The sequence below is a fragment of the Leucopleurus acutus genome, assembly GCF_964270905.1.
Source record: "Leucopleurus acutus genome assembly, chromosome: 2".
In the NCBI taxonomy this organism is placed as follows: Eukaryota; Metazoa; Chordata; class Mammalia; order Artiodactyla; family Delphinidae; genus Leucopleurus; species Leucopleurus acutus.
Window position 1 is genome coordinate 132261103 of NC_139143.1, and position 144179 is coordinate 132405281.

Sequence of the window (144179 nt, forward strand, 5' to 3'; positions counted from 1 at the left end):
GGGGCATTGTGCTGGTTATTGATTGGGTCGGGGCACAAGAAACCTAGGTTGCTGGAATTGTGTATAAATCTGGATGGTGGTTACAACTGTGTATATATGTTTTTAACAATCACTGATCTATAGAGTTAAGATTTTTGCACTTTGTGTATGAATGTTATACCTCAAAATAGTATTCACCTAGAAATACAAATAGCAGAATAGAATAAGGAATTACAGAGAAGAATACACACGTATATAGGAATTTTAAATAACTTTATTTGGGGAATAATTTTAGATATATAGAAAACGTACATACCCTTACAGTGTTAATATTTTACATTACCATAATACATTTGCAAAAACCAAGAAATCAATATTCAAACATTACTGTTAACTCCAGATTTTTTTTGAATTCCACCAGTTTTTCCACTAATGTCCTCTTTCTATTCCAGGATCCAATAGAAGGTGGTACACTGCATATAGTTACGTCCCCCATTTTCTTCTGGTTGGTGACATTTTCTCATTCTTGTTTTTCATGACGTTAACAATCTTAAGGAGTACTGGCCAGGTATCCTGTAGAATGACCCTCATTTGGGATTAATCTGTTACTTTCTTTTCGTGATTAGACTGGAAAGATTACTACAGGAGTGGAGTGCCCTCTCCTCATCACATATCAGGAGGTGCATAATATCCACATGACATTACTGGTGATGTTAACCATCACTTGGTTAAGATAGTGTTTGCCAGATTTCTCCATTGTAAAGATACTATTTTTTTCTTTTCATACTATATCATTTAGAAGTACAGGCATACCTTGGAGATGCTGCAGGTTCGATTGCAGACCACCACAATAAAGCGAATATCAGAGTAAAGTCAGTCACACAAATTTTTTGGTTTGCCAGTACATATAAAAGTTATGTTTATGCTATACTATAGTCTATTAAGTGTGTGATATCATTATATCTAAAATAAAATGTACAGACCTTAATTTTAAAATACTATATTGCTAAAAAATACTAACCATTCTCTGACAATGCAGGATTGCCACCAACCTTCAATCTGTAAAAAATGCAGTATCTGCAAAGCTGAATAAAACAAAGTACAATAAATGCCTGAAAGTCATGAAGTCAAGCATACCCTCAAGGCACAAGGGGAATTATACCTCAGTTCTGGAGGGGGGAATATCTACATATATTAAGGAGGTTTGCCTCCTCTTTCCCATTTATTTAATAAATCAGTATGGACTTAATGTATATTTATTTTATATCTGGATTACATGCAATATTACATTATATATTTTGTTGCTCAAATTGTTCCAGTTGGCCTTTGGGAATTCTTTCAGGTTGGCTTCTGTGTCCCTTGCACATGTCCCCATCCTTTTGTCTTTTGAGCACTTCTTTAATTTTTGGTAATACAAGATGCTCTAGGCCCATGTTATATTTTCCCTGCCACAGCCATAAGTCAGCCATTTCTCCAAGGAGCCCTGGTTGTTCTTACTGGAGAATGATATTTAGAAAGCAAGATCTAGATTCTAGGCTATATGGAAATGTATTATTTGATAAAATGGTATTTCAATTAAGAGAAGAATTATGATTTAGCTAATAAATGGTGCTAGCTATTCATATAACCCATCAAAAAAATTAAGCTTCTGTCTTATTACCATTTGCTAAAATGTAAGAATTTAAATCTATCTGATTAAAAGGTATGACTATTAAAGCAATATTTTCCAAAATGTAACTTGAGTGTAGAAATTAAGAAGGAGAAACTTTCTTTCTTAAGCAGTAATCCTAAAAATCATAAAGGAAAAGAACATTTTTCTGAATAAATTTTTTAAATATGGTAATAGACAAAAAGTAAAAAAGGAAATGATAAGGTAGGAAAATGAGAAACAGGCGGTGTCTAACTATCCAAGGAGCTCCTGCAAATTAATAGCATAATGATAATCCAATAGGAAATGCACAAAGATCAGTTAGTCGAAGAGAAAGTTAATAGACATGTGAAAATGGATTTAACTTCACTAGTTAGGGAGATCCAAATTAACCGTAAAATATATTTCATTCAGATTGTAAGTATTTCAGACAGCAATAATATACAGAGCTGGCAAACAGAGAAGCAGAAACCCATGTATTTTGGGTGGATATATCTTTGTATGAGCATGAAGAAAAATCTGAAGGAATACACCCCAACCTGTTTATATTGGTTAATTTGGGAGTGAAAATGAGGACGAAGTAGAAGATATCATTAACCTTTAAAAATGTAATCTACATGCTGTTTAAACTTTTTTTGGTTAGCTTATTTTGTTAAAATTTAAAATGATAAAATCAAGGTAATTAAAAAAAAAAATTGCAGTAGATTAGGTAAACGATGGTAGTGACCTGAACCAGGATAGTAGCTGTGGAGATGGAGACAAGTGAATGTACCTGAGATATATTTTGGAATTAGAATTAATATTACTGGATGATGGATTGGAAGACAGTGATAATGGAAAACAGACTCAAGGATGGCCATTGGATTTCTGGCTTGAGTAAGTGGATGGTATTATTATATACTGCAATGGGGAAGCCTCAGGTAGAACCAGGAGTGGGGAAGAAAATTTGAAGTTCCGTTTGAACATACTGAGGTGTCAATGGGCTATCCAAATGGGATGACAAATAGTTGGATATATGAGGCTGGAATTCAAAGGAGAAGTATAGGCTGCAGATATAAACTTGGGACACATCAGTCCTCTTCTAAGGAGTTATCATGTAAAAATAAGCCCCACAGATATATACACCAATATATACAAAAATGTTATTGTACCATTGCTGCTTATAGCAAAAAATTATAAATAACCCAAACATTCAGAAAAAATGTGTTAAGACTATTCTTGGTATTTAAAAAGATTATGAAGAATTTCTATACAAACTGACCAAAGAGATAATCACATTTTGTTAAATTTTTAAAAGCAAAGGACAAAAAAAGTTAAGTTGCAGAGTACTTCCAGTAACAATGGGTAGGTAAAGAAATCACAAGGATTTTTCTCCTGTTTTAATCTAGAAGATTTATAATTTTAAAATTAAATGTAATTACACTTAATGTATAACCCATTTTGTGTGTGGTGTAAAATAAGGATTGTATTCATTTTTACTTGCATATAGGTACTGTATCCAGTTTTTCCAGCACCATTTGTTGAAAACATTTTTCTGTGTTGAATTACCTTAATACTTTGCTGAAAATTAATTGAATTTGTATTTACGTATGTGTGTATACATATCTTTGTATCAATATCTCTGTATATATGTATCTATAAAAACATAGATATACTAAGAAACAGCAGCAGCTGTCTATCACAGGAGAGAAAATGTTGGCATTTTGAATCCAGGCACTGCCAGAAGAAGCCCCCCAAATCAATAATCCTCAGAAGAAAAAAAGTGGAATCCACGGTCACTACAGTATACGAATTTCAATGTCCAGTTTTCAATTAAAAATTACTAGGCATGTAAAGAAACAGGAAGAAAAGTTTGGAGAAAAGGCAGTCAATAGAAAAGGACTCAGGGTACCCAGATGTTTGATTTAGAAAAGACTTAAAGCATCTCCTTTATTTTGTTGAAGTGCTAATTATATTGATTAGTGTTTGAGTGCTACATCTACCTTGGGTTCCTGAGATAAATCTTATTTGATCATGAAAACTACATATTTTTTCCACTTTTTCATGAAAACTGTACATTGTTTTTAAAATTGTGTTTCATATAAGATCCTACCATGGCAAATCACAAAAGCCACTGAGATTAGCATTCTTTCTTCTGTTATTTTGGGTAAAAAAAAAAAAAATCAAGAGTTTTGCACTAAAATATAAGCTCCATAAATGTAGAGACTTTTGTGTTTTTCTTTTGTATCCCTAATGACTAGTATAGTGTCTGACATAAGAGTAGGTGCTCAATATTTATTGAATAAATGACTTTAAAACATGCTGAAATTAGTAGTTGGCTCTGTGGAGTAAGAATTGCAGAAAAGGGCCTGATTGTATGAAACTAGTTATTTTTTATCTATATTTTAAGATTTCTTAATAGAAGTTCAGTAGAAGTAAATAGAATAAATTCATCAACACTAGCTAAATATTGACATATGTCGTGAATTTTTAAATTTATTTATTTATGGCTGTGTTGGGTCTTCGTTTCTGTGTGAGGGCTTTCTTTAGTTGTGGCAAGCGGGGGCCACTCTTCATCGCGATGCACGGGCCTCTCACTATCGCGGCCTGTCTTGTTGCGGAGCACAGGCTCCAGACGCGCAGGCTCAGTAATTGTGGCTCACAGGTCCAGTTGCTCCACGGCATGTGGGATCTTCCCAGACCAGGGCTCGAACCCATGTTCCCTTCATTGGCAGGCAGATTCTCAACCACTGCGGCACCAGGGAAGCCCTGTCGTGAATTTTTAAATGTAAGATACAAGAGGGGATTTAAATTTATGGATTAAAATTACTTCTAGGGCATAATATCAGTTAAAAATATATAATGGGTGACTACATGGCTTTAAAATCTTTTTTAAAGTTTTTGAATATGTGGTCTTTCAATTATCTGACTCTATAACTTTATAGTTATAGTCTATTGATATTATAGTTATAGTCTATTGATTAAGCAGACACTCAAAGGAAAACAGAATGACCACAGTTACGTATTAATGATTTAGGCCCCTGCGAAAGATATCAGAGGTCGCTAAGCAAAGCATATATTTGTTATTTACAGATTGCATAGCATGTTATTAACCTTTTGGTCACTAGAGGGTACTGGTGTTTCAGACCAACAATTCAGACTTTTTCTACTCTGACATCAAAAAAATGCCAATCAGAATCCAACTGCCAGCATTCTATTGTGTGACTCTTCAGATCCCCCAAACTACTTGTTTGCAAAGTGAATAGCTACAACTTAGGATGGGATGAAGCAAAAAGGAGGAAAGTGTTACACAAAAGATCTTAAATGCAACACATTTAAAGCATTGGTGTAGAGGTGAGTTAAGAGAGGCTAACATTAATTCTTCGATAACTGTATGTTCTTATGAAATCTAATTTGTGTATACTGCAATGGGGAAAACAAGTTTCAAAGAAGTCAAATATTCATAAAAATGAGAATAATTTTTGATGTAACTGGCTTTGCTTTCTTTGATGTATGAATCATAAAAAGGTCTTAAATTTTAAAATAAAATACATAGTCACACTAGAATTTTATTGCTGTAACATTAAATTTTGACATGTACTTTCATCCCATTGTTTTGGATAAAGCTTGTACCTAAAAATACCATCAAAATTATTTTACTTTTCAAAGGACATTTTAGAAAAACATTTTCCCAAGTATGGGTTTGAGAGTAATTGAAATTAATAAGACAAAAGTTTGGGGAAAGATTTAAAAGGCAAACCACTTCATTCCTTCCTAGCTATTGTTCTCATTAGAAACATGACATTTTAAAAGAGAAATAAATTTCAAAAGTAAAAAAATTTTAACAGTAAAACAAAGTGAAATTAGTGATATGATTAATGTATGTTGTTAAAATAGAGTTTACGTTACATTTTTGCTTTTTTCTCCTTTAAAAACTATACAGCCCTATAATGATTTTTTCTTTTTTCAAACTCTCATAAAGAATCAAAACAACAGCATAGAAAGAAAGAATGCAGGGGAACATATTCCATTCTCATTTCCTACCACTGATTTACACCCAATAAGAATATCAACATGAAGAACTGAACTGACCGGGGCTTGCTCTGAAAGTCAAGCTGAAGTCTGAGTAATGGTCTTCATAGTGCTATATGATTAGGTCTAATTTCTTAAATATGAGGAAAAATGAAGTTTGTAAATTTTAAGATCTTTTCATTTCCCGGTCAAGAGGCAGAAAAAGCAGGCTTTCCCTAGATTTGAGAACAGCTGGTCTTACCACTGATTTTCACCTGTTGAGAGTGGTTATGGTACCTATGTAAAGAAAACTGTGCTTCAAATAAGATGGAGAATGGAGAATTGCTGAAAGACTTGGGCACATCCTTTAACTTCATGGAGCCTCAGTTTACCTCACCTTAAAAGGGGAATAATAATAATAACAACAGGACCTTGGAGGATGTCTGAAAAAGAATGGGAAAATGGTTGTGAAACATAAAATATTGGCTTGGTAAAAGATGTTACTAGGCGATTATGCCCATTTTCACTAAATGTGAAGGCCTACATAACATCTAAATGCAGTTTCCAGTCTTAATTGCATAGGAATGGGCGAGGGGTGGAGAAAGATAGTTGGAGACTTTGTAAGAACTCTCCTTTTCCCTCCGCCCCACCCTGCCTTCACTCCCAAGGGCAAGCAACCTTTGATTTCAGTATCTCAGATGCACTGAGATAGTGGAAGAGTGAGGTAGTGAGTGGCTGCCACCTGCCTCTAGTCACTTTTGCCCTAGCTAACTTTTTTTTTTTTTTTAAATGAAGGGGAAGAATTTAGGCGGGGGATGGGGGTAGGTTTGTAGTTGGGATTTCTTTATTTTTGAATTCGACCATCTGATTTTATTTTGTTTTCCTGTACCTATCCCCTTAAATCTCGAGGCACTATTAGTTTTATAGTTTCAGTGTGCCCCTGGGGACAGAGCAACTTGGTCCGCTCATGATCATGCGAGTCCCGAAGCAGAAAGGGAAAAATGTTCAGGCTCATCTATGCAACGGGAGAGTGTTCTGCTTAGATTGCTCAGCGTCAGGTGAATGACACTTGCCAGGGTTACAAAAGAGCTTCAGGAGGAAGACCTGGTCCTTGCACAAGCTTCTGTGGATGGAGAAGGGGGAGGGCCGGCGCTCAGGTCCGCCTTGGCAACTTGGCTGAGGTGGGGTAGACCAGGGAGACACTGTAGCCCTCGCCGCCCACGGACGCTCCTCTGGCAGAGAACCGGAGGAGGCGCGGAGCCGGGCACAGCGGCCTGGCTGGGCGTCCGCTCTGGCCAGGAGTTGGAACATTTCGAGAGGAGTCCTTCGGAGGATTTGCCGAGCCCAGGCGGCCAAGGCATTGGTCGCGCAGCAGCCGAGAGAGGCGCTCAGTTTCTGCCGCATCCCCTCCCACAGCACTTTAGCCAACACCCACGGGCGCCCCGCCCCCCTCGGGCTTATAGGACCGGCCGGGCACCTCCACACGCCTGGGAGCCGGACGCATCCCGGAGCCGACTGCGCGGCTGCCTGTGTCTCCGGAAAGCCCCGCCGCCGCCGCCGAAGTGGCGAAGTGAGGCGGCGTCTGAGCTCCGCATCATGGAGGGCAGCTCCGCCGCGGCCCCGGCCCCAGCCCCAGTCTCCACCGACAACCGCCGCCTCCCGCGTCCGGTCTGCCGGCTCTCGTCGCTGCTCTCAGGGCTCCGTTCCTTCCTCACCTCGAAGACAGTATGAAGGAGACGCGGGGCCATGAGAGTTCCCCTTCCTGCACGCGCCTCAACCACTCCTACCCCGGCATCTGGGCGCCGGAGCGCTCCGCTGAGGCGCAGAGCAACCTAACGCGTCCCGCGGGGCCCGGCGAGGATTTCGGCTCGGTGTCTGTAGCCTTCCCGATGACCATGCTGATCACTGGCTTCGTGGGCAACGCGTTGGCCATGCTGCTCGTGTCTCAGAGCTACCGGCGCCGGGAGAGCAAGCGCAAGAAGTCGTTCCTGCTATGCATCGGCTGGCTGGCGCTCACCGACCTGGTCGGGCAGCTGCTCACCAGCCCGGTGGTCATCGTCCTGTACCTGTCCCACCAGCGCTGGGAGCAGCTCGACCCGTCTGGGAGGCTGTGCACCTTCTTCGGACTCATCATGACCGTCTTTGGGCTCTCTTCGCTCTTCATCGCCAGCGCCATGGCCGTCGAGCGGGCGCTGGCCACCCGGGCGCCGCACTGGTACTCGAGCCACATGAAGACGAGCTCCACCCGCGCCGTGCTGCTCGGCGTGTGGCTGGCGGTGCTCGCCTTCGCCCTACTGCCGGTGCTGGGCGTGGGTCAGTACACCATCCAGTGGCCCGGGACGTGGTGCTTCATTAACACCGGGGCAGGGGGCAATGGGACTAGCCCTTCGACCAACCGGGGCAACATTTTCTTCGCTTCCTCCTTTGCTTTCCTGGGGCTGTCAGCGCTGGCAGTCACCTTCGCCTGCAACTTGGCCACCATTAAGGCCCTAGTGTCCCGCTGCCGGGCCAAGGCCACGGCGTCGCAGTCCAGCGCCCAGTGGGGCCGGATCACGACCGAGACGGCTATCCAGCTCATGGGGATCATGTGCGTGCTGTCGGTCTGCTGGTCGCCGTTGCTGGTAGGTAGTTGCAGGGCGTGGGGAGTTCGGGGTGGGAGCGTGCGCGCCGGCGGGCAATGGAGACTTTTGGAAATGGCAGCACCTGCAGGGATGTGTTTGCAAGCACAGAACTTTGGAGAGGGCTCTGCCTGTGCCATCTTGGTCGCGGCTTCAGAGCTGAGCTCCTCACTTACTTGCTGAGCCCCTTCCAAGTGCCAGGCATCGCATTAGGCTCTGATTGTACACGCATGGGGACCACAGGGCTGCTCACGTTCTAACCGGAGAGAGTAAGAGGATACCCAGGTATCATTTCAGTGCTTGTGCAGAAATAGAGGTTTCTCCCGGGTGCATTGGGAGCAGGATGGCGATGACAACGGTAGCTCGGTGCTCTGGGTTTTCTCCTATTTCAAATACCTCTCGCAGGTTGAGTCGATTTTCAGTCTGCAGAAGTACTTTACCTGCGACCCACTGCAGACAGGCACAGCCGTCTTGCAGTCTCTGAGCCACTGCTTGCCCTCCCGGAGCAGCCAGCGCTCACGTTGCTTACAGGCTCACTCCTGAAGGGAGGCAGGAGAGTGAAGAAGCATCCTGCCGCTCAGGCAGCCTCAGCCCCTTCGAATTCTGCTGCATCCTCTCCCTCTAGGAAATGCTTGAACCGACAGTCAGCCAGTGGGCCCTGAGACTTGGTAACTCCCCCTGACCAGTCTTTGCTTGTCCTTGTGGCTATCGCGCAGGGCTGATGGCAAGGCCAATCCTGGGATAGGAAGTAGAGGTTCCTGCACTTCCTGGCTCCCCACGAGGGCCACAGCTCGGGAGCAAGTGAGTTTCCACATGCTCCTAGTCTAACGCTCTCTCTTACATTCGTACTTTCCATGTTTTCCTCTGGGATACTTTTAGCTAGACATTTTGTGTAAGTGCTGTTTACTAATTCCTGATGAATGGTTGCTTTTTTAGGCCCCAAGCAGCCTGGTTTAGTAGATGTTCCTGAAAGAGTGATCTGGTCACTGTGACAGGGTTATAACAGGTGATATATTGGACCTGGAAATTTATTAGACAGTTGTGAAAAACTCCTGAATCCCATGGCACGGTTTTCAGAACCCACCCACGTATATTTTTTCTTTTTGTTTTCTTTTCTTGTCTTCTGTGTTTTGAATTTTTTGGACAGGCACAGCGGCACCCAAGATCTTACTTCCCCCCACCAGGGATGGAACCCATGCCCCCTTCATTGGCACCATGGAGTCTTAACCACTGGACTGCCAGGGAAATCCCGTAGTTTTCTTTTTTTAATTGTGATAAAATACACATAACATGAAATTTGCCATTTTAATCACTTTTAAGTGTACAGTTAAATGGTATTAAGTATATTAACATTGTTGTGCACCATGTATAGTTTTAAATCCCTGCTATTTTATAAGAGAACTGTAGTTCCTTTTCCCCCTCACCCTCCCCTGCATTTGACAACAAAGATATTACAAAATACCTGTATTTAACTGGTGTAGTATATTTAGAGCAGGAGTCTTGGCTCCCAATCAGTAATAGATGGTGACAAGGAGAGTTATGTTGGAACCTCATAGCCCACAAATCGCTGTAAGGTCTCAGTTCTGCATTCCAGGAGCTAGAACCTAGGCTGATGTCATCACCATGGCTTATCAAAGCCAGCACCAATTTTAGACATATTTACTTCTGTAGTGTGTAGGTGGCCAAATAGAAGGAAAAAAAGTTCTAAATAATAAGCACTTGGCTAAAGTTGATAATTAACATAACTTTAAAGGCAAACAGAGTATTTGAATTTTTCACAACAGTCATTTGAGGCCGACATATCTGAGTTTGTTCTATCACACTCTTTATATCTGTACTCTATATATCCAAGAAAAAGGGTAAATGATACAAATAAAATGCTTACTCATACAGTTAACCAGACTTATAGTTGATTTTTTTTAAGTAAAAGAGAAACTATGTAGTGTGGTTTTTATTTCAAAACTTTTGATCCTAATATGATAAGCATAGCAACCTTAGGAAGACTTTAGATAAGTTCTGAAAATTGCAATCTAGGATGGCCAAACTCACTCTCTTAAGAAAGACTGTATTTGGAATTCATCTTATTTAATTTCAATTAATAGCTGCAATTAAAATATTTGTTGGTTTGCTGCATTTTATCAGATACTTTATTCATTCAGTTCTCATAAAAACATTAAACTTAAATTCAACATGTCATCGTATCAAAGAGAAGAAATTCGTGGTTTCCAAAATAGGTATTTTTTAAACTAAAGGAAATTATTCTATCTTCTGTTTTGTGCACCATTGAAATTAAATCTCCAACTATCTTCAGAAAGATCTACAGTACAAAGTTGGAATTATTTCAAAGGAAAGAAGCTGGCAAAACTGCTTTCTTAATAGGTTAGGGAATTATAAGAATGAAAACACTAGAATTTAGTGAATTGAATTTTCAGTGTATTAATGTTGAAGTGAGAGATTGTCTTTTATACTTTTTTCCTAACTATAAAACATAGATTCCCTATTAGCTTTCTCTGAATTGGGCATAGGATACTAATCTAATTATCCAAACTCCTTACTTAAAAAGACCCTGAGTATATCTTATCTTGGAAAACTATCATTACTATAATAATATTCAGTTGTCATTGCTGAAAAACTTAGCAGGGTAGAGATACCATAATAAGAAAACATCCCAACTGCTACAAGTTCCTGCTATGCAAATACTTAAATTGAGGGTTTATCTATGGTGCAAACAAAAGCTTTTTTACCTTTTTTTTCCCCAGAAACTTTACAAAGTACAATAGAAAATGTGAAATTAAGTGAGACTACAGTGGGAAATGATGTCACCATTGGTAGATGGTCTACAGTTCTTAGTCGATATTTATGTGAGGCATCAAATTCTGTTGGAATCAGACAGTTGACTCAGCAATGCAATCTGTTTGACTTATTATTTTCGTTACATTTTTTGATGAACTCACCAAATAGTCCAGCTGTTTGACATGATAGCCAAGTTTCCAGAAGCAGGAATAACCTGAGGCTGTTGTTTAGAGGAAGCCATGACTACATTTTATACTTTTGTACACCTGGTACTCCTCAAACAGGTAGAACGTGGGTTGTAGCTGTCTTAAAAATAGTAGATATAAAGCTAACTATCAACATTGTGAAAAGAGAGGTATGAGGAACAGTTTCTTGCCTACAACTTTGGAACTGGATAAAAGCAGTCTTAGAAACTTTTGCCTTTAATCTTGAACTAGCAAATTCCCTGCTCAACATCCACAGATGCCGACAGGGATGCTTTGATTCAAGGAGATGTTTTGCAATATAGATGTAAGTTTTCTTTTAATTTAAGGTTATATTTTGACAAAGGAAATTTGTCTTAAATATACTTCATGTGATAAATAGATGCAATACATTATTTTACAGAAGTAATGCTATTTTATAGTATTAAAAATATTATCAAATTGCTAATTTTCTCTGCCTATTAATTTCTGCCATGTTCAGGATGTTGCTTCAGGGAAAATGATTAAACATGTGAATCGACATTATAGGGAAAAACTTCTATAATTTGTTTTTATAAGAATTGAGATTACTCAGACTTTTTTTTTTTTGAGTTTATTACAATACATTTTAAGCACTATGGAAGGGATATTAAGTAGACTTATTAACAACTGGTCAAAGCGTTATAATCTGTTCAGAGAAGTAGAATTCCTACATTTATGAGTGAAAAACTTAGAGAACAATACAAGATTGGATGTAATTAATAGTGCCTTTGGCTCTGGGAAGGAAGTCTCTCTGAATTTGCCAGAGTATGCTTCCAGGAAGAACTGGGATGGCATAGCTTGACCTCATGGCTGAGAATGTGTGTGTCTGTGGACCCAGCCCATGAATACAGAGGGTGCACACTGGAACCACAGGAGGAATGGTTTGAAAAGTTTCCTGTGGCCGGATTGAGGTGGTTAGGATGAACACAGGATGAGGACTGTGTTCTTTGGCCAGTAGGCCATAGAACCTTTATTTTGGGTTTTTGAATAGGGGGATGAGTTTTGAAAACATTGGCAGGGCTGTAGTGTGTGGATAGATTTGGACTGGAAAATGGGAAAGTGAGATCAGTTACAACTTGCTTCTGCAGGTGGGTTAGGCTCTAAGAGTAGACACTGTGGGAAGAGATAAGTCAGAGAAAGAAAGGTAAGAGAGAACTAATGCTGTCAGAAATGGTCAATTTAAGGAGTGATTGATTCACCAAACATTTCTTACACATCTACTGTGTCCTATTCTTTGAGGTGAATATTTTCACATATATTACCTCATTTAACTGCATGCTTTGAGATTGCCACTATTTTCTACATCATTCAGATGAAGAACTCAAGTATAAAGAATATTAGAACCAGATTTCTAATTCAAGATATCTGACTCTGAGTTTATTTTTAATTTTTTATTGTTGTCGTTGATCTGTTTGTTTAGCTTAGATAAAGGCCAAGAATTCTGATCCTAATAGTAGTACTGGGCAAGTTATGTATCCTCTTATCTGTAAAGTGCAAAAGTAGAGCTAATATCTAAGGTCTTTTTCCATTTGTTATGCTCAGGAGAATTATGAGAGATTTGGGAGAATCATAGTGTAATGATCCAGAATGAGAAATTTGGGAAGGAGACTGCTTGGTCAATTGTTTTTTTATAAGAATGGGGGCTTCTAGGGTTTTGGGACACCATGCATATGGAGATGGCAGATTATCTAAATGATATATCCAGAAGCAAGTATAACTTGAAAATTAATGGCATAAATCAGGGCTTAAAAATGTAGATTTTTTAAATTTTGAGTTTGTCAGAGAGAGCCAAGAATTAAACAAATTCTTAAGCCATCATATTTGAAGAAATTCAGATGGTCTAGAGTTGTAGCATAATTGTGACTCCCTGGGCTTTCTCTTTTGAAAAAGCTGTAAAGGTCAATAACTCAATTATGAAAGTTTCCATAGGATCAGTTTTCTGGGAATAACACTCAGGAATATGCACTACAGGCATTTGTAACAGAGGATGATTGATGATTCATCTGGGGGAGCCGAGAGGTAGTAGTGAGGGGTACTGGGTGTCATGTTTCAGTTTTTAGTCCTTGCCTTACAGTGTGGGGAAGCAGGGCGGGAAGTCCTCCCTCAAACTCCTCACATATGGGTAGCATTTTTATAATCCACCAGGGTTCCACATGCATCTCATTCTTGCCTTGCAACTCTTAAGATCTACAACTGTAGCATGTCACATTCTGAATCCCCCTTTTCCCCTCAATTCCTTATCATAGAGGTAAGTAAGAAGTTCATATTTCAACTCCTACCATGCTTCTTGAGGATTATTAGATGGCCTCTCAAGTCCCCATTTTCCCTAGAAAATTCCAGTTTTCATAGATTAATGAAAGTAACCAAAGAAGGAACCTAATTTTGGGGATTCCTCTTATATCTTGTCTCTTGTGTATATGTCAACTTTTTATAGTAAACATAGTAATTCATTCTTACATAGAAATGACAGTTGAACAATGTGTGACTTTTTTCATGAGAGGGACACATGCACATGGAAGTAGCACTATGGAATGCTGAATCTGTTCCCTTTACTCAGAACACTTTTGTCTCCATTTTCCCACTTTACACTTCACCCCTCAATCATTCAGCTATTGCTGCCGAGCAGTCACCCATCTTGGACTGGTTAAGTTCCCAAGTTAGCAGTCACTTTGTTAGAGGAGCCTTGATTGATCCTCTCTAGAGGATCTTATTAACTGAATATCTGAGCACGTAAATCAAAAGACAGCGTCTGGTCCCAGCGACATACGTAATTCATTGTGTGACCTTAGACAGTTTACTTGATATCTTTGGGAACTATTTTCCTTTTTTTTTTTTGTAAAATAAGAGTAAAAACACCTACTCAGCCTATTTCACAAGATTGTAATGAAAACCAAAATAAATGTATTTGAAAATAATAGGGAATATTTCTTCCATATTAGGAATACTACTATGATGTTTTACTGGATGATAATGTTGACTTCTTGTCTTCAGATAGACCTTCCCCCCAGGAAACTGGAGAAAAGAGACAAGTGATGTTTCATAGCTTGATTAGTTATAGTTAACTGGTGGGGAAATGTGGTGGAGAATGTGACTTTTGAGAAAAAAATAGAGAAATGCAAATCAAAACTACAATGAGATATCATCTCACACCAGTCGGAATGGCCATCATCAAAAAATCTAGAAACAATAAATGCTGGAGAGGGTGTGGAGAAAAGGGAACCCTCTTGCACTGTTGGTGGGAATGTAAATTGATACAGCCACTGTGGAGAACAGTATGGAGGTTCCTTAAAAAACTAGAAATAGAACTACCATATGACCCAGCAATCCCACTACTGGGCATATACCCTGAGAAAACCATAATTCAAAAAGAGTCATGTACCAAAATGTTCAGTGCAGCTCTATTTACAATAGCCCGGAGATGGAAACAACCTAAGTGTCCATCATTGGATGAATGGATAAAGAAGATGTGGCACATATATACAATGGAATATTACTCAGCCATAAAAAGAAACGAAATTGAGCTATTTGTAATGAGGTGGATAGACCTAGAGTCTGTCATACAGAGTGAAGTAAGTCAGAAAGAGAGAGACAAATACCGTATGCTAACACATATATATGGAATTTAAGAGAAAAAAATAATGTCATGAAGAACCTAGGGGTAAGACAGGAATAAAGACTCAGACCTACTAGAGAATGGACTTGAGGATATGGGGAGGGGGAAGGGTAAGCTGTGACAAAGTGAGAGAGAGGCATGGACATATATACACTACCAAACGTAAGGTAGATAGCTAGTGGAAGCAGCCACATAGCACAGGGAGATCAGCTCGGTGCTTTGTGACCACCTAGAGGGGTGGGATAGGGAGTGCTGGGAGGGCGGGAGACGCAAGAAGGAAGAGATATGGGAACATATGTATATATATAACTGATTCATTTTGTTGTAAAGCAGAAACTAACACACCATTGTAAAGCAATTATACTCCAATAAAGAAAAAAAAAAAGAAAAAAATAAGAAAAATGGTGCATAAATGTTTACAAGGTACTGTAATTCATTCCTCCTCTTCTCCCCCTGTCGCCATCAATCTTCTGCATTCTCTCAGCTCTGGAATGCTTTCGCCCACACAGCTGCCAGGTAACCCTTTAAATCTAAAACATGCTGGATCCCATCTCACCCTTCCCTTGAACGTGGAGGAGTGCCCACTACCTCGTGCTCTGAAGGCCTCTGTCTAGAATGTGTCTCTTGTCTTTCCAGTCAGGGACGTGGTGTGCTCAGACCTGTCCTCATGTAAATGAGTCAAATTAATTGTGCATCTAGTTGCTGTTCTAGGTCAGATTACTCTGCAGACCTCTTAAGGATAGAACCTGTGCCTTGGTTGTCCTCATCTCTTCACAGGTGATCAGGAATGTTGGGACTGCACAGAATCTCCACCACTGACTCACAGCCCAGAACTGTGTTCACACAAGCCTTAAATCAGACCACAGCATGAGAAACACAGAGTTGTAAACTGCCTCACAGTTAGACCAGCTCCTGACAAGACATTAATATTATTTGCAATCTGCAAGTAGCACAAAGTGTAATTTTCCCATCCAATGGCCCTCCCAGACTCTTGGGCAACATTTATAAGGAGGACATTTCAGTGGCTGATCTTGTCACTTATTCAAAATCTATATATTATTTTACCATACTGATTTTTATGATAGGTGTTTGAGGACTGTAAATCTAAAAATGAAAGATGGTGGCAGAGACAGAAGAGGAGGCTTGATTTTTCACACTTTAATTCTGTTAGAAAGAAGGAAATTAGATACTAATTAAGGTAAGAGTCATGTAATATAAGTATAGGATAAATTCTACACCAAATAGCATTACTATTTTTAAAAATCTTGATAATACAAAGACAGAAGGCCAAATTGGAACTGGAAACCTATTTATTTTAAGCAATTATTGATCTAATAAAAATAAAGTATAATTTTAAAAATACACTTTTTACTAATCTTTTATTTCCTAAAAGTAAATTTGATTTTTCTGTCCCTCTTTCTGAATACTCAGTGTGTCATTTTCTGTGGTTGAGAATATGCTGCTCTTGGTGAAACTCATGAAAATTTGGAAAAAGGAGTATGTTGTTAATGCTGAAAGAGAGATTCTGAAAGATATGGCACGTCTTGAAAAATTCACCAGACAGTAGAGTGGAGCTTTCATTGTGGTCTTGATGTATGAAATTTCCCTGATAACATCCTGCTACCAACCACCTTGTTTGGGTCAAGTAGAGCACACACATCCGTATTTCCCCAAATAGACTATTGCCTCAGCAGTCAAAGGCACAAACAGCAGTTAGTGACCTCTGCCTGTGTTTCGTAAGAAGAGCAAGAGAAAGTGGTTGCTTCCATGTCCTGGCTATTGTAAATAGAGCTGCATGGACCTAGAGTCTGTTATACAGAATGAAGTAATTCAGAAAGAGAAAAACAAATACTGTATGCTAACACATATGTATGGAATCCAAAAAAAAAAAAAAAGGTTCTGAAGAACCTATGGGCAGGACAGGAATAAAGACAGAGATGTAGAGAATGGACTTGAGGACACGGGGAGGGGGAAGGGTAAGCTGGAGCTGGGACGAAGTGAGAGAGTGGCATGGACATATACACACTACCAAATGTAAAATAGATAGCTAGTGGGAAGCAGCCACATAGCACAGGGATCACCTCGGTGCTTTGTGACCACCTAGACGGGTGGGATAGGGAGAGTGGGAGGGAAGGAGATGCAAGAGGGAGGAGATATGGAGATATATGTATATGTATAACTGATTCACTTTGTCATACAGCAGAAACTAACACACCATTGTAAAGCAATTATACTCCAATAAAGATGTTTAAAAAAAAAAAGAGAAAGTGATGGAAGAAGCAAGTGAGGGCCATAGAATAAGCCACTGGAAGGCAAGAGCCCAGGGTTCTCGTCTTGGCTTCTTTACCACAGGATAAAAGTCACTGTATCTTTCTGGTTTTCCCTTTCTTCATCAGTAAGATAAAACAGTTATCACTCTAACCTTCCTTCCGGTTCTGACTTCCTGTGGCTTGAAATAAATAAAATCGTTCCTTTTGGACATACTATATTAAATATGTGGGGGAACATACCCAAAGACTTCTTAAGAAAAATCATAGAAATGTAGGCAAATGGACAGAGTAGATCATGCATTCTGTTATACAATTATTCTGTGAATATTTACTGCTTGCTACGTGCCTGCCACTCTGGTGATACGGTGGTGACCAGGGCTGATGCCTACGGTTGTAGGTGGTGAACGGTTACATGGCTCTAGGGGGCACTCTTCACATCATGTTCTATGTGCATGACAGTCCTTGTGGAGCAGGGTGCCATCTGTGCTGTACTTGGTAGCCCTGAGAGTGAGCCAAACAGACATGTTAGCTTCTTCCATGAAACTTTCAATCCACTAAGGTAGACCGACAGTGAATAAACAATCCTTCCAATAAACAAATGTAACCAGTCTGATGGGTCATTACCCTGGTTGCTTTCACTGCCACGTGGTACAGCTTTTGCAGGTTGGCCTTGTCTGGGCTGAAGGGCAGTGCTGGTCCACTGCTGCTGTGAGGCCCTGATGGATCACGTCCCTGTCCAGGCTGTAGTGGGTCCGTGCTTGGGCGCAATCATTAGAGAGCACATTAATTCACACCCATAACTTTAGCCCCGAAGCTCACCAGCAATTCCCTGGAGCGCAACCACTGTGCTACAGGGTAAGGACCCAGAGAGTAGCTGACCTCAGGCCACATACTGCCTGGAACCAACCTTCCCTCTTGGGTCCTTAGGCTCTGGGTTGTACTCAGATCATCCCCACACAAGTTTGTCTTTCTCTTCCAGTAAATTTTCTTTTAAGGCTTTCCATGTCTTTTCCCTCTACTGAATGTAGCCAAAGTTGCTGTGCTTTAAGTTTCTTGGCTTCAGATATTGGGAGAGGAGGTTAGATTTCTCAGCCTCTTTTTTCTAGAAAATATGATGGTCTAACTCTCCCCAAGTGATCAGCAGTTTATACCAGGTGTGTTGCATGGATTTTCCTTTGTTGTACCACACAAGTTTCCACTGTGTAAATCTACTCATTCTACATTTACCAAAGTAAATGTTTCTTACTTCTGTAACATCTGCTCCAATGTGACTTGCTCTGCCCACCTGAACAGAGAAGAGGGGGCAGCTTCTGACATTCCCTTACATACATCATTAAAACAATGGGTGTGTTATGAAGGCAAGAAAAAGGTGCTTTGGGAAAGTGTCAAAGAGGACCTTCTCTTGATGTATTGGTGGATGCAGTGGTGGTTAAGGAGGGCTTCCCTAAGAAAATGTCATTTATGGTGAATCTTGAAAGATGTTACTTGAGGAAGAAAGAGCAGCTTGCAAAGCCATCAGTGTAGGAAAGAGCTGGAAACATTAGAGTAACTTAAAGAGGGCCAGATGGGTACATTAGAGTGAGTAAAATGGGCGGTGCCTTTAAGGTGAAGCCAGGGACGTAGACAGGGCCAAACCATGTAGAACCCTGTCATTTTTGTTTGGGAGTTTATAGATTTTTATCTCAAGTATGATGGAAAACAACTAGCTTTGAGTAAGGGAGTGATTTGTTCTGTTTTGTGTATTAAGAAGATCACTCAGGTTGCCTTATGAATTAGAAAAGTGAAGCATCAGAGCCCTTGAGTACTGAGGTCAGTTGAAGATGTAGAGACATTAATAAGGATAAACTTTTTTTCCTTAAGTGTTGCTTTGAAAGAAGGAGAGACATAGCTTGGTATAGAATTGGCAGTGGGAGTGAGAGTCAGTGCAGAAGCATAGAGGGAAAAATTGAGCCAGGTGTGCTGGAAATGGTAAGCAAATCTGTTTTTGTTGAAGTATGCTTGAGAAAGTCAAGAAATATTATGAGTCAAATAGGGACTGAGGGATAAGGGAGGGAGGAGTGTGTTGGTAGATTGCCTTGAAAATTAGAAATAGGAATTTGTATTTCATCTTGCACAAGCTGTATTTCTTGTCTATACTTCTGTTGTATGTTTGTAAAATAAGAAGGTTGACCTTATAAAATCTCTTGGTTTATAAAAGGTCATTTAGTAAAACAAATGTTTTGTTTGATCTCTTTCTAGAATATTCTTGGTGAAATTGTCCAAGCTTTGTTTGAATACTTTACTTGTAGGAAATTTATTGCTTTTTAAGGGGCACAAAAAATTTTCTTAGAGGAAAGCATTGTGCTAGGTTCTTTCTTTCCTTCTTTCTTTCTTTTCCTTTCTCTCTCTCTCTCTCTCTCTCTTTCTTTTATGATCAAATGTAATAACATATGTAAAACACTTAAACATCATATCACACTAATAAGCACTTAATAAATGTTAGCTTCATTATCCCACTTCCGACTTGTGACAGATACTTCTTCTCCTCAGTTTCCAGAAGTCATCACTATTATGATTTTCCAGAACACTCTTTTAGTATTGTTTGTGTGTATATTACAAAATGGTGTCATATTATACATATTATTCTGCAGTTTGCCTTTTTTCAATTAACAATGATGTTTTGTGATTTATCCATGTTGACACAAATGAATCTAGTATATTCATTTTAAGTGTTTTTAATATATTATATAAAATATAAATACTATATATTTATTGTATAATACAATATATACAATATAAAATACTACTGTGTATGATTTCTTTTTTAATTCTATTTTTAAATTTTATTTATTTATTTATCTATCTATTTATTTATTTTTGCGGATCTGGAAACAACATTAGGCACACAGTAAATTCTCACCCTCTAACATATTCTTTTATTATTATTATTAATTTTTTTCTTTTTACCTTTTGACCCATTTCTCTCACCCTCACCCTCACCTCTGTTAACCACCCATCTGTTCTGTCTGTCTCTGAGCTTGGTTGTTGTTATTTTTTTAGATTTTACATGTAAGTGAGAACATATGATATTTGTCTTTCTCCTACTTATTTCACATGGCATAATGCCTTGGAAGCCCATGCATTTTGTCACAATTGGCAAGTTTTATTCTTTTTTCATGACAGAGTAACTGAGTAATACTCCATTGTGTGTGTGGGTGTATCTTCTTTATTCATTCATCCATCAGTGGGCACTTTGTTTCTGTATCTTGGCTATTGTAAATAACACTGCAGTGAACATGAGCATGCATATATCTTTCCAAGTTATTGTTTTTGTTTTTTTCGATAACTACCCAGAAGTGGAATTGCTGGATTGTATGGTAGCTCTATTTTTAATTTTTTGAAGAACCTCCATACCATTTTCCACAGTGGTTGCACCAATTTACATTCCCACCAACAGTGCACAAGGATCTCCTTTTCTTCACATCCTCACTAGCTCTTGTTAATTCTTATCTTTTTGATAATAGCCATTCTAAGAGGTGTGAGGTAATATCTCATTGTAACTTTGGTTTGCATTTTCCTGATTATTAGTGATGTCGAGCGTCTTTTCATGTGCTTTTTGGCCATCTGTATGTCTTCTTTGGAAAAATGTCTATTCAGATCCTCTGCCCATTTTTAAATGATTGTTTATTTGCTATTTAGTTGTATGAGTTCTTTATGTATTTTGGATATTAGTCCCTTATCAGATATACAGAATTACAGAATTCTGTAATCAGAATTACAATTTTTTTTTCCATTCAGTTGGTTGCCTTTTCATTGTGTTGATGGTTTCCTTTGCTGTGAAGAACTTTATAATTTGATGTAGTCCCACTTGTTCATTTTTGCTTTGGGTGTCAGATTCAAAAAATCATCACGAAGGCCTATGTCAAAGAGCTTACCACCTATGTTTTCCTCTAGGAGCTTTATGGTTTCAGGCCTTACATTCATGTTCTGGGCTCTTTCTCACAAATAATTTTCTTTATTTCTTACAACAACCCTATGAGGTTCCAATATACAGATAACGAAGAAACCAAAGCTAAAAGAGGTTGAGTGATTCATTCAAGGTAACACTCAACGTAAGTAGTCAAACTGGGAATCAATGGCCAAGCTCTTTTCTCCAAGCCATGGTGACTCAATGTAGCCCAATTCATCTTGAGCTGTTCTTTCTATTAGAAAAATTTAATTTCCCTTATATTGGTTGAATTGGAGTATTGCTAATTCTTGTCCTTGGTTTATGTGGAACAATACTAAATTTAATTAGAGATATCTTTTATTTTTAAAGTTATATGACACTATACTTCTAAGTTAGGTATCAAGGAGTTCTACTAAATCAATGTAAATAAACAGTAAAATAACATGAAATTATCTTGACAATGTCAGGGGCAGGAGCCATGATGTGTTAATGCATTTAAGTGACACTTTATTAAATATCAGTTGTGTGCGAGGCACTGTGCTACAACCTGACAGAACAATGGCATGGTCCTTGTCCTCAAGGAACGTGTTGTTTATTGAATGATTCCCTGGAGAAACTTGAGTTTGTGACTCAAAAAAGCAACATTATTTTCCATGTCAATTTTGAATATAGGAAAAAAGCTGGGGACCATTCAGAATTTATCCATTCATGCATTCAGTGATTGTTTATTGAGTAACTACTATGTGTTAGGCACAGTTCTAGGTGCTGGAAATATAGTAGTTAAATAGGCAGACTAGTTTCCTGCTCTCAGGGAACATGCATTCTAGTGGAAGGAGAAAGTCAATCACTAAATTAGATGAAAGCCAGATTGTGATAAATACTGTTGAGAAAATAAAGCAATGTGATGTGATAGAGGGAGCCTGGGAAACTTTTGTAGATGGGGTCTTGAGAGAAAGGTGCCTCTTAAATGAGAGGTAACATTTAAGCTGAGATCTGAGTGAAAGGAAAGAACCAGGTATGAATGATCTCCAGGAAGAACATTCTAAGCAGAAGGAACAGCAAAGGCCCTCACCTCAAGGTGGGCTCGAGGGATAGAAAGAAGTCCAGTGTGGCTGAAGTGAGATGAACATGGAGAGAGTAGAGTACCATGAATTGAGGTCAGAGACCGTGTTGGGATCCAGATTGTGTGAGGCCATGCAGAGGAGTTTTGATATGATTTTAAGAGAACACTGGAAGACTTGAAGCAAGGGAGTGACATTATTGGATTTACATTTTTAAAAGACCCTTCTCAAAGCTGTGTGAAGACTGGATTGCAGAAAGGCCAGAGTGGGAGCAGGGAGACCAGATAGAAGGTGTTGAAGTTCTCCAAGTGAGGGTCAATGACAGCTGAGGTTGGAGTGAAGAAGTGGATATATTCACATAGAGCATTTTGGAGATAAGAGTTTATAAGACATTCTGTGATTTCTCTAACCCTTGTCCTGTAACTATGACAAGAAATAGGGTCCTGTCTTCCTCTCTGAGCCTCTGGTAGGGAGGTGGCTATCTGTCCACAAATGACTTTACTTGTGACTCCTTAAAATGGAAGTGACCGCGCTAGGCTTACACAGCTAGCAATGGGCAGATTTAGGATTAAGTTCTATCTAATGGGCGCTATTTTTTTTTGTTTTCTGAGATGTGAATTGGAATAGTCAGAGAGAAAGGGAAATAAGCAAAGTTTGCTTATACAATAGTAGGATGTTATAAGAATCATCATCTCCAAAGAAGATCCAGACCAAGCTAAAGCAAGCTAGTTTAAGGAAAAAAAAAAAGGGTGGGGGGAGGATTTCTTGATTTACATAAATTGCTGGGGGTGCCCAGATTGGAGGTGGCCTTGTGGAAGACAGAAGCCAGGACTCTCTCTTTCTGTATCTTTCACTTTGACTTCTTGCCTGTGTCAGAATCTCCAATTCAGGCTCTGCTTCTAAGGAACCAACCTAAAATATAGCTTTGCAGCTCATTGGCCAAGTCCCATATACTTTTTTTCAGAGCTTTAGGTTAATAGGTTTATATTTACAGCCTGCATGTAGGGGTTTAATTTTGCCTTTGTAGCATTACAGTATTTCAGTGACAATGTCTTCTTGAAGGACTGTTTCAACAAATTTCTTTTCCTTCCTTCCTTCCTTCCTTCTTTCCTCCATCCCTCCCTCCCTCCCTCCCTCCCTCCCTTCCGGCCTCTCTTCCTCTCTTCCTCCCTTTGGCCCTCCCTCCCTCACTCCTTCTTTCTTCTTTATTATTATTTTTTTTTGTAAGTACAAGAAACAGTTATACATGACATAAAGTTTCAGGACCGCACTTCATCTTCAAAGACTATTGTGAGTTTTGTTAAGCTATGATAAAAGATTTAGGCTCAGAGAATTGTCCAGAAGTGAGCTAATAGTGTAATGTGAAGTTTCCAATGGAACAGAGGTAGCTGTATAAGGCTCTGAAAGCTCACAAATATGCCATCAACACCACAGTGAGGCAACAGGAGAAGAAAAAGGAAGCTCTTTCTTGATTTTTCCATGAAGGGTGAATTGCAGTCTGGGTTTGATGTTAATCTGTGACTTCCTCTTTATAAATCAGTGGATGTGCTAACAGCCCACAGGCTGGGTGGCATATTTTTGAATTTACTTAATGGTAATAATTTCCTCCAGAATAGATTAAGGATTTGCCTGGATCCAGAAGTAAATTTCTTAATTCCTTCTCTTTTGTTCTATAAAAGATATTAGGGAACATCTTGATTTTTTTTTCTTTAGCATCTATTTGTAATTAAATTCTGCTGTAGATCAATTTCAGGAAGTGTGGAAATATCCTCTGACATCAGATCTCTTGTCTTCTCCCTCAACTTGATTCTTGGTTGCAAACAGCAGAATCTGACTCCAAGCACAAAGGGCCTATGTGAAAAGGATATCGGAGGGAAAGCTGGCAGGCCAGGTTTAGAAGAGGCAGGACACAGACTATTCTAGATACTGAGCATGAGGCCACACTGCCAAGATCTTGCTGCAAAACAGTTTGCTGCGTGCTGCTAGGATGAACTACAAACTCCATTGCTTTTTGTGTCTCTGTGTCCTGGGGGCAAACCTGACTGCTTCCCCCCCCCCCCCCCCCCCCGGCTATATGAAGGGATTACTAGAAGAAGGATTAGGCACGTGCAGCAACTTGTTTTTGAAGTAGGAACTGATAGTGAGAGGTATATGCTGAGATTTCTCTCCCACCCAGAATATATAGAAAAAGTTTGTCAAAATTGGGGCATTAATAATAAAAGATGGGAGTTCACTGTTATCATCTAATTCATCCTTAGAAACATTATGACAGTAATGTTGTATCTTTCAACACCTGTGTGTGTTGTGTGTATGTGTGTGTTCATGTCATTTATTGGGGAGTTGGAGTGTAGTGAGACTGGTGGAGAGGAAGCTGAAGAAACCCACAAAACAAAAGGACATATTTATTGAATGCCTACTATATGCAAGTACTTGAGAATTAGTTTATTATCTCATTTAATCTTCACAAGTTTATCAGTTTGGTATTTTTATCCTCATCTTTCAGTTGCACATACTAAAATTTAAACAATTAAAAAATTCTCCCCAATCCTACCCCTAGAAATTGGTAGCAGCTAGATTTTTTATGCTGTAAAAATCTCTTTCACGTTGGTTGTCTTTTCTTTATTAGTTTACTAAAACGTTTTCAAGTTACTTCATTGAAAATGTCACACAAAAAAGAACAGATTGATTGAGAATAGTCAATAATCACAGAAACTGGATGGGTCATATAATTACAGTGATTAAAGGTTTCCTGCAGTATCTTCGTTCATTCATTAATTGATTGCCCTTCTTAGGAGCTTGGGTTTCTAGAGAACATACTGTCAAAATCCCTGTAGAAATGACAAGAAATTTTGCTTGTCCTACAACAGACAGTTAAAGGATTCCATTCAACATGATACCTACAATTTAGGAGTTTTTTTCTGTTAAGGGGCAGCATCAATTTCATCCTGTCTGTCTCTTCAGGTTTAGAACACTCACATACAGTGGTAAAGTTTTACTAGGCAAATATTTTTCAGCTAGTACAATTCGCAAATATTACTCTTTTTACTAAACTATTTATAAAACAAATAAAACTGTTTATTGAGTTCTCATTGCTTAGTGGGGAAGTGTTTGACTAAAGTCAAAATTAGAAAATTTGTTTTGACAGTCTTAAAACTTCTAACATGATACAGTACAATTGGGATTCTTGCAAACCTGCTTTCATCTTTTTTTTTTTTCTTATAAATATAGAGAAGAAAAAGAGCCTGAACCTTACTGAACCTTAGTGTGTTCACAGTGACTCTCTAACATGGAATTCAGGCATGTTTCCATCCAGCACCCTCTTACCCAGATTAAAAGTCTTCAGATTCCTTAGTTTAATCCTTAAGATCTTGGATTTGGCCACATTTACCTCTCATTTTCCATTCCTCCCCCAGCATCCCTATCTTCAGTCATAGAAATCAATCTGAAGTTCCTAGAATGACTGGCACAATTTCACACTTAGAAGTGTGAACTCGGTATTTCAAAACTCTCCAGAAGCTTCTGCTGTTTTAGGGGACAGAGCTTCCCTAATCCTGGAGACTGATTCAAATGCTCTGCTTCTATACTCCATAGTGCATGCACATACCCTTTTTACTTAATTATGCACAGTTATATTTACAATTGTCATAGTGTTTATTATGACAGTGAGGATGATTGCCCACAGTAGACAAGTGCTTGCTTTACAACAGGCACTGAGCTTAGCATTTCACAGACATAATCTCATTTTCTTCTATCAACAGCACTACAAGAGGATACTCTTATCTCCTTTCTCAGATGAGGAAATTGGTTTTGAGATGTTAAGTAACTTTCCCAAGGTCACAAAGTTAACAAAAAGCAGACCTGACCTTCAAATCTAGATTTGTCTGACTTTATAGCCTATGTAATGAACCGCTAAATGAAATGGCCTCCCTCTTGTTAATATCCATTTATTCGTCTGATGTACTATAAACTGTAAACTGCTAAAGAGCAGAGACCTTGCCGTATTTGTCTATAAATCTTCGTAGCCCGTAGCAGGCACTCAATAAATGATTGTGGAATGAATGAAGAAATGAAGTTGCAATAAACTGAAGAGGACGCTAGATTTGGAATCAGAAAATTGAGGTTTAAATTTGGCCTTAAGAGTTTTACATATATTACATGGTTTTTAATCTTCACATAAATTTTTCAAGGTAGAAGATATTTATCTATTTTATTTTATTATATTACTTTTTCATTTGCTGGGTAAGAAACTTGCTTTAAGTCCCACAGTTGGTAAATGGTATTGAGCAAATCAAACCCAACTCTTTTTTATTCCAAAGCCACCAGTACAGCTTGTACCTAATGAAAAATGGTACTAATTTATGCAGTAAAACTGTGAGCATATTTTAAAAAACTTTACACCTTTCCTTTTATTTGTTAACTTTTATTGTTTCCACATTGTTCTTAGTAATAAAAATTCTTGGAAAGACTGAAAAATACAAGGATGGGAGAAATGGCATTGTTTTTGTAAAACAAGAGAGAAGTTATTTAGAAGCAGTGGGTAGAAAACAGCTGTTCCAATGCCTGGTATCCAAAGAAGAAAAAAACAAAAAGGATATTTGGAAAGCTGTCCTGGGGATAACATTTAAACAACGAGGAATTTTAGCAACAATAGGGAAACAATAAAACTAACAAAGGAGGGGAAAAACATGCTTCAAAATATGCTCAAAAGTTTCAGTATATTTATGTTGCCCTCAGTTGTTATTAGAGATGGTATAATATGGTATCTTCAGAATAAAAAACATAACTGCAAACCCAGAGTTGGGGCAGCCTTCAGAGTTGATTAATCCAGAAGCTCAGCATTGTCATCCAGCTTGCCCCTTCTTTTGCAGTCTGGCCTCATTCTATGGCTTGTTCCCCTCAGGTAGTAGGATGGTTGCTAGTACATGCTTCCTAGTTCACCTCTAGCAGGAGAGAGAAGCTGTGTTTTTTTCTATGGCTCTCCCCTAAAAATGAAGAAACTTTTCTCCAGATGTCCTTAGGGAACCTCCTCATGGGACTCATTTCCTAGTATGGGGTCATATCATCATCCCTGATGCAGACACTTCCAGTAGCTAGGGATGGGGTCAGCCCTGAAGCACTTAGTCTTCAATGAAAATAGATGTGATGGGAGAAGCAGAGATGGGAGACTGGATGTTGAACAGGCAACCAATAATGGACACTATAGTGATGACATCTATGCAGTTTAATTGAGAGAATACAGGTGGAAGGCCGTCAAAAAGTATAAAGCACTAGACATGCACTGTCCCATATGGTAGCCCAGAGCACTTGGTTATTGGACACTTGAATATGAATACTCCAAATTGAGATATAAGTGTAAAATACATATCAGATTTTGAAGATTAAATACAAAAAGAAAGTAAAATATCTCATAATTTTTATATTGATTACATGTTGAAATAATATTTCAGATATATTTTATAAATTAAAAATATTATTAAAATCAATTCTACATGTTTCTTTTTACTTTTTAAAATGTGGTTACTATAAAACTTAAAAGTATACATGTGGCTCACATTTGTGGCTTGGATTATTTTCTTTTGGACAGAGCTGCATTAGACCAATGATCTTCCAATTGATTTATCTGGGAAAACTACTTCAATAAGTATCTTTAGAGTAACACATACAAACAAAGATGTTCTGGTTCAATGGGGTGGGGAGCTGGATATTTCCAAGTCCCAATAATATCTGTTCACTAATTCCTGCAAAATTATTCTTGAAAATATTTACATCAAATATAGGTTTTTAAATGAAATCAACAGAAGTTCCTAAGATAATAACAGGAATAATTTTACAATTACTCCTATTAATTTTTTAAGATCTCCCCTGGGAAATTAATACTGCAATAAAATTCCTCTCGGAACTCACAGGTTAAAGAGAGAGGGAGCTAATGGAGGATCTGTTTATCTTCCATAGAAGCGTATAATTCTCATAAGAGCTTGGCATTTGAGTCATGGGAAAAATAGATTTCTTCCTCATGTTTGCTTAATTCTGGTTCCTATTATTTACTTTGCTGTTGGACCAAATGGTATGAATCCAATTAAATCAACAGATGAGAAAAAAGCAGCTGAATGGGGGAAAACATAGAAAATGAACAGGTTACAAGTTCCATGTTCCTGCATTACATATAATATGAATTCAATCTTCCTCAAACTTTGCTCAAATCTGGTAAAAAATTGTAAGTGTTAACTATAATTTATGTGATTTTGTAAAGTCTGATTTCCTGAAAATGGAAAAGAGCATCTTTTCAGAAGAGCATTTTGAAAAATAAAGTTTATCATTTGTAATGCAAATATCACATGGTACTTGATGGTGTTCATCTGCCATCTACACAGTGCCTGAAAGGAAAGAGTGATTGTGAAGATGTATTAAAAGGCTGCTACATAAACCTTAATGGATGATGGAGTCAAAAAGGGACTTGTACCTCTACTGGACATGGCAAGTTACCATTCTGTCGTGTGTCATAGCCACATTCTTCTTCATTGGAATTCATGTACTAGCTAAGAGGTGACAGTGAAGGGACCTTTTATGCTTCCTTTTATTATATTTAACATCTGAATATTAATAATACCACAACAATAACAACTAATACTTACACAGTACTTGCTATAAGTCAGGTTACAATATACGTCCATATCTGTTAACACAGCAAACCTGGAAGGTGAATGGGTTGCAGGAATCAATGTCTTCAGTGCTGCTACTTGGAAACCCAAAAGGATAGTCATCAAAAATTTTGGTTGTCACTTCCCCCCTCACAAAGGTCAAGCAATAAAAGTGGAAGTTAAACTCAGTTAACACAGTTCTCTTTAAAAAGGTTGAGGCATTGGAGGCTGAGCTTCCTGTCACAGTCAGGAAATCATAGAAAGTTCTTCTTAATGTCAAAGAAAAAAGGATGCCACTGTGTGACACTTTACTCCCTTCAAGTTGTGGATCTGGCATTGCACAATTACCTAGCCCCTATTTATAGTCAACAACAGAATGAGAATTAACTATAAAGAAAGCTGGTAAATTTTATGAAGGAGTGTTTTGTGTTGGGAAAAAGAAAATAATGTCAGGAAGTTCCCATGCTAATACTAAAAGAATATATATATATTCTTTTTCAGATTCTTTTCTGTTATAGGTTATTACAAAATTTTGAGTATAGTTCCCTGTGCTATACAGTAAGTACTTGATGGTTATCCATTTTATATATAGTAGTGTGTATATGCTAATCCCAACCTAATTTATCCTGCCCCTACCCCTTTGGTAACCATAAATTTGTTTTCTATGTCTGTGGGTCTATTTCTGTTTCGCTTTTTTTAATCTTTTTATTTTATATTGGAGTATAGCCAGTTCACAATGTTGTGATGGTTTCAGGTGCACAGCAAAGGGACTTAGCCCTACGTTACATGTATCCATTCTCCCCCAAACTCCCCTTCCATCCAGGCTGGCATACAACATTGAGCAGAGTTCCCTTCGCTATACAGTAGGTCCTTGTTGTTTATCCATTTTAAGTATAGCAGTGTGTACATGTTGATCCCAAACTCCCTCACTATCCCTTCCCCCCATCTTCCCCCCCTAGTAACCATAAGTTCATTCTCTAAATCTGTGAGTCTGTTTCTGTTTTATAAATAAGTTCATTTGTATCTTTTTTTTTCAGATTCCACATATCAGTGATATCACATGATATTTGTCTTTGGCTTACTTCACTTAGTATGATAATCTCTAGGTCCATCCATGTTGCTACAAATGGAATTATTTCATTCTTTTTTATGGCTGAGTAATACTCCTTTGTATGTATATATATATACCACATCTTCTTTATCCATTCATCTGTCTTTGGACATTTAGGTTGCTTCCATGTCTTGGCTATTGTAAATAGTGCTGCAATGAACATTGGGGTGCATGTGTCTTTTTGAATTATGGTTTTCTCCAGATATATGCCCAATATTGGGGCTGCAGGATCATAGGTAACTCTGTTTTTAGTTTTCTAAGGAACCTCCATACTGTGCTCCATAGTGGCTATACCAATTTACATTCCCACCAACAGTGTAAGAGGGTTTTCTCCACACCCTCTCCAGAATTTATTACTTGTAGACTTCTTTGATTTTTATTTTTTATTGAAATGTAGTTGACATACAATATTATGTTAGTTTTAGGTGCACTATATAATGATTTGACACTTGCATACATTAGTAACCATCTGTCGCATACAAAGTTATTACAATATTATTGACCATATTCCTTATGCTGTATATTACATCCCTGTTACTATTTATTATATAACTGAAGGTTTGTACCTCTTACTCCCCTTCAACTATTTTGTGCTCCCACCTCCCTCCCTTCTGGCAACCAATTTTTCTCTGTATCGATGAGTCTGTTTTCTATTGTTTTTTTAGTCTCCATTTCATTTATTTCTTCTCTAATCTTTATTATTTCTTTCCTCCTAATAACTTTGGGTTTTGTTTGTTCTTTACTTTCTACTTCCTTTAGGTGTAAGGTTAGATTGTTTATTTTAGATTTTCATTTGTTTGTTTCCTGAGATAGAATTGCATTGCTATAAACTTCCTTCTTAGAGTTACTTTTACTATGTCCCACAGATTTTGAATTGTTGTATTTCCATTTTTATTTGTCTCCAGGAATTTAATTTCCTCTTTGATGCTTCAGTCCCCCATTGGTTGTTTAGTAACATTTGTTTAGCCTCCACGTGTTTGTGTTTTTTGCAGCTTTTTTCTCTTAGTTGATTTCTAGTGTCATTGTGTTGTGGTCAGAAAAAAATGCTTGATATAATTTGTTTTCCTAAATTTATAGAGACTTGTTTTTTGGCTAGCATGAGATCTATCCTGGAAAATTTTCCAGGTGCACTTGAAAAGAATGTGTATTCTGTGTTTTTTAGTTGGAATGATCTATATATATTTATTAAGACCATCTGGTATAATGTGTCATTTAAGGCCAGTGCTTTCTTATCAGTATTCTGTCTGGCTGTTCTATACATTGATATAAGTGGGGTGTTAAAGTTCCCTACTATTATTGTGTTACTGTCAATTTTTCCCTTTATTTTTGTTAATATATGCTTTATGTATTTAGGTGCTCCTATGTTGGGTGCATATACATTTTCAATTGTTATATCAATCTCTTTATCATTATGTAATGTCCTTCTATGTCTCTGCTACAGTTTTTGTTTTTAAGTCTATTTTGTCCCTTTTATAAGTATTGCTACCCCACATTTCTTTTTATTTCCATTTGCATGGGATGCCTTTTTTCCATCCCCTCACTTACAGTCTGTGTGTCTTTAGATCTGAAGTGACTCTTTTACAGGCAGCATATGTATGGGTCTTTTTTTCTTTTTTTAATTCATTCAGCCACTATATGTCTTTTGATTGGAGCATTTAGTCCATATACATTTAAATTAATTATTGATAGATATACTTGTTAATTGTTTTCTGGTCATTTTTATAGTTTTTTCTTTCTTTCTTCTTCTTTTGCTCTCTTCTGTTTTTATTTGATAACTATCTTTAGTGTTATGTTTAAATCGCTTTCTCTTTTTTGTGAGTGTATCCATTATAGGTTTTTGGTTTGTGATAGCCACAAGGTTCATGTTTATTATGTTATACATTATTATTTTAAGTTGATGATCTCTTAAGTTCAAACACATTTTAACAGCCCTGTACTTTTACTACCCTCTACCACTTTTAATGTTTTTGACATCATATTTTACATCTTTTTGTTTTGTGTATACCTTAACTACTTATTGTGGATATAGATGATTTTACTACTTTTGTCTTTTAACCTTCCTACTAGCTTTATAAGTAGTTGATCTACTACCTTTGCTGTATATTTGCCTTTACCAATGAGATTTTTCCTTTTGTAATTTTCATGTTTCTAATTTTGATTTTTTCTTTTCTTCTTAGAGAACTCCCTTTAACATTTCTTGTAAAACCAGTTTAGTGGTGCTGAACTCTTTTAGCACCAATAAACTCTTTATCTCTCCTTCAAATCTGAATGATAGCCTTTCAGGGTGTAAGTTTTTTCCTGTCATCATTTTGAATATATCATGCCACTCCCTTCTGGCCTGAAAATTTTCTACCGAAAAGACAGCTGATAGTCTGATGGGCGTTTCCTTGTACATACCTGGTTGCTTTTCTCTTGTTACTTTTAAGATTCTCTCTTTATATTTAATTTTTGCCATTTTAATTATAATGTGTCCTCATGTGGACCTCTTTGGATTCATCTTGTTTGGGACTCTCTGTGCTTTTTGGACCTGAATGTCTGTTTCTTTTCCCAGTTTAGGAATGTTTTCAGCTATTATTTCTTTAAATAAGTTTTCTGTCTTTTTCTCTCTCTCCTCCTTCTTGGACCTTTATAATGTGAATGTTGGGATGCTTGATGTTGTCCCAAAGGTCTCTTAAACTATCTTCATTTTTTAAAATCTTTTTTATGTTCAGCTTGAGTGATTTCCACTACTCTGTCTTCCAGTCCACTGATCCTTTCCTCTGTATCATCTACTCTACTCTTGATGCTTTCTAGTGTATTTTTTATTTCAGTCATTGTATTCTTCACCACTGTTTGGTTCTTCTCTGTATTTTCTAACTCTTTGTTAAAATTCTCACTGTGTTCATCCATTCTTCTGAGTTTGTTGAGCATCTTTATGATCATTATCTTGAACTCTTTATTGGGTACCTTGCTTGTGTCCACTTCTTGCAGTTTTTTTTTTTTTTGAAGTTTTGTCTTGTTCCTTTGTTTGGAATATATTCTTCTATCTTCTCATTTTGCCTAAATCTCTGTGTTTATTTCTAAGTATTAAGTTGGTCGGTTACATTCCCTGATCTTGGAGAAGTGGCCTTATGGAGGAGATGTCCTATGGGGCCCAGCAGCACACTCCCATCTGCTCACCAGAGCTATATGCTCTAGGGGTACTCTCTCTGTGGGCTGTGTAGGCTCTTCCATTGTGGCAGGGCCCACTACCATGGGTACACTGGTAGGCAAGGCTGGCTCTGACCCAGGTGGCTGCTAGACTGCTGGTGGCAGGACCAGGTCCTGGGGCTGCTGGCTGTGGGGAACTGGGGTTGGGGGGGGTTGGGTCTGGGCTGGTGCAACACACTGGTGGGCAGATAAACCCCTGGCATTAATAGGCCAAGAGAGGATTCCAAAATGGCACTTTTCAGCACCAGTTTCCTTGTGGTAGAATAAGCTCCCCAAAATGGCTGCTGCCAGAATCTGCTGCTGTCCCCAGAGGGTGTCCCAGTTGCCTCCTCCCTCTCTGGGAGGCTCTCCAAGATCAGCAAATGGGTATGACCCAGGCTCTTTTCAAATGCCTGCCTCTGAGCTGGGATTTGGAGAGTGTGAGATTTTGCATGCACTCTTTTAGAGTGGAGTCCCTGTTTCCTACAGCCCTGTAGCTCTCCCATACACAAGCCCTGCTGGCCTTCAAAGCCAAACATCTGGGTGCTCATCCTCCCAGTGCAGGACCCCTGGGCTGAGGAGCCCTATGTGGGGCTTGGACCCCTCAGTCCTTGGGGAGAACTTCTGCAGTTGTAATTATCCTCCTGTTTATGGATCACCTACTCAGGGGTATGAGTCTTGACTATACTGCATCTCCATCCCTCCTACTTGTCTTGTTGTGGTTCCTTCTTTATCTCTTTAGTTGTGGAAAATCTTTTCTCTAGTCTTCAGGCAATTCTCATAGATAGCGTTCTGTAAAAAGTTGTAATTTTGGTGTGCCTATCAGAGGAGGTGAGCTCAGCGTCTTCCTACTCCATCATCTTACCCACACCTCTGTTTTATTTTAAATATTTGCTTCTCCTGTTGACTTTATAGCCCAACCCTCCAGCCTCTTCCAGGTTACTTCTGTAGCTATGAACATTCTAGTTAAAATTATGAGTAATAAGGTGTGCTTAGTTCTATTAATACCTAAATTGAAGCTGTCATCTTGGCTAATTATAATAACAGAAAGGAAAAAAAAGAGACCAGAGTCTTGAATAAGGATAAATATTAATGAATTTGTTCATTAAGTGAAACTAAAATCTGTTACCCACAAATGGGTACTAATAATAGTAGGATACACTCTACTATTATTATTCATTCATTTGTTAATTCAAAACTATTGATTTATTTTTTAAAGATTTATTTACTTATTATTTATTTATTTATTTTTGGCTGTGTCGGGTCTTAGTTGCGGCATGCAGGATCTTTGTTGAGGCATGCAGGATCTCTCATTGTGGCACGCAGGCTCTTTGTTGTGGTACACGGGCTTCTTTCTAGTTGTGACGTGTGGGTTTTCTCTTCCCTAGCTGTGGCACACAGGCTCCAGGGCACGTGGGCTCTGTAGTTGTGGTGTGCGGGTTCCAGAGTGCATGGGCTCTGTAGTTTGTGAAATGTGGACTCTAGTTGAGGTATGCAAGCTCAGTAGTTGTGGCATGTAGGCTTAGTTGCCCTGCGGCATGTGGGATCTTAGTTCCCTAACCAGGAATCGAACCCGCATCCCCTGCATTGCAAGGCAGATTCTTTACTGCTGGACCACCAGGGAAGTCCCTCAAAACTATTTATAAATCTACAGTGTAATATATTCTGGGCTAGGTCTGTCCTGAGATATACCTAAAAGGATAGAAGTAAGCCCTACTCTTGTAACAATTTTCATCTACTAGAAGAGGCTGGCAATTAAGCAACAATATAAAGTGTGTAGGAGTGATAAAAGTAGTCAAGAATTTTGGGAGTACATATTACGAATTATCTGCTAGGCTTTTGGCAGGGGAAACAGCAGATAAATTGATTTTTCAAATATACACAAAAAATAAGTTGGACTTAGACAAGTAAAGAAGAGGAGAGTGAGAGTTATAGGACCTAGGGATCCACATTTATAAAAGTCTAGAAGAAAGAAGAACTGGCACTTTTAAAGAACTCAAAGAAGTTCAAAGTAATTGGAATATAGGTGTGGGAGTAACAAATGGTGAGAATTTAGGCTAGAAAGCGCTACAGGGGCCAAAAGATAATGAGCCTTCAATGCCCATTTTAAAGGGTTTAGACTTTATACTCAGGGCAATTAAAAGCCATTGAAAAAATTTTTCAAAGTGGAATAACACAGTCACATTTTCATTTCAGGAACATCTTGTAAACAGCACGGAGGGGCCCAGGATGGAGGCTAACGAATCATGTAATAGACTACTGTGGTAGTTTATATAAGAGATGATGACGGTCTGAATTTAGGGTCAATGGGAGTGAAAATGAAAGAAGTGATAGATTTTAAAGTATTAGGAAGTTCATTGGAGAATTTGTGATTGATTGGATGTGAGGAATATGACTAATGAGGTGGAATGAGAGAGAAAAAGCTAGACAGAGAGGAACATATGGAGATAAATAAATCAAGATGAAGCAAGGATAACTCTTCAGTTTCTGTTTCAGGGGACTGGGTTTACTGAGACAGAGAAGATTAGTGGAGGAGCAGCTTTGAAGAAGATAATGATTTCAATTTGAACCTCTGCTGAATTTGATGTCAGACATCTAGGAAGATCTGGGCTTTAGGCAGCTAAATCAATCAATCTGGAGCTCAGAGAAGAGGTACAGCCTAGAGCACATAGATGGGTTTTGAAGTCATTGGGCTAGAAGAAATCGCACAATGAGTTTATGCATAGTAGCTCCCTCCCATTATATGATATAGGACTGAAAAATGCTAACACTTTCAGGATGGATGGAGAAATAGGAGCCATAAAGGAGACTGCAAAGGGGCACTCAGAGAGGTACCAGGAAAATTAGTAAGAAAATCAGAACAAATGGTAATCTGAATATTTGAGAATATTTGGGTAATGGCAACCTGAACTTATTTGACAACTTGAATCTTAGGGAAGAGAATGTTTCAAGAAAGGCTGGTAAGTGTCTGGTGGATTTCAAAAAGCCCTTCTTGAGGATTTATGGGCACTGAGGTCAGGCTATAGTAGGTTTAGAAATAAATTTGAAGATAAAGAGGATAGACGACTCTTTGGAGAAGTTCAGCTGTAGCTTCTGGAGCAGTATGTGTAGGGAGGTAAGAATTCCACAGGACGTTTTATTTTCTCAAGGTAGGATAAATTTAGATATGTTAAAATGATAATGGGAAAAAGCCAAAAGTTAAAGATAAAAGAGGAAGGAGATAATTGAGAAAATAAGGCTTCTAACATTCATGAAGGATAGGATCCAGGGCACAGACAGAGGCTGGTCTTAGCTAGGAGACAGGACACGTCTTTTGTTTGAACAAGAGGAAAGGAGGAATGGAGAGCTACAATGCTGAATTTGGTCCTAAGAAGGTGAAAAGACCCTAAACAGCTTTTTTTTTTTCTGTGATGTGAATTAGAACAGTAGAAAATGTGTAAAATAGCCACTGTGGTGAATGAAAGCGAGAGAGAGAGAGAGAGAGAGATGAGCTAACTAGGGAATGAGATAAGGAGGCTGGGGATCGTGGATTCAAAAAGAGATCCCTGTGTGCCCATATTTACCCAGTGCCCATCCCAAGTACATCATGTGTCTATTTGGATCCCCCTATGAGGTAAAGTTCTCCCACAGCACAGATCTAAAACTGAGTGTCATTTTGACATGAAACAAAGTTAAATAAGAAGTTATATTAGGTTAGAATCACAGTATTAGCCTGTGTTGTATACTTACTCTGGCACAAGAGGGGATTCTTTTGCATATCATGGCTGTACTGTCCGTGAATCTCAGATGCCAGTACTTTACCAATAAACATCACATTCCCTTTAATAAATCAAACTGAATTTGTTTATTAAGTTAAATGTTTTGACCCATTGTAAGAGTGTCAGACTGTTTACCTATTAGTTGTTAAATTAGTCACACATTGACTACCTAAGAATTCAACTTAAAATGACCACGTGATGGTTCTAGGATGGATTGTGATGCTAAAATTTTGCCAATAAATTATATAGGAGGTTATTTTTTATACCTAAGCTTTCAAGTACTCTAATATTAATGCTTCTTTTCAAAGTGTGAAAGTAACACATTTGTTGTGGAGAATTTGGAAAACAAAGAAAAATATAGATAAGAAAATAGAAATCACCCTAATTTCCTACTCAGAGTTAACTGCTTCTAGTATTTTTCTATATATACACACAGAATTGTTTTTTAATTGGATTATATTATGTAATAAACATTTGTTTTCACCTTTCACATCCTGAACATTTCTTCACGTTATTAAATATTCTTCAAAAACGTGATTTTAAATGTTAACATTGGAAAACATACTACATATTATGCACATTGAGAGATGTTCCGTAATTTGAACATTGTCCTTTTGTTGGCCATTTAAGTTTTTAATTTTCTTTCATATTGAGGAGAATATCCCTGCACACAAAACTTAGCCCACATCTCTGATTCCTTCCTTAACCATTTAGCTGCTCTTAATTGTCACTAATACTGTGGTTCTCTCTGAGTGTAAGATAGTAGGATAGAGCATTTGGGGTTTAAATGAAACTATATTTTGGAAGAAAACAAAACTATCCTAATTCTAAACATTTGTAAACATCAATGTTCCTTAAACCTTGACAAAGACATATTGTCTAGACTCTCTTGATACCTGAGATACAAAAATTTGAAATATAATAAAGATACCTCTTCTGACATGAGTATTACAAAGCTAATCTATCATCCATAATCCAAGGAATGAATGTTTTTATAGAGTAGATTTTGCCTTCCCCCTTTCAGCCAGAATTTGAATACTTGTTACTGACATTTTTTGACTATTCTAATAGAAAGATAAATATCTATCTAGACATATGTACTGAGCTATACTGAGCCACACAGATTTCACAGTTCATACTAATTGAGAGAAGAAAGTAATTCCTAGGTACCAAATAATGTGGTGGCAGGCTGCAGCCTTCTTTACAATTTTGAGTTCCCCTGTGTAGTGATTGGATAATTCTGCATTACCAAATATTTTTAAAGTGCAAATTTGAAGGTTTTTTTGAAATAACTCTACTAGGTAGAAATTTAAGTAAAGCAGACTTATAGATCATACATTCATTTCCTTGCACTATTCCCCTAAGTGTCCCCTATTCTTTCTTTGAACCTCAAAGCATTCTATTTCTAGAAACCTATACAATAGTGCAGTAGCCTGGGGTTTGGGGAGAGGTATGCTGTGTAGATTGAAGGTGTTAATTATCCTTACCTCATTTTAATTTTCACAACTGCACTACTAGATGGAGAAGATGCTTAGTAAGCATGTATTAATCATGTTTTAGAGAAGAAGAGAAATCAAGATTCAAAGTTAGGTAACTTGTCCCCAAACTAGAAGCAGAGTTGAGTCAGATTTATGGCAGGTCTTTAACTCTTGATCAGTGTGTTTGCCTAAGCCTGAACTTCTAAAATATCTCCTCCTAAAGTTTCATGAATTCTTGTCCCTTGTTTTCTTACACTGTCCACTTTCTAACTTTGTAGTTTTCCTCTCTCTTCCATTTCCCAAAAGACACATTTGGGGTTTTCCTGCAGAAGAGTTTTGTCTTTTGTTCCACATTTTTTACTTTTCAGTTTCTTTTCTTTTTCAAATTAAATCCTTATTCATTTTCCAGTTTTGCCCCAGAATTCATCAGAAAAAAATTTAACCATAGAAGTATATGTAAGAGACCATCCAGTCCAACTCCATGGTTTACTAGTAAATTTAATAAAGCACAGAGAGTAAATGACTTGCTTAAAGTCATAATTGGTGGCAGAGCCAGGGTAGGATTTGCTTCTTCTGATTCTTAGTCCATTGTTGTTTTGAAACATTTAATAAAATTGCATAATAGTAAAGATGAAGTAATGCAACTTCTAGTAACTTTTCTTAATGTGTATGAACTGTTTATTTCCAACTTTTCCAGATTAGATAAAGAGGAGAAGCTTCTGAAACAAAGTCTAGAATGCTGAGATGATTTGGCAATCTGAGAACAGATTTGTAACCAGATTGAAAAGACTACAATTATTTCTTAAATCTGCAGTGAAACTTCTTCTCATGAAAGTCCTTCAAATTATGTAATTAAGTGGTTCAAAGCTCCCAGACTGGTTTCAATGTACTATAATGTAGCACATTTATCAAACTATACAGGGAATTTCCAGTGGAGCAGGTTATTCTCCCATAACCTGACAACCGGAGATTACGGAAAACAAAACATCATAAATAAAAATTGGCTGTGAGGAAAGTTCTCTTACACATTATATTAGGAATAATCTAGAAATGCATAAAAACCACGTAATGGAGCCTAAGGGAAAATAAAAATTTTATTCCCTCCCCACAAATTAATTTTTCTGGGTTTTCTCATTTATCATCTTTAATAGATATATGTAGCCTATAGCCCAAGGCATATTTGAACCAAGAAATAAAGTACTGAAGGTTTTTAAATGTGTACTTTTAAATCCTACTGTAGTAAAATAAAGTCCAAATGCAGAATATTAAAAAAAATCTTCTGGGGCCCCTGGTGGTTCAGTGGTTAGGACTCCACGCTTTCACTTCCAGGGCCCGGGTTCAGTCCCTGGTCGGGGAACTAAGATCCCACAAGCTGTGCAGTGTGACCAAAAAAAAAAAAAAAGGTCTCCCTGGTTAGTGTTTTGTACATTTAAAAGATCATTATCACTGTGGAAGGGACAAATCGGACAAATCTTCCTTTAGGATGGAGAAAAGTAATTGCCCTTGACACTAGGCAGGGATGGAGAATTTAGGGGTTACTGATGTAGTTGTGTTCCTCGCTATCACGGTACAAAAAGAACTCTCTCTTCCTGCTGATAACCGGAGGAGAGGCAAGAGGCCTGGGAGAGTCACATGGAGCCTGGAGAAGATGCTGACAGAAGAGCGGCAGCTCTGTTTAACCACAGCTGGTCTCACGGCTCCCTTGACCAGATTGTTACATGAGGCTGTTTAGAAGGAGCAATTGTGCAGCGTGTTTGCTGAAAAAATAGCTTCAGTGGTGGCCAAACATCCTGGTTTTTGTTTGTCCCTTCTCCCTTGTAGAATGGGACTAATAGGAATAATCTACCAGAAGTCTATATATTGATGCCAAAGTTTTTGTCCCAAAGTCTCATCGTCTAAAATATATTTGCAAAAATTCTCATCACTGTTCAGCTCCTTAAATAGAGGGATGTCTAATATAGGACACCTAATATCAAGGTGTCCACAGGGCTCTATTCACTGCTGGAAGCTCTGCAGGAGCATCGGAGACTCCTTTCCTTGCTTTTTTCATGGATGTTAACTTGCATTTATGTTTAAAATTAGACAGGGAATTAAGAGTTCTACTTCCATCCCTGCTGCCATTTGGAAATGGCGATATCATGCTCACTGCCTCTAATTCCAATTATCTTCATGCTGCACATCTCATGAGTTCTGGGAAAGCTCGAGTGTCTCTTCCCATGTGCCAGCTATTGCTTACAGAGTTTGGTTTCATAATTTCATAATCAGTGCATTGTCATTAGAAAATTATGGGAAATTACAGTGGACTAGCCAATGTAAGGCATATGAAACCTGTATTAGCCTAATAAAAATAATTTTAAATTATTAGCCTCATAAAAATTAATTTTTAAATAATCAAGGAGGACTGTGTAAAATGACTGAAATTCCATTTTAATAAGTAATTTTATGAATTTTCCTGATTATAAAAAGTTGGAGAAATCCAACACTTTATTTTGTAAAAGAAAATGAAAATGTAACTTAAGTGAGTTTTTAAATCATTCTAGATGAGGCTCAGAACACTTCCTGAAAGATGGTAAGTGGTCAAATATATTTAATTATTGGATGAGGTGAGGGACTGAAAGAGTTAGCACCAATAGCTTATAAAAAGAAGACAAAATAATTAATAACCACGTGTTTTTCTTAAAGGCAACTGAACTGAAAATACAGTTTTATACCTTTTAGTCAAAGACTGAGATCTAACTGATGTAACTTGAATAACAGGAATGCATTTTTACATGTTGCAAATATAGAAATTGAGATAATTTATATAAGAGCTAGGATGAAGTTTACTTTTACTTTATGTTTAAAAAAAAAGTTTCCTAACAAAGTGTACAAAGTAAGGAAAATTGCTAGGATGTTTTATCTGTGAGAGAGAATAAGTTGTTTTCGAGCTCATACCTCCCCATCCCCTTTCAGCATTTGTTGAGAACTCACTCTGTGGGAGTATTAGTTTTCTACTGTAGCTCTTTAACAAATTACTAACTTGGTGGCTTAAAACAATACAAATGTATCTTACAGTTCCGTAGGTTGGAAGCCTGACATGGGTCTCACTGGGCTAATATCAAGGTATGCACAGGGCTGCATTACTTTCTGGAAGCTCTGAAGAAGAATCAGACTTGTTTCCTTGCTTTTTTTTTTTCTTTTCCTTTCAATTTCTAGAGGTCGTCTATAATTCCTTAACTCATGGCTCCCTTCCTTCATCTTCAAAACCAGCAACACTGCATCTCTCTGACCGTTCTTCTGTGGACCCATCTCCCTCTGACCACAGCTGGAAAGGTTCTCAGATTTTAAGAACCCGTGTGATTACATTAAGCCTACCCAGATAATTCAGGATAATCGCCCCATCTTGAGGCCCTTAACATTCATCACATGTGGGAGGTAGTGTTCAGTTCACAGGGCTCTGAGCCAGCATCAGAAGATACTAATGTAGATATATTTATTTTAAATAATTTTGGTGTATTTGGTGTATTCATATTTATTAATGAAGGGAATAATCAACTCCCTTTAAACAAAAGACTTTCCTAAATTGCTTGAAATGTTTTTATGTACATAAAAAATTTAAAATAATTTAATAATTGTTTAATAATAATTCCATTGCCTTCTGCAAGTCTACATATTTTACATAATTTAATTGTAATAACAATACAATTATATATACATGATAGTATCTTACTTTCTGTTCTTTTCACTTACTTCATATATATATTATTAAGCAAACAGGCTGTATTTTATTAAACTTTACTCCTGATACTAGAGATTTACTTGTTTGCAGTTTCTTACTAGATTAGATAATTCTTCACTGAACATTCACTTATTTGTCCAGCTTTTTTCTTTTATTGAATAAATCCCTTGGAAAAAATTTCTTTGAAAGAAATTACAGAGTCAGAATGTATGCCTACCCATTTTTCTCTTCTTATTTGTCTATAGAGCCATAATTTTGTTCAGGTATTAGGTGGTAAATTGGTCAAGGACCAGGGTGTAAGCCCCAGAGAATGTATTTGTCTTATAAGCCAAACCTGGAAATTTCCATCTCCTGTGCCAGTGATTGGTTTAAGAATTACCTGTGACTCAATTCTGTCCAGTAAGACCAAGCTGACATTTTCATAGCTGGTGAAGATTTGATCAGAGCCGAGATTTAGAACACCGAATCTGTGTAGTGCTGACATCTATTTGCACCATCGGGGTGTCTGTTATCACTATAATTCAGATGAGAGGAGGAGCTGAATGGGGATGAGACTGGAACAAGAGCAAATGGCAGTGCAGAGGACAAGGCAAAAGAAGGATTCGAAGGTGACTCTGACGTGTTGAGCCAGGGTGACTGTGTTAGAAAGAAAGTGCCATTGTTGGGATGGTAGGTTTGTGGGTGTTTGGGATGCCCAGGGATGTTGGGACCCCTTCAATTTGGGATGTGTGACCTGAGGACAGAACATCCAAATAAATGTGAGCCTTAAGAGAGAGACATTTTGGGTTCAGTAGAAATGTACCGTGAGCAACACATACAAGTCACATATATAATTTTAAATTTTCTAGTAATGTCATTTTTTAAAAAGTAACAAGTGAGGCTAATTTTAATAGTGTACTTTATTTAACACACTATATCAAAGATAGTATCATTTCATTAGTCATTACATATCCCAGCATCTCAATTTTCTCCAGCCACGTTTCAAGTGCTTAATAGTCATGTACGTCTAGAAAGACCAGTTTAGGAGCTGGTAATAAAGTCAGCACCTTTCTTTGTTTGCAGGTGTGAACCCATGTTCGGGTTGTTCCTGCTTTTTTTCTGCTGTTACGAACAATGCTGTAATGAACAGTCATACACACAACTTCTGGTGCAGCAGTTAGGGGCAGTGTACTCTTGGGAGTGGGACTTGTGCACAGCAGCAGCAGAGACAGGCCTCACTGTCTTCCCAGGTGGCTGCTGCAGCTCACGCCCCTGTTAGTAGGATGCAAAAGCACCCACATGGCTCCACACCCCAAAGTCACGTTTCATTTTTGTCAAGCTAGTGGGTGTAAAATGGTTTCTTACTCTGTCATAATATTCATTTCTCTGATGATTAATGAGCTTGAATACCTTTCCAGATCCATTTGAATCTTCATTTTGTTCTCTTCTGTGGTAATCACAAATATTTATTCATTCAAATATAAGTATATTTATATTATGTATGTTATAGATGTCATATATTATATTTGTATATGGATCATATATTCATTTACAAATGGTTGTTGAACACCCTCTGCTAAATACTGGTCTAGGTACTGGGAATGAACTAGTGAGGAAAAAATGATATAGTCCCAAATTCTGCCTTCATGGAGTTTACATTCTAGTGTGTGTGCAGTGACCAGGGAGAGACCAAAAAGAGGTAAAATGCTGTCTGACGTATGTCAGTGAACCTGGGTTTAAGTCTGGCTCAGCCATTTTACGTCATTAAACCTTGGTTTCTGCAATTGTAAAAAAGGAGATGGCAATAATATTTATCTTCTATTGTTTATTAAATACATATGAAGTACTTGACACAGTGTCAGGCAAATTGTAAAGATTCGGTAAATGCTAATGACAAGAAGAAGAAGGAGAAGAAGAAGAAGAGGAAGAAGAAGAAGAAAAAGAAAATATAACTACTATTTTCCCCTTTCTTGCTTCTATTTTTTCTTCTAGGTTTTTTTTTCTTTTTTTCCAGTTACAACTACTGAAGTTTCAGATTACATATGTTTTGTTTTTTTTGAAGCATTGGCTCTCATTTAGGTGTCAACCTCCTGGTATTTTCTGCAGCAAGACAGACGACTTTGGCTAATTTTGAGATGTGTTGTTTTCCAACTTCTTAAATCCCAAGAACCGAGAGCCTGAGTACATGTACTTTTAAAAAATCTGCATCACGTTGAATAGGCAAAAATGTGGGAAAATCCAGAGGAATATCTTATATAATTCAGGGCTGTGTTCTGTGAGTATAAGTGTTGCTTGAATTGATCATTTCAATCCAATAACCAATTGATTGTTAATTTATGTGCAAAGTACCATGTAGGGGAGATGCATATGACTTTATTAATCTTTGGAATAATAATTTGTCCCTTTTTCTTAGATAATGATGTTGAAAATGATCTTCAATCATACATCAGTTGAGCACTGCAAGTCGTACACAGAAAAGCAGAAAGAGTGCAGCTTCTTCTTAATAGCTGTTCGCCTGGCTTCACTGAACCAGATCTTGGATCCCTGGGTTTATCTGCTGCTAAGAAAGATCCTTCTTCAAAAGTTTTGCCAGGTAGCAAATGCTGTCTCCAGCTGCTGTAATAATGGAAAGAAAGTACAGACGATCTCACTATCCAATGAAATAACACAGACAGAGGCATGAAAGAGAACTCTTAATCAACTTGCATGTTCACAGCTTTTGGCAACAAATAGCCCTAAACCTTACTGTGAATTTAGGCATATCTGGCATGCCACTGTTTATGCGTTGAAGTAGAATTTTTGATATAAGGCTAAATGGTCTCAGAAGCATAGATAATCCCCTATGTGCCAGAAGTATTCAAACACAAACAAAGGAAAATAGATTAATAATAGTCTAGTGTTTGGGGGACTCTGTCATTTGTAGCTGAATATGTGATTATTTATTAGGTGAAGACTTTTTCTTCTATATAAATGATCTTGGTCTGTGATGGGGGTGGGATGGGAATAGTTAATATTCTAGTATTCTGAATACATGGGGAATTTAACGCACAGATCGTTGAAGACAAGGTTTGTTTTTGCTCAAAACCCTGGCCTTCTGCTTTCTCTTTTACTCTCTCTTTCTCTCTGTGTCACTCTTATTCCCCTTACAGTTTTTTTAAAAAGTTGATTTAGGGTTAAAAAAACATCTATAATGTATCCACAAGTGTTCATTGGTACTGATGTTATTTAAATACTGCTCAATTTGTAAATTAGCTGCTATCCTTACAAAGTTTAAGTTTTGGTTGGGTTGGTAATTAGGTTTATTCATTATCTGAATAAGAGTCAGTTCCATTTATTTCAAAAATGACAGAGTTTGTGACCATCCAAATTGCTAAATGTTCTTCCTTTTGATTACATTTTTAATTCCTACAAGCCTGCAGAAGATTCGTAAAACTGTGCTTGGGAGTCAGTGAAGTGATTTTTCAAAATGCTATTTAAGGACTGATTTGAGCACTAAATATAGGTACTCTGGCTAATTATCTTCCCTGATTTTCCACCAAAAGTATTCTCTTCAGTATTTTGGGTATTTAAATACTAACTCTGATTCTAACACCAATAAATATTTTGAAGCTTCCATAAAGACTTTCCATAGTTTGGCCTATTTATAGGATTAGGGAATTAATAATATTGATCCCTCACAGCACTTTCTCTGCCCTCTTCTCAAAGTAGCTCTATCTAAATATTTATTCTTAAAATGTTTCTCTCAGGGTCTACATGTGTACAAACCTTGATAGCTAAGCTTGATATCTTTTTGGCACAAGTAGGTCACTACGTTAAGTTTTGAGAATTACACTTAAACAGAAGATTTCCCCAACAAACACAACAATCTTTCAAATCAGACCTACAAAATATGTTCTTCATACTCTTTAGAGCATTCATTTTGCAGACTTACTAACGTTTTCTCATGAAGATTTTAATTTGTTTTTTACTTTATTGCTTTCCTAGTTTTAAGAAACTTGAGATTTATTTATACTCCTTTATAGTAACTACATTTGTGTTTGTGCTCAGTAAGCATTTGGGGAAGAATTAATTTTAAGAGGTACAAAATATCTATTAGATTAATAAGTACACCATTCTAAGTCAATCAGGAGGAATTAATTTAAATGACCATGTCAAATTGAGTGAGACAGCAAGATCTGCTGGGAGCAGAAATAGAGACACAGATGTAGAGAACAAATGTACGGACACCAAGGGGGGAAAGTAGCGGAGATGCGGGGTTGGTGGTGGGATGAACTGGGAGATTGGGATTGACATATATACACCAATATGTATAAAATAGATAACTAATAAGAACCTGCTGTATAAAAAATAAATGAATAAATATAATTCAAAAATTCAAATAAAAGAAAAAAATCTACTGGGAGCACTTTTGTAACTCATGATCGTTCCACTAGTCTAGGTTTTGGAAAAAATGATGATAAATAACCTATACTAAAACCCCATTATAAAATCTCTCTATGCCATAGAATTGGATTATCCTACAGGTCACCTCATGGAGGATGAAACAAAACTACATACTTTTTTTTTTCAGGAAAAAAGTGCACTTAAATGATCTTATAGTGAAGAGGTTTTACCTCTTGAGTGGTCCTCAGACCCTAGGTTTAGATATACACATAGTATAGATCCAAGTGGTATGAGCTTGATTGGGTTATCTCTTCCAGCACCTAGTACAGCACTTGGAATATAGAAAGTGTTCAATGACTGTTTGCTCAGAGAATGAATGAATCATTATCTGCCAAAACCAAGTGCACATTGGTGGGGCCCCACGATATGGTTGAAGCGCTTCATGCCATTACAGACCATCAAGCTGATAAAGTGAATGATCTCTGCTTCTTTAATTACAGAAACACAAATTTATCTTCAGATGTGCAGTGTCATATTGCTGCATAACAAAGAGCGTTATTTGTATTAATAATTTAAGAGACTGCTACTCCCAAGTGGTAATTGAGATTATTGTCAAAGAAATAGCACTTTTCATCAAACCACAGAAATGCATAAAGACAAAACAGCCTAAAACTCATGCTTAACTACAAAACAAATTCCTGCCCAGGGATACATGGTAGTTGTGGATGATGGCAGTTTTTGAACAAGCTTGAAAAGGAATCTAAAAAAAAAAAAAAAAAAGGTTCTGAAGAACCTAGGGTCAGGACAGGAATAAAGACGCAGACGAGGACACGGGGAGGGGGAAGGGTAAGCTGGGACGAAGTGAGAGAGTGGCATGGACATACATACACTACCAAATGTAAAATAGATAGCTAGTGGGAAGCAGCTGCATAGCACAGGGAGATCAGCTCAGTGCTTTGTGAACACCTAGAGGGGTAGCATAGGGAGGATGGGAGGGAGACACAAGAGGGAGGGGATATGGGGACATATGTATGCATATGGCTGATTCACTCTGTTGTACAACAGAAAGTAACACAACATTGTAAAGCAATTATATTCTAATAAAGATGTTTAAAAAAGAAGAATTAATGAATAGGTAAATAATTGAAACAAGTAATTCTGGAAGAAAGATCTGGACATAAGAGGCTATCTTTTTAGTAGAGACTTTAAAATATAATATTATTGTCAAAAAAAAAAAAGGAGATGGAAAAGGAAGAATTATGTAAACAGCATGTGAGTTTTGTTATGTAGGCAGCCATTTGTTAGTACATGGAAAACCTGATAAGAAATATAAGTCCTAAATGATATCAGTCTTTGGATGATAGCTGAAGTTAGATTTCAGAGATGTTGTTCAGAGGCCCTAGATGTGGTTAGGAAGTAAACATCTAAAGTCACTGCAGAAGAGTATGTCAGTTTCCACATTTAAGTTCATTGGCCTTTAAATTCACTCGCATATACTTAGTTTATCCATGCATATATCTGAGCAGGAAAAAAATGCATGCATAAATTATGAGAATTACAAAACTTCTCAGTATTGGTTAAAAAAAAATAGAGACCTAGGAAACTAAATAGAAAGTAGTGAGTGAACGCAATGTAGAAATATATGTAATGTCAGCTGTCGTAGATTTTACGAAACAGTTTTGATTTTCCAAACAGTGAATTTATACCGCTATGTTGTGTCACAGAAGAGAATGATGACACGTCAACCAATTAGAACAGTTTACTTTTCAAATAAAATAAGTATGGTGGATATCTTTAAAATATTTTAAATTGAAGAAACAAAATGTGTTATCCCAAGATTTATCAAATTTACCTAATGCTATATATGAAGTTATTTTAAGTAAGTGTAAGCATTTAATCATGCCAGATTTAAATGATTGTCAATTTTAAAGTGCACATAGATACTGAACACTTCTTTATTATATAAAAGACCTTTTGACCATGTTATGGAATAAAATTGTGGAAGCTCATGTAAAAGTTAACTATAAAAGACCCTGTGACCACACTGGCATTGAGTAATAGACAAACTAAAAACTTTGACAAAACAGTATTTTAATAAGGTGGACAATCTGTGGCAATATTCTAATATTAAATTTTCAAGAATTAGGAATTTTATTTATTTAATACTTTATATGTTTTTGTTGGTTTTGACCCCAGATTAGTGATCTGCTTTCAGTCTTCCCCATGTCAGTTATCATAGTTCTTTGTATTGGGATTAAGTCAGCTACAGAAAATAGAAAAATTTTGTTTTATGAAATTTTAGGCACATATATTACCCATTTATTCTCATATTTTAACCCCAAAGCTTCTCTTGAAATATACAGATTACTAGAAGATGAGTGACACAGAGAGACTTTATTACTACAGAGAGTATTTATTACTACAAACATATAAAAAGCTTAGTATGGAATAATTAAAATTTCCATGATTTATCTCTGTAAAAATTTAGGTCGCCAACCATGCCCAATCTTCATAACTGCTTGTTTATTGCTAGCTTTGTGATGGTGTTATGTCTCAAATCTGCAAAAATTGAGGTCTAAATAAATGAAAAGAATTGTTCAATGAATGAGATTATAACATTTTTTAAATGAAGAGTAATATTGTGGCTAAATCGACAGAACTGTTTTCTGAGTTGCAATACAATGCTAATAAGAGGTGACATAATCTGTGATGTTTCCTAACATAGGTTATGATAGAGTCTATTTACAAAATTTGGAAATCAGTCTAAAACTCACATGCAGATTTGTTAAGAAGCTGCTATCTGTTCAGAATTCTAAGACTACTGACAGGTGGTGATTACGTGTGAAGCATGAAACAGAGAATTAGGGAAAATTCAAAAATTAAACTCCGTTATACTGGTATCATTAATATAGTTACTAATTACATGTAAAAGTTCATTTCCCCTAGATTTCTCTCATGCAAAAGGTTTCAATTTTATAATGATTCATGTTGTAGTTATTAAGTAAAATTTTTCACATGCCTTCCCTGAATGCCTTTTTTGGATTGAGTCCACCTATAAAACTGAAGAAAGTAAAAAGAGTAGTACAGGGTGACTTTGTTCTCAAAGTGACAAAGGGAAAACTGAAACTATACATATTTATGAAAGACTTCAACAAGTCTAGAAGTGAGGCATTTTTTTTTTCTAAAAGAGGTCGACAATTATTTTTTGTACGCGGGCCTCTCACCGCTGTGGCCTCTCCCTCTGCGGAGCACAGGCTCCAGACGCGCAGGCTCAGCGGCCATGGCTCACGGGCCCAGCCGCTCCACATGTGGGATCCTCCCGGACCGGGGCACGAACCCGTGACCCCTGCATTGGCAGGCGGACTCCCAACCACTGCGCCACCAGGGAAGGCCCCGTATAGTCTCTATTTTATAATTCCTAAAGTGAGGATTCTATTTAAAGGCTTATAATTTATACAAGTTGAGTTGTAAACCATTACATTATGATACCACAAGACAAGTACATTTTGATTCTCTAGAAATGCAGTTCAATCAGACATATACCATATTTATTCATATATAAATCACAGTATCTATTGAGAATGAAAATTATTTTATTTTCAGAAGTTTTACATCAATCTATTTCAAAGCATAACTCAAATATCCACTGGAATGCTTATTTCCTCATTAGGAATGAGATTGTTTCCCCAGTGCCCTTGCCTCCAGCCTGTTTTTCCATTTTCTCACGGAGAAAAAGTAACAGAAATATTTACTATGGTGAAGCTGGGATTGTTTTTAAGAGAGAGAATGGTTTCACATTTCTAATATGCTAATGTCCTAATATATGAAACATCTGAGTCTGCTTTTTAATATCTGCTTTGATGAAATAATTTTATTATGGGAGTAAAGATAAGAAGGAAAGAGGTTACCATCAGATACAAGTTAGTCTTTTCAGGCTTTTTGAGCATTTTAGAGATGATAGCACTTCTAAATTTTTTTAGAGAAGATCTTAAATCCTTTTGTTAACTGTTTTAGAATTAGAATATTTTGACTTTTTAATTAAAGTGAATCAGATATCTAGCCAAAAGCTAGCTAATCACCAGACTTTAATAGTTATTTGAAAATAGTTTCTTTCTATGGTTTTCAGTTTCTGTAGAAATCAAAGCTGTAATGTTCAGCAGGAGAAAATGTGTATGACTTACTGATGGACTTCAATGTTCTTTCAGCTTTTGAAACGACACTCATATGGACCAGGCATGGAGGGTGGGACAGAGCACAAAGAGAAAGAGGTGAAGGAAAACCTGTGTATTTCTAACTTGTCAAGATTCTTCATCCTTTTAGGCCATTTCACAGAAGCAAGGAGAGGAAGAGGCCACGTTTGTCTTTTCATAATTGAGCATCAGTAGGACAAAGTGAGGAGTGGCCAGTGTTCTTTTCTGTAAGAGTGAATGTTAAATTCACTCAACTCATCACTGACTGCTAAACTCTTTTTCTTCCCAATCTTCCTGCATATATATGAAATATCTTACCTTCTCCCTCTTCTTTAACCAAACAATTTTGTACAAATAGCATAAAGTTGAACATTTCTTTAAGGAAACAAATTAAAAATAGGCACTGATTATTTTGATCTGTTTACAACAAATGAATATATTATTTTCAAAATGTATCTAAGTAAGAATTGAAATCATTGGCACTTCAATCAATCATGTAAAACTCAGTATAGAAAGTGTACATTTCTCCACCTCTCCTACTCAGCACCCCATCCCTACACACTTGGTTAAATGGGAAGGTATACTGTTGTCACCTTTATGTAGTTAGTTATCTTAAGTGTATTTAAACATATCTTCCAGTATGTTTTAAAGGGTAGTCTTCAATATGGTGGAGACGAAAAATAAAAGAGACTATGAAAAGTACATCAGAATTTTGACGGCATTCTAGTCAGAGCCAGTCTGTGTACTTAACAAATGTACGTTATTTATGTTGTGCTTGTCAATGGAAAATAAAGTCGAATATTCTGAAATGTCCCTGTCTTTCTTTCCTGATGCCAACTCATGTCAGGAATGTTTTACTTATAATCACATTAAGCATTTTGCTAAAATCCTATTTGATGTGCTTTGCCAAGATAACAGCACAATGTAATGCAATAGCATCATCCTATCTGTAACATTTAAATCATTTTGTTTTATATTCCATAATAACATGTAGTACAAATTATCACTGATGTGCTATAAACTTGAGAGGTGCTTTTCAATATGATACCTAGTCATGTTATAATCTCAGAATTTTTGTTTTTAATACAAAAGCACATTTATAAATTATTCTAAACTTAGTTCTCCTACTTTCTTGTGGATTTGAGTATAATCTACAGGCAGCCAACATAAGAATTGCACTTGTTTATAGTCAGCTCCTTCAGCAGACTTCCACCTGTGTATTGGTGTGAGCTGTTTACTGGTAGAGATGTGTTGGGCTACCCAACTACCCTATTCCATGTGCTTATTTAGCTCAACTCTACTTCTTCCTCCCTCAGTGATGGGAGAAGTTCTGTAGAACATAGACTGCAAAGCCAAGCTCATTATAAGTAACACGCCGAGCTCGCCCTCCTTCCTCCTAAGAAAAGGCATTTAGGGAGAGTTCTGCCGTAAATCGCTGACCAAATCTTTTTTTTTTTTTTTTTGGCTGCACTGGATCTTTATCGCTGCTCACGGGCTCTTTGTTGTTGTGGTACGTGGACTTCTCTAGTTGTGGCGCACAGGCTGCAGTGCGCACGGCCTCAGTAGTCTGAATAGTTGCCCCATGGCATGTGGGATCTTAGTTCCCCAACCAAGGATCAGACCCACATCCCCTGCATTGGAAGGTGGATTCTTAACCACTGGACCACCAGGGAAGCCCCCGACCAGATCTTATGATCTCTACAGTCTTGTAGCATTTGAGGTAAACATCATTATGGCTATCTTCCGGTACACCAAGAATTTCCACTACAACGCTGATGAACCTACATGCCATGGAATGACATTGCCCAGTTTCATGTTCTCAGAGGACAAGGAGTCAGGCATCTTTAGATATCTTGGAGGTTGTTGTGCTCACCTAAAAGTCTTGAGTAGACCTATTTTGGAGGAAGGTACTCAGAATCCAAGCCAGTCCTCCAGACTTGTTCTTTTCTTCAACATATATTTGTTGTGTACCAATTATGGCCTAAGCATTCTGGTAGGCACTAAGACACAGGGATTTAAAAAATAAACAAAAATACCCAGCTTTCAATGAATTTATAATCTAGTAGGGGAATAGCAAATCATTTGAACAGAGCTGCTATTGGGGTAAGCCTATGGTAATGAAAGCATATGGGGGAGGTGATGCTGAAATAAGAAATAGTTTCCTGTAGGAGTTGACATTTAATCTGCATTTTGGAGAAAGGAGTTGCTATTAACCAGGAAGGTGGAGGCACATTTTAAGATATTTTTCACTCCACTCTGCCCAAAGCAGTACAATTTCCAAGGCATTCAAACTGACTAAATTCTAGTGGCCCTGTAAAAAGTGTGGGTCTGAATCGTGCATACCTCTGTAATCTCACAGAGTGGGGAAAAGTGACTTGGCCTTAGGGCAGGATTTCTGAAACATGGAACTCTTTTCGTTTTTTGTTTTTTGTTTTTTTGGGGTTTTTTGCGGTACGCGGGCCTCTCACTGCTGTGGCCTCTCCCGTTGCGGAGCACAGGCTCCGGACGCGCACGCTCAGTGGCCATGGCTCACGGGCCCAGCCGCTCCGCGGCATGTGGGATCTTCCCGGACCGGGGCACGAACCTGCGTCCTCCGCATCGGCAGACGGACTCTCAACCACTGCGCCACCAGGGAAGCCCTGAACCATGGAACTCTTGACACATTGGGGCAGATAATTCTTTGTTGTGGGGTGTTGTCCTGTACATTGTAAGCTGTTTAGCAGCTACCCTGGCCTCTACTCACTGGATGCCAGTAACATCACCCTAGTTGTGACAATCAAAAATGTCCCCAGACATTGCCAAACGCAGCATGGAGGACATATTGGCCCCTAGTTGGGACCCTCTGCCTTAGGGCAAGGGCCATGGCCACTAAGAGGAAGCTATGTGTGAGGGTTTTCAGGACAAGGCCATCTGTGGGATCTTGGTCCTGACAGGCACCATTCTGGCATTTCTCAAGGAAGCAGGCATTAAAATGCCAGTTTGTGTCTGACTGCACAAAAATGTGGCACTACCACTACAGCAGTGCCCTGATCACCGTGGGCCCTGATCCACTTCCGTAATCACATAAACCTATTCACAGACAAAGAGGTACAATTTCTTAGAAAGTATCATCTTCCTATTGATGCCTCCAATCCCTATTTTGTTCTTGATAAGAGGCCCTAGGATTATATGTCTCTCAAAGGGATATCTAAAGATGGTCCATTTCTCTCAGGACCTCGAAAATCTGTTATAATTCCTCTTAATTAAGTTCACATTTCCAGGCAAGGTGCGTTAGTAAGAGAGAACTAATTTACCAAATTCTGTCTTTAATGGAATTTTTGCATGTCTGATCTGTGTTACAGAGTTGTAAGAGCTTTATTTAATCTGAGACATAATCTTTATCAAAGAGCAGTCAAATCTGGGGCAAATGTCTCTTTATCAGCCTGTGCCTTTCTGAGTTTGTGCCAGTCTGCAGTACCTCAGGTATAGAGCTATTACCATACATTTTGCTGACAGAGTTCAAGTCATGATCTCTATAACTGACATTTAAACTCTAGTTTGCATGAAATGGGAATTTGAAAAACTTAAACCACAAATCTGACCCAAAATTAAAATGAAAACAAAGGTACTCATTAGTTTACTGTAAATTTCTGAGGCAAAGTAGGGAAGGTCTATGGATAATCAGTGCTTATGCCTAATATTATTATGCAATCCTTTAAAAAGAAGTCTTTGAATATAACATGCAAGGTTGTTTGAATTCAATTTTGAAAAGAACATTGGAAGAAAATAATTCTGAAACCATTACAACCCATTGAGGCCTTTTAAAATTAGATTTAACTAGAAGTACCCAGTGGAACACTGGTTCTTAAACACTGTGGGGTCAGAGACCCCTCTGATAATCTGGTGAAAGTTTTGGATCCCCTTCTCACAAAAAGCACAGAGAATTTTTTTTACAGTGTCAGAGATTGTGCAGTCCTCCTAAAGTCTGTCTACAGATGTCTTGGAAATTTATACACACAGGTTAAGAATTCTCAATGTGAGAAAATCTTTGTGATTCAAGGAACCTCACAAGTGTCCATGTTTGGTTTGAAAATTAAAATCGAAAACTGCAGCTAAATCAACATAATTACTTCCCTGTGAATGCCAAAATTCCTTGACATCTCATGTCAAGGAACGACATGCCCATAATAGTCAATCAGCATGATGCCCATAATAGTAAATCAACATAATGGGGGCAGAATTATTAAAAGGAACTGCAATCATTTTTTTTTTTTTTTTTGCGGTACGCGGGCCTCTCACTGTTGTGGCCTCTCCCGTTGCGGATCACAGGCTCCGGACGTGCAAGCTCAGCGGCCATGGTTCACGGGCCCAGCCACTCCGCGGCATGTGGGATCCTTCCGGACCGGGGCACGAACCCGCATTCCCTGCATCGGCAGGCGGACTCTCAACCACTGCGCCACCAGGGAAGCCCAGAACTGCAATCATTTTTTAAAATTGCCATCATGCGGGGAAAAGAAACAACACCATCCCAAACAGAAGAGGAGCAATATAGGTTACTTGCCAAAAACAGGTTGAAAAATGAAAGGACCATTTTTTGGAAAAGAATTACAAGTTATCCAATGACACATTTGCCTTACACAGAGTTTTAGTTTTGCCTTGTGTTGATCCAGCAAGAGAGATTTAAAACCAACTATTAAAAAAAAATCAGTTAAAATAAATATCACCTCACCTGAAAAATGCAATCTCTAAAATGGTTAGAATCTAACTTCCAGTTATTTTCTGTTACGTGACTTTATGTTATGTTATGGATATGGATAAATATATTTTTACACTTCTGCCTGTACTATAGTTTTGTGTTGCTATTTAGAATGAAAGCAGCAAGGAGGACCTATTGATTGAAACTTTCAGTAAAATGCAAGGCATACACTTGCAGACCTTACAAATGTAAAATTAATGATACTTTAAGCCAATGCTTGAAGCTATTAGTGGAATGCAGTATTGATGTTTATAGTTTGCACTTCTCTAGAGGGAAACATCTGGAGCAATTAATGACATTTATCTTTGCATTTTTCTTGTCTTATTGAGGAAAAAAGTGCCATCTTAGAGCACTGAAATATTTATATTTTGGAAACCCTACACTTTGATACCAGAGCATCCTACATTCTGGATGTGTGTATGTGAATTGGACAGCTGTACATAGTATGCATGAAATTGCAAGTTGATTTTCATAAGTCAGTGGCTTGGAGTCTTCTCCTTAGAAGATCCATGAAAAGCCATTTTTAGAGGAAGAACAATTGCTCTTTGTTACTTATTTTCAACATTCCTTGACCATTAAATTTTTTTTTTTTGCCTGGCCTCTTTATTTTAAGAATTGCAATGACAGAATTAATATTTACTTGAAAAATTTTGGAGAAATAATATTCATTTATTGCCAAGCTCTGAAGGGGAACTGCTACCTTAAATGTTTTGCAGCCCTAGTTAGACATGCATGGCTCCTCTCCTTATGACAGATTTTCTCCCACCATAGCCATTTTGCATATTTCTGCTACTATCCCTTCAACAGAATTGTCATTGAAACCTAAAATAATTCATTTATTAATTTAATTAATTAATATTTGACCACTACTGAGAGATTGCATGTTTAAAGTATTTTAAAGCATTTTTAAAGCAACATCATTTCTCTAAAATGTTCTCTAAATTTTAGTGGGTCATAATGAAAAAGAAAAACTCCCAGTGTTGGACAAGGAGTCAGAACACTTAAGTCTGTTTATCTAATTTGCTGTTCAGTGGTTGTTTGCCCTTGACAATTTACTAAACCTCTCTGAACTTGAATTTTCTTATCAGCACAGGATTATTAGGATTAAATAAGAATGAAGATAAGGACACTTTTGAAAGCACTATACAAGTAGGTAATGGTTAATATTATTTTATTATCTGGATTTCATCAATGGAACATTAAATTTAATTATGACTTTTCTCATCTCAAACCACTATAGTACAGTCTGGCTAACTTAGTATTGGGCTTTCACCAGAACACACAAGTGATATTAGAAGTCTAGTTCTGGTCCCACATAGGGAAAGATACATAGCTTTTTTTAAGTTTATTTGCTTCATCTGTACAATCAGAGGTTGGTTGATCTATGTGTTATCCTGTAGCTGAAAAAACATGATTTTCCTTTCTCTCTGGAATGTCATGAAGCTCATCTTGTCAGCTAAACACAGACAAGTTTTTCTCTTTTGAATTTTGAAAAACAGCTCATAGGAAATCTCTAGGCGACATAGACAGAAATGCCTATAAAAGGTTTCTGTTCCTTTTCTCCCTAAAAAGAACTTTTAGTTTTCCAGCCTCCTTCTCCTATGAGATTGTCCTCTTACCAGACTGGAGGATCATTGAATTCAGGGGCCATGCCTTCCATTTCTTAAGTTTTTCTGCCTCCTTTCCTTTTCCTCCTCCCAAACTACCAAATCCTATAATATTGATTGTTAGATGACAGATCTCATTTACTTCTTTATTTTTGGCTCAGAAAATATTACAAAGATTAGATTGTGTAGATTTTCATACACTTGGGCTTATCAGTGTGTGTGTGTGTCTGTGTATGAGATGTCCATTATATCTCAAATGTGTATTTCTTTTCTTCAGTGTTTCATTTTTAATCACAATATTTTATGTTCATGCCTTTAAAAAGTCAGTGGCACTAAATGTTTATTATGACAGCTGAATGGATAAAGAAGATGTGACACACACGCATGCACACACACACACACACACACACACACACACACACACACACTGGAATACTACTCAGCCATAAAAAAGAATGAAATTTTGCCATTTGCAGCAACATGGATAGACTTGGAAGGCATTATTCTGAGTGAAATAAGTTGGACAGAGAAAGACAAATACTGTCTGATATCACTTATATGTGGAATCTGAAAAATACAACAAACTAGTGAATAAAACAAAAGGGAAGCAGACTCACAGATATAGAGAACAAACTAGTGGTTACTAGTGGGGGGATGGGGGCAATATAGGGTTAGGGGATAAATAAAAGGGTTATGGGATTACATGAAATCATGTATGTGAAACTTTTGAAAATTGTAAAACACTATAGAATTTAAAGAATCTTTCATTCAGTTATAAAAAGCTAATGATACCCACACTCCTCATTCTAACCCTCCCCCCACTAGCCTGCTCTCCAGCTTTTTTTCAACATTTCTTCTGAAATATACCATCATATTTCTAAATAACATATTTATGTTTTTGTATCCTGCATAATCAACTTTGGACCTTGTAGGCTAATTTTCTATTTTGCTGAATTTAACTCTCTCCTCACGCATTGTCCCATTATGGTTCTAACACAATTTTATTAAATCAGAATTCAGTGTTTACGTTTTTATAACAATGTTTCTTCATCATGTTTCTTTCTTGGACACATGTTTTTATTTTCTAGAGTTAAGAAATTATCAAGTTAAATTTGCTTAACTTTCTTTTTCTAATGACCAAATCTTAACAGTTTTCCAAGTGCTCAAACCTATCAGATAATCTGTACCTCCTTTAGAGCCTAAAATTTTTTTTAAAGTTTCTCTTCTATTCAGCCTATTGCCTCTTTTTTATTAGATACCCTGTTTCCTAGATTCCATGTTTTGATGTATTTCTTGAATAATTCACTCTTTTGATCACACCGGCTTTAAAATGGGCTTTTTAATAGAAAAAAAAAATGTAAGGAACCAAACTCCTAGAAAAGAAAATGATTTTAAATATACATGAACACTAACAACAATAGTGATAATAACAATAGTGGCAGATAACATTTTATGAGCACCTATATTTTACATATGTTATCAAATTCTCATGTCAATGCCACAAGGTAGGTGTTATTACCACTATTTTCCAGATGAGAAGTCTGAGGTTCGGGGAGGGTAAATCACGTGGCCAAGTCCACAGAGTTAGTGAGAAGTGTTAGCTGCGATTCTCACCTGATTTCAGGTTAGAATGTAATTGCTGTGAATTCACTTAGTGAAGAACTACTACTATGATTATTTTCTGAAGCATCAAGTTTATCTTGGAGAAATCCTCTAAGGCCCCATGAAAGAAAGGCTTTGACTCTGTTCTGATGCCTGGGCATTTTTTCCGCAGCCAGAAATAATCTTGGGCAGCAGTGGGAAGGTGGTTTTTCCAACAGTACTGATTAGATTCAACAAACAAGATTTTCAGCAAAAATGTAGTCCTTATGTCCAATCTAGGCGTGTGCACACTACTGAGAACATTCAGACCTTCCCTGTTGGATGCAGAGCCGCTTCTGCAGTGGAGAGAATATCACCTCTGGCAGCAGATGGCTGCACAAAAAGAGGGCACTTCCGCTTGCTGCCCAGGCCTGTGAGTTTTGCTAAAAACTAAGAGCTTATCATGATCTGGGTTACTAAGTATGCATCTTTTTCAGTCCTTTTTTTTGTTTCTTTTTTTGTTTTTCCTTTCACACTTTCTCTCCTGCTTGTAAGGTAACTTAGGATCGGGCTTAATGAGAAGGTGTTTTTGCTTCCTAATGACACAGGGACTCCTGGGAGAATTTGTAAAATTCAGGACCGGCCAGAGGGAGAGCCGGTCATTTGTCTGCAGTGAAACCATTCTGTTTATCACCTCCTTCTGTTTAATTTTGAAATTTGCTCTAGCTTCTTCCTGCAAAATACAATGCAGTTTCAGAGCAGAGCATATTTTATCTTTGAGAAAGAGAAAAGCTGTCCCCAGTTTTTGAGTCTTTCTTCCCTTGTTGCTAGCAAGCAAAATCTATTTGGTATATTTGACATTTTATCCCTTCACCAGTTTTCTCTTCAACTGGCTGCTCTGTTTTCTTCAGAACTGGTCAGGCTGATTAGAACAGTGCAGAACATTTTGCTCAAGGGAATAAAATCTCAGCATCTACAAAACTTGAATTCTATGTTTTCAGATGAATGCAAATGGCAACCCACCTATAGCAGTTTAACTTGAAAAATCGAAAAAAATCAGTGCATCTTGGAATTTATCTTTGGTCTAATTTTGCACATTATCTCTATTATTTCAATTGCAACAATAGTCAGCAATTCTCAGGCATCTCAGGGGTCGATTAGCATCTATTCAGAACAGGCTTAACCCAATTACACGTAAACCTTTATTAAAATATATATTTTTTATTTTTTATTATTTTATTATTTTTTTATTAGTCATCTCAGCACTGTTTCAGCTTCCTTCTTGATCTCCCTTATAATGCCTTAAACTGGAAAACAAAGACCCATAGTCACAGATTTAAAAGGTGGTCACTATATTTATTTGGTGCTATTTGCATTTTTTTAGCTCTTGGAGTCTCTACTTTTGCTAAAGGCTAAGGTGATAATTGTACAGTCTAAACTTAGTTATTTTTTAAATGTCTTTAAAAATCTTCTATACAGAACAAAACTTCCTTACAAGTCTATGTTCTCTGCTGGCTGGGTCAGGGGCTGGGAGGTGGAACAGTAGAGGGTAGGTTCTTAAACTTACAGTTGAAGGTATGTTGTCCATCTGTTTTCTCAGTTTGCATTAACTCAGTCTCTTTGAGCGATGTGTTCTTTCTTCATGGTTTCTCCCAGCTCCTTCTTTCCTTAGCCAAGATGGCATCTGTGTGAAGGAATAGACATATTCCCTCATGGCAATGGGGGCAGATAGAGAGGCAGCTTGTCCACACAGAAGACCTGGTTCTGTCCGCTGGGTCCTCCCTACCCTCTCTAGAGTTGATTTTGGTCTTCCTGGTTGCTGGGTAGCTGCTGGCATCCCCTGTTGATTCAGGGCTGCTGAAGCCTGTGAACTATTTCCTCAGCACACTTGAGCCCTGTGGTCCTACTTTGCTGACTCAGCCCTATTGCTGTCTCACTGGCACAGCAGACCCTCAAGGCTCTGCCACTTCCTTCCTCTGGAAACTGCTTTGGGCTATCCAACCCATAGGACCTGCTATCTCTGCCAGGGTGTCACTCTGGTCCTGAACATAGCAGCTCCATGGCAGCTCCTCTGGCGCTTAGCTTTCTTCTCTTTTCCATGAACCCCAGGGAGACTCTGGGGGACCTTCTCTACCATGTGAGGGCTGGGGGCACCCAGACAATCATCATGGCCTCTCTCTGCTATTCCCCTTCCCCAGAAGTATCCACACACATGTGCCAGGGCACACTCTGAGACTGTGTCCTCAAAGACTTGTAACCATCCCTTCTTTCTACTTGAGGTTTCTATTCTTCTGTCACCCTCCCACTTGTGGGGTTTGATGCTGAGGCAGTTGTGGTGGAGAAGTAAAGACATCTCTCCTGCTTCTCTTCCTATATCATCCCCACCTCCTAGCACTAGAAAGGCTTTTGACTGCCTCCATGCCATTTCCTCCTTCTTAAATTGGTCTCATTTGCCTGGGGCTATGATGATGGAACGGTTCCCATGGCTGTGGGGAGGAAATGGGAAACAATACTTTTACTGATCCAAAAAATAATTAGGAGGTATTTAAAGCTTCAAAGAATATTGTTGTTGTTTCCTCAAAATACTTCCCCTATTTTTCTGAACTGCACAACTTCATTTTTTCCCATCTTTGAAAAAATAAGTTTAAAAAATATTTTCCCTTTCAATTGGCGAGTAGGTTGTGAGTTCCTAGGTTACCTTTATTTTCTCAGTAATTTTGAATAGTTAAAATAATTTTGTTATTTTGATCAATCTAAATAATGTTATTATTTAAATGAATTAGCAACATAACAGATAGCTACAATAGCTAGGCCATACAGTACTGTATACCCAGTAACAACAAGTTTTCATTATTCAAACCGACAATTATGGGCATTAATAGGCCTCTGGCCAGCTCAAGTTCTCCATGACAATAAATCCCTGCAGGCCAGGATTTTTCAGGAACCAGGCTCAGAATAAAGTCTATGTCTGGGTATAGGGCTATATCCTCCTGGTTCTGAGAACCAGAAAACTCCAGATGTGGAACAAACCAACCAAATCCAATGAATCAGAGAGCAGCAAGGATGGTGTAGGAAAGGGTTAGTCTCTAGTCTACTATCTTGTTGATGCCAATCAATTGTTCTTCCTTTTGCATGGTTTACTTTTATAGACCTGGGGAGTGCATACAAGATAAGGCAGGTTGTGAATTTGACCAGGTGTGCATGGTTATCACCAAGCTTAAAGAAAAAAAATCTCCCTTATACATACATAGTGCATTATAAGTCAGCCAGCAAATACTAACTAGTGCCACTCTGTGTCATACATCATGCTGGGCTCTTTGGAGTTAGTTAGAGAGTATTTTATAGTACAGGCCCTGCTTTTAAAGAACTAGAATCTTAATGAAAAGATCATGCATTCATTCATTCACTCAGCAAATATTTATTGAGTTCATCCTTTGTTCCAGGCGCTGTGATATTTGAGCATGATGCAGAAACAAAATAGATGTGAACCCTGCTTCCATGGAACTTACAATCAGGAGATACTGATACTTCCAAGTGACTTTGGCTATGTCCGAATAACCCCAATTCTAGCCAAATGGAAGGAAGAATGTTGCAGCCCACTCACAAATGATGTTCCCAAAGTGGGAGGCCAGGTGTAAGACTGTAATAATTTATCTAACAGCTCTGTGTGATTATACAAGTTGCTGTAAATGTACCTGGTAGAATAATCTCACTGAGGAAAAGTTCCTCCTGAGTTGGTACCAGAGGCAGACATATGGTTAAGCTAATGAAGCTCAGGCCTCAAAGCCCCTCATTTCACAGGCCTTTTCCGAGGTCTGGTTTTATATTCATTTCATTAAAGAAAGTTGTATATTCTTCAGGTTCTGCAAGCCTGGATCCAATTCTGTCTGGTATGGTACCCAGGTATGCATGGAGAAAGTGGGATTTGACCTAGCTCTTGAAAGAAAAGTAGGCTGTGCATATTCCCCCAAAGAATGAGAGCCCAACATATATACAATGGAATATTATTCAGCCATAAAAAGAAACGAAATTGAGTTATTTGCAGTGAGGTGGATGGACCTAGAAACTGTCATACAGAGTGAGGTAAGTCAGAAAGAGAAAAACAAATACCATGTGCTAACACATATATATGGAATCTAAAAAAAAAAAAACAATGGTTCTGAAGGACCTAAGGGCAGGACAGGAATAAAGATGCAGACCTAGAGAATGGACTTGAGGACACAGGGAGGGAGAAGGGTAAGCTGGGACGAAGTGAGAGAGTGGCATGGACATATATACACTACCGAACATAAAATAGATAGCTAGTGGGAAGCAGCTGCATAGCACAGGGAGATCAGCTCGGTGCTCTGTGACCACCTAGAGAGGTGGGATAGGGAGGGGAGGTGGGATAGGGAGGGAGGGTGGGAGGGAGATGCAAGAGGGAGGAGATATGGGGATATATGTATACGTATAGCTGATTCACTTTGTTATAAAGCAGAAACTAACATCACTGTAAAGCAATTATATCCAATAATGATGTTAAAAAAAAAAAAGAGGGCTTCCCTTGTGGCGCAGTGGTTGAGAGTCCGCCTGCCGATGCAGGGGACACGGGTTCGTGCCCCGGTCCGGGAAGATCCCACATGCTGCGGAGCGGCTAGGCCCGTGAGTCATGGCCACTGAGCCTGCACGTCCAGAGCCTGTGCTCTGCAACGGGAGAGGCCACAACAGTGAGAGGCCCGCGTACCACAAAAAAAAAAAAAGACCCAACGCAGCCAAAAATAATAAATAGAAATTAAAAAAAAAAAAAAAGAATGGGAGCCCATTCAGGATGAGGAGAATTGTAGGGACAGTGTACAGGGTGAATTGGAGGGCAGTGAGTTGATTGATGGGCAGTAAGAATTGCTAAATTAGGGATCCAATTACCAACTCATCAACTAAGGTGTCTGCAATGGCCAATGTTGTTATTTAGTCTCTTTGCGATGTAAGAAGTGGAGCACCACTCAGGTTAGCTCAAGCAAGGGAGGTTTATTATAATGGAATATCATGGCCTGGAGTTGGAGGATCCAGAGAATCAACTGTTGCAATAAATGAGTTCCTTGCTAATCCTCCAGCATCATTGGACCTAGCTATTTTCTACCTGTTTGATCGTGTTTCCATTACCAACTGCCAAGTCTTTCTCTCCACTGTCAATATAATTTCTTACCTTTATAATTTTTCTTTACTTACAATATCTGCTTCCTCATGGCACTGGTCCTGCTGCTAACTGCCTTATCTTTTCAACATTTTCAAATTCGGATTCTCAAGAGAGGAAATATCTGCCTTGTCAGCTCATTGTTCCTTGACTGGCAAGGCTATGTCTTAGGTTTGTATACCTTGTCCAACTGGGTATTCCTGGGATATGCAGAATCCTTGTACAAAATATGGTAGCCTGTGGATGTGGATACCCCTTCAGTGGGGCTGTGAGCAGAGGAACTTCCCTTATAAGTGTCTGTAGGTGCAGGTGTTATAACGAATGACATGTCCAATGTAGTTGAAATAGCTAATACTTCCTGAGAGCTTACTCCGTGTCAATTTCTGTTTTAAGCACTTCCTATACATTCTCCCTTTTAATCCTACTGATAATATTATGGGGTAGAACTACTGCTGTTCCCATTTAACTGAGGAGGAAACTGATGCCATGCAAATTCAACTAACTTCCTCAAGGTCACACAGCTAATAACTATTGGAACCAGGATTCTAACCAGGTTTGTTTTAGAATCCATTTTTTTTCGATGCCATAAGCTGAATGTGGGATTTTATGAGGGCTGGGTTATAGCAGACGCTAGAGGCAGAGAAATCACTTAGGGTACTAAAGAAGGTTGCAGTGACACTGTGGGTGGGTAATAAAGGAGGAACTAAGAAAGATGCAGAATGGTTAGGGAAGAAAGGATTTCCCAGATACATTAAAAAAAAACCCAAGAATCACTTGGATTTGGTGATAAGTTGGAATTGGAATTTTGAAATAAATATTCAAGTAAAATGCATTATAAGTGCCCTACTAATGAAAAAAAATCTAGTTGGAAAAGAGATTTAAATTTTCTTAGCAGTGGAAAAATGACTAAATTGGCTCTTGGGAAGTATAGTATCCAAAGATTTTATCAAATGCTGTGGAAGAAACTATTATATTCTTCTTACAGAGAAGTAGTATTCAGTCAAAATTTCCCCGCCTCTGGATATTACCCACAAAAGGCTGGCTAGATTTCAGGGTATTGAGAAACTCTCATATTTCATTTATATAATGTAAGCCAGATTTCTGAAGGGAAAACTTCCCTCCCCCCACTTACTTTGTAGCATGAAATAAAGAAAATTTCGGGGGTGAGGTACAACCTCAGTGTTGATATTCCAGCTTCTCCGAGTCTCCTGAGAAGCCAGATGTGAAAGGGGATGTTGCAGGCACTGTAACAGGTGTGGCAGAGGGGTGGATAGTATTCCCTGGGAGCCAGAGGCTAGAGCAACCATTGCTCCCTGTAGAGTCTGGGATGCTCCTCCCAGAATGGGATTTCTTTTTTTTTTTTAATTTCACTTTATTTTTTTATACAGCAGGTTCTTATTAGTTATCCATTTCATACATATTAGTGTATATATGTCAATCCCAATCTCCCAGTTCATCACACCACTACCATCCCCCTTGGCCACTTTCCCCCCAGCCACTTTCCCTCCTTGGAGTCCATACGTTTGTTCTCTACATCTGTGTCTCAATTTCTGCCCTGTAAACCAGTTCATCTGTACCATTTTTCTAGGTTCCACATATATGCGTTAATATACGATATTTGTTTTTCTCTTTTTGACTTACTTCACTCTGTATGACAGTCTCTAGATCCATGCACGTCTCTACAAATGAGCCAATTTCGTTCCTTTTTATGGCTGAGTAATACAGAATGGGATTTTTAACATTTAGCCTTCCTTCCTGCTTCTGGCTACCAGTTATCAGTCTGTAATCCCTCAAATTGTGTCAAAGTCTTAGACTTCTCTGAGGTGGGAAGTCGTTCTGCCTCCTCAGCTGCTGCCCAGCTTCACCCAGTCTTAGTCCCAAAGTGAAGTGCCCATTACTGCCAGCTGCACTTGTGCTTTTCTTTCTTTCTTTCTTTCTTTTTAAAATTTACTTATTTATTTAACTTTGGCTGTGTTGGGTCTTCGTTGCTGCACGCGGGCTTCCTCTAGTTGCGGCGAGCGGGGGCTACTCTTCGTTGCGGTGCGCAGGCTTCTCACTGCGGTGGCTTCTCTCGTTGCGGAGCACGGGCTCTAGGCGCGCGGGCCTCAGTAGTTGTGGCACGCGGGCTCTAGAGCGCAGGCGCAGTAGTTGTGGCGCACGGGCTTAGTTGCTCCGCGGCATGTGGGATCTTCCCGGACCAGGGCTCTAGCCCGTGTCCCCAGCATTGGCAGGCCGATTCTTAACCACTGCGCCACCAGGGAAGCCCACTTGTGCTTTTCTGACTCTTGTATATTCAAGCATGTGTCTTTGTTCAAGCTTTCCCCCTCCTCCCTACCAATTCTTTTCACACCTTATACCTCTTGATGAAACCTCAACCCCCAAAATAAAAGCCACTTTTATTTCCCTTTCTCTGAATTCTTAGGGTTTCTACTATCTGTACTATTTTGAGGAAACCAGTGTGAATTACATTTAAGGTCTATTCTCTTTAGAACACATTTTAATGTTGTAGAAGGAGAAAAAGGCAGAACGTCTTTAAAAGACTAGGTTAAAACAGAAGCATTGGAAGTCACATAGCCGAGTTTCAGTGTAATATTTTTGGACTGTAAGGCTATAAAAACCTGAAGATGAAGTTCTACTGAGGAGGAGATTGTCAGACTTTAGAGCCTTTATGTAGCCTTACCTGCTCAGTCTCAGGGAGAGCATGAGGACCATCGTTAGAAAAAAGGCGCTGCACCTACCTCTTTCATCTCTCTGAGAAGAGAAAGATGAAGGGAAGGAAAGCTTTGAAGAGTAAGAAGCAAAACTGTTTCTTTTTCTTTTTTTTTTTTTTGCGGTACGCGGGCCTCTCACTGTTGTGGCCTCTCCCGTTGTGGAGCACAGACTCCGGACGCGCAGGCTCAGCAGCCATGGCTCACGGGCCCAGCCGCTCCGCGGCATGTGGGATCTTCCCGGTCCGGGGAACGAACCCATGTCCCCTACATCGGCAGGCGGACCCTCAACCACTGCGCCACCAGGGAAGCCCTGTTTCTTCTTCTTGCTAGTGTGGAATAGGAGGACCCAGAGTAGAAGCGATGCCTCACTCCGAGACCAGCAAGTGCATAATGACGGTAGATAAAGCGGTACGCATTTCCTTAGAATGTTGCTGAAGCTTCCATATCTATCTTTATCCCTATACAGAATAATTAACTGATTTTTTAAAAATCAGAAAGCAGTATTTTTACTGTTAGGTAATGAACTAGGAGCAAAAGGCCTAGTTTCTAGTCCTGGATCTAGGTCTAGACTTGAGCAAGTTACTTAACTTTGTTGAGCTTTTATTTTTTTTTTTTCATCTATAAAATGGAAACAATATCCACCCACTTGCAGGCACTCTATGTAAAAACACATAGAAACCATTTAAACATTAAACAGTAATTAAGCTGCATTGTGGCAGGCTCTGGTCTAGTCACTGGGGGTGCATCAGTGAACAAAAACAGATAAAAATCTCTGTCCTTGTGGGGTTCACTGACTAGTATAATTGGCCAGGTCACATTTTAGTTTTTCACACTTCTCAGTTATCCATCTCTTTCTTTTTTTATGAAACAAGTGTTTGCTGAATAACTGTTATCCTCTGGGGGTGTTTACAAGTGAATCAAATCTATAGATTGATTATGGGGCCTTATGATGGAACAGAAATAAGGAGGCTGAATTCCAGGCAAGACTTTGCTGCAAGCTAGCTAGCTCTATTTTTTAGTTATAAAAAATAACTTTGTCACATATTTGCACTTCAATATTCTAAAATTATCTATATTTTTTCTCCTGGAGTAGTTCAAATTCTGCCCCTACTGACTTACATGCTTTACTTATTTCTTTGATCGATTAACCCCTTTTAAAAAAAAATTATTTATTTTATTTATTTATTTTTGGCTGCGTTGGGTCTTCATCGCTGAGTGCAGGCTTTCTCTAGTTGTGGTGAGCAGGGGCTACTCTTTGTTGCAGTGCGTGGGCTTCTCTTGTTGTGGAGCACGGGCTCTAGGCGCACGGGCTTCGGTAGTTGTGGCATATGGGCTCAGCAGTTGCGGCTCATGGGCTTAGTTGCTCTGCAGCATGTGAGATCTTCCTGGACTAGGACTCGAACCCGTGTCCCCTGCATTGGCAGACAGATTCTTAACCACTGCGCCACCAGGAAAGTCCCCAATTAACCCCTTTTTATACATCATAAAAATACAACATTTAGTTCAGCCCTCATCAGAACGATTTGTTCATTCCAAATTAATGAAGTTTCATTATACTTGTATAAAAAGAGGACGATCTTGTAAATATTAGATCTTAGTATGCAGCATAGGTGTATCTAGCTCAAGTACTACAATACCAGATATGATAGTAAATTCCAAAGTTTCCAAGAGACTAGTTTTACTGTCACTGGGATGAAATCCAATTATAGAGGAAATGTAGAATGTAGTTAGCATGTATTCTGGAACCAGACTGTCTGCATTTGAATCCAAGCTCTGCCACTTACCTGTGGGTGACCCTGGACAAGTTATTTTACCTTTCTTTTCCTCAGTTTCCTCATCTGTCAAGTGGAGAGAAGATAGTAGTGCAAACTTCAAAGAATAAACACTTGTCAAATGTTTAGAACAGTGTCCAACAAAGGGAAAGAACTTTATAATTTGGGGCTGTCTTTTAGGAGGGAGTTGAAGGGAGAGGAAATAAGAGTAGCAGATATATCATGTAGAGAAGCTGGTGGTAAAGGGAGCGAGAGATTGGACCACACTTACAGAAAGGGGAAGGGACAAGCATTCAAGAACAGGTGTTTGTGTGTATTTTATTTCCCAAGATAAGGGAAGCCTATGACTTTTGAAGGCAGTGGAATAGAGCCAGTGAACAGAAAGTTGGAAGAGGGAGGGTTAGCTATAGGTGCAGGGTGATCTATAACAAGGACACAGGTAGTTAGAGATGATGGAAGGTAAGTAATCATCAAATAGATTTCTCTGTGTTCCTCAGGAATTCAGCTAGCCTTTATAATATATTACACATCTGGCATTGAAATTCTGAAGACAATAGATCAGACAATACACCTCAGCTGTTCAGGATCAAACAGTGGATGGGGAGAAATTAGTGAGATGATGCGAAGTAAACAGAGAGAACTTTAGCAACAGGCTGAAGAGTAGTCTGAACTCTGTGGTGCAGCTGGGTCATTCTGAAAGGAACCTCACAGACAGACTAATGCAGGGTTCACTAGACAGAGGCAGGGTGGCTCCAAGAACACAGGCATACGACATCCTCAGCCAAACCACTAACAGCCAGGGTCTACCCACAAGCCATGGCAGCAGACCCAACTGGGTTGTGTTCAGGTGACTGGAGTGGCCACTCATACATCAATCTTTTTATCGCAATTGCCACGGGAAAATAATTTGGTCCAAGAGTCAAATTCAAAGTGAAGATCACACACACACACACACACACACACACACACAGATAGTCTTTTCTATCTTAACAGGAACCTTTAAACATATCCTGTAATAAGGCTGAGTAAATAAAGCTGCTTTAACTGAAAAATTTTGGGTTCTCATATCCAGAGAGAGGACCAGCTATGCTAGCAGCTTGGGTATTATACATATTTGGTAATTTGGGAGGAAGACACAAAGCTATAAGCTTAGCTAAAACAAGAGGAAGAGGACTTATTTTGAGCTGGACAGTATCTTCATGGTGGTAAGAACTAAGATGTCTAAGAGAGGCCCATTAGCGCCTGTAAATCCTACGCTCTCAGGAAAGACTCATACTTTGATGTGGATGAAATTCAGTGTCTTAAAGGGGTAAAGCATTAAATGGATTAAACGTAAAAGAGTTTGGCATTGCCTGACATAAATATTTCTACCTTTTCTTCCTTCCACCCAAGGTAATTCCCTTTTAAGTACTGCTTCTCGATATAGATTAAGAAGTTTTATCGCTAGCTAAAGGGAGTCCAGGCATCAGTAGCAGGAGTGAAGAAAATTATTTTCAACAGGACACCCCGCTGAACAGAGCATCCCAGTCTACACACATGGGCAGTCTCCTCCACTACCAGCTAAACTTAACTTGCCAAATATTTGCTTGGAGTGTATCCCACATGACTGGATCCCTATGCAGAACCTGTCGGACCCCGTACACCAGTTCTATACCCAACCCCAGCTTCTGCTTGTTTTGCTGTTAACTGTTCACACCAGTACCTTCAGAGGCTCACCCACAGGCAGAACCAGCATAACCTATGAGTTTTACTCCTCCCCAAAGCAGCAATGACTTATAGGTATGGGAGTAGGAAAGCCCAGACCCTTTGTCTAGAGATGGGATAAACGCTGAAGTGTAGTTTACACTCCAGAGTTTCCCAAAGCTTCAGACTGAGACTGGAATTACCTAAAATCTCACCATATCATGGCTTCTTCTCCTTCTCTGTCCTACTTTCCCACTCCCTTACTGTTTCTCCTGGGAGTACATCCTTAATAAGTCACTTACATACAAGCCCTTGGCTCAGGCTCTGCTTCTGGGAGTGCTCAGCACAAGACAGTCCTTACTTATTATTCATTGATTCATTCAAAAAAGTGCACTGAGTGTCTAAGTGCTTTCATCCCAGTCCAGTGAATTAGAGAGATATATAGTTAGGTGAAATGTAACCATGGATATTCTCAAGTATTATATGGGACATACAGAGACTACACATTTCTAGAGTCAAAAGAAACTTAAAATATGAACATATCATCATGCCTGATAAGGTGATTTCTACCTAGTAGGTTCTTATGTGTGCCAAAAGATTTGCTTAGTCCTTGGCCTCATAATGTTGACCACTGAGGAGAGCCAATCATTTCTTAGAATGCTGTTTTACTCACAAACATTTATTGGGCTCCTGCTATGAATCAGAAAGTGAGAAACCGACACACTCATAAGTATTGGGTTTGCCAAAAAGTTTGTTCAGGTTTTTCTGCAAGATGTTAAGGAAAAACCCAAACAAACATTTTGGCCAATTCAGTAGAATATAATGAGATAATTACATCTTGAATAATATATACAAGTCCATGGTAATATGATAGAAGGAAAGATACTTTTCCGAGAAAACAAAAGACTGGATCTTGGAGGAAAAGTACAATTGATTCTGGACAGAAGTAGAGAGAGGCATTTTAGAAAGGGAATAGCAAACTCCAGAGTAATTAGGTGTAAAAGAGCATTGGCAGGTTTCTGGAAGTGTGAGTAGTTTACAGGATTGAATCAAGGGTCACACGAAGAGGAGAAGCAGGAGATAAACCCAGAAGTGGAGGTTGGAACCACTCAGTGGTACACCTTAGGTACTTCAGAACTTTATCCTGTAGCAGTGGGGAACCTTCAAAGATGTTTAGGATTTGCCAAGGTTTGCCTTGGAAACAATACAAAGGATGTGTTAGAGAAAAGAAAGACTCCAGTCAGAAACACTAGTTAGTTAGAAGGCTGTTATTAGGTTAAATCAGGTATAATTTCCAATATACAACCATTGTTGATCCAACAAAAATGTGAATTTCATATAGTTCAGATTGATACACTGGACAAGAAGAATGAGGGTGAGAATCTGAACAATGACGTGAAGACTGGAGAGAAGGAGTGAAATAAAACAGACACACAGGAGAGAAAATTGGCATGAAATGCAGGGGCAGAGTAATCTGCAGAATTAGGTGTGACCGTGAAGCAAAATTTTGTAATGTGAATGACAGAGTGAATCACGGAGAATGTCCATAAGGGAGATGGGTTCCACCAGGGGAGTGGATTAGGGAGTGGAACAGGGCATAATACCATGCTTCAGAACTCATGGCTCTTCACCTATTACCTTGCAGCGCCTCATTTCTCTTTAGTTCCTTCTTTTCCTGCTACTTGACATTGGACAGGCATATGATACCCAAATGCCTACTGTTATATTTGCTCTTAAAGTTGGGCCAACAAATAATGCAATCCCAAGTGTATTTACTTAGTTAAAGCAGTCCTCTAAATGAGAACCTAAGCAGCATGACAGCAGGAAGAGAAACTTAGCGGTCCTCTAGTGAAGGGACCCAACCTAACCAGATTGCTCTTTAACATATGAAGGGTCTTCTCATACATAGGCACACAGGCGATTCTGAAAATCTCAGAGAATGAAGAGGAAAATCTGTTTTGTTTTTCTTTTCTATTTTGACCTCTACTCTGACCATTCTTCCAGATCCACAATGTTTCTATAAAAAGTGTCCCTGAACATCTTGTGTTTGCTCTGAAATAGATATTGGCCAAATTATATTTTTTTGTTGCAATGAAGACATGTCATTTTATTGTCCTTCAAGTAACACTGCCTTCCTAAAATAAAAAATGTCTATTTGTTTAACACAGTCAAGAACTGGAGAACCACATGTCTGTCTGGACATTTTATATAATGTCACGCCACTTGGGTTGGACATGCTATTTAAGATGATCTTAACTATACTCTTGAGAACAAAAGGACTCTAGCAATCTGATAAAAAAGACTGACTAAGGATACATTGAATTCAATTTCTTTTTGTTCTTTCTTGTAACAATTTCTTATAAGGATTTCATTTCATTTTGCTAGTTGTTGTAAGAGAATTACTAAGAAATGTATAAAAAGGAAAAATTTTCAGGTATATTTTCTTTTTATGTATTTCAACTTTGTCGAAATGTGTATATTTCAATATTTTATTGCATCGAATGAATTTAAGCGATTATTTGTAGAATGCTGTTGAGGGATGGGCCTCAGGACAAATTATGCAGCATTGTTCATTCAGACCACAAATACTTACAGACGGTCACCTATGTGCTAGGCACTGTGGTAGCTGTTGGAGAGGCAGTGATAAGCTAAACCAGGCATGGTTTCTGCTCTCAGGAAGCTTGTAACCTAGAGATAATAACTCGTGTTAAACAAATAATCACACAAGTAACTAGTCGTTACAAACTACAATGAATTCTTGAAAAGAAAATAGTGGGTTACACAGTGGGAGACCAGTCCTGGTCAACGGGGTATTCTCTGAGGAAGTGATTTTCCAAGTTAAGACCTGAAGGACAAGTAGTAGTCAGCCAGGTGATGAGGGAATGGAAGAGCACTCTGGGTAGGGGAAGCTTCAAGTGCAAAGGCCCTGAGGTAGGCAGGAGGATGACCCTGTTTGTGATGTTCCTGGACGGCTAGAGTGGCCTGAGCACACGGTAGCAAAAGGTTCAAAACAAAGCTGGAGTTGCAGCTGGAGGCTAGATCAAGCAGATAATGTTAAGAATTTTGATCTGTACCCTAAGAGCAACAGGAAGCCACTGAAAGCTGGAGAATGGTAGAATTAGATTTACGTATAAAGATCATTTGAAGTCAGTGAGCTTTCATTCAGCATTTAACAAATGCTGTGATAAATGTTCTAGGGCTCCTGAAGTCATATTAGACCCGATTTCTGCTCTCAAGTGTGGTGTGCTCTCTGGTGTGCTCTCTGGTGTGTCAGTGTGGGAAGAAATAGAGTGTGGGTCAAAGCACAGAGGCAGGAATGAGACAGTCTTGGGGAGATGATATCTAAAACATCTTTGTTTTACTCGGTCATAACCGATGGGCATTGATGTATGGATTGGGGCTCTGCTGTTTTTTTTTAAATGTTCAGGGAAGTGTCATCTGATGAAAGGAGTCATAATCAATAATTCGTCCACTGAAACCCTCTGTCTGTTCACAGATCAGGCACCACACAAACAACTATGCATCCAGCTCCACCTCTTTACCCCACCAGTGCTCCTCAACCTTGATGTGGAGTGACAACTTGGAAAGGTGAGATGTAGAAGCAGTCTGGATCTACAGCTTAGCCCTCCCCCATCTCTCTGTTCTGATCCGAGTTCATGTTACAAAGGCAGAATACCTCTAAGAATTAAAATGCAAGCTAAGCACACACATCTGATTAAGGAGGACTAGATTCCCCAGAGGAGCTACTGTTGTTTTTTACAACTTCACTTACATTTCCTCCAATTAAGCTTTCTGAGACTGGCTCCAGGCTGCTCTTGGAACTGACCAACTCTCATGTAGTGAAAGAGCCTGCACATCACTTTTCATAGTAAGAACAGTCTCCAGGAGTATTTCTTAAATTTTTTAAAAATTGAAGTATAGGTGATTTACAATGTCATGTTATTTTCAGGTCTACAGCACAGAAATTCAGTTATACATACATATATATAATATATATATATATATATAAAATATATATATATAATATATATATATTATTTTTCAAATTCTTTTCCCTTATAGGTTATTACAAAATACTGAGTACAGTTCCCTGTGCTATACAGTAGGTCCTTATTGGTTACCTATTTTGTACGTAGTATTGTGTACATGTTAATCCCATCCTTCCAGGAGTATTTTAAAGCTAAGTGACCCCTGTTTTGCTTAGACACCAGAACTCAGCATGTTCACCATGTGTTTAGCACACTCTTACTTGCTCTTTCGATTATATATATTTTGTATAAAACATATATTTCAATGAATGCACATTGCAGAAAGCAGAACATAATGCCAAATGTGATGCACGTTTGGTCAGACTAAATTTCGAGCATTAATTTCCTCCCTCAAACATTTCCTTTCAATATTCTTGTTACTGACTGTAGGGTTAACTGAATGAATAGTCTTCTGTGTATCATTGCATTGTGTGATCTTTTTTGTTTTAATGAGAGCATGTAAAAAGTTTTAATTTATTTTCAAAGATAGCACATGTCTTTTCAAATAAGTTGAACCCTTCATTTTTAATGGAAAGTCAGCATGTTCGTTTTATTTCATTCCCTGGGTACATCTGGGTACAAAAGCTCCTCTACTCAATATAAGTTGTTATAACAGATGTGGACATTCAAGCAGCTCAATTTCTTTGACCATTTGTTCTCCCATAGTGGCAGTAACTGAGAGATAATCACTTCTGTTCTTCAGGGCAAGATCTAAATGTGTTTTTCAATAAATACTGTGCAACAATGCCCAAAGGATAAGAATAAGCTGGTTGCTTCTGGAACATACCTCAAAAATCACAAGGCCAATAAAGTTTTTACTCAACTCACTTTTACGATCTTATATCCTTCCCCTGGATATCTGCCTGTAATACACATATTACAGGCACTGTTTTGCTATGAACACAGATCCCCTGGAAAACAAAAGAAGGGAAAAGAAGGGAGATACCCAGCTCCCATCTCATTATTGGTAGGTTCATGCTAATTCCACCTTTAATTTTTTAAAGTAAATCTTATCGTACTTCCTCTCATTATATAAATAAGCCAGGCTCTCTATAGGAACTTTGGAAAATAAAGAAAATTAGAAAGAAAGGCAACTTACTAAACTTTACTTCCACTACTCAAGAAAAACCCACCATCATTTTAGTGTATTTCTCTATTCATTTTCCCCTACACTTTCCTTGATTTAGTTTTACATACTTATGATAATATATACTCATTATTGTGTCTTGTTTTTTTACTTCATTTAACATAAAATAAGCATTCCTCAGATTATTTACAAATTATTTTTAAACTAACTTTAATATTTATGTAATAGCCTATTAAAAGAATATACTGTAGTTTACTTAATCATTATGTGTGTTCAAATTTGGCACCATGATGAATAGAGTTGTATTTATTACCCAAAGACTGAAATGCAGAATTAAAAAAAAATTTGTGATTGTTTTTACCAAAAGTATACTTTAAGGAATAAATAATATATAAATTTTTAATATTCTTGAAAGATGCCTATAGTCTGCTTTCAAAAAGAATTACTAGAGATTTAAAATTTCTTCAGCAATGTGTGAGAGTTTCTACTTTGCTTTATTCTAACCAACACTGTATGTTATCTTAAAACACACAAACAATACTTTGTTGGTTTGATAGGAGAAAAATTGTATTTCATGGCTCTTTTAATCAGTACTCTTCCTGATGTTTTTAGAGTGTGGTTATATACTGATTAGGGCTTGTTTTTAAGGCAAGATTATTTGACCATTCAATGTTTATACAATTGATATAGTTTTATAATTTGATTATTCTTCTGGATTACAATCTTGGAAACCAGAAAAATTGCTCAGAATGAAAGCATACACTTAGTGTAATTAAATGAGCTGGAGGCTTACATGATCCCAAATCCAGAATTATTTAAATTGCTTTTATTTACAAAACACAGATGTAATTACTTCAAACAAGAATGTTTTGATGTCTAAGACATTATATTTCACACTTACATCTTAGTCCTCACACCATACAAAAACAAAAGTATTCCTATCCATGCTTACTATATCTTTTTCTCTTTATTCTAACAGATAATGAAAGAACGGAATTGGACTTTTTATTGCAATTCCTGCTTCCATGAGTTTGTGTATTTCTTCCTACTTGAGAAGAAGAATTTTATATTTTGATTTGGATTTTTTCTTCTTTTTCATCTTTTAAAAAAATTTTAATGTTTTTTCTTGTCAGTAATATCCACTGAGACCAAGTTTATTACTGTAATATGTGTCTTTGAGTATTAAAAATTGGTTTCTGGGACTGGATTTTGAGTATATATTTAAGAAGCTGGGCACAATTGCACAGGTGGTGACTGATGAAAAAATGAGAAAAAGAAAACCCCATCCTTCATGAGTTTTACCCCAACTTCAAACCCTTATGTGAATCTCAACTGATGTGGATATCTTTACATTTTATGGTAGTTTTGATTTTACAATATGAGTTTGTAAAATTAGTAAAAGATTTTGTCAGTGAAAAGTCAACTTACTGAGAGCAAGAATTCAATTAATAAGACATAAACTTCACGAGATAGAAAAGGATGCCAAATGAAGGCAGGAGGGTACAATGACCAAAGATATTTATGCAAAATGTGTGATTAATGTTTTGGAGATGTGTTCTTCTGGGCTAAGCTGGGAACTAAAAGTCCTTAAGTCTGTATTCTGGTTATATGTCATTTAGTAATTCAGGAATCAGCATAATTGTTATTTCTCTGTCTTTGAAGACTGAAAGGTGTGATGCAACGAAGAGCTGTCTTGAAATGTCATAGAAAATAATAATGAAACTAAGGGGTGAACTGTTGAGTTGGAGCATTAAAAAATCCAGGTGCAGCCTCTGATCCACCACTATCAATTCAGCATTTCTTACAATTTCTTCTTGGGTGGCATACAAAAGACAAAATAAATGACATAGTTATCAACTATCAAGTTTTGTTACTTTTTTTTTTTTTTTTTTTTTTTTTTTGCGGTACGCAGGCCTCTCCCGCTGCGGAGCACAGGCTCCGGACGCGCAGGCTCAGCAGCCATGGCTCACGGGCCCTGCCACTCTGCGGTATGTGGGATCTTCCCAAACCGGGGCACGAACCCGTGTTCCCTGCATCGGCAGGCGGACTCTCAACCACTGCGCCACCAGGGAAGCCCAAGTTGTATTACTTTTTTATGAAATAAAAGGGTCTAGTTTGTCTGAAATAAATTCTGTGAACTTTAAAAAAATACTTTGAGTCATCTACTATCTCTCAGCTAATGTACACTTACCTGCTCATAAATTCAACCAACATTTCTTTCTCTTGTCTTTCTTTCCCACTCCTTTCCTCCTTCTTTTCCCTCACCCCATTCACTTAATTCAACACATATTTATTGAGTGTCCCTTCTTTAGGCACCTAAGGGCCATGCTGTCACCTACGAGGATATCTTAGAAAGAGATGATAATATGGTATCAGTAGTTTTGCAATAGGAGCCTATACTGTGACTCTATTGTCATTTCTGTCAATGAGATGAAACCAAAATAGTTGAATCATTCCTTCTGGCTAGTTGAACCAGTGTGAATTAGCTTCAAACTACAATTATTTTCATTAAATATGTTTTGAAATTCAAGCACCATGTAACTGGTACGAAACTGATGCTGTACACAATCCCTTTATTCAGGTTTAAATTCAACATATTTTATTGAGCAAGTAGAATTTACAGACCATCAGTAGGAATATCCATACTCCTGTTACCTATCTGTCCATCATCTAGCTATGTGGTTGTCTAGCTGTCATCTATTTACTATTTTATTTTTACAAAAGAGGGTAAGGTTTACAGAGGGCTTGCCCAATGTCACTTAGCTAACATAAGGAGGAATTCAGATCCAAGTTTAAGTTTTTTGATTCCAGGTTTACTGTTCTCCCTACAGCACAGTGGGATGTGAGACTTATTACAATGATATTCCATTTATAAGACAATGTGATCTAGTAATAAAAGCATGGGTTTTGGAATCAAACTTGGATTTAAATCTGGCTGTGCCACTCATTAGCTCTGTGAACTTGAGAAAGTTAATTAATTTCATTGAGTCTCAATGAATTAAACTGTAAACTAAAGACAATAATACTTACCTGTGGGGTTATTGTGAAAAGGTACATAAAGTGAGTGTAACACAATAGGTACTCAATAAGTAACTCAGTAATTAACTGTGATTAATTCTTTATCTAGACTTACCTCCAACTGTATAATATGAGTTCTCACTTTCAACTATAAACTGGCTTCCTGACTGTAGGCTGAAATGTCATGGACAGAATCAACGTTATGTAACAACAGATCCCTGGATGCTATTCTTCTTGATTCTAATACCTCATGGTTATTTTTGCCCACACAAAACCTACTCATCTCCCACATGTTCGAATCTCACCTTGTCCTTAGGCCTTGGACAATTTAAGTACAGAAGCCCCTCCTTATCTGTGATTTCAGTTACCAGTGGTCAAGCGCAACCTGAAAATATTAAGTGGAAAATTCCAGAAAAAAACAATTCATAAGTGTTAAATTGCATGTCATTCTGAGTAGGCGTGATGAAATCTCCTAGGGTTCCGCTCTGTCTTACCTGGGATGTGAATCATCACTTTGTCCCCTGTATCCCACTCATTAGTCACATGGTAGCCCACTCAGTTATCAGATCCACTGTTGAGGTTTGCAGTGCCTGGGTTCAAGCACTTAATATGCTTTTTACTTAATAATGGCCCCAGGGAATTCCCTGGTGCTCCAGTGGTTAGGACTCTGCGCTTTCTGCCACCAGCCTGGGGTTCAATCCCTGATCGGGTATCTAAGATCCCCCAAGCTGTGAGGTGTGGCCAAAAATAATAATAACAATAATAATAATAGCCCCAAAGCCCAAGAGTAGTGATGCTTGGCCATTCGGATATGCCAAAGAGAAATTGTAAAGTGCTTCTTTAAGTGTAAAGTGCTTCCTTTAAGTGAAAGTTCTCAATTTAATAAGGAAAGAAAAAAAAATATGCTGAGGTTGCTAAAATCTACATAAGAAGAACTCTTCTATTCTTGAAATTGTGAAGAAGGAAAAAAAGCTAGTACAATAACGATTGGTTATTTTCGTTAATCTCTTACTGTACCTAATTTATAAATTAAACTTTAAAAGAGGTACTTATGTATAGGAAAAAACATACTATATATAGGATGCAGTACTATCTGTGGTTTCAGTCATCCACTAGGGTCTTGGAATATATTCCCTGAAAATAAGGGAGGACTACTATGTCTTTGTTATCTGCTTACCTCTCTCCCCAGCTCTGAAGTTATATAGTGCTCATTTCGATAATTACTGTATTATTCCTTAAATATTTTCATTATACCTGTCTTTTTTCCCTTGACAAAATTCTATTTCGTGGTTGACAGACACATTTCTTATATTTTCTTCATGGGTCTCATAGCTCTAGTACAACAGTATTTGACACCACAAAAAATGGGCTGTATAGACCTGGTTCCTGACTACATATAGACCTATGACTTTTGCATTGGAAGAAATAAACTCCTGCCTACTTCTACCAACATTCTATTGCAGAGCCAGTGATTTCATTCAGCACCACTGCAACCCAGTGTGAAACAAAATAAATGAAAGCAAAAAAAAATCCAGCTATGCTGTTCCCAAACGAGGTTGGGACAGGGTAATGTGAGGAGGCATGCCAAGCCATGCTGAGATCTCAGAGCAAGGGCAAGGAAAGGAAACAGGGAATATTAGAGTTAGAAGACTGAGTTTCCATCAGAAGTTATATTTATCCAAATTCTCCCAAGGAAGGAGGAGTTAAAGTCATTATCTTTTGTATGTAAATGTGTATATGTATCTTATAAGGGGACCTTGGTCCACGAAATATATGAAAATTCAGACAGTGTTGAATTGGTCTACATTTTTAGTGTCTACAAGAACGACTTTTAAAAATTAAATAAATAATGAAAACTAGGTTATAAGGAAACCATATAAGCTACTTAAGAGAACAAAATTTTTTTTCAACATCTTCAGTAGTTGGAAGCACATTTAAAAGAAGTCTATTGTTAAGATAATTGTAATTATTCAGACACCTTAAGGATCTGAATAAAATATACCTTGCTTGATATGCTTTTAATTAATTACTATGAAAAATGTTTAACAGCTGCCTTAAAAAATATTTGTACTTATGTGTTTCATTAATCCAGGCTTTTACTAAATATTTTAATTCAAAATATGTCTAGGCTTACCCCATGGATTAAAATGTTTCTCTCTTTATTCATGTTCTAAGACTTTATTTTATTGTCATTATCTGAAATGCTTTTATATAAAAACAATTTGTACAATATGCATTTTTAAGAGCTTTTGTAATTTTTTTTTTTTTAATACTCAACCATATTGTAAGCCCCTTGTGAGCAGGACCTCTGCTTTTGTACCTACAGAGCCTAGCACTGTGGTAAGCACATAGAAATTGCTCAATAAAAACTTGATGGCAAGTCTAAGTGGCCAGACTGCAATCTACATGAGTGATGCCTAAGACACTAGGTATGCACAATATAGGGAAAGGTAGCATTTAGTTGACAGTTGATTCTTTATTTACTTTTCCTCTTTGATGTGCTGTTTTGGTCAGTCTTTAAATCTGAGTGGTGCAGAGAGTCTTCTTTAGACTTCTTGAAGAAAACAACTGCAAATATTTGTTGAATATGGGGTGATTGCTGTTAGAAAAAAAAATAAGTGAGATAGAAACTACATATAAAACTAACTTGTCTTTTGGTTAGCTAAGTTATTTCTTACATTGGTATATGAGCTGAATTTTACTACACTTAGAAGTAAATGAAGGTATTGCTGAAGATATATAGGCTGTGGAATAAAATGAACATAATTTGCACATACGAGGGCAGTAGAAAATTTTCATTTTATTACTTTTTTGAGCAAAGTATAGTGTTTTCCTTTTCGAAATAAGTATACCAGAGCCATAGTAAATGAATAAGAGTCATTAGCTGATTTCTTAAAGAAAGTTAGTGGTTGCTGATCATGTTTTTTTATCAGTGTATTTAACTTATAATTGAAATATTAAATCTTTGTAAATGCTTTGGAAATAGACAAGAAGTACTTATTCAGAATTACTTAGAGAAAATAATAAAGAATAAAACTGCAGGTATACATAGAAAACACGAGAACTTAAGCAATAAGCACTAAAATACTATGGCACAGGAAGGGAAGAAGAGATTATACACTAAAAAACCACAATGCCATGTAAAATACAGGGTTAAACCAAACAGAGACTACCAATAGAAATTCAGGATTAAAGCAAAGGGATGTAAATTTGTTACAAGACTAGACAAAGTATGATTTAGTAATAAGTGCTCCATAACTACTTGCTGATTGTTGTGGTGGTGGTGGTGGGAGAGGCTCCTGCTTCTTCTGGTAAAGAATAGAAATAGATGTTCGGGCCTCGTCCCTGAAGGGGCTGGATGGGCGAGTTGGGCGCGATGGCTCGATCCTGGGTGGCGGCGGCGGCGGCTGGAGGCGGTGGCGCGTCCTCCTCCTTGCCCCGGCGCCGGCGGTGATCCGAGCGAGTAGCCGCGGCCCCCGATGAGACTGCTCGCGGGCTGGCTGTGTCTGAGCCTGGCGTCCGCGTGGCTGGCGCAGAGGATGTGGACCCTGCGGAGCCCGCTCACCCGCTCCCTGTACGTGAACATGACGAGCGGCCCCGGCGGGCCGGCGGCGGCCGCCGCGAGCGGCAGGAAGGAGAACCACCAGTAGTATGCGTGCAACAAGAGAAATTATGTGAATCACTCCGGGCTGTCTTTGTTCAGAGTTACCTTGATCAAGGAACACAGATCTTCTTAAACAACAGCACTGAGAAACCGGGCTGGCTATTTATCCAATTATATCACTCTTTTGTGTCATCTGTTTTTAGCCTGTTTATGTCTAGAACATCTATCAATGGGTTGCTAGGAAGAGGCTCAATGTTTGTCTTTTCACCAGATCAGTTTCAGAGACTGCTTAAAATTAATCCAGACTGGAAAACGCATAGACTTCTTGATTTAGGTGCTGGAGATGGAGAAGTCACAAAAATAATGAGCCCTCATTTTGAAGAAATTTACGCCACTGAGCTGTCTGAAACTATGATATGGCAGCTTCAGAAGAAGAAATACAGAGTACTTGGTATAAATGAATTTCAGAATACAGGGTTCCAGTATGATGTCATCAGCTGCTTGAATTTGCTGGACCGCTGTGATCAGCCCCTGACTTTGCTAAAAGATATCAGAAGTGTCTTGGAGCCAACTAGAGGCAGGGTCATCCTTGCTCTGGTCTTACCTTTTCATCCCTATGTGGAAAACGGTGACAAGTGAGATAAACCATCAGAAATTTTGGAAATCAAGGGACAGAACTGGGAAGAACAAGTGAATAGTCTGCCTGAAGTTTTCAGAAAAGCTGGTTTTGTTATCAAAGCTTTCACTAGACTGCCATACCTGTGTGAAGGTGACATGTATAATGACTACTACGTTCTGGATGATGCTGTCTTTGTTCTCAAACCAGTATAAACATGTGGAGGTTGAAGTCTTCAGAGTCCACCCCAAGAATGTATGCTCCGGAAGAGGGTCTGTGTTCTCAATTATGTGAAGGGAGGACCTTTGGGGACTACCATTCTAAATATCATGTAGGAATTTTAAAAGCCAAAATACTAATTATTTCTTTGTAGTGTGTAAAAGGAATGTTTTTAAAAAACAAAAACCCAACTCTTTGAGGATTTTTATAAACTCTTTACTCAGTAATGCAGGTCACACTCCGATTATGGAAGATATTTTTTATACTTAATTGCAGTAGGGACTCATTCCCAGGCAAAGCAATAGTCATGACTTCACATGAAACCAATAAATATGGATTGTTTTTAATAAAATGAAGACTGGCAATAAAGCTGTCCATCCAGTTGCAAATATTGGTTATAGGATATAGCCACTGATACTCTTTCATGTTTAGAATTTCTATCGTTATTCAAGAAAATGTTTTTAATCATGCTAATAAACTTTTTTGGAGATAAAAAAAAGAAACAGATGTTCAAGCAAAATTAAGTAAATGTCATACTAAGAGAATTTGGAGGGAATAGGGAAAACAGTAATATTTTTAAATATGACTTTGGAAAAAAATTAAAGATTGAGTTAATCTTCTTTCTATATATCTAACTTTCCTTTAAGTTCTGTTAATCCTACCAGTATTTCTCAATTCTCTACATTATCACTGCCATGTTTTAAATCTATGCCTCCATCATTTCCCATCTGAATTACCCCAGTAACCCATGTCCTGATTCTGGTCTTGGGCCCTTTAATCATCCTCCATATCTGCTGTCAGAGTAATATTTTGTTAATAAAATGAAAATCTGTTTATGCTATTTTCCTTCACAACATCTTTAATCTTTTCCTATAACCTTAGGGATAAAGTTAAAACAACCTAACTTAGTCTATGGCGCTTTCTACAATCTAGTCTCTGCTGAGCCTCTGGTCTCCTCTTCCACATCCACCTTGTTTTCCAGCAATGCCAAACTGCTGTCCAACCCTTTTGTACTTTCCTCATAATGTACCTTCTCGGCTGGATACTCCCTTCTCCTCTTCTGTACATGATTAATCCTAACTCATCTTCCATGAGTTTCAACTCAAGTACCACTTCTATCAGGAAACCTTCTTCTTGATAAAACGTCCATCTGTGTTGTAATTTGTTGGTGTATTTGCCCATCTTCTCTGCTAGCCAAGGCAGGGATATGTTTTTCATCCCTGAGTCTGGTGTATGGCATAGAACTGGTATTCAATAAGTCCTTGCTGGTGAAACAAAGAACAGAAAGAAGATGTGAAACAATCAGCAATGAGACTTTGAGCAAAAGCAAAAGTTCAAGATAAATCAAAGTCCAAACTGTCTTTATGTTACTTAAAGCAGGTAATTAGCCACACTTTCTGAATAACCATCCAATTGTTGACTTTCCAGTCACAGAACTAGGTTTGTATTTACACTTGAAGTTGGCAGAGATTCTGTGGAAGTAACTGACAAAACTGAGAGAGTGCCACAACCTTATCTCACTTGACTGCAGTTTAGATGCAATCTTAGAAACTCAAGAAAAAAATAACAAATTGAAATATTGCTCTCCAACTTGATCCTGAATTTCTTCAAAGGCAGAATACTGTAGTCTTGCAGAGACAGCTCAGGCTTTGAAGTTGTATAGTTGGCCTTGAATCCTGACTGACACTAGCTAGTCATGTGACCTTGAAGATTCTATATTTAATCTCATTTAGCCCCAGTTTCTTTGTTTGTAAAAGAGTAGCAAACACATTTTAGGGTTGCTGAAAAGATTAGATATGATATGTTTGAGGCCACTATTCTTAAGATCACTTTAAATCCTCAGAGGTAAAAGATGGTCCAAAGAAAGCCATTTACAGGATGCCTCACTTTTGAGTAAGTGGCTGCAATTTGGATTTGAGGAATTATATGTGTACCAAAGCAGCACATAGGCATAGTTGGGCCCCAATCAATTTTACTACAAGCTCTTTGCAAATCCCCAACCACCCTTTAATCAGTTAACTTGAATTACCATCAACCAGCTGCCGAGCCAGTGAGATTTCCTCTGCAGGTGCCAGCAAGGATATTCCTGCCAAAAAAAAAGAGAAAGTGGTTTTGAAGTAAAACTCCTAGAGTATAACTCACACTAAGTACTTGTGAAGTTAAAGAGGAAACAACCTGAGGCTAGAGACCCCATTAATATTGGAAGCAAGACATGGTTATGGGATAATAAGGAGCAAAAGAGAAGTATTAGAGTTGCCAGCAAAAGCTACATCACCTGGGCCTATTTCAGTGTGGGCTCTGGACTACATCACAGTACCAGGGTCAGTTGGTATTAAGAAAGACTTCTCCCAGGGACATCTCTCCGTGAAGAGAAGTGCAGTTCTATGGTTGGCCTATAGGCAGTATCAACAGATTAGGATTAACAGAACTCAGTGATTGTGCTATTCTTAACTTCTCGTACAACTATTGCCATATTGCAAAACCCACCCGTTGGTACCATGTGGGAAAATGACAGATGCAAAAAGGGAATTCATGAAGACTTGGTGCAGTGTTTCTCAAACTTGCCTAATCATACTAATCACTCAAAGTTTATTAAAATAGAAAATATTGGTCCCTTCCCTGGAGGTTATGAGTCAGAAAGTTTGGCATGGGACCTAGGATTTTGTATTTTAAAAACAAGCTTCTCCTAGGTGATTCTTCTCAACAAGCAGATGCGACAACATTGATGTAGTCCAGTGGTTCTCAAAGTACATTGCTAGACCAGTGCATTAGCATCACCTGGGAATTTATGAGAAATGCAAATTATTTGGCTGCATCTGACCTACTGAATCAGAAACCCCAGGGCTGGAACCCAGCAATCTGTGTTTTAGAAGCCCTCCGAGTGATTCTCACACACACTAAAATTTGAGAACTCCATATGTCAAATGTGGTCCAGAGAGCTGGAAGTTGGGAGTGTAGCTGCAGTTTAGGAAACTCACTTGATCCAGATTCTCCTAGGACTAGGAAAGTCATGACTTCAATCCAGGTGCTGACAGCTGCTTTTCCCTTGACATCAGTCCTCCTTTTCTATTTTCTAAAGAGTAGCTTGATTTTGTGGACTCCTTGGTTTTCCAAATTATCAGGGTAGTGCTCCTCTCTCTTTCCTGATTACAAATATACTTTGTTATTTATTTTCCTACTTGAAATCCTCCTGTTGCTTAGCGCCCCCCTTAAAAACACTGGCTGAATGCCCAGTTGGCTCTAACTATTTATGACTGAGGCTCACACTTCTATCAAAATGCTTTTCAATGTTAGTATGTACCCAGCCAGGGGCTATGATATTTTTTTGGAGGAGGGTGTAAGCAGATAACAAACTGTCTTCTTCTCTCTTCTAAGTCTCATCTTTTTTCACCTTATGGAAGGCCAAGGCAATGCTGAAAGACATTGTCCTTTTTTCAAACATGTCCATCATTTTGAAAGCTAACTGAGAACACCAATAATGTGCAAAATATTCTCATTTAATGTGTAGGAACAGAGATAAAAAGAGAATCACTAATCAGTCAAGGAGACTATTTGCTGCCGCAGCAGTGAAAAATGTGTATTAGTTTGCTAGGGTTGCCATAACAAAGTACCACAGACTGGAAGGCTTAAATAACAGGATTTATTTCTCACAGTTCTGGAGGCTGATAGCCCAAGATCAAGGAGTTGGCAGTGTTGATTCCCTCCATGGACTGTGAGGGAGATTCTGTTCCATGTTACTCTCCTAGTTTCTGGTGGTTTGCTGGCAATCTTTGAATCCCTTGGCTTGTAGACATATCGCCCCACATAGCATTCTCCTTGTGTGTGTGTCTCATGTCCAAATTTCCCTTTTTTATAAGAACACCAGTCATATTGGATTAGGGGCCCGTTCTATTCTAGCAGGACCTCATCTTAACTAATTGCATCTGCAATGACCCCATTTTCAAATAAGGTCACATTGTGAGGTGCTGGGGGTTAGGACTTCAACATATGGATTTGATTGGGGCAGGGGAACAATTCAAACATAAAAGAATGGTTGGTTGATTCAGGGAGGAAGCCAAATCTAAACTCCAAGATCACAAGACCTAAATCATGATGCTTTGGGGATTTAATGGGTTAGGAATAACTATCTCAATGACACATGCCAGCCCTGGCTCCAATTTGGAAAGACAATTCAAACGTGATCATATTTCTGACATTGAAATATCTGGAAGTTTTTCCAGATATAAATTAAAAAAAACAGTAAAAAGCTCATAAAACAAGTGGTGGGAAAGATATTTGTGTTTGTACCAGGTTTTAAATGAACAAATTAGATGAAAGTCAAATTGCTCTATTTATTTTGGGAAGAGTGGGAGCTTGTAAGAATTCCTGCACTTATGTTATCAACTCAGATTGATTCTACTGCTTAGAATAGTCACATTTTTACTCTGGTAAGTTCCAAATCAGAGCAATATACTTATCTAGAGGTTGAAGTTTGAAGGGAAACCAAATGCTACTCATTTAAAAGAGGATAATTAAGGATTTACAAAGTCAATTGAACAAGTGGGCATTCAAACAGGTATATGATATTATTACTGAGTCCAGAGGGTAACGGTGGTCCAGCTACTGCCTTCTTGAGTCAGCTTGCTTATTTGGAGATTTTTATTTATGATTTCATGCCTGTGCAGAGATAAACCTTCAAAAGAGCATCACAAGCAGTGGTACCTCTGTTTTATCTGCTAATTGAAGTCTCATCTTGGGTAGACGGTCAAGTGCCTGTCCTAGTCTCTTTGATGTGTAGGTCTGACTGTTGACACCAGGTCATGTGGGTGCTCTGGAGGTGTCTAAAAGCTATTCATGATCACACAGAGCATTGTTCAGTGTTAATCTAATCCTGATTTACAGGTTGTTCCAGTAAAATTCCATTGGCTGTACTTTTTCATTTCATCGCTGTATTTATGTACGCCCCAAATAGTTTAAAAAAAGAAAAATAGTGGTTGAAAAGATGTGGACTTATGTTTCTGGGAAGTGATGCAATAGTTTTTGGAAAAATAATGAAACTTTCAGCATATTTCTAAAGTTCTTTTTTGTATCAACACTTCTTGCTGTGTTTTCACAGTCACAGTGGAAGATTCTGCCAACACCCAACTGTGTTACTAATCTAGTACACAGCTGAACAAATCATTTTCTTGAAATGGTTCCCCAGTAAAACCTAATTGTAAATGCCTGTAATTACCTAGTGTATCTGTCTATATACCAATGATTGTTGGAAATAGAGGGAACACATTGATATGATCCATTTGACAACACTCACCACGTACTTAACTATTTCACATTTCACATTTCAGACTCTGAAACTGTATGAGAAACTAAGCCTTCTTTATGGTGGAGATAACTGCCCAAACCCATAGAGGTTCTCCTATTAGGTGAAGATGGAAATAGCTACCTGAGGTGGCATAAACAGCAAAATTTCAGCTAAGACCAGTCCTAGACTGGGTACTGGGAAATTCCTCTGTCTCATAGGTTTACGTTAGGTATCTGGTCAGTTGTCTGAAAGACAAATGTATAATTGTGTATAGTGATGAGATTAGCAGCCCTAAAATATATTTCTGAGAAAATTTCATCCATTAATAAATGACAAAATCAAACAGGGCTAAACGTCTTTCAAGAAGGAGGTTCCACTTTTGGAACAAATGACCAGTTTCTAGTGATATTGTCAGAAATGTTATAAAGAGGTTATATATCTCTTATGTCTCTACTGGGGAAAGATGCCAAGGGCAGAATAACTCCAGGGTCTTCCAATCTCTGCTGATAGAACAATATCAGGTCATTCAGGGAAGGAAAAGTATCTCTACCCTATTTTTGAATTGTTTTTCTTAATAGGGATTTTTCTTTCATTCCCTCCCTCTCTCCCTCCCTTCCTCTTTCCTTCCTATATTTATTAAGTTAATAAAATCTTGACTGTGTGTTACTTTGGAATAGGAATCAGAGAACAATGTGAATCTATATGATGCAAAGGGAAAAGAGAAGTAACATTTTCTAAAATTTACAAAATGCTTTCTCTTCACTATTTCATACAATACTCACTACCGTCCTATGAGAATGTTAATGTAAACTTCCATTTTAAAGATGAAAAACTTGAGGCCCATCTCTAAATTAGGATTTAATTACCTTGCTTTACCAACATATTAGATGATCAAACCAGTGTTCAAACCCAGGCTTGCCTGGCTACAAATCTTGTATTTTCATTGTATCTTTCAAGATGTTTCCAGTGTTTAAAATTGATTGGGAAGAGATAGAATATTAGAAATTATATTAGCCACAAGAAAATAATTATAGTTTCTTTTTTTAATATAAATTTATTGAATTTATTTATTTATTTTTGGCTGCATTGGGTCTTTGTTGCTGTACACAGGCTTTCTCTAGTTGCGGTGAGCGGGGGCTACTCTACATTGTGGTGCGTGGGCTTCTCACTGCATTGGCTTCCTTGTTGCAGAGCACGGGCTCTAGAGCGCAGGCTCAGTAGTTGTGGCACACAGGCTTAGTTGCTCCACTGCATGTGGGATCTTCCCTGACCAGAGACCGAACCCATATCCCTTGAATTGGCAGACGATTTTTAACCCCTGCACCACCAGGGAAGTCCCTATAGTTTCTTAAAGAAATGACAGGACTTAAAAATTTTGCATCCTTCCTCATTTCCTTCTCTTTTCATTAATGTAGGAAGAGATGAAAATTCTCTGAAACTATGGGTATTATTCTCAGCCAGAACAAATTGCTATACAGGATACCTCACTTTAATTTTATTTTCAAGAGCATGTTTATAGTTTTTTTTAACCCTGATGTATCTTCTTTCAGTTACTTTATAAATGTAGAAAGCATAATTTCACATTCCCAAATATATGACTAAAAAGAAAGATCTTCATTTTATAATAGCATGTGCTCTTAAAGTCAAGAGACATTATCAAATTTGCTCCTCCAGGGACAGAAAAAAAAACTGTGATAGTAAAAAGGAGAAAGTGTGTTAGAATTGAAATCAGAGGTACTGGTTTTGGATATATACTCCTCTGCTTCCCATCTATGTGAATTTGGTAAAAGATTGAAAAGCTTTAAGCTTTAGTTCTATCATCTGCAATGAGGCTTAATGTGGAGATAGTGTGTAAAGTCACTGTGAATTTTCAAGTCATGCAAATACACAGTACTAGTCCTGCCAGTCCCACTCCTGAGACCATGGAAGACACTGCCAAACTATCATGGTACTTTTTCCAGCAGGTTCTAGACAGACTTATAAATGGAAGCCTTATCAAAGTCTTCTCTAAAGACTACCCAGGAGACCTACCTGGCTTAGTGGATCTAACAGTTTGGGGAATCCTCTTTGCCATCCTGGGTTTGGGTGAAAGGTAGTACCCCACTGCTTTTCACCTGAATACCATGAGAAGAATACCGTGTTGGAGCTTTAGTTTATTAACTCAAGTTATTTCCTGTTAAAATGCAGCTATTTTAATGAATGATTTAATGAGTGATACATGCCTTCCTGGGAGCAGTGTGTAACAGCAGAGTTGGAAGAGGGCAAAGAAAGCATCAGGGTACACAGAGGGAGAGAAAGGCATGCTCATGACTAGGAAGAAACTTGCAGGGGGAGAAGAAAGGGGAAGCGAGGGGATAAATGGCAATTTTCCCCCCATTTCTGCAGTCTCTTCAGATTCAGTCCTGCCTACATGGATATATCCTTCTAGACCGTTAGTCTATTTACCATTACTCCTCCCAAAAATAGCTATTTTCATTGAACATCATCTATGGTTTGGCAACCTGCTAGGCACTTGACATACTAAGTTGTCATAGCACAACTATGCTATTATCTCTTTTTTACAGCTGAGAAAAAGAAGTCTCAAAGAGCAAGTAAGGTACAGAAACTGGATTAAAACCAGGTACATTTCAATCCAAACCTCCTCATTTTCTGCCAACTGAACTGTCTGTCATGCTTCTCTAATTTGGAAATTTGTATTTTCCTTCATGTCAAGAATGTGAGGAAACCTATAACAGTCAAAGAGATGAGATTATGTAGCAGCAGCAACAACAACAATACACCTCTAAATCTTAGTGTCTTAAAACAGCAAAGTTCTTTTGCCCTCATACAATATGTCTGTTGAGGGTTAGTTGGGGAGACTCTCTGCAGGTCATCCTCATCAGGGACTCGGGCTAACAAAGGCTCTGAACATCACTAGACCCTTCAGTGAGGGAAGCAGCTCCCTAACTACTGTATAGCATCTCCTAACTACTTCCAGAGCAAGGACTACGTCATGCCAACCCAAGAGGATGAGGAAGTACAAGCCTATCATGCACAGAGAAAAAGAAGAAATGGAAGTACTGGTGAGCAGAATCTCAACAGTGAAGATAGAATAATAATAAAAAACAAAACTGCAGAAGTACTGAGCTTATGAGAGCAAGGTCCTTTCCAGCTTAGCTTTTGAAACCAAACCTGCTTATTTCAAACCTTATTCACGTATTGATTTACTTGGCGACGTGAGAGATTATCAGCAACCAGTCATTTTAAATATGGGCAGAGACAGGCCTATTTTTAGCAAAGCTGAAAAAACAGTTTGGTCACTCAAATTACCCAATTAAGACTTATGGTAAGAACCCCATATGGTTCAGAATTGCTACAGATTGCTGCTTTAGTCAATAGAAAATTTTCCACATGTATGGGGATAACTCAGCACATCCTTGGAAGAAATGCAAGAGTATTTTCACATTTTGTACAGAAAATATATATTGGAGTGCTCATAGAATGTGGTGCCCCTTTCAGATGAAATGAAGTTTTGGATTTGCAAACTGAAAATCTGTAAACTGTCCAGGTAATTAAAGAATATTCTAATTCAAAATCATTTGACTGGCAAATGCTTCTACTTTTAGGACTCTATAAAACCTACATTGACCTTGAATTAATAAAGCAAATAAGTGTGATGTAGTGGAAAGGGCTTTAAAGAAAGTAGGGTTCATAACCCCATCCTGAAGTTACTATAAGAGTTTAGTTAATCTCCTATTCTTTTAGGCTATTTATCATCTGTTATGTGGGGGATATTAATAAATAAACGTGGCAAGTACTACCACAAAATATATCTCTACCTCCAAAATACATCTTGATACTGTCCACTTCTTTTCATCTTTAATACTCTTAATTCAGGAGAAACTCATCTCTCAGCTAAATCACCACCAATAGCCTCCTAATGATCTTTCCGTTTCTGCTTTTGCCTCCAACTCAGTAGACATAAGAATCTTTCTTATCCCAGGGCCTTTGCACATGCTACCCCACTCTTTTTGCTATTTCCTATCTGGACAGCTCTATTTCTTCCTTTGATTAACAATTAAATCCTTCCTTAAAGCAGTCTTTCTTGATTTTCCTATCTGTTGTTGTTTCCTCTTATTACTTGTTACTTCTGCTCATTTGCTTCCTTCATGGTGTGCCCGTCCTAATTTGTCATTTGTTTTTGTTTGTCTGTTTACTTCCTTGTTTTCTGTACTAGAATGTGAGTTTCACAAGGGCAGAGACTAGCTTATTCTTGTTCAGCCTTGTCTCTACCAAGCACAGTGCCTGCCACATTGCAGGTGTTCAAGAAATATACATGCAATGATATAAGGGGCTGTTGTGAAGAGTAAGTGAGATAATTAAGTGCATAATTAAGTACCTAGGTGGCGCTCAGTAAATATTGGTATTCCCTCCCTTTTCTTTACTAGTGCTGTCCGATCAATCTCCACCTTTTCTAACCTATACATTTCCCTGCTGAAGTTACACTAGCATGTCTCCCCATCACCTATGAATGTCCTAGAACTCTAACTGAATGCAAATGATACTGAAGTACAGAGAACAGAAAAGGTTACTCTTGGCTTTGATACATTTGTCTTTAAATACATCTGTGTTTTTGTGAATTATGCACTTACATCCTTACATGACCTTTTCTATACCAAATTTGGAGATTAGTAATCAGCTAGCAAACATTTATTTCTTACTATCTCTTCCTATAGGTGCTACAGTATCTCTAAATTTGTCTTGATCAATGGTAAGGCAAAATTATTTGAATCTTTTGTTGCCATTTTCTCTTATTTAAAAGTGGAAATGAAAATATAAACATGCATAAACTACTGATTAAAAAGTCAGGGTAAGAATACAATTAAGACAAAGGTGAAAAAGGACAAAGGTGAAAATAATTAAACATAATGGTTAACATTTAGATTTTATTGGACACATTGAAATTAAAATGATTAATACTGCATTTTAAAAGGAAAAGAATAAATTTAAAGAACAACATGAAATGCTAGAATTTATTTTCAGATATTATGTCTGAAAGGTGAGGCATAATTATGAAATTTACATCAGTTTAGCTCTGTGTGGAACAGAATCTCACTCTAAAATACACTTCTTGCCTGTTTGGCTTTAGTTTATGTTTTTAGTCTGGTTTTGTCTGAAAGTAGTAGTTTGCTAATGGAGTGTGCTCCTTTTTCTCCCTGAAAGATGGACGAACCCACTTCCTCAGTTTACTTATGAGGAATTTATGACTCAGTAAGGTGAAGGAATTAGTCCTACAGGCCTGTCTTAATTCTTCTTGATCAGTTGCCTGAATTACTTTAGAGTCGAGTTCTGCACGTAGAGAGACCAGTATTTATTTAAAAGAAACTCCTCATAGTTCTGGACTAATATTCATTTATAAATGGTGTCCATGCACAGCAAAGGAAACCATAAACAAGACCAAAAGACAACCCTCAGAATGGGAGAAAATATTTGCAAATGAAGCAACTGACAAAAGATTAATCTCCAAAATTTACATGCAGCTCAATAACAAAAAAACAAACAGCCCAATCCAAAAATGGGCAGAAGATCTAAATAGACATTTCTCCAAAGAAGATATACAGACTGTCAACAAACACATGAAAGAATACTCAACATCACTAATCATTAGAGAAATGCAAATCAAAACTACAATGAGATATCATCTCACACCGGTCAGAATGGCCATCATCAAAAAATCTAGAAACAATAAATGTTGGAGAGGGTGTGGAGAAAAGGGAACCCTCTTGCACTGCTGGTGGGAATGTGAATTGGTACAGCCACTATTGAGAACAGTATGGAGGTTCCTTAAAAACTATAAATAGAACTACCATATGACCCAGCAATCACACTACCGGGCATATACCCTGAGAAAACCATAATTCAAAAAGAGTCATGTACCAAAATGTTCATTGCAGCTCTATTTACAATAGCCAGGAGATGGAAGCAACCTAAGTGTCCATCATTGGATGAATGGATAAAGAAGATGTGGCACATATATACAGTGGAATATTACTCAGCCATAAAAATAAACGAAATTGAGTTATTTGTAGTGAGGTGGTTGGACCTAGAGTCTGTCATACAGAGTGAAGTAAGTCAGAAAGAGAAAGACAAATACCATATGCTAACACATATATATGGAATCTAAGAGAAAAAAACAAAAATGTCATGAAGAACCTAGGGGTAAGACAGGAATAAAGACACAGACCTACTAGAGAATGCACTTGAGGATATGGGGAGGGGGAAGGTTAAGCTGTGACAAAGCGAGAGAGTGGCATGGACATGTATACACTACCAAACGTAAAATAGCTAGCTAGTGGGAAGAAGCTGCATAGCACAGGGAGATCAGCTCGGTGCTTCATGACCACCTAGAGGGGTGGGATAGGGAGGGTGGGAGGGAGGGAGACACAAGAGGAAAGAGATATGGGAATATATGTATATGTTTAACTGATTCACTTTGTTATAAAGCAGAAACTAACACACCATTGTAAAGCAATTATACTCCAATAAAGATGTAAAAAAAAAAATGGTGTCCATTTTGGAGTGGGAAATATTTACCAGTGTACAACCAACTCTTCTAGATGCACAAAACGAAAGACCCTCAAGGTATCTTCTTCACTTGTTTTCTTCTTGGTTGATCGCTTCATAGGCAATAGGATGTTTACTTCCATCTGTTCTCCTTTAAGATTGATGAAGGTCAACCTGTGGGGACCACACCTTGTGTTTCTAAAACAATTCTTCTTCAATGAATCAGGTCTAGAAGAATGTTTGTGACTTTCCTACAATCCTGCTGTGCTCCCTAACTTTTGCCAGATTCTGCGGGAATCTGCCTCTTGACTGTGATTCATTCACTCTCTAGATTTGGCTTGTCCTGCAGTCACCAAAATTGGCCATGTTCTTAATATTACTCTGGATATGCAGAATGGGTTTTGGAATTATGCCCATATTTCCTAGCATTTGATCCCCAAAAAGCTTATTTTTCCTTCACTGAAATTACCATCCTCATTGCAGTAGCCTCATTTCAAGTTCTCAATGGATTTGTGAACTGCTAGAATTTATTATCAGGTATTGTGTCTAAAAGGTACAGAAATCTATACTGAACAGAGCTGCTCTGGAGTACACAGAGCTTCACTTATCTGTGCCATGTGTGTCTCTTAACATATGACAACCTGACCAAAATGTGAGCAGCCCCGACTGGAATGCATCAGTGACCACACAACTCTTAGCAAGCTAAATCTCAGTACAAATGTCCTTGACATTTTTCTCTTTTCAGTTAATGATGCATATCACTGCTTTCCAAACTCTTTCACAAAGCTTACAAAATCCATCCTGACCTTTACCATTTGTCTAACTTTACCATCCCTCCTTCCCTTAAAGTGTACTCTTCTGAACTACTTTTCAATCCTTGACTCCAATTTTAAACATGTCATTCCTTTTGTTCGGACTGTTCTTCCGTTCCCACTCAGTATCTCAAGTATACTCTGGTGTTGTGGGACACCTGAAGAGGAGGTCCTCCATCTCTCTGGACAGTTTAGAGATGTGGGGTTAATTTGATGTTGCTTGACTATTCATTTCATTAAACATCAGAAAGCGATTTAGGGCTTAGGGAGAAAATGGAACTGTATTTCACACATAGAAAATGATGAAATACTAAACTTCTTAAGGGAAAATATCTTAACTCTAGGGACTTAAACTGTTCTAAGCGTTTTGCACAGAAACAAACATTTTGTGTCTTTATACCTGTAGGCATGTCCATGCGTGTATGTGTTTATGTGTGTGTGTGCGTGTGTGTGACTCCCTCCCCATCACTAAAAACTTTTCTCTCAAACCCTTTACTCCACACATGAAGAGACATGTGGAGTTCTGTGGATAAGGTATAAATTATGTCTGAATCTATTCCAATATTTATTTAACTCTAAGAGCGTATTCTAATACTGGCAGAGCCTTTGAGAAACACGCTGTAATTCATCTTTTTTTTTTTTCTTTACGATAGCTACAGATAGAGAAAACATTTCAGCAGGAGAACCATCCACAACAAGAGCAGAATTCTCAGGAGTAGCTCAGCTCCCATCTGGGCTCTGGTTCTTCCTTTAATTCACACCTGACCTCTTTCTAGTTAGCAGCATTTAAAGATGAGGTTAAATTGTAGCAAAGGATGCAGAGAGTTGTAATACCCCCACCGAAGATACTTTCTGATTAGTAATCTTAAATAGATTAGTACTGGCAGAGGAGACACCGCTGCAGTTGCCGCCACCTCCGGGATTTCTGGCTCTTTTCTCTTCGCCTTAAATTCGTATGTCTTTTATGAATAATCAAAAGCAGCAAAGGCCAACGCTATCAGGCCAGCATTTTAAAACCAGAAAAAGAGATGAAAAAGAAAGGTTTGACCCTACTCAGTTTCAAGACTGCATTATTCAAGGCTTAACTGAAACTGGTACTGATTTGGAAGCAGTAGCAAAGTTTCCTGATGCTTCTGGAGCAAAACTTGATTACCGCTGATATGCAGAAACACTCTTTGACATTCTGGTGGCCGGTGGAATGCTGGCCCCAGGTGGTACACTGGCAGATGACATGATGCGTACAGATGTCTGTGTGTTCGCAGCACAAGAAGACCTAGAGACCATGCAATCATTTGCTCAGGTTTTTAACAAGTTAATCAGGCACTACAAATACCTGGAGAAGGGTTTTGAAGATGAAGTTAAAAAGCTGCTGCTGTTCTTAAAGGGTTTTTCAGAGTCGGAGAGGAACAAGCTGGCTATGTTGACTGGTGTTCTTCTGGCTAATGGAATACTTAACGCATCTATTCTTAATAGCCTTTATAATGAGAATTTGGTTAAAGAAGGGGTTTCAGCAGCTTTTGCTGTAAAGCTCTTTAAATCATGGGTAAATGAAAAAGATATCAATGCAGTAGCTTCAAGTCTTTGGAAAGTGAGCATGGATAACAGACTGATGGAACTGTTTCCTGCCAATAAACAAAGTGTTGAACGCTTCACAAAGTATTTTACTGAGGCAGGCTTGAAAGAGTTTTCACAGTATGTTCGGAATCAGCAAACCATAGGAACTCGTAAGGAACTCCAGAAAGAACTTCAAGAACAGATGTCCCGTGGTGATCCATTTAAGGATATAATTTTGTATGTCAAGGAGGAGATAAAAAAAAACATCCCAGAACCAGTTGTCATCGGAATAGTATGGTCCAGTGCAATGAGCACTGTGGAATGGAACAAAAAAGAGGAGCTTGTAGCAGAGCAAGCCATCGAGCACTTGAAGCAATACAGCCCTCTACTTGCTGCCTTTACAACTCAAGGTCAGTCTGAGATGACTCTGTTACTGAAGATTCAGGAGTATTGCTATGACAACAATAATTTAATGAAAGCCTTCCAGAAAATAGTGGTGCTTTTTTATAAAGCTGAAGTTCTGAGTGAAGAACCCATTCTGAAGTGGTATAAAGATACACATGTTGCCAAGGGGAAAAGTGTCTTCCTTGAGCAAATGAAAAATTTTGTAGAGTGGCTCAAAAATGCTGAAGAAGAATCTGAGTCTGAAGCTGAAGAAGGTGACTGAATTTGAAACTACACCCTCAGTAAAGCAAACAGGAATTGTAGATAAAATGTCATGTCTCATGTGTCCTGGATCTTACATCTTCCTACCTCCCTATATCAAGCATGATATAAGGGCTTTCATGGCAAATTTTATTTTAACTGTTTCTATGGTTACCGGAAATGTTGGATTTAGTTTCTAAAACCATGTTTCAAGTAGCTACAGGAGCTATAGATTTGAATCTAATGTTGCATTAGTCTTTTTAGTTATCTTCTACCTCCTGTATTTTCTACTGTAATAATGTAATTTAAGGCCTTCCACAATGAACAGGTCACTTTTTCCCTGGGTTTTCTATATAAACAGTTTTCAAGATATGATTTGGTTAAAAATAATTTGTTATAAAAATTCTGTTTGCAAATTAAACTGTGAAAGTATCCAGAGTCTCAGAAGGCAGTGATTTGTGTGATAATTTGGTATGCCCAAAGCCCTGCTCATCAAAGAAAACCTCATATACAATAATTAGATTCATTAACATGAATCTCGAGTATTTGGACCACTGCTTGCATGTCGATATTTTCTTGCCTTTTTAACCCCAGATGTACTTGAGCTCAATTGTTTGCTCTCTGATTTTCATTCCTTAAAATGAAGCCATGGAGAACAAACTTGAAAGTGAGGTGTTTGGGAAATTGTATGTGGCGGTGGTGGGAAGAAAAAAGTTGAGCTTTTACCCAATGAGAAACCTCTGCATTCAGTTTGCTTCTTTCTAGACAAAACAAATGAATATTCTTTTCATACCGCCATTTTCAAACATACCTTGGAAAAACCTTGTCATTTAAAGTATTTTACAGTTGTCATATACTTAGATTGGTAAGAAAGGACTCATAAAACAGTATAAGTAAAGCAAATGACTGTACTAAACTCAGAAAATTGTTGAAAGAAAAGTGGTTAGCATGTTCTAATTGGGATTCTAAATATAACTCAGATTTCCTGTTGGCTTAGAGTATGTGTTGCAAAGAATGAAGTGCAGTGATAATGATTATCCTACTTGGTCATACTGGTACAGCTTCATCCTCTTCACAGATTCATATATGACTCAAGCATCTGTCTGTTAATTTACCCCAGTTGCCAATATTTTAAATTGCCATGAGCCAAATCTCTCTTCTGTACAGTTGATCCATTTATTTTAATGGCTGCCTTTTAATTTCCATCTTAATTTTCTTGCTGCTACCCAGCTTTATATGTAGTCATTAGAAAACAAAATGTGGCCACACTTTTTGGTGGAAAGATTTCATGTTAAAAGTGAACACTTTGAAAGCTTTTTTTTTTTTTTTTAACATCTTTATTGGAGTATAATTGCTTTACAATGGTATGTTAGTTTCAGCTTCACAACAAAATGAATCAGTTATATATATACATATATTCCCATATCTCTTCCCGCTTGTGTCTCCCTCCCTCCCACCCTCCCTATCCCACCCCTCCAGGCGGTCACAAAGCACCGAGCTGATCTCCCTGTGCTATGCGGCTGCTTCCCACTAGCTATCTACCTTACGTTTGGTAGTGTATATATGTCCATGTCTCTTTATCGCTTTGTCACCGTTTACCCTTCCCCCTCCCCATAGCCTCAAGTCCATTCTCTAGTAAGTCTGTGTCTTTATTCCTGTTTCACCCCTAGGTTTTTCATGACATTTTTTTTTTTTAAATTCCATATATATGTGTTAGCATACGGTATTTGTCTCTCTCTTTCTGACTTACTTCACTCTGTATGACAGACTCTAGGTCTATCCACCTCATTACAAATAGCTCAATTTCGTCTCTTTTTATGGCTGAGTAATATTCCATTGTATATATGTGCCACATCTTCTTTATCCATTCATCCGATGATGGACACTTAGGTTGTTTCCATCTCTGGGCTATTGTAAATAGAGCTGCAATGAACATTTTGGTACATGACTCTTTTTGAATTATGGTTTTCTCAGGGTATATGCCCAGTAGTGGGATTGCTGGGTCATATGGTAGTTCTATTTGTAGCTTTTTAAGGAACCTCCATACTGTTCTCCACAGTGGCTGTATCAATTTACATTCCCACCAACAGTGTAAGAGGGTTCCCTTTTCTCCACACCCTCTCCAGCATTTATTGTTTCTAGATTTTTTGATGATGGCCATTCTGACTGGTGTGAGATGATATCTCATTGTAGTTTTGATTTGCATTTCTCTCATGATTAGTGATGTTGAGCATTCTTTCATGTGTTTGTTGGCACGCTGTATATCTTCTTTGGAGAAATGTCTATTTAGGTCTTCTGCCCATTTTTGGATTGGGTTGTTTGTTTTTTTGTTATTAAGCTGCATGAGCTGCTTATAAATTTTGGAGATCAATCCTTTGTCAGTTGCTTCATTTGCAAATATTTTCTCCCATTCTGAGGGTTGTCTTTTGGTCTTCTTTATGGTTTCCTTTGCTGCGCAAAAGCTTTTAAGTTTCATTAGGTCCCATTTGTTTACTCTTCTTTTTATTTCCATTTCTCTAGGAGGTGGGTCAAAAAGGACCTTGCTGTGATTTATGTCATAGAGTGTTCTGCCTATGTTTTCCTCTAAGAGTTTGATAGTTTCTGGCCTTACATTTAGGTCTTTAATCCATTTTGAGCTTATTTTTGTGTACGGTGTTAGGGAGTGATCTAATTTCATACTTTGACATGTAGCTGTCCAGTTTTCCCAGCACCACTTATTGAATAGGCTGTCCTTTCTCCACTGTACATTTCTGCCTCCTTTGTCAAAGATAAGGTGACCATATGTGCGTGGGTTTATCTCTGGGCTTTCTATCCTGTTCCATTGATCTATCTTTCTGTTTTTGTGCCAGTACCATACCGTCTTGATAACTGTAGCTTTGTAGTATAGTCTGAAGTCTGGGAGCCTGATTCCTCCAGTTCCTTCTTTCGTTCTCAAGATTGCTTTGGCTATTCGGGGTCTTTTGTGTTTCCATACAAATTGCAAAATTGAAAGCTTTTTTGATTGGTGAAAGAAATGAGCTTGGAATAATGTTGCCAGAGACCGAGTGGGAATTGCCCCTTTCAGAGGTGCCATTCTTAGGAGCTAAAAATTAGGCGTTTAAAAGTTTATCTTGAGGGGATAACATGTAATATAGTTTGAAATAAAGGTATAATAACCTTATGAGGAAGAGCATTATAACTGATACCGTTGTGAAAGGGGTGAAATTGTTAAATGAATGACTTTGATAAAACTTTCATGCACAGACAAAATGTATTCACTAGGTTTCTACATAGTGATCTGCTTTACTTTGTAATTTGTAGTCCTTAAAATACTTTTTTAAAAAAATAAAGTCCATCCTTACACTTAAAAAATAATAAAATAGATTAGTACTAATATATTTGTGTGGATATTAAACATGAGCTGGCACCTCACCCACACTGCTTCTTCATTGGCTTTCCCTGGTCACCCTGTCTCCATCTTTGAGGTACAGAGACTGAGGACAAAGGTCTCTGCAGGAAAGGTCTCTGCAGGAAATGTGTTTACTTTGTGACAAACATACAAGACATTTTTACTCAAGACTTGAGAATTGAACCTGATGTGCATGTCTCAGGTTGGTAAGAAAATGGAGAGAAAACTTAGATTTTATAACACATCTGTAGTTGCAATATCATCCTGAAAATGCAGTGACTATAACAAAGATTTTACAAATCCCATTCAAAGGATCCCAATTTGACCAAGATCAGAACATTCACCTCAATTTTCAGGCACTTGGACCAGGAACTCATAATCTTGATTAAGCCAAGCAGGTGGATCGACTTGAGAAATTATTTACAATTCAAGTTAAATGCAGCTGATCATTTTTTTTTCTCGGTTCATGCAAGGCCCATTTCAGAAAAGCATGCTTATCTGTTTCTATATAATTAAAAAATATCTTGTTCAAGAAATGAAGTATATAAAAGAATAATCAGACACACTTGCTAAACTAATTGCATGTGGAACTGTGCCGGTCTCCAGTCTCTGTGATTAGATTGTGTCCCTCCACTTTCTTTAAATGTTACAAAAACTAGTGTAAATTAGTATGCAACTATTTTCAGATTAATGGCAACATGTAAAGCTCAAAGGTTCATGTTCTGTTTTGCAGAGAGTGTTGGTTTTGTATGATAGCATTTACTTGTTCCCCCCAGCAGTGAGGGGTCATCAAGCTCTTTCTCAGGCATTACAGGAAAACTCTACTGTTCCATTACACTCACTACATCTTTAGCCCCAGTGAAACCCATGATTGTGTTCTCTGGTACTTAGATTATGTTTTGATTACTATGGACATTAAAAAAAAATAATTTGGTTCTCTTAGGATTCCCAAGCACAAACAATCATGCATCCTATCAAAACAAGACAAACCACAGCATGTAAAAGTATAAAGTTTTAGAACCCTTATACACAGATAATTAAACAAAAGTGTATGGAGTGTGACTGTTTCTAAATGATATCATGCTGCTTATTTGATGAAGCCATGTGTGATCCCGTCAGCTTTGGTAAGTCCCAGCAATGCAAACTGAAGCTCGATAATCCCAGTCTACAGCAGTGTGAGAACCTGAGTTTGTGTGTGGTCTGATGCAAAAGTTAACTTGTGTCAATTTTCTAGACATATGGAACTCCCCTTTACTTTTGGAAGCTGAGAGAAAGTAAGTTTGTTGAGCACCTGCTTTAGCCTAAACATGGTGCTAGATATATTCACATATGATATCATGTTTAATTCTAACAATCACCCTAACTGTACAAATTCGTATCCCTATTTTACCAGTGAGAACTAAGTCACTCAGCAGATAACTGACTTCTCAAGAACATGCCGTTGAGGCTAAGATTTAAACCCAGGTCTGAGCCCCTCGAGTTTATTCCTGTTCTAATTTATCATGCTACTTTACGTCACCAAAAACCTTCTTACATAGTTATACCTGGAATGATATAAACCTGCCCAAGGACATACAGGAGCAAATAAACAAGGGAAAGTAAAGTGTAGCAGTACGTGAAACATAAGAGCTGTGACCAGGCACACATGATTCCTGGAGCAAAACTAGTCAGGACCCCAGCCAAATGATCTGGGGGTCAGATTTGGGCCACAGTCACATTGCAAACAGGAATGTCAAATAGGAAAACTACAGCAGAAGTCCAGGTATGCAGACTGTGCAAGCAGGGTGGGCTGTTGGGGAGAGCTCATGAACAGTCAGGGCCTTCCAGACATACCAGCTTTATAGCAACAGGCTAGTTTCAGAACCCACAGACTGACTGTGGATCTATGCCTGCTATTGTATGATGTTTTGTGTGGATCATCTTAATTAAACCTCACCACAGCCATGAAGAAGAAAAATTATTTGCCACAGTTTAGCCTGGCCAGTTGAGTAGAGGTAAAGAGCATGGACTCTGGAACCAAACTGCCTGGGTCTGATTTCTGGCTCTTAACTGGCCTGTACTCTCTAGCTGGGGAAACTTACTTTTTCTGTTACCTAGTTTCTTCAATTGTAAACTAGGACTGATAACGGTGTTCACCTTTTTGGGTTAAGAGTCTAAAAAGCCTCAAGTAGTGCCGGGCTCAGTGTAATTGCTAGACAAGTGTTTGGTAAATAAAGGAGGGGACTGAGTAACTTGCATAAATTCATAAAAGTAATTTGTGGTGGAGCAGCGACTCAAGTCCAGATGGCATGAGCCCAGAGCCCAGGTCATAGTCCATGGTATCAAAGTATGGGTTCTGATGGGTACACTCAGACAGCGGCGTCTGCTCATGCGAATGTGGGACCTCAGCAACTTCACCTGTGAGGGGTCTAGGGAAAGCAGATGCCAGCACGATCCTAAGATTACTTCTCATTTCTCTCTCATCCCATATTGGCTACCATCTCTATGGAAATCATGACATATCTGAAAGTCATTTCAAAATCTCCTTTACCTAAGACGCTTTCTGGTGTTGGATGTACACTTGAGGTATTTAACTTTGCCTTACTGAATCCACCTCATCTAAATTCAACAATATTTAGTACTCTCTACCTTCTGAGTCCACAATGGTGGACTCTGGAGAGAGGTTTCATGGCAAAATATAAAGAATCTTACTGAGTCTGTGTACACCAATAATTCCTTCTCCATGATAAGAAACATGCCAGACGTTTACATCATGCAATGAGATTTTCAAAGGGCTGTTAGGTGTTTTTTTTTCATGCACTTCTATGAATCATGTATTTTAAAGATAAATATAGCTTTTTCTGTGAGGAAGGAATTGCTGTTTTGTGAATATTTTCTTGTTAATTTGACATGAAGCAAACAATAGCAATACACAGCTACATCTGTACAGTCTCAGCACTACATGAGAATGTAAACTTTTGGTAAAAAAACATTTGCACCTATGCCAAATCAAGTCAGATTAGGTTGTATAAGATCTATTGTCCTATGACTCCAAGTCCTTGGACAACATCCCAATTTACTCTATTGGAGTCCTTTTCTCTGGATTTCATATGCATAGACACACACCTGGTAGGCAGAGACACAGTCTGAATTTGAGAGCAAGCATTTTGTAATAAAGACCATGTCCCACAGCTCTAAGTGATAGCAAAATCTCTCATGTGTCGCTTTTCACAAAACTGCAAAGCTATAAGGACAACATTAAGTGAAGGGTCTGCAGTAGGGTGTTGGGGTACATTTTCTTGGACCAGATTTTGTGTCTCCCTGTTGTCAGTTTCTCTGAGATAGAAGGGGCCATGTTTAGTTTGTTTACCAGCTCAGAAAATATAAGAATTACAGAGAGGACCTTCAAGGTGGCGGAGGAGTAAAACGTGGAGATCACCTTCCTCCCCACAGATACACCAGAAATACATCTACACGTGGAACAACTCCTACAGAACACATACTGAATGCTGGCAGAAGACCTCAGACCTCCCAAAAGGCAAGAAACTCCCCACGTACCTGGGTAGGGAAAAAGAAAAAACAGGTACAAAAGAATAGGGATGGGACCTGCACCAGTGGGAGGGAGCTGTGAAGGAGGAAAAGTTTCCACACATTAGGAAGCCCCTTCGCAGGTGGAGACGAGGGGTGGCGAGAGGGAAGCTTCAGAGCCATGGAGGAGAGCACAGCAACAGGGGTGCGGAGGGCAAAGCGGAGAGATTCCCGCACAGAGGATCGGTGCCGACCGGCACTCACCAGCCCGAGAGGCTTGTCTGCTCACTCGCCGCGGGGGGAGGGAGCCGGGAGCTGGGACTCGGGCTTCGGTCAGAGCGCAGGGAGAGGACTGGGGTTGGTTGCATGAACACAGCCTGAAGGGGTTAGTGCGCCACGGCTAGCCGGGAGGGGTTCTGGGAAAAGGTCTGGAGCTGCCGAAGAGGCAAGAGACCATTGTTTTGTGGTGCTCGAGGAGAGGGGATTCAGAGCACCGCCTAAATGAGCTCTAGAGACGGGCGTGAGCCGCAACTATCAGCGCGGACCCCAGAGACGGGCATGGGACGCGAAGGCTGCTGCTGCCACCACCAAGAAGCCTGTGTGCAAGCACAGGTCACTATCCACACCTCCTCTCCTGGCAGCCTGTGCAGCCCGCCACTGCCAGGGTCCCGTGATCCAGGGACAACTTCCCCGGGAGAACACACGGCGCACCTCAGGCTGGCGCAACATCATGCTGGCTCTGCTGCCGCAGGCTAGCCCCGCACTCCGTGCCCCTCCCTCCCCCCGGCCTGAGGGAGCCAGAGCCCCCGAATCAGCTGCTCCTTTAACCCCGTCCTGTCTGAGCGAAGAACAGACGCCCTCAGGCGACCTACACGCAGAGGCGAGGCCAAATCCAAAGCTGAACCCCGGAATCTGTGCGAACAAAGAAGAGAAAGGGAAATCTCTCCCAGCAGCCTCAGGAGCAGTGGATAAAATCTCCGCAATCAGCTTGATGTACCCTGCATAAGTGGAATACCTCAATAGACAACGAATCATCCCAAAATTGAGGCAGTAGACTTTGAGACCAGATATAGACTTGGGGTTTGCTTTCTGCATCTAACTTGTTTCTGGTTTTATGTTTATCTTAGTTTACTATTTAGAGTTTATTATCATTGGTAGATTTGTTTATTGATTTGGTTGCTCTCTTCCTTTTATATATATATATATATATTTTTCCTTTTTCTCTTTTTGTGAGTGTGTATTTGTATGCTTCTTTGTGTGATTTTGTCTGATAGCTTTGCTTTTACCATTTGTCCTAGGGTTCTGTCTGTCCGTTTTTTATAATTACTTTTTAATTTTTTTATTTTAATAACTATTTTATTTTATTTTTTTCTTCTTTTCTCCCTTTCCTTCTGAGCCATGTGACTGACAGGGTCTTGGTGCTCCAGCCAGGTGCCAGGCCTGTGCCTCTGAGTTGGGAGACCAAGTTCAGGACATTAGTCCACCAGACACCTCCTAGCTCCATGTAATATCAAATGATGTAAGCTCTCACAGAGACCTCCATCTCAACACTTAGATCCAGCTCCACTCAACAATGAGCAAGCTACAGTGCTGGACACCCTATGCCAAACAACTAGCAAGACAGGAACACAACCCCACCCATTAGCAGACAGGCTGCCTAAAATCATAAGGTCACAGACACCCCACAGCACACCACTGGACACGGTCCTGCCCACCAGAAAGACAGGCTCCAGACTCATCTACCAAAACACAGGCACCAGTCCCCTCCACCAGGAAGCCTACCCAACCCACGGAACCAACCATAGCCACTGGGGGCAGACAATACAAACAACAGGAACTACGAACCTGCAGCCTGTGAAAAGGAGACCCCAAACACACTAAGTTAAGCAAAATGAGAAGTCAGAGAAACACACAGCAGATGAAGGAGCAAGGTAAAAACCCACCAGACCAAATAAATGAAGAGGAAATAGGCAGTCTACCTGAAAAAGAATTCAGAGTAATGATAGTAAAGATGAAGATGATCCAAAATCTGGGAAATAGAATGGAGAAAACACAAGAAACGTTTAACAAAGACCTAGAAGAACTAAAGAGCAAACAAACAATGATAAACAACAAAATAATTGAAATTAAAAATTCTCTAGAAGGAATCAATAGCAGAATAACTGAGGCAAAAGAACAGATAAGTGACCTGGAAGATAAAATAGTGGAAATAACTACCACAGAGCAGAATAAAGAAAAAGAAAAAGAAAAAAATTGAGGATAATCTCAAAGACATCTGGGACAACATTAAATGCACCAACATTCGAATTATAGGGGTACCAGAAGAAAAAGAGAAAAAGAAAGGGATTGAGAAAATATTTGAAGAGATTATAGTTGAAAACGTCTTTAATATGGGAAAGGGAATAGTCAATCAAGTCCAGGAAGTGCAGAGTTCCATACGGGATAAATCCAAGGAGAAACACGCCAAGACACATATTAATGAAACTAAAGAAAATTAAATACAAAGGGAAAATATTAAAAGCAGCAAGGGAAAAACAAAAATAAACACACAAGGGAATCCCCATAAGGTTACCAGCTGATGTTTCAGCAGAAACTCTGCAATCCAGAAGGGAGTGGCAGGAAATAATTAAAGTGGTGAAAGGGAAAAATGTACAGCCAAGATTGCTCTACCAAGCAAGGATCTCATTCAGATTTGATGGAGAAATCAAAACCTTTACAGACAAGCAAAAGCTAAGAGAATTCAGCACCACCAAACCAGCTTTGTAACAAATGCTAAAGGAAATTCTCTAGGCAGGAAACACAAGAGAAGGAAAAGACCTACAATAACAAACCCAAAACAATTAAGAAAATGGGAATAGGAACATACATATCGATAAGTACCTTAAATGTAAATGGATTAAATGCTACAACCAAAATACATAGACTGGCTGAATGGATACAAAAACAAGACCCATATATATGCTGTCTACAAGAGACCCACTTCAGACCTAGGGACACATACAGACTGAGAGTGAGGGAATGGAAAAAGATATTCCATGCAAATGGAAATGAAAAGAAAGCTGGAGTAGCAGTTCTCATATCAAAAAAAGAAAAAAAAAAGACTTTAATATAAAGACTATTATAAGAGACAAAGAAGGACACTACATAATGATCAAGGGATCAATCCAAGAAGAAGGTATAACAATTGTAAATATTTATGCACCCAACATAGGAGCACCTCATAAGGTACATTTACATAAGGCAAACGCTAACAGCCATAAAAGGAGAAATCGACAGTAGCACAATCATAGTAGGGGACTTTAACACCCCACTTTCACCAATGGACAGATCATCGAAAAGGAAAATAAATAAGGAAACACAAGCTTTAAATGATACATTAAGCAAGATGGACTTAATTGATATATATAGCACATTCCATCCAAAAATAACAGAATACACTTTCTTCTCAAGTGTTCATGGAATATTTTCCAGGATAGATCATATCTTGGGTTGCAAACCAAGCCTTGGTAAATATAAGAAAATTGAAATTATATCAACTATCTTTTCTGCCCACAACACTATGAGACTAGAAATCAATTACAGGAAAAAAATCTGTAAAAACTACAAACACATGGAGGCTAAACATTACGTTACTAAATAACAAAGAGATCACTGAAGAAATCAAGAGGAAATCAAAATATACCTAGAAACAAATGACAATGAAAACACGACGACTCAAAACATATGGGATGCAGCAAAAGCAGTTCTAAGAAGGAAGTTTATAGCAATACAATCCTACCTCAAGAAATAAGAAAAAGCTCAAATAAAAAACTTAACTTTACACCTAAAACAATTAGAGAAAGAAGAACAGAAAAAAACCAAAGTTAGCAGAAGGAAAGAAATCATAAAGAGCAGATCAGAAATAAATGAAAAAGAAATGAAGGAAACAATAGCAAAGATCAATAAAACTAAAAGCTGCTTCTTTGAGAAGATAAACAAAATTGATAAACCATTAGCCAGACTCATCAAGAAAAAAAGAGAAGACTCAGATCAACAGAATTAGAAATGAAACAGGAGAAGTAACAATTGACACTGCAGAAATACAAAGGATCATGAGAGATTACTACAAGCAACTTTATGCCAGTAAAATGGACAGCCTGCAAGAAATGGACAAATTCTTAGAAAAGCACAACCTTCTGAGACTGAGCCAGGAAGAAATAGAAAATATAAACAGACCAATCACAAGTACTGACATTGAGACTGTGATTAAAAATCTTCCAAAAGAAAAAAAAAAGCCCAGGACCAGATGGCAAATTCCATCAAACATTTAGAGAAGACCTAACACCTATCCTTCTCAAACTCTTCCAAAATAGAGCAGAGGGAGGAATACTCCCGAACTCATTCTACGAGGCCACCATTACCCTGACACAAAAACCAGAAAAGGATGTCACAAAGAAAGAAAACTACAGGCCAATATCACTGATGAACATAGATACAAAAATCCTCAACAAAATACTAGCAAACAGAATTCAACAACAGATTAAAAGGACATTATAACATGATCAAGTGGGGTTTATCTCAGGAATGCAAGGATTCTTCAATATATGCAAATCAATCAATGTGATACACCATCCTAACAAACTGAAGGAGAAAAACCATATGATCATCTCAATAGATGCAGAAAAAGCTTTTGACAAACTTCAACACCCATTTATGATAAACACCCTCCAGAAAGTAGGCATAGAGGGAACTTTCCTCAACATAATAAAGGCCATATATGACAAATGCACAGCCAACATCGTTCTCGATGTTTAAAAACTGAAACCATTTCCTCTAAGATCATGAGAAGATAAGGTTGTCCACTTTCACCACTATTATTCAATATAGTTTTGGAAGTTTAAGCCACAGCCATCAGAGAAGAAAAAGAAATAAAAGGAATCCAAATTGGAAAAGAAGTAAAGCTGTCACTGTTTGCAGATGACATGATACTATACATAGAGAATCCTAAAGATGCTACCAGAAAACTACTAGGGCTAATCAGTGAATTTGGTAAAGTAGCAGGATACAAAATTAATCCACAGAAATCTCTGGCATTCTTATACATTAAGGATGAAAAATCTGAAAGAGAAATTAAGGAAACACTCCCATTTACCATTGCAACAAAAAGAATAAAATACCTAGGAATAAACCACCTAAGGAGACAAAAGACCTGTATGCAGAAAACTATAAGACACTGATGAAAGATATTAAAGATGGTACAAACAGATGGAGAGATATACCATGTTCTTGGATTGGAAGAATCAACATTGTGAAAATGACTATACTACCCAAAGCAATCTACAGATTCAATGCAACACCTATCAAACTACCAATGGCATTTTTCACAGAACTAGAACAAAAAATTTCACATTTTGTATGGAAACACAAAAGACCCCAAATAGCCAAAGCAATCTTGGGAAAGAAAAACAGAGCTGGAGGAAACAGGCTCCTGGACTTTAGACTATACTCCAAAGCTACAGTAATCAAGACAGTATGGTACTGGCACAAAAACAGAAATATAGATTAATGGAACAAGATAGAAAGCCCAGAGATAAACGCACGCAAATATAGTCACCTTATCTTTGATAAAGGACGTAAGCATATACAATGGAGAAAAGACAGCCTCTTCAGTAAGTACTGCTGGGCAAACTAGACAGCTACATGTAAAAGAATGAAATTAGAACACTCCCTAACACCATACACAAAAATAAGCTCAAAATGGATTAAAGATCTAAATGTAAGGCCAGACACTATCAAACTCTTAGAGGAAAACATAGGCATAACACTCTATGACATAAATCACAGCAAGATCCTTTTTGACCCACCTCCTAGATAAATGGAAATAAAAACATAAATAAACAAATGGGACCTAATGAAACTTAAAAGCTTTTACACAGCCAAGGAAACCATAAACAAGACGAAAAGACAATGCTTAGAATGGGAGAAAATATTTGCAAATGAAGCAAGTGACAAAGGATTAATCTCCAAAATTTACAAGCAGCTCATGCAGCTCAATATCAGAAAAACAAACAACCCAATTCAAAAATGGACAGAAGACCTAAATAGACTTTTCTCCAAAGAAGATGCACAGATTGCCATCAAACACATGAAAGGATGCTCAACATCACTAATAATTAGAGAAATGCAAATCAAATCTACAATGAGTTATCACCTCACACCAGTCAGAATGGCCATCATTAAAAAATCTACAAACAGTAAATGCTGGAGAGGGTGTAGAGAAAAGGGAACCCTCTTGCACTGTTGGTGTGAATGTAAATTGATACAGCCACTGTGGAGAACAGTATGGAGGTTCCTTAAAAAACCAAAACTAGAACTACCATACGACCCAGCAATCCCACTACTGGGCATATACCCTGAGAAAACCATAATTCAAAAAGAGTCATGTACCACAATGTTCATTGCAGCTCTAATTACAATAGCCAGCACATAGAAGCAACCCAATTGTCCATCATTGGATGAATGGATAAAGAAGATGTGGCACATATATACAATGAATATTACTGAGCCCTGGAAAGAAATGAAATTGAGTTATTTGTAGTGAAGTGGATGGGCCTAGAGTCTGTCATACAGAGTGAATTATGTCAGAAAGAGAAAAACAAATACCGTATGCTAACACATATATATGGAATCTAAAATAAAAATGGTTCTGAAGAACCTAGGGTCAGGAAAGGAATAAAGATGTAGACATAGAGAATTGACTTGAGGACACGGGGAAGGGGAAGGGTAAGCTGGGACAAAGTGAGAGAGTTGTATGGACATATATACACTTCCAGATGTAAAATAGCTAGTGGGAGGCAGCCAAATAGCATAGGGAGATCAGTTCGGTGCTTTGTGACCACCTACAGGGGTGAGATAGTGAGGATGGGAGAGAGATGCAAGATGGAGGAGATATGGAGATATATGTATATGTATAGCTGATTCACTTTGTTGTACAGCAGAAACTAACACACCATTGTAAAGCAATTATACTCCAATTAAGATGTTAAAGAAAAAAAGTGATACATCAGCCTTTTCACATCCTCGCTGGTACTTGCATTCTCCCTAGCTCTCTTTGTGTTGCAAGAATGACTGTGTCTGTTCATAAGCTTACAAAATGGATATTTGTTTTGATTTAGATGGAGACTCACTGCACTAATTTATTTATGGTTAGCTGAGTTTTGTACTTTTTGTGGTTCTGGACCACTATAATCCAGTTCGTCAGTGAACAGAGTCTCTAGCCACATCAACAGGTCTTTTTTTTTTTTTTTTTTTGTGGTATGCTGGCCTCTCACTGTTGTGGCCTCTCCCGTCATGGAGCACAGGCTCTGGACACACAGGATCAGCGGCCATGGCCCACGGGCCCAGCCACTCCGCGGCATGTGGGATCCTCCTAGACCAGGGCACAAACCCACGTCCCCTGCATCGGCAGGCAGACTCTCAACCACTGCGCCACCAGGGAAGCCCCCAACAGGTCATTTTTGATAAGGAAGCTACTCCAGGCACAATTGTATGCCTACTCTGCACACAGCAGTACCAGGGATAGAAATATGAGAAAGATATGGCCTTTTCCATTAAAAAGGTCCCCATTCTATGGACTTCCCTGGTGGTGCAGTAGTTAAGAATCCGCCTGCCAGTGTAGGGGACATGGGTTTGATCCCTGGTCCGGGAAGATCCCACATGCTGTGGAGCAACTAAGCCCATGTGCTATAACTACTGAGCCTGTGTTCTAGAGCCTGTGAGCTACAACTACTGAGCCCCCACACCACAACTACTGAAGCTCGCGTGCCCAGAGCCTGTGCTCCACAACAAGAGAAGGCACCAACATGAGAAGCCCGTGCACTGCAATGAAGAGTAGCTCCTACTCACTGCAACTAGAAAAAGCCCGCATGCGTCAATGAAGATGCAATGCAGCCAAAAATAAATTAATTAATTTGAAAAAAAAAAGCTCTCCATTCTAAAAGGAAGACTGCAGTCGAAGATAACGTGTACAACAATAGTATGAATAAGGATTCACAGAGGAGAAATTCATTCATTCATTCATTCATTTATTCATTCATTAATATTTCATGAGGGCTAACTATGTGTCAAACAAAATGATGTTTTGCCCAGATGTGGGATCAGGAAAGATTTTGAAGACAGAAGTGCAAGTGAGCAGTGTTTTAAAGGGTGAAGAGAACTTTACTAGTTGGACTCTGTGGTGGATAATTGGCGAAGATGTCTGCAGTTGTTCCTTTCTTTGTATCTGAGACTGTTTGAAATTAATTCTGTATCTCTTCTCATGGAGAAGTAAAGTCTACATTTTTTCCTACCTTGTTCTTCCCTCCATGGATCTGGGATGGCCACCTGATCTTGCTTTGGCCAAGCGACTACAGAAGAAGTAATGTTGTATCAGTTCCAAGTTTCAACCTCAAGAGGACTTACATGCTTCCACTCTCTCTTTGGAATCCTGAGACAACCGTACAAACAAGTGTAAGCTTGTCTGCTGGATGATAAAAGACATGTAGCTCAACCGCTCCAGATAATAGCTATCCACCTCCAGAAGCAGAGAGCCTAGCTGCAGAACTGCATCAATGATCCCAGCTGAGACCAGAGAGCCATCCAAGTTAGCTCGTTCCAAATTTCTACCACATAGAATCATGAAGCAAATAAATGAGTGCTGTTTCAAGCTGAAAAATTTTGGAAGGGGTTGTTATGTAGCAAAAACTTAATAATAAAACATCACCTTCTAGAGGGTAGAAATAACATATGCAAGGGCACTGAGGCAAGAATCATCAAGAGAGCTTCAAGGGTCTATGAGAGATTCAATGTCCCCATTAGCACCGTTCAAGTTACAAATGTTGGGAATCCAATTCAAGCCAGTTTGAGCCAATAAAGGACATTTATTGGTTCTCATAGCTGGGAATTGCAAGGGGGTGGATCCAGCTTCAGAAATAATTGGGTATTTGTTTCTAAGTAATGCCATCAAGACCTTGTTCTTCTACACTCGATGCTGTTTTCATCTTGTCAGCTAAATAATTATTAGATTCTCTTTCTGTAGTGAGAAGAGGACCATAGAGAAGTTTCAGGCTTCCATTGTCTTCCCTGCTAGTTAGTTCCAGGATGACCCTCTCACCTTCAGCGTTCATCTAGGACTTCTAAAAGTGCTCTGATTGTGAAGGAGGTGGCACAAAATTCACAAGACCACAGGGAGAAGGAAGAGTTTCCAAAATGAAATGAGGTATTCTATCACCAGAAAGAATAGTTTGGAAGAATGACTGTGAGGAATTACAAATAATAGCCTTCTTCCATTAGTTAATAATTTTTCAATGTCAAGCAATAGAATGCTCATCTCCATCTGATTTATTTAATAAGTAAATTAAAGTAGTTTTTTTAATCATGTAACTTAATACAGGCATTTCTAGTTTTATTGTGCTTATTAGCTTTATTGTGCTTCACGGATACTATATTTTTTTACAAATAAAAATTTTGTGGCAACCCTGTTTTTAGCAAGTCTATCAGCACTATTTTTCCAACAGCATTTCCTCATTTCCTTTCTCTGTGTCATCTTTTGGTAATTCTTACAGTATTTCAAACATTTTCATCATTATTATATTTGTATGGTGATCTGTGATCAGCAATCTTTAGTGTTACTACTACGATGCACTGAAGCCTCAGATGACGGTTAGCATTTTTCAGCAATAAAGTATTTTTAATTAAAAAAAGAATTATAGACAGATGCAATAGATAATAGCAGGGAAATTAAGCAAAGATTTTGAAGTCAGGAACCCTGGGTTTGAATATAAACTCAGCAAATAGCTAATTACATGACTATAGTCAAGTTATTTAAACTCTCGGAGCTTTGGGTTCTTCACCTGTAATAGTTCCTCAAAGAGTTAATGTAAAGGTAAATTAGCTAGAGTAAAGCGCCAAATATATAGTCAGTACTTTTTAAAAAAGTCCCTGTTAACATTCCTATGCTATCTTCTTAGTTGTGGAGATTTTAATATTAATTGACATGCCGTGCATAGTGTTAGTTCCCTTACATACATCATCTGTAATTTGTAAGACAACCACAGCCAGAAACCATGGTTAGATAGAAGTCTCTCATTACATTGTGTTAAATTGGTTGGAGAAGAAAAGGTCTAGAGCCATGGGAATCCATCAAGAGGCTATCACACGTTCAGATGGGGAGTTCTCTTTAAGACGGTAGTAGTGAGGTGGAGAAGGAAAAACTACTTAGGATTTGGAAGACAGATGTTGTAACTGATTGGCTATGGTGGCGAGGAGTAGTAAGGACTTAAATAATAACTCTTTTCATCTAATCCCTCTGACTAAAAACCACTCATGATAAAGCACTGATTTGGCAGAATATTCTAATGAAGAGGTAAGGCTGTAAAAAGACATACCCCAAAATGACATACTAGGCAGCATTTGACTCCACTCAGTACTAGCAGATATTCCTCAAGTATCTACTATTTCAGAGTCAATGCTAGGCATTAGGTAGATATACATAATAAAACTTTACCAACTGAAAGGTGTACAGAGAAATGATATTGGTGCTTATCTCGGCTTTTTGGTTGTAAATAACAATAACAACAAAAAACCCACCCCCAAATTGGCATTCAAAAAGGACTTTTATTGATGAAATAACTGAAGAGTATAGGGCTTTAGAAACAGATGAATCTTGGTACTCAAATGATGTAGGAAAAATCTGGATTTTTATGTCTTTTGTCCAGCATCACTCTGCATTGGCTTGATTCTCAGAAAGGTTCTATTTTCATGATGGTAAGATGACCAGCAGCAGCTCCAGGCTGTCATCCTACTAGCTAAGCAACCTCAGTAGGAAAAAATGCTCCAACTTCTCATAACTTAATAGTTCCAGCAAATATTGCTGATGGAGATATTAGCCTAATGTGGATCATATTTCCCTTCTTGAACTAGTTACTATGGCCTGGGGTTGGCCCTAATGAACCTCATGAACTAGAATAAAGGAAAATGGCTCCAAAAAGGTTGATCAAAGTGTTATTTCAAGAATCAAGGGAGAATGTATTTTTTTAAACATCTTTATTGGAGTATAATTGCTTTACAATGGTGTGTTAGTTTCTGCTTTATAACAAAATGAATCAGCTTTACATATACATATATCCCCATATCTCCTCCCTCTTGCGTCTCCCTCCCATCCTCCCTATTCCACCCCTCTAGGTGGTCACAAAACCCCAAGCTGATCTCCAAGGGAGAATGTACTGAGTGATCAAAAATTACAGATGTCAACTATACTATTAAATTGATTCAAGCAAGGACACTTTTTGCTACAAATAGCAGAAATTAATTCAAACTAGCTTAAACCAAAATGGAATTTGTTATAAGAATCTCATGGAATCCAAGAACAGGAAGTGCAAGAGGACCTTACAAGGAACTGAAATGAGGAAATGAAAATTATTGGCATTACCGCTGCCTCTCTCTCTCTTTATCTTTATAGCTATGTGAAGTCTTTTTCTCTGCAAATCTTCTGTATTTTGGATATGTCCTGTCTCTGTTTCTCAAGGCACAACACTGTCCCACAATTCTGGAGTTTATATCTCCCCCATCTCAGCCACTTGAAAGAGACCAAGATTACCTTCTCTCACTCTCAATTCAAAATTTAGGAGATAGCATCTTATTAGTCAAACATGGATCTAGGGACCACTTTTTTCCAACCAAGTGTGGCATGCAGACTATGTTAAACCCAGTCCTGCGTAAGGGGGTAGCTCTTGGAAAAAGGAGGCTATTATAATGTGGATAAAATACCAAAAATAGTCCACTTATGACAACACCACCAACTGTGAGAGAAGACCTTGTCCTTGCTATGAAACCCCATCATCATCTTCTGGACCTTAGTAAATACACAAAGATACAGAAACTTCATTTTTAAGTAATGCCCATACAACAATATAAAAAATTCAAGGCAGAGCCTCTTAACAATGAAATCCAATATCAAAATCAATACTGCATCTTTAGCACCCTGGTCAGATATGTCAGGAGGCTAGACAACAAGGGAAAACTCACACCACTTGCTTACTTACCTATTGGCAAGTTGTGAACAAGAAATTAATTCATTCTAAAGAACATTTATTCATTTCTTACAAATTTTCAAACGAATTGTCAGAGGTTAATGAAACAGATGAATAAGACAGAATGATTTGCCTCAAAGGTTTATGGACTAGTTAGGGAGACAGACAACTAAACTGATGATTGGAAAGTAGCTATGATATGTGCTAAAATGGCACATGCTCAGAATGCTATTGGATTTCAGAGCAAACATCCTGTCTCAAGGAGCATATCAGTTTGCTATGTCTGCCATAACAAAATACCACAGACTGGGTGACTTAACAGAAATTTATTTTTTCACAGTTCTTGAGGCCAGAAGTCTAAGATCAAGGTGTTGGCAAGTTTGGTTTCTTCTGTGGCCTCTCTCCTTGGCTTGCAGATGGCTGTCTTCTTGCTTGGTCCTCACATGGTCTTTTCTCTGTGTGAGGGGAACCCTGATGCCTCTCTAGGTGCCCAAATTTCCTCTTCCTATAATGACACTAGTTGGATTGGATTAAGGCCCACCCTAAAGACCTCATTTATCCTTAATCACTTCTTTAAAGTCTGTATCTCCAAATACAGTCACATTCTAAGGTACTGGGGTTAGGGCTTCAATGTGTTAATTTGGGGGAGAGGGGACACAGTTCAGCTCTTACCAAAGAGAAAGAGAAATTTTCCTGAAGGGTGATACCTGACTCAGCCTTACCTGATAAGGCAGGAGAGGGTCTAACCTTGCAGGAACAAAGGCGTAAAAGCAAGAGTGAGCAGCATGACTTATCTATGGAATCTCAAGTAGTTTGGTATGGCTGAAACGTAGGATACATATGAGAGGTTGGAATTTGGTAAAATATAAAGTTAGAGAGGTAATTAGGGATTGAATTATAACAGGTTGGAATTTGGTAAAAGATGAATTGGAGAGGTAACTAGGGATTGAATTATAAAAGGTTTGGTATTGGGGTGGGCTAAACCATGGTAACAAATATGCTTCAAAATGTAATAGATCAGGGCTTCCCTGGTGGCGCAGTGGTTGAGAGTCCACCTGCACAGTGATTCAGGGACCAGATTTCCTTCATGTTAAGGCTCTCATCTCTGTGGTCAAGTTTGGGTTGCTATGTCCAGCACTTTCTCTTTAAGGTCTGAACCAGCAAGTGACACAGCTCACTCCTGCTATGTGTCCTTGGTGAGAACTAGTCATATGATATCCCCTGATTGCCTGATTATGGATGTTATAATATCATAAGAGGGGTTAGCTGAATAAGCCTTTCATGGATGTAATTCTATTATGGAAAGCATTTTGTACATAGGAGCTGTCTCCATCAGTCTTGTAAGTCATACAAAAGAATTTAGACTTTTATACTGAGAAAGAGAACATAACTCTGGGGATTTTAAAGCAAGAATGACATGATTAAATTTTAATTTTAAAATAAAAGAAAGAATTTGTGGGGCAATACTAGAAGCAAAGATATAACATTGAGGTTGTTTTGGAAATTCTGGCAGGTGGTTCTGAATTAAAGCAGTGCTGGTAGGTGAGGAGAAGATGAAACAGATTCCAGTGATATTTCAGAAATATACTCATCATGGCTCCTGACTGATTTCGTATGAAGAAAGAGGAAGAGGAGAATTCTAGATGTGTAGTGATTTCTGGCTTGGGTGAATGATGAGATTTTGGTAACATTAAATGAGGGGGAACAGGTTGAAAGAAAGTCTCATTTTGAAATGTACTGAGTTTGAGACTTTTGTGGGCTATCCAAATGGCAGTATCCAATGGGTTGTTGTATATGTGAATTATATTTTCAAGAGAGAAGATGAAGCTTAAAAATTGATTTTATAATTATTACAATAATGGTAAGAGGTAATTGAAATCACATGTGGATGAGGTCATCCACAGTAATCATAGATTTAAGTAATGACAGAAAAATGTTGATTTCCAATTTCCTTTTTAAACCCCCAAGAAAGATTTAAGTAAAAGGGGAAAGTTTAAATAATGCCAGATTATGAAAGCAGTGATTAGCTGTTTCATAAGTATTTAACAGCAAAAAGAAAACAAAAAATTCTCACCAAATATCAGAGATTCAAATACTTAAAGAAGATAATTATCATGAAACAGAAAATTGTTTCAATTAAGAGAGATTTTCTGAACTTGACCAGTCTTTACGCCTGAGTATTGCCATTATATATATTTAATCCATAACCCTATGTTCTTGCAAATATCCGTCAAGTATGTTCATAAAGCAAGAGGTGGCCAGTTTATTTTTCCATCCATCTTCCTGGCAAATAACCAGCCCCTTTATGGAAACCCTGAGTCACTTACATTTATATTTTCATTAACCTGTTCATTTAAGGATAGGCCCAGTGTAATTACTACTAGATTAAAGATGATCATGTGACCACTGAATTAGAAACATGAATCAAAGACTCCAGTGAAAGTTCCTATTCGGTGATAAAAAAATGCCAAATAAACAACTAAATAATATCCAGATGTTAGAAAAATGCTTGAAATTTCTTCAGATGATGCTACTAAATTCAGAAAATAAAAATGTAAAATGTTTTTAAAATATGACACCATCATGGAATACTTCCCCAAATACTATTTCCTTTCAATTAGGAAATTATGATAAATTTTATAAATCATCATTATAATTTTAATAAGGGTCACTTACAAAATATATTTGAGTTAATTGCCCTGAAAAACTCTACAGTGATCTGATTTTTGCCTGTCTAACGTGGTGCTCAGGCTAAGTGTGATGTTTGGGCTCTGATTTATATTTGATTTCTTAGATTTTCATCCTCTTTTGAGTTCCGATTTCTATTTTTATTTCTATGTCACAAAGTATTTTAAAGAAGTCTTCTACTAAAATGCAGTATGATCTTCGCCTTCTTTTTTTAAAAAAGGATATAAATAGTATTTTTAAATAGATATCTGTAATCCATACAGCAGTGGTTTAGCTATAGGATTTGAGTTTGCCTCCTAAGTGCCATCTTTTATTTCAAAGTTAAAGGTTGAATAAGAGTTAACTCTTACCCAATTTGATGAGTATGAAATTATAGAACAAACTTCCTATTCTCTGGGATAATATAAAAGTGAAATATACTTGAAAGCAAAACTAACCAATTGATTTAAATGATGCATAAATATAATAAAATATGATTAATTTTTATGTTCTTAAAAGTAACCTTCATTTTCATGTTTTATATTTAATTCACCATGTAAAATGATAAAAGAAGCATCGTGGATTTCTTTAATGGGCATAGACAGTCTGAAGCTATCTAAATAGGTTTTTTGGGGGAAGACCAACTTCAAATTGGATTGAAGATACCTAAAAAGCGGTCTCAGGTATATCTACATTTGCAGAGTGCTCTTCACCTAAATATTCCTTTTGATGCTCCCCAGAGATTTAACTGATTCCCTTTGGATAGCATACTCTTTGTGGGTTGTGTAGCTTAAATTCACATCCACATGCTAATGGCTCCCATCTCTCTCCTATTCGGATCTCCCACCTGTATAACTAATGGCTGGCTGGACATCACATTCAACTTAACGCCACTCAAAACCTGCTTCCCAAAGCCTGCTCCTTCCCCAGGACTCCCGTGCCCTGGCCACCATCCCTAGAATCAACCTGAATGACCTCTATTCCCCCCTGTTGTTATAGCCATATATGTGCCAATTCTGTCTCTTTCATACCTGAATCTGTCCATTTGTCTCTTTCCCCACTGCAGCTAAATTAGTTCAAGTTGCCTGTGTTACTGCTTACACAAATGCTTTCTTGTTGCCCTCACCCAATCCTCAGTTACCCTCACCAAAATCTATTCACTGTGTAGCCAAAAGATCTCTCTTCCACATCAATTCTCTGTGTGGCAGCCAGAGAGATATTTCTAAAGCATAAATATAACCTTGGCACTTTGTTGATCAGAAGTTTTAAGAGTTTCTCATTTCTCCCAGAATAAATTCCAAACTTATTAGCACCACATATAAGGTCCTTAATAATTGGGGCCCTTTAAACTACTATTCTTTGTTTAGTTCCTTAAATGTACCAGGCTCGTCTACAGCATCTTGGACTTGGAAGAAGTTTTTCCTCACCTCAAATTCTAACTTCCCCCTCTCAATGCCCCCAACCTGGTTGCTTTATCTCATACTCTTTTTCAAGACTTAGCTTTGATTTTACTTCCCTGGTGAATTTTTTTCTGACCAGCCGAGGTTGGATTTTATGTTCTTCTTGTGTATTCCTTCAGCACCCTGTTCTTACTCCAGCATTCCACTCATCATATCAAATTTCCTCTCTTTCTTCATAGATTGCAAGTTTCTTGAAGTCCTCCTTGATGGCAGGGACTATTCTTTTTTTTTTAAACCCATGTCTCCTCAGTGTCTAGCACAGACCCTGAAATAAAGTAGGCACTCAGTTAATATTGGTTGATTAAATCAATGTATACCTATTAGATCCTCCTTACATAGATGTGACAGGTGTTTAAATTTGATTATTACCTGCAAACATCATCTTATCTCAGAAAGGATTCTCTTATCAGTTTGTAATTAGTGCCTATATTTTTGACATAAGGGGAGCATTCATTTTGGTAAAAATAAATAAATGTATAGATAAATGAATAAACAAATATATACACTTTTAGTAGGAGGTGCAGAAATACATACCTCTGGAAGGAGGTGAGGAAACTGGTTTAAATCTTAAAACCTTTTGTTTAAGATTGATATGAAGGAATAAATACCTGGATTCCTTAAAAACTCAGTTTCTTCCAGTCCCACTTTCTTACAATTCAAATTATCACCTTTAAATAAATTAGGAATAAGTGGACTTTAAATAGACACAATAACAGGGACAAACTAAGATAGGGATCAATACATTTAGTTTTTTACATTGTAGCAAATAGTGTGACTATTAGAAAATTGCTGGAGGGAGGAAGCAACTGGAGAATCTGACACCTAGGAAGTTTGAGAAAATAGAGGAAAAAAGGAAAGGCTTTGTCTGGTTCTTTTCAGTGCCAGTGTCTGGAAAAACAACAGCAGTGTTCTCCTGAGTACCCAGAGTAGAAGAAATGTGCAATGATGCATAGAAGCTAGCTCTCACATCAGAACGAGTTGTTGGTTTTTCTTTGGGTTTTCAATGTGCATTTAGGAGTGTCTGGAAGTAAAGCATGGCCTGTGCTTTCTATACTCTGATGACCTAGTCTGAGCTTGTCTGAAATATAATGGCACAAATCATACTGTCCTAAACCCGTGAGCAGTAAAGGAATCAGGGTATGGCCATTACACACAGAACATTTATTAGCTGTGCTCTATTGCTTAAAAAATCTATTATGCTGAGAGAAGATACATGTTGCGCTACAAGCACTAACTTAAGTTACTGGAGTCAGGTACCTTACAATATACTTCACACCAAATAAGTGATGTTCTTTTAATAGTTTATTGAGAAGTGTTACATGGTCGATCAAAAACACAGAGTTATAGGCATGTTTGGTGGCACTAAATAAAAACTACATCAGCTTACATCAAGTCCTGTTCTGAATTTCCAATGGCCACAAGTGATTTTTATCTGCTGTATTTCCTCACCCCAAACTCACCATGTTTATGTTCATAACATTCATATCTTACTCTGAGACCAGCTGCAGTCTCTCATACTAATTTTCTTTTGTTTTTAAATAGCATCCATCTTGTTTTGGGCCAAAGGAGCTCTCTTAAATGGGCAAAATGGGGAAAAATGTGTCTTGGGCAGGAACTCCTCCCCCTTTTGAGTATTTTTGTTGCTACTGCTCCTTCCCCTCTGACTGTAACATTCCTTTCAGCCAGCTGTCCATTTCCTCTTTTCCTAGATTTTAATTGATAAAGTATTTATTGTCCCAGAGGATTGATGATAGAAAAACAAGCATAAAGTAGATATACTTGGGAGGTGGGGTCTTTCCTGACACTTTTAAATAATGCAGGTCTTGCCACAAACAAGCATGCCTTTCCAGTAAAGAACACTTAAAAAGAATCTAAACAACCTCTGTTCTCTTTCGTTACTCAAACAAAAGAGCTCCAAGTTCCTTAAATCTTGGTTTATTTATGCTGCCATCCAAAGAACCTACAAATGCTCTTCCATTTTGCAGGCTATTAAAATTAAATATCCCTCTGTCAGATCCTCAATCTGATTTTACCTTCGCAGTCAATTTTTCTTCCAGACTTTAGATGTCTTGAATTGTGGTATTATATTACAAAATAAAATTCCTAGTGTAGGAGTACCATCTAGCTTTGGTATGCTATATTTGTTAAATTTTCTGATTAAATAATGAATCAATAAATGAAACTATTACTGAATGAAACATTGTTGTGCCTGTTCTCTAGATTCCACTATTCTCACTTCAACCTCTACATCTTTGCCTGTGCTAATCTTGCACCTAGCATGCACACTTTCTTCTACATCAGTGGTTGTTGTGTGCACTAGAATCACCTGAGAGCTTGTCAAAACAAAGATTTCTTGTCTTCACTCCAGAGTTCCAAGGTGGGACCCAAGAACCGGCATGTCGAACAAGTTCTCCAGAGATATGAATGACACTGGTCTGGGGACCACACTTTGAGAACACTTACCTAGAGCTCAGGTAACTTCTGAGACATACTTTGTATCTCACATTTTTGGGGGGGGCGGGGGTGATGTTCTCTCCTATGATTTGAATCTGTATTGTTCTCTACCACTTATAAGTCCTTTTCTTCAGTTTTTTATACTTTTAGAAACTTATCACACATAAGTCTGTTATCCAATAACTTGATGCTTTCACATCCTAACCCCAACCATGCTGAACTTCTCACTTCTCCTTGAAAAGACCATGAATCATTGTGACTTCATGTTATTTCCTTTCCCTAGCTTACCTTTAATCCTTTTCAACTTGGTAAACTCTGAGACCTAGTTCTAGTGTCTCCTCTTTTGTAAAGTCTTCTTTGAATTTCTTGGTAATTACCACTTGTACCCCAATTCTTTGCTCTCATGGATCACTGAACTTAATCAATACCATTGAAAGTATCTGTATATGTTTATTCTGAACTCCTAAGAGACTGGAAGCAGATCATATTTATAGTGTAATCCCTAATACCAAGCACAATACCTCACTAAAGGCATTTTTTGAAAGAGTACCAATTTTTGGTAAAATAATTGTGATATAAAAGCAAACACAATCAATAAAATAACAACCAAACAACAACAGCAAAAAGGAATGTGCTATAGATATAACTTCCCCACTGAATTGCCATGTTCAATATTGAAAAATCAGTTAGTAATCTAGGTGGACCCTCTTATTAAGGCAAAATTCCAGATTCTATTAATAATGTAGGCTGAAGGCATGGGAACATCCTGAGTGCTCATCAACAGATGATTGGTTTAAGATGTGGTATATATATATATATATATATATATATAAAATGGAATGTTACTCAGCCATAAAAATGAATGAAATATTGCCATTTGCAGCAACATGGATGGACATAGAGATTATCATACTAAGTGAAGTAAGTCAGAGAAAGCAAATGTTATATGATATCACTTGTATGTGGAATCTAAAAAAATAAAACAAATGAATTTATATACAAAACAGAAACAGACTCACAGACAGAACACAACCTTATGGTTACCAGTGGAGAAAGGGAGGGAGAGAGGGATAAATTAGGAGCATGGGATTAACAGATACAAACTACTATACATAAAATAGAAAAGCAACAAGGACTTACTATATAACACAGGAAGCTATATTCAATATCTTGTAATAGCCTATAATGGAAAATAATCTGAAAAAAAATGTATATATATATAAAACTGGATCACTTTGCTGTACACCTGAAACTAACACAATATTGTAAATCAACTATATGTCAGTAAAAAGAAAACAATTTAGACTAAAAGCATGCCAAATAACAGAATGATATATTTATTTTTGTTTCTAAGTACTGAGCAGAAAGACTAGGTAAGAAGAAATGAGAAATATCTCCACTTAGTCTAAAATAAACTACCTAGATGAAAATTAGAGGAGGAAGTGAGGAAATATTTAGATTTGCTGGTATATTATAACTGTGTGCCAAAAAATAAAGCATCTCTAACATCATCTAAAGTGAGAAATTTCTGAAATTAGTTCCCATGACCTCTTATTAACCATTTCCGCCTTTAATGTGCTTCCTCCCAAAGATTTGATTCTTTTCCTCAAATCTCTTGGATGCTTTATTACACGTGACTTCAGGATCAAGCCATCTTGGTGGGCTCACTTTGGACATGAACTTCTCCCTTTATTTTTGGTTTAAAATATAAACCACCTGTAACCTCAATGATATTTTGTACAGGGTGGTTACGTTTAGATCTGGTGATCAAAATGTACCTTAAAGAGTCAAGAAGAGAAAGTTTAGAGCTGCTAGGTTAGAGGAGGTCCATTTGAGGAAGGAATCATTTTGACAGCTGACATTACGGCTTCTAATAAAATTGACCAACTGTTTCTTGTGGAAGTTTTGTTTCTGCTGTTATAGCTGCTTCTGTCAGGAAAAGAGATCTGGAGAGTGTTTTGTGATAACTCAATGATAAAGTATCTTATATAACTATGACATTTATATCTTCACATTGATGTAGGCAAATTCTCTGGAGTTTGTAATACTGCGTATATTGCCTTTACTAACATATCAGTGGAGACCTCTAATTTCCTTACCGTTGATTCATGAGCTTTTTTGAAGTTCAGTATTCCTAAAGCTATGCTTGTGTGGGCAGGCCACTTTTGCTGATATGAAAACCAAACAGGGAGAGACTGACTTTCCCAAACATAAATGCAGTTAATGTGAAGCTACAGAGTTAAAGGATGTAGAAGGTTAAAAGAAGTTCAGCTTTGGCAAACTAAATTTACTCAGCAGAGGTAACTGAATTCCTGAAGTGGAACCATTCACTTTGAGATAAGTGTTATATTTATGGTACAACATCTTCACAGTGATGTATATTACTCTTGTGTATGCTCAAAGACACACGACTGTGAAATAAAAGGAATAGAATTTAATAGGTCAATTTATTGGTTAACTTCGGTAAAAGTCTCAGCTGAAGTTGTTGGTTGAGATGATTTTGTCTTGTGGATAGGTTTGTGTGTGGTTTAATGTGTCCCCCTTTCCAGATAATTAAGAATTAAAGTTTCTAATTTTTATCTGTCCTTCTGATGAACTAGGGTAATAAAATTCTGTTCTTAAGTCACAGAGACAAGTATGGGTCACTTACTAAACATAATAAGACCCTGAAAGAGAGCCAATAAAGATTTTTTTCCACCCTAATTTTCAGTCTGAAGTGAATTATATCCTGTGATAAAGTAGTATAGCTACATAATGTTGAGTAAATTTATAAATATGTCTGAGCCTCAGTTTTCTCCTTGGTAGTAAGGTGGTAATGCTACTTGGTCTGTAGAATGTCAAGAGAATTACATGAGAATATAGGTGAAGAGATTAACACCAGGATGGCATGCCAAAGTTTTCAATAAATTGAGCTATTATTATCATTGTAAGAACAATGAGATCTTTGAAGATTTTATTCTCAGTAACTAGATCCATTCTCTTCTTCCATGTGGTTATTGATTTCAGTGCTTAGAGCATCCTTTAACTTCTCAGTCAACTACCATGAAAGAGACTATCTCAAGACTGCTTGCAGTGTGGTCACCATCTGTGGGGATATGGCAGTAAATCAAAAAGTTAATGCTTCCCTAACTTCTGAGTTAAAAAACTACCATTACCCCTTCCAAAGTCATTATTTCCAGCGATACCTAAGCACTGGAAGTAAAAGAGTACAGTGAATTTAGCTATTAAAACTGTATGATTGTAACTGTTCTCACGCCCATTGTTTGCTCAAGGACCAGATCATTGCCCACAGATGAACCAAGTAAAGGGTCTTTGCTTCTCCAGTTATCATTCTCTTCTTTCATGTTCCCAGCACCTGTTTATTTGGCACCTGCTATGTGCTGGGTCCTGGCAAATAAAAATGAGTCTGAGATCATCTTTGCCCTGCAAAAAACCCAAAACATATTGCATTGTTTGATAATGTATATTTGGGGAAAAACTGCAAATATGTAAATTTATATTGGCAAACATCAAGGAGAAACTGTTTTCCAAAACACAGTACTATGTGGAGAAAAAGATAATTGAAGAAGGCATGATTTTTTTCTGACAGGCTAGATGACAGGGTAGATGCAATTAAAATCCAGGAAAGTTAGTGATAACAGCCACAAGCAAAGAATTAATAAAGTGTGATGTGAACTCAGAGAAGACAGAATTTATTCCTATCTTAGATGAATCTGCAAGGCTTCACAGTTCCTTTGAAACTGATGTGGGTCTTGAGAGATAAGAATAAATTTATTCACTCATCTATCAAGCATTTGTCAAACCATTCAGTTTATTTATCAAACCATTTCTAAGCATCAGGCACTATGGCAAGTATCTGAGATACAGAGAAGCTATAGCTTTGCCCTTCAGGAGCTAACAGTCTAGTCATGGAAGAGACAGACATGCAAAAAGTGATTAGACTATAACAGATTTATAATATTAAAATACAATTAATATATTATGTCATACTGATATAATATAATATAACATAATGTAATGTAATTTCTGAAGGAATTCCTGATTCTATCTTGGGTCTTCAATCATGTGTATGTGTGTGTGTGTCTGTGTGTGTGTGTGTATGTGTGTATTTGTGTATGGAAGGGGAATCAGGAAAATCTTCCTAGCTTGAGCTAAGTCTTGAAGAAGAGAACTTCAGAAAGCTGCCCAGTGGGTTGGAGACACAGGAGCATTCCAAGTGAAGAAGGAAGGAAATTGAATATTCTTAGGAGACTGCAAAAAAGGGAGTGTCAGGAGTATAGTGTAAGGAGATGGGGAATGAGATCTGGGAGTGGGAATGAGCGTGTGAATTATGATGTAGACATGACGGAGAAGAAGCTAAAGCTCGGGTAAGGGCCAGATCATAGAAAGCTTTGTTCTAAGCACAGGGAGTCACTGAGATGGCTGCTGGGAGTCTGAGCCTGCCATGGAGGGGTCTGGGTCAACCCGATGCATCTAGTTCACCTCTGCCACCCCTCACCCACTCCCAGCCAGCTACGTTGAAATATATACCCTCAAATTCAGGAGCCATGAAATCAGAACCTATTAGTATTATTTGAAAATCTTTGGGAACATGAAGTAACACTTTACTTAGTTTGGAATTCTTAGCTTCATATTTGGATACAGATGTTGTAATTTAGGTCTGAAAATCAAGAGACATAAAACAGTCTTGTATAGGTTCATACATTTTTTTAAACTGATAAGAGATTTTTTATTTTTCGAGTAATAGTTCAGGAGTGGTTTCTTCCACCTTGAATCGCTTAGAATCTTTACTTCCTTTGTTCTTGGAACATTAACATCTCCATATTTCATTTACTCATTCAGTTCACTAATCTCCCCTACTGGTAGAAGTATTATTGCAAGCCCTTTTTTTTTTGGGGTACGCGGGCCTCTCACTGTTGTGGCCTCTCCCGTTGTGGAGCACAGGCTCCGGACGCGCAGGCTCAGCGGCCATGGCTCACGGGCCCAGCCGCTCCGCGGCATATGGTATCTTCCCGGACCGGGGCACGAACCGGTGTCCCCTGCATCGGCAGGCGGACTCTCAACCACTGAGCCACCAGGGAAGCCCTATTGCAAGCACTTTTAATTCTTCTTTTTCTACTGGAGTTTTTGAAGATCAAATAAAGCCTTGGAGGCAACTGCAAGTTGAAAGTATTATTTATTTCTCCATAGAGTTACCAGTAACTTGAGCAACAGAGATAAGAGCCTTTCTTTGTGAACTTCTGGGAATTTAGTAAAGGATTATCTTTCCACCTATTTCCCAGTCCACCACTCTGATATAAACACCACTCAGAGAAACTTGGTTTAGGGTGAAAGCAATGTCATTTTGTACAGAGTGATGTGTGTCACAAAGTATTTGATTAACTAGGGTAGCCAAAGACAAAGTTAATTATTTGGTCAATATTTTACTAGGTTTTTCAGTTATTACCCACTTTACTTTTAATTACTTTTCCTGCTATTCTCCATCTGATGTTATGTAAAACATCTACATATCTACACATAAAATCATATTTTATCAGAAACCTACAGCTGACCTCATTTTATAAAATCATGTTGTTTGCCGAAAGAAAGAAAATCTTCAGAAAAAGCACCATGCTTTTTTAAAAACCCACATCAGGATGTGACAGCAGGATGATAGACAAGAACTACACAGCTTTGACAGTTTGGAGATAAATGGGAAAAATGCCTCTGAGAGTGGATTTCATGAAAAGTATGGGATCAACGCACTACTGTGTCTGTTAGCCTTTACTGCTGCTTTATTTCATAAATTCGGGTTAGTCATTAAAAATGTCAAAGGAGTTATATGTTTTCTACACCAGAACAGAACATTATACACAAGGCCAATTTACAAAGCTCCAGTCTGCGGCTTTACTGAGGAACGAAGTTCTGAAAAATCTGTGTTCTGGGGACTTTCTCAGTTCAAAGCAACTAGCAGGAATTTTGCTTAAATCAAATCTTAGAATTGAACTCCCTAGTTTCTAGGTTGTCACTGTGTGTGTTAAAAAAAATACAGTATCTGTAAATTCCTAAGATAAAACAACAGGCCAATGAAGTAATATGAATTTCTAAACTTTTCTACTGAGTAGCTGTTTTTTCATGATAATTAATACAAGTTCATTCTAATATTAGCAAGCCAAGCAATACAGAAGCATATGAAGATAAATATTATAGTTTCTCCTGCTTCCCTTCCTTCCTTTCTTAAAACCACAAGTGTCTTGTATATGTTCCTCCATATCTTTTAAGACACATCTTATACATTAGGAATCAAAGTTAGATATTTTTAACATGGCCAACATGATCTACAACTTGGAATTTCTATATAATGCAGTGGTTTTCAATCATTTTTACAGCAAACAGTTCTTTTTTTCCAAATTAAATCTTTCGTGAAAATTAGGGTACTTCCATGCTTAAAGGTTGATCTCAGCTTAAATGTCACTTCCCCTGGGAAGTAATTTTTATCCCATAAACTAGATTCATAACAAATTCTTGAGGGATTTTTGGGGGGGTTTAATGCTGTAGGTTCCTTGAGGCAGAGTGAGTTAACTATCATTCTATTATTAGCAGTCTTGTGACATAATAGGGACTATTTGTAGTCCGTATTATGTAATATATATACAGATAAAGGTACAGATATAGATGAATGAGTTTCTTTACTATCAACAGAAAATATTCTTAAGCACTGTAACAGCAGAACCTTATATAGTGCCTGGGAGATATAAAGTTGCCCGGTATTTGTGGAATGAAGAATAATATTTCTCTAAACATTTCAAGTGGCTATAGCATTCTCTGGTGCACAATTTGAAAATCATTAGCTTAGTGGATAGGGCTCCCACAAAGTAGTAAGATATCTGCTTTACAGGTTTGAGTTTTGCATAGCCTCTCTGTGTTTCAGTAGCAATTTCTATTTCACTTGACTTATCTGGAGGCACTGGACATCATCGGCCACTTGGCTTTCCCATTCTTTCCTGGTTCTCCTCTACACCCCAGAAAATTTCTCCTCAGTGTCCTTTGTGGGGGATGATCTCTAGGAATCCAGTATAGCTCTCTTCACCTTTTTATTTGACATGCTCTTTTTTACATGATCTTACCTACTTTTGTGGTCTTAGTTACTGGTGTGTTGGTAGCTTCTGGATCCTTATTTCCAAAGCTCACCATCCTCCTGAGTTCCAGAAAGGATTTCTAACTGTTGCCAGAGAACCCCATTTTTATGTTATTTAGATGTTTCAAACTCTCAGGTATATAATGCTATATTTTCTGTCATAATTCTCCATAATCATGTGGGGTTTTTTTTTCTCTTTTCTCTATCTTGGTTTATGACATTGGTTGTTGAATCTAGGAAACTGACTCATTTTAAATGATTGTCATATCCTTTACGTATCACCAATTCTTGTTAGTTCTACCTGTTAAATAGCTCTCAAACCAGCCTCATAAAATTTGTTTCCAAAGCCACTGTGTTGAGCCAGAACCTCAAGATCTCTCACATGAATTGTCCATCCTCTGCAATGCTGATAAAATATCTTTTCAAAACAATCAGAGGACTTCCCTGGAGGTCCAGTGGTTGGGACTCTGTGCTTCCAATGCAGGGAGTGAGGGTTTGATCCCTGTGGGGGGAACTAAGATCCCACATGCTGCATGGCATGGCCAAAAAATTATTAAATAAATACACATTAAAAATAAATAAATAAATACAAGCCACCCATTAAAAAAAAAGCTTTAAAAAAAGTCAGGGATATGAACATTTAATTCCTCTACTTGAAAAATATCAGTGACTTCCATTGCCTAATTTTGTAGTCTCTGTGTAACCCCAGGGGGTACAGTTAGGTTCAGGAAGAGAATATTGGGACTTCTCTTTATATTCATTCATTCATATATATATTGATGGATATTTGGATTCTTTCCAAGTTTAGCTAATATGAACAAGTCCACTATGGATAATATTGTACATTCTCTGGGTGCACATGTAAAACTTTCAGGGATATACTTGGCAGTGGAATTGTTGTATTATAGAATAGGCAAATGTCTAAAACATAATATATTAGCAGTTATACAGGCATATACTTTATTTTTAAATGTATTAAAGATATATTAAGAGTGAGTGCCCAAAACACTTTTTATTCTGAATAAGAGTATGCGATCAAAAATGCACTGGTTTATAGAATAAAAACTCTCACACCTAGCTCCAAATTCCCTCTTTCATTTCCATTTTTCCAAAATAAGCCTGTTAGGCTCTTGCTGCTACAAGCTTCCATTGCATGTATCACCATAATAGTATTTATCAGGTTGAGTAGCTGTTGTTTATTTCTTGTCCATCTCCTCACCTAGACTTAATGGTCAAGGGCAGACTTCTAGTCGGAATTCTAGTCTCACTCATTTTTGTATCTCTGGTACCTGGCAGTGGTAGCATATGGTAAGCACAAATTTAAATATTTATTGAATGAATGAACTAAGGTAAATGGTAGGAATACTATTTTACATAGCTGAGAAATGAAGTATCACAGGAAAATCCTGTATACTCAGGGAAAAAAGCATTATATAAATTTAAGCACTAGTGCTTTATGATAGAATTTGATCTATGGTGTTCTGTAGCCTGAATATCAAAATGTGTGTTTTAGTTTAGAATTAATCAAGAAAGCCAACACTCTATTTGCTCTTTATCTTCACCTTAGATGTGCTAGCACCGTAGCAGAGTAGTGGAAAATTCTCTTCAGCCTCTAACTTATATTCTCTTTATCAATATTCCTAGAAGAAGAAGGTTATGTTAGAACAGAAAGATAACTGGGCTAGGAATCAGACCAATATTTGTCTCGGTTCTGTTATTTGTGATTTTATACAAATCGCTCAATTTCTTTGATAATCCGTATAATAATTTAAAAGAGCTATTGCTTATTAGCATGTGTCAGGCAGAGTTATATGCACTTTCCATGAATCATCTCACTTAATAAGCATAAATGTTACCCCATTTTACAGGAGGAGTAAATGAGGATCAGAGAGATTATACAACTTCCTCCAGGTCCTAAGACACAAGTTACAAGTCACTTATCTAGTTTCTTTCCCAGGGTTTTAAAAGAATCAAATGAGGTAATCTATGTGAGAACATTTTATAGTTTTTAACACTTTTTCCATTCAACATATATTTATTTACTACTTAGCACATACGTTGTTCTGTACACACACACACACACACACACACACACACACACCCAAAGAATATGAATTATATAGTCAGCAGTTGGAGGGTCTTGAAATCTTGTACAGGAGATACAAAAATCTATAAATGACAGTAACACAGTAGTGACTACTTTTTCCCTGGGAAGAAGATCAGAGAAAACCTCACAAAAGAGATACCATTGAAGTCTAATATGTTAAAAGATGATTGAGATTTCTAGGTAGATGCTGTGTTAAAGGACATACAAAGAAGGAAAGAGCAAGACCAAAGACAAAGGAGGTAAAACACATGCTATCTGGGAAATAATAAGTTAGTCATCGTGGAAGAAATACAGGATGTGGGGCAGCATGTAGCAGGAGATAAAGCCAGAAAGAAGGGTAAGTTAGAGCCGGAATATAAAGGACTTGGGGTTTGACTTATTGTATTGAGCTAATGGGTATCACAGAAACATTTAACTAGGCAAATAAAGTACTATAATGTTGACAATAAGAATATCAATAATAACTTTTATAACAATAATAATAGGTAATATTTACTGAACACTTAATATGTGCCAATAACTACATTAATGCATGGCTGATTAACTTAATCTTCACAGTTACCCCATGAGATAGGCATCGTTTTTCACTCCATACACTATGCTCTTAGCCTCATTCCCATACTGCCACAATAGCGGTGACTCCAGAATGCCAGCACAGTAAGAAATGAGGTGAGACAATCCTACCCATAGGGATGAGAGGCTAGGAGATCAGCTGGGTTTTTTTTTTTTTTTGCTTTGTTTTGTTTTCTGAATTTGTATTTACATAGCAAACACATTATTACTTCTTAATTTATTTGGGATGGCTTGAGAGGACTCTGGTAGAGATAAGGAGGTTACAGCCTTCCTTTCCAAAGCTTTCTCAAGGTGTCAGCACTGGAGAGCAATTTGGAAGAAGAGGGTAGATTTACAGGGCATCGTTACCAATTGTTAGTACCTGCAGCAGCTCAACAAAGCTGATGGAGGACACCAAAGGCAATGAAGTAGTAATAACATGGTTGGCCCTAACACAGCAAGCTTTCAAGCATGGACAAGCTTATTTATATGTGTGCCCCCATGTCGTGAAATCACTGCTGACTACAGCTTTGCAGGAGAACAGAAACAGGATGAAATTAGTCATGCCTTTCTCACATGCACAAGGAGTCAGCAGGTAGTTTTAACTCCTGACATTTTACTGCTATGCCAAAGCAAACTACACGTTATGGGCAAATCAGCCCTTGTTTTAGGTAGAAAAATATTCTGCCAGTGAGAAACTATGCATTACATATGCACTACAGGGATGCTGGGTGTGAGTTTGTTCCGTTGGAATTTCTAGCCTTACAGCCCCACTTCTTTCTTCACATTGGGGTACAAGCTGTACTGGACCCTCTAGTTAATGAATGTGCTTTTTGAAAGTCATGGGTTGTTCATCAGAGACCCAGAAACTACCTCAAGGAAAACCCTTCTATGTCCAAAGATTTACTTGGCTGGGGAAGAATCTAGACATTTGGACAATAACTTGAACTTAAAAACTAGGCTGATTCTATTGCTTGGTCTGCACAGATACTGGTTGTTAGTAAGATACTAGTTGGAATAAATGATGACCCAGATTTGTTAGCAAGGAAATGATGCTCTGTGGGTGGGCAGCACACTGAGTGCCTGTGTAGACACATACTCATGACACCTCCTCCTTTGTACATTCAGAGATGCTTCCATGTTTTTCTGGGTATATTCCTATCTGCTACAAGACCGTAAGCTCCCTGAGGGCAAAGACTTTCTATTTTGTTAATTGCTGGTACTTAGAATAGTACTTAGGACATAATATGTTCCTAGTAAATCTCTTTCACTCATTATTCAAAGAAATATTGAGCATTTATCATGTTTATTTACAATTTAAATGAAAAAGTGAATGAGTGTATGAATAAAAAAATAAATGGAGGACTTTAATAATCATAGCAATGTATGTAACTAAACTTTACCAGCTTCGTGAAGAGTCTTATCTATAGCCAGTTTATTCATGAGTCAGCTTATACAGAATATGTGTAGCACCAACAATATACACAAGTTGTCAGGATTCTTGATTTTTCCTTTAGTGCTTCTTGTCCTTCGACATCTGGCCACATTTGACGGTCAGTAATAAAATACGACCAACAGCTGCCAAAGTCAGTATTCCTGCTTCAAAAGGGAGAACAGAAGCTAACATTTACTTTGTTACTAGGATGTGCTACATTCTTTCACAAGTTATTTCATTTAATTCTTTTTTTTTTTTTTTTTTTTTTTTGCCGTATGCCGGCCTCTCACTGTTGTGGCCTCTCCCGTTGCGGAGCACAGGCTCCGGACACGCAGGCTCAGCGGCCATGGCTCACTGGCCCAGCCGCTCCGTGGCATGTGGGATCTTCTCAGACCGGGGCACGAACCAGTGTCCCCTGCAACGGCAGGTAGACTCTCAACCACTGCGCCACCAGGGAAGCCCTATTTCATTTAATTCTTAAAATAACTATCTGAAATGGTGCTATTATCCCTATTTTATATCTATGAAGAAACTAACTTCATGCTTCTATTTAGACACAGAAGCAGCAGTTTTTTTCTTTTCCTATATAATTATTTTTTCATATATGTGTCTTCCCCTCTTGACTAGGGTTGTTAAAAAATGCTTTCTTAACCAAGAACAATCCTTGGCTTTGTATCTATATCTAAAATTCCCATATTACTTATATTTTGGGCTATGGACATCGATATTATATGTCCACATGCAAACATAATCTGGGGGAGAAACAAAGTAAACCATAATTAATCATTAACACCTTGGTTCAATTTTGTTTCTATGAGATTTCTTTTAGCATGTGGACCCAAAGAAAGTGAAAGCCTGGTCAAAATTATTTTGAAGCCCTGCCCAGTCACAGTGAGACTTTGAAATGCAGTCTGAGCAGCTAAATTACAGAAAGGGTAGGAATCTGCCAGTCCCCCATTTTCTTAAGCCCACTGAGAAGACTGTCACTCAAAACATGAAATTAACCAAAAGGCTGGAAAGGCATGGATGACGAGCTTGGTGTGGAGTAGTAAAATGGATCCTCAACCTCTAAACTTTCTCCAGAGACTCTTAATCTCTTTCCTGAACATTCACTTTGCATTGTCACTCATATTCTTTTGAAAAACTCACAGTAGTTTCTACAGACAACAGAGAAATTGAAACAGTTGTCAAGATTAATCAGGCTCCCAACTCTTAGCCCCAGAATTTGCCGCAATCGATAGAGCCTCTGTAGAGGGCAAGGAAGTCACTGTGAGCCAGCCCTGCCCCAGTAAGACCTATGGCTCCTTCCTCTTTTGTGAAGATACTTATCACTTTAGGCTGGTGGGACATAAAACTTGGTAAGATGTTTAATGATGGCTCTGTGCCTGTGATCAATGGGAGTTCACCCTAATCCTCTATGACTCTTTTTCTTGGACACTATAGATGGAACTTTCCCTGGCTTCTAATTATTTTCCTCTCTACTGTACAGAGTATAAAATAGTATTTCCAATAAACGCAGGTTCAGTAGGCAATAGCCATAGCCTATGTTCATTTTCTTTTGTACCCCAGATATAGTAAAACTCGAAATGAAAAATAAATAAATAAATAAAGGCATTTTTCAATAGAAGCAGAAATTTAAAATGCCTATTTAACAGCCTGAATTTTAGTCCCCATGAATGATATGCTGGCCGAATGGTTTGCTGCCTTAATTAAAATGATATCTAGCCATTTAAATACGTACAATCAGACATACCAGAGAGGTGTTTGAAATCTAAATGCATTCTACCTGGGTAAATATGCTCTGGAAGATATGTTTTCCACTCTCTTTGTTTACTGACCAGCTGTGTTCCCAGATTTCTCAGCTCCTCTCAGGTTACTGGAAGCAGAAGGTATTTCGTGATGGGTTCTGAGAATTAGAAAAAAAATCAAGGAATGGACTCTTGATCACACGAGCCAAAAGACCATCACCTAAATGTACTGACTAGTAAAATTTCCTTTTAGTAAAGGGAAGAATCATCTGGCAAAATTACTTCTTTGTCGCCATTTCAGAATTCAGGACCTCTTTGGTTTGGATTAGTTCCCTGCAGACAAATTGCAGGGCAGAGTTGAGTCTCTGGGTCAGACTATCAGAGAAATAAATTTCTATGGCTCTAGCAGGAGTCCGGGAATGGGAAGAAGGATGTAGAACCCAGGCTTTACAGATGGCCTGCTTGAACAGAATGCAGTGTCATTCCAAATGAGCCCAGGGCACTGTCCCTGGCTCTGTGCTGTTTGTGATTCTACTTCTTACTGAAAACCAGAGCTTCAGTTTGTACCTCTGAATAAGTGTCTAAGCAACTATGCCTATTTCACCAATATGGATATTTTAGGCTTAAATGTAATTGCAAATTGTTTTAATTCTTTGCTTCATTTTGCTTGGGCATTTGTATCCCATGTATGTGGTATGTAGGGAGCTCTACCTACATATTAGCTATCATCATTTGCTGTGGGAACTTCAATATGAAGTATAACACAAATTGGAAGCCTATTTGTTCATGTTCAAAACCCAACCATAGAATCAGCATGCTAGTGCTGTCAGAAGCCACGGAATAGTTTATTCTAATGGTTTCCTGTTCTTGATGAGAAGAGAGAGGCCCAGAGTTTTGAAGGGACTTGCCCAAAACTATACCTAGACTTTAAGTACGACCAGCTCTGGGGTTGAGACTTCTGATGCCTAGTTCCTATGGCTCAGATACAGAGTGATCATTGCTTAATCTAAGTACTCGAGATGCTCTAGAGAAAAGGTAAATTTTTGTTTGGGAACAAAGTGAACAGCTTCCAAATTTGAATTCTGACAGAAATTGGTGAGATGAACAATTATATTAGAGGTTCTTAATAATTGCTAATACATTTGGGGACTCAATAACTGTTAAGTTTGTTCTGACTTTCAGAGATTGTTAACAAGTTGGCAGAAGATAATCAGGCTCTCCAAACTATCTAAATGGATACAATTTGACCCCATATTCTCTGTTTTTAACCAATATACTAGATTTGTATTCTCATCACTTCCTTCTTGGTTATTTTATAGGAATAATCATCTCTTTTAAGGTTTTTGTAATTCTTTTTTTTTTTTTCATTCATTTATTTATTCTTTTTTTTTTTTTAACATCAACCAGTATATTTCCTTTCCAAACTCTCCATTCATCCATTTGCTCATTAAATCATTTATTCAACATGCACATAGACATTATCACATGCCAGGACACAAAGATGTATAAGACAGTTTCTCTTCTCAGAGTTCGTAGCCCGGGAAGGGGAACATAGATTGTAACAGAAAATGACAATTCAAAGATCTGAGATTGAAGTTGATATACACATGAAAATCACCTGCACAGTTCTGTGATTTTCTCTAGTAAGGTAGATTACAATGTGCTTTTATGTAAATGCTTCTTACACTAAGCTTGTGAGATAGGCAGAATAAACAGAGGTCCCAAAGATGTTAAAATGTTATCAGTAAATCTCAGAGACCATATCTGTCCTGTTCCCCCTGTGACTTGTGCACAAGTTCCTGGCATACACAGGGAGCTCAATAAATACTTTATGACTGAAAGACTGAACATAGCCAGTTAATATGAAACTGAGCTTTAAACTCAAGTGTCCAAATCTTGAGACCAGCGTTTATTCTGTTGGATCCATATTCAGTGTCAGCTGTGACCATTCCCTCTCTTTGCTCTTCAGAACAATGGTTCTCATCTACCTTGAGTCCCATCTACTTGAGATAAAGCATTCCAATTAATTAATGCTTCTGAAGCTGCTGCCCATATATTAACAAACTTAACAATAGTATCAGATGAGGAAGAAGATGACTGTTTCTCTAGGTATTGCACCTCAGTTGAGTAGCTAATTTTTATCAGAGGGTCCATCAGATCACATCAGAGAGGTGATCAAACTGCTCCCTTGCAGAATGCCAGCCTTGGGAATTCTGTGGCAAGTTTATGAGAATAGTGCAGAGCCAGAGATGTGACATTTTCTAATGACAAATGACTATATTTGTTTCTGAAATGCCCATATTTTTCATCATTAAATGATGGACATTATAAAACTAGGGCTATGATGATGTCAATTATGACAATAATGAAGTGAATAATAAAAAGAAAAATGGGTACCACTTATTTAGACCCAACTACGTTCCAGCAATGTGCCAAATGATTTGTACATGTTATCTTAAACAAATCCTAACAATTCCATGACATTGATAATATCAATTCCAGTTTGCAGGTAATGGAGGTACATTGTCTTTAATTAAATCCAAATATTCAATAAGTACAATTTATTCTTAAAAGATTGTGTTTTTCTCTCTTTTACTTACAGCCACATTCATCTATTTCTCTTTCCACACACACATAATATTAGATAAAGTACAAGTGTATCACCTGTAATAAAGGGCAAACCAGCAGCTGGTTAAACAAAATATTGAACACCATGGAATACTTCCCAATTCATTCTATGAAGCTGGCATTATTCTGACACCAAAACCAGAAAAAGACATTACAAGAATGTTCTAAGGAACACAGACACAAAAATTATTTTACAAGTGTTAGTCAATCAAATCCAATGACATAAAAAATCATAACACATCATGACTAGTACAGTTGTCCTAGAAAAACCAGGTGGCTTAACATTCAAAGATCAATATAGTTCATATCAAAGGACTAAAGAAGAATAACCATATGATTATCTCAATTCATGCAGAAAAAGCATTTGAAAAAAATCTAACATTCAATCCTGATTAAATCTCTCAGCAAATCTGAGGTTAAATGTAACTTCCTTAATCTGATAAATGGCATCAATGAAATTCTGTAGCTTAATATCATACTTAGTATTTAAAAACTGAACGCTTTCCTCCCAAGATAATGAGACAAAGATGTCTGCTCTGTATTTCACATTGTACTGGAGACCCAGCCAGGGAAATAAGGCAAGAACAAGAAATAAAAGAAATATGGATCAGAAATAAAGAAATAAAACTTTCGAGTTGAATAAATCAAATTCTCTTCCCCCCCCAAAAAAAATTTTAATTTTTTTTTAAAAATTAAAAAAAAGAAATAAAACTTTCTTTATTCATAGATGACTTCATTGTCTATGTAGAAAATCCTAAAAAATTTTTAATAAGCTATTGAAACTAACCAGTGAGTTTAGCAAGATTATGGGATACAATGTTAAATTTTGAAAATAAATAACATTTCTGTACACTAGCGATGAACAATCAAAAATGGAAATTAGGGCTTCCCTGGTGGCGCAGTGTTTGAGAGTCCACCTGCCGATGCAGGGGACAAGGATTCGTGCCTCGGTCCGGGAGGATCCCACATGCTGGGGAGCGGCTAGGCCTGTGAGCCATGGCCGCTGAGCCTGCGCCTCCGGAGCCTGTGCTCTGCAACAGGAGAGGCTGCAACAGTGAGAGGCCCACGTACCTCAAAAAAAAAAAAAAAAAAAGGAAATTAAAAGACAATACAACTTACAATATCACCAAAAATATGAAATAGGGATAAAGTTGATAAAATATGCACAAATTTGTACGCTGAAAACTCTAAAACATTGTTGAGAGAAATTTTAAAAGACCTAAACAAATGGAGAGATATATTGTGTTCACAGAAGACTCAATATTGTTAAGATGGCAATCCTTTCCAAATTTACCTATATATTCAAGGCAATTCCAATCAAAATTTCAGCAGGTAGTTTCTATAAAATGATAAACTGATCATAAAATTTGTAAGAAAATGCCAAGAATAGCCAGAAAAATTTTGAAAAAGAAGCAAAATTGGAGAATTTATACTACCTAATTTCAAAACTTATTATAAAGCTAAAGTAATCAGAGTATGATATTGACATAAGGAAAAACATAGATCAATGGAACAGAATAAGAATTCAGAAATGGTCCTACACATATATAATCAGTTGATTGATTTTTACAAAGGTGCCAAAGCAATTCAATGGTGAAAATAATCTTTTCAACAATGATGCTGGAACAATTAAATACCCATATGCAAAACAAAATAAAACAAAAATAAATGAAAACTCTCCACTCTTACCTCATACCGTTTATAAAATTTAGCTCAAAATAGGTCATAGACTTAAGTATTTAAGAGTTAAAACTATAAAACTCTAGGAGAAAACATAGCATAACATCTTGGTCACTCTGGGTTTGGCAAAGGTTTTTTAAAAATAGCACCCAAAAAGTTTGTGCTATTAAATTTTAAAAATTGCACCTTACCAAAATTAATATCTTTCACTTTTCCAAAGACTCTGGTAAATAAAAAGGTAAGTCACAGCATGTGAGAAAAGATATGTGAACATATAACTGACAAAGTGTTTGGGTCTATAATATACAAAAAACTCTTACAACTCAGTAAGAAGACTAACATTCTAATAAACAATGGCAAAAATTTTGAAAAAACACTTCACCTAAGAAGTTCTATGAATGGAAGATAAGCACCTGAAAAGATGTACAACCTTATTAGTCATTAGGGAAATGAAAATTAACTACACACCCACTAGAACAGCTGAAATGAAGACTGATCATACTATATGTTGCTGAGGATGTGAAGCAACTAGAACTCTCTCTTTCACTATTGATGGAAATGGAAATTAGGACAACCACTTTGGAAAACAGTTTGGTAGTGTCTTAAAATGTTAAACATAACACACACCATATGACCAGCTATTCTACTTCTAGTTATTTACCCAAGAGAAATAAAAGCATGTCTCGACCCAAGACTTGTACACAAATATTCATAGCAGCTTTGTTTGTAATAGCCCAAAGCTAAACTGGAAACAATTCACAAGTCCATAATGGATAAGCAAAGCAAATTGTGGCATATACATACAATAGAATACTACTAATAAAAAGAAACAAACTATTGATATATGGAAAAGCATGGATAAGTCTCAAAATAATTACAAATGAAACAGCCAGGCAAAATATGCATACTTCATAATAATATTTGTACAAAATTCTAGAAAATACAATCTACAGTGACAAAAAGAAGATTGCTGGTTGATTGGGGTTGGTGGTAGTCATGGAGGGATATGTTACAAAGGGGCACAAAGAAACTTTTGTGACGGAAGTGTGTGTTCTGTTTCCTGATTGTATGGTTTCATGTGTGTATACATATGCCCCTAGTTATCAAATTGTATACACAAATATGTGCAATTTGTTTTATGTTGATTATACCTCAATGTAACTATAAACATAAAAAGAAGATAAAATAGAAGGCTTCTTCTCTCTCATGTTTCAGAGTGAGTGTAACTATGACACGGCTGATATGGTAGTTCTGTGGTATCTGGTACTCAGCCTCCTACCGTCTTTGTGCTCTGAAATTCTCTACATGCAACTTTCATCTTGTGGTTTAAAATAGCTGTTCCAGAGCTTCCCTGGTGGCACAGTGGTTGAGAGTCTGCCTGCCAGTGCAGTGCACACAGGTCCATACACCGGTCTGGGAAGATCCCACGTGCCGCGGAGCGGCTAGGCCCGTGAGCCATGGCCGCTGAGCCTGCGCTCCAAAACGGAAGAGGCCACAACAGTGAGAGGCCCACGTACCGCAAAAAAAAAAAAAAAAAAAAAAAAGCTGTTCCAGCTCATTCCGTTATATTCATATGATAGCCAGTGGAAAAGAGTGGAAAGTAGTGGAAGACAAATCCTTTCTTTTAAGGGCATAAACTGGACTTTGAACACATCACTTATGCTAACATCCCATTGAACTCTGCTACATGACCACAACTTACCAAGGGAGGCCAGGAGATCTAGTCTTTAAACTGAGCTATCATGTACCTAGCTAAAACTCAGTTACCATTACTAAGAGGTAAGAGTTAGAAATCTCTACCCACCCACCCCTGCAAATATAAACATATGAAATTTCACTTGAACCAAAGCAATAAATAGGCTATTGATTATGTTACAGTTTTTAAAGTTCACAGATCAGAAATATTCTCTTTTTCTTTTTTCTAAGGTGGAAAGAGCTAGGTACTACATTGAGGAAGAAAAGAATGGTCTCCTGGATTCTATAATCAGAGTTCAAAGCTGTGTTGGATGTTGAGAAGATGTGACAATTGCCTATGATTTTGCAGCATCTTGTAATTATGTTATCTTCTCAAAAACACCCAAAGTCATTAAAACTTTGAATTCTTTGATCTATGGCCAGCCAGGTCCACCAATATTTCTTTGAGTCTGCATAATGTGTTTAGATCTCAATGAAACATTAGAGAAATGTTTGATGTTATTATCATCTATTTTCTGAGAAATGATTTTTTCCCAACATGATTGTGAATATTTAGGATTATGAAAGTACTAAGAAATGTTATAGCTCTGTTACAAAAAGCAGGGGGTCTCTTTTTCTTCCTGAAGATTCATTAATAGAAGATGAAGGCGATATGCTGAAAGAGAGTAATAATAACTATAAACATTATTCATCTGGGGCCCTTTTATTCATTGTGGAATCAAAAACAAACAAATTTTTATTTCCACTTAAGCTATAATACTATTTACCCTCTGAATTTCAGAGAGTTTTATTTAATCTAACTTCATTTTAAACTTTGGATAAAATGGTCTTAAAAACTCCATGATACGGGATTCTATCTCCCTCTTTTCCCTCCTATTTACAGTGCGGTCTGTTTCTGCCGTTCTACATTTTTTGTCTTCCCCCAGTTTATTTTTTCTTCTCCTTTCATAGAACTCACACTTTCAAAGTATTTTGAATTCAAAGCTTAATACTAACCATTTTAAGGGAAAGAAGATTAGAATGAAGAGAAGAAAGATGTATCTATAAGTGTCACATGGGTACTACCAGATTTCCAGAACTTAGGGAAAAAACATTCTTTGAAGATAACCCTCTCCCTTGGTCCTGTGAGAGTATTTTATGTTATCAAAACATGTGCTCTAATTTTTGGTTTGGAAAACAAGAATCATCACTGTAATTATGGGGAAGGAAATTTATAGATGAATAGGACTGAGCATAAATGCCAGAAAACAGATGTTAAAAAGGGAGTATAGTGAGTTAGGAAAAGTTAGATACAAGTGTCTCTAATCTAGCTTGTTTGATTGTTTCTCTATAGTTCTACCAGTCTGATATTTTGTTCAGGTTAAGCACATTTGAGTTTCAATCTAGAATGATAAATTTTACACCTTTGACATCCTTGTTTTCGTGGCTTTTGTGATAGCGAATTAGGATCCTACTGCCAGTACACTGTTCATGACATTTTTTAAAACCAGTGCTTATTTGAGTTGTTTCTTCTATTTTGTAAATGTCACCACTTTGTGGGCATTCTCAGCAGAAGGGAAGGTTGACGTATTTTTTTAAACAAAAATTTAGGGCTCCTGGTTTTTAGATCATTGTTTTTCCCTGGACAAAACAAACGTTCTGAGTTTTTAAGATATTTGTTTAAAGTCAGTAAAACACTTCCTGCCGTCATTCAGCCTCCTGGGTGTAACTGGTTAGACAAGAGGACATGCATTGGAGATGAGCTGACAGATCCCACAGCTGTGACCCTGTCAACCAGCAATGTGGCTTTATGTAGAACACAAGTGTCATTTAGGGTTTGGCAGCAGAAAAAGCAAATGAGTTCATTTTGAGTATGGGGATATTCTTTTGGACTAAAACTGCAGACCAGCAGTTTTCTAGAGACGTGCTTTCCTTTCACTGTTTTCAGTTCCTTGCAATTTCAATAAAGTTGTGATCATGTTGAAATTGTTATTTATTAACGCTTATTGATAACAATAATAGGTAACAATTATTGAGTGCCTGCTAAAGTGCCAGGCAATATACTAACTTCTTTGCATGAAATATCTCAAATGATCCTCACATTAATTCCATGAAGCTTGTACTACTGTAATGTGCGTTTACAGATGGGGACATTGAGCCACAGTTGGTAAGTGGTGAAGTACACACAGCAGTTCAGTCCTCTGATTCTTAATGGATACATTTCCTCATCAAACTCCCTGCAATAAGAGAGAATGAAGAAAACTAATGCTCCTTATAGGCACCCATCATTAACTTGAGATATATTCCTTTTCCTTCCTTGTAATACCCTATATGACACACATTCAAGGATATTTTTTAAAACCTACAATAAAAACATCCTTGTCAAGTAGCTCTTGATAGGCCTGGATATTTTACTTCACTTGTGGGTTAATGTTTCTACAGATCATCTGATCTCAACCTCTTCCTAGCTTCATTTCCTGCCAACTCCACACGTCAAACTGT

The 144179-nt window shown here is 37.9% G+C and overlaps 2 protein-coding genes and 1 pseudogene across 4 annotated transcripts; all 3 read left to right on the top strand.

Moving 5' to 3' along the window:
- Nucleotides 1-7344: 7344 nt before the first annotated feature.
- Nucleotides 7345-73372, top strand: PTGER3 (prostaglandin E receptor 3; the record flags this gene model as incomplete). The annotated part of the gene is given in 5 exon segments (XM_082863455.1): nucleotides 7345-8238; nucleotides 44388-44567; nucleotides 58771-58773; nucleotides 58776-58903; nucleotides 73303-73372. Coding segments are annotated over 5 exon segments (1275 nt in total).
- Nucleotides 73373-81418: 8046 nt separating this feature from the next.
- LOC309957400 (protein-L-histidine N-pros-methyltransferase-like) lies at nucleotides 81419-82374 on the top strand (annotated as a pseudogene). The gene has a single exon. The product of its transcript is annotated as a protein-L-histidine N-pros-methyltransferase-like (transcript).
- Nucleotides 82375-96030: 13656 nt separating this feature from the next.
- LOC309957524 (eIF5-mimic protein 2-like) lies at nucleotides 96031-97352 on the top strand. Of its 2 annotated transcripts, XM_082832804.1 has the most exons (2): nucleotides 96031-96225; nucleotides 96315-97352. In XM_082832804.1, exons 1-2 carry the CDS (start codon nucleotides 96142-96144, stop codon nucleotides 97233-97235), a joined length of 1005 nt encoding a protein of 334 aa, XP_082688930.1. In that variant the 5' UTR covers nucleotides 96031-96141; the 3' UTR covers nucleotides 97236-97352. The 2 variants fall into 2 exon arrangements, with proteins under 2 accessions (XP_082688930.1, XP_082688929.1); XM_082832803.1 differs by having other exon boundaries at nucleotides 96086-97352.
- Nucleotides 97353-144179: the final 46827 nt, after the last annotated feature.

What these genes read in the sequence shown, in the direction of transcription:
- LOC309957524 (XM_082832803.1), top strand. Translation starts at nt 96,213, where the DNA reads ATGCTGGCCCCAGGTGGTACACTGGCAGATGACATGATGCGTACAGAT.